Source organism: Ursus americanus, chromosome 2 (genome assembly GCF_024610735.1).
Source record: "Ursus americanus isolate L20-20 chromosome 2, mUrsAme1.1.p, whole genome shotgun sequence".
Lineage (NCBI taxonomy): Eukaryota > Metazoa > Chordata > Mammalia > Carnivora > Ursidae > Ursus > Ursus americanus.
The window spans coordinates 10,104,923-10,218,773 of NC_142128.1; the positions used below are offsets into that span (position 1 = coordinate 10,104,923).

General features: G+C 49.5%; 3 protein-coding genes and 1 long non-coding RNA gene across 9 annotated transcripts; 3 read left to right on the forward strand and 1 right to left on the reverse strand.

Annotated features, from left to right (window-relative positions):
* The first annotated feature begins 32,708 nt into the window (after positions 1–32,708).
* Positions 32,709–56,736, forward strand: EIF4H (eukaryotic translation initiation factor 4H). The gene is made up of 6 exons (XM_045786176.2): positions 32,709–32,863; positions 47,258–47,445; positions 49,461–49,525; positions 49,613–49,709; positions 54,276–54,413; positions 54,691–56,736. The coding sequence occupies exons 1-6, from the start codon at positions 32,805–32,807 to the stop codon at positions 54,828–54,830; spliced, it is 687 nt and encodes a 228-aa protein (XP_045642132.1). The 5' UTR covers positions 32,709–32,804; the 3' UTR covers positions 54,831–56,736.
* Positions 56,737–57,350: 614 nt separating this feature from the next.
* On the forward strand, positions 57,351–80,722 carry LAT2 (linker for activation of T cells family member 2). 6 transcript variants are annotated; one of them, XM_087868218.1, is made up of 13 exons: positions 57,351–62,618; positions 66,443–66,565; positions 66,965–67,004; positions 69,471–69,514; positions 69,665–69,725; positions 69,961–69,998; positions 70,242–70,277; positions 70,358–70,400; positions 70,908–70,963; positions 72,087–72,155; positions 72,449–72,520; positions 72,958–73,043; positions 75,964–80,722. In XM_087868218.1, the coding sequence occupies exons 2-12, from the start codon at positions 66,472–66,474 to the stop codon at positions 73,023–73,025; spliced, it is 621 nt and encodes a 206-aa protein (XP_087724344.1). In that variant the 5' UTR covers positions 57,351–62,618; positions 66,443–66,471; the 3' UTR covers positions 73,026–73,043; positions 75,964–80,722. The 6 variants fall into 6 exon arrangements, with proteins under 6 accessions (XP_087724344.1, XP_087724338.1, XP_087724345.1 ...); XM_087868212.1 differs by having other exon boundaries at positions 60,090–62,618; positions 76,011–80,722; XM_087868210.1 differs by having other exon boundaries at positions 60,098–62,618; positions 72,922–73,043.
* RFC2 (replication factor C subunit 2) lies at positions 77,890–96,371 on the reverse strand. Its single transcript, XM_045786165.2, has 11 exons — positions 96,202–96,371; positions 93,590–93,659; positions 91,364–91,405; positions 90,980–91,086; positions 87,352–87,453; positions 86,702–86,802; positions 83,926–84,083; positions 83,636–83,701; positions 81,715–81,795; positions 80,057–80,170; positions 77,890–78,253 (listed from the first exon to the last, which is right to left on the reverse strand). The coding sequence occupies exons 1-11, from the start codon at positions 96,354–96,356 to the stop codon at positions 78,143–78,145; spliced, it is 1,107 nt and encodes a 368-aa protein (XP_045642121.2). The 5' UTR covers positions 96,357–96,371; the 3' UTR covers positions 77,890–78,142.
* Positions 96,372–96,439: 68 nt separating this feature from the next.
* LOC123784781 (uncharacterized) lies at positions 96,440–105,967 on the forward strand. The gene is made up of 3 exons (XR_006777549.2): positions 96,440–100,483; positions 101,206–101,254; positions 105,658–105,967. It is a non-coding gene; the product is annotated as an uncharacterized LOC123784781 (long non-coding RNA).
* Positions 105,968–113,851: the final 7,884 nt, after the last annotated feature.

A 113,851-nucleotide genomic window follows, 5' to 3' on the forward strand; every position in this document is an offset into this window, starting at 1 on the left:
TCAAGGAGGAAAGCCACCATTTCTACACACGTTCTTCCAGAAAATAGAAGAGAAGGGAGCATTCCTTAATTCATCTTACGAGCTCAGACCTACCCTGACACCAGAATCAGATACAGGATAAGGACAGAACAATTTCACACCAATTGCATTCAGGAATATAAAAGCAAAAATCTTCAGCAAAGTATTAGCAAAGAAATGTCTAAAATCAATATACTATGACCACGTAGGCTTTATGCCGGGAATACACTAGTGGTCCAGTGTTTTAATCGATCCATGGAAAAACCACGGCCAGACACCATTTCACACCTACCAGGATGGCCATAATCTTTTGAAAGATAGAAAATGAGTGTGGGAGAGGATGTGGAGAAATTGGAAACCATGCTGGTGTGAATATAAAAATACCGCAGCTACCGTGCACAGCAATTCGGCGGTTCCTCGAAATGTTAAACACAGATTTGATTCTGCAGTTCTACTCTCGGGTACATGACCCGGAGAAATGAGAACATACGTACACGCGGAAACTCGCACATGGGTGTTCACAGGAGCCAACAAGTGGAAACGACCCACACGTGCGCCTGTGGATGAGTATGTGAACAAATCTGCCAGCTCCACACAGTGGAGTATTACTCTGCCTTCTCAAGGAATGAAGAACTAACGCACGCTGCAACGAGGATGAGAACACGAGGCTGAGAGAAGGAAGCCAGACAGAAGAGGTCCCATGTTGATCCTGTATACATGAAGTGTCGGAACAGGCAAATCCATGGGGACAGGAAGTCGATTCACGGGGGGAGAGAGGATGGGGAGGGACTGCGAACGGGTATGGCGTTTATGTGGGGGATGAAGATGTTCCAGAATTAGATAGTGGTGATGGTTGCACAGCCCTGCAAACATACTAAAAACCACTGAATTATACACTTAAAATGGTCAATGATAAGGTGTGTGAATTAGATCGCAGTTTTTAAAATCATCGTAATATTAGAAGATATCAAATGATCCTGAAAGCATCTGACAAAAATTCAACATCCATTCCTGTTTGTTTGTTTTTTTTAAGATTTTATTTATCTGATGGTGCACACACCAGCAAGGGGGGAGGGGCAGAGAGAGAGGGAGAAGCAGGCTTCCTGCTATGCAGGAAGTCTGATGCAGGGCTTGATCCCAGAACCCTGGGATCATGACCTGAGCTGAAGGCAGACGCTTAACTGACTAAGCCACCCAGGCACCCCCATTCCTGGTTAAAAAAAAAAAAAAAATCTCAGCAAATCAAAAATAGAAGGTAACATCTTTAAATTGATTAAAGGCTACAGAAAAACCCACAGTTAACATTATACTTAATGGTGAAAGAATGTGGGCTTTCTTCCTGAAATCAGGTAAAAGGCAGAGAGGTCCATCCAGCCTCATCACTCCTCTGCACTATTGTTCTGGAAGTCCTGGTCATTGCAGGAAGACAAGGGAGTGGACAAGAAGTAAATGTGTACAGGGTGCCTTTAGAATGTCTAGCTTCTTTAGAACTGACAATACCAAGTGTTGGTGACTATGTGAAGCAACTGGAACTCTCGCATTTTCGTAGCAAGAAGGCCAAATAACGTGGTCACTCTGTATTCCCACAAAGTTAAACATCCGCTTACCATATACTTCCCATGCAACGCTGCTATCCCACTCCCAGGTATTCACCCTAGAGAAATTAAAAGTTATGTTCACACACACCCTGTCATTTGGATGTTTCCAAAAGCTCTATTCATAACCGCCAAATCTGGTAACACCCCAACTTCCCTTTAACAAGAAAATGACCAGAGTGCCGTTGGTACACGCAGTAACACGGCTACATCTCACAAGCACTATGCTGAAGTGAAAACGCCAGTCTCAGAAGGTGACATACAGCATGACTTTCTAGAGAAGACAGTAAGGATGGAAATCAATACGGGCCAGGGATGAAGGTGAAGCAAGGATCTGACTACAAGGGGCAGCAAGAGGAAGTCTTTTGAGGACGATTCAACTGTTTTGTGTCCTAATTGTGGTGGTGGTTCTATGACTCTAAATGTGTTAAAAACACACAGAGCTGGGGGCGCCTGGCTGGTTCAGTCGGTAGAGCATGTGATGCTTAATCTCAGGGTCATGAGTTTGAGCCCCACATTAGGGGCAGAGTTTACTGTAAAAAACACACACATTGAGCTGTAAGCAGAAAAAGAAGTCAATTTTACTCTACGTAAAGTTTTTAAATAATAGTTTTTAAAAAATCTAACCAGAGCAGATGGCAAGCCAGGAGAAAATATTTGCAAACAGTGTGACAGTCAAAGAATTCTATAATATATAAATTGTTCCTACCAAAAAAGAGAGAGACAGTCAAATTGGATTTTTTAAAAATTTGTATGCTGTTTACAAGAAACAAACTTGAAATATAATGATGCAGTAGGGTAAAAGTAAAAGGATGGAAAAAGATATACCACACAAACACTAATTTTTCTAAGCCGGCTTGGCTATATTTAGATTTGATTCACTTCAATTAATACCAAAGTCGTCTAAAGAACTGTGAAAATGAAAAAAAAAAAAAAGAACCATGAAAATGATTAAGGATAAAGAGCAATTTACATTTAAAAAAAAAGAGCCAACTAACCAAAAGGGCGTAACTCTCTAAAATGCGTGTACACCTATGGGTACCTGGGTGACATGGTAGGTGAAGTGACCAACTCTTGGTTTTGGCTCAAGTTGTGATCTCAGGGTCGTGAGATCAAACCCCACAACCAGCTCCGCACCACAAGACGGGCACCGGGCTCTATGTCTCCACATCAGGCTCTGCACTGAGCACAGAGTCTGCTTAGGGCTTCTCTGTCCCTTCTGTCCCCCCTCTTCAAATAAAATGCATATACACCTAAAAACATTGTTTTGAAATACATGAAGCGAAAACTAGAACTGAAAGGAAAACCCGACATCACACCCTCTTTCCAGCCATATGAAATAGTACCTTTGAATGGATCCTCCAGCCTAGTCAAGCCCTCGGCTGATGTGACCCCAGCCATTCTCGTGACTGCAAACTTAGGAGAGACCCAGAGCCGGAACCATCCAGATAAGCCACTCCTGAATTCCAGGCCCTCAGAAACTGTGAGAGAGAAATGTTTATTATGTTAAACCACTAAATTCTAGAGTAATTTGTTACACAGCAATAGATAGCTGATACAGCCACCAAAACCTGTCTGGGTCTCTGACCATGACTTGAGCTGAGAAGTTAAAGCCCCATGTTAATCCTTTCCTTTCCCAATGGTTTTCCTTAGCCATTTGTTTCCACACCGTGTTGGGTTATCTAACTGGGTTATCTAATTCATTGGGTAATTAGATTATCCAGTCTCTTTATGGTCTCTTTATGCCAGCAGATACCAGAATCCCATTTAAATTGGCAAGATGGGGGCACCTGGGTGGCACAGCGGTTAAGCGTCTGCCTTCGGCTCAGGGCGTGATCCCGGCGTTATGGGATCGAGCCCCACATCAGGCTCCTCTGCTATGAGCCTGCTTCTTCCTCTCCCACTCCCCCTGCTTGTGTTTCCTGTCTCTATCTCTGTCAAATAAATAAATAAAATCTTTTAAAAAATAAATAAATAAATAAATTGGCAAGATGCTCTGAGTTCAAGGTAAAAAATCTAACCAAATCAATCTCAGTCCCACCTTTGAAGGTCCGTTTCTCTTTCCTGCTGGTTTCCTTCTCACTCTGACAATGGGAAGCACTAAAGGGACCCTGGAAAATGGAGAAAGAGGAGAAAGGACTTCCTTCCAGTTTTCCAGGGGTTGTCTGTATTTCTCAAATAGCAGCAACCATTTGGCTTCTGCCCCCAACCGCTTGCAGGATGCATAGCCCAAGCTGCCCCCAGCTCTCTCTTTAGTGGTCCGAGCACCACTCGGACGTACCACCTCCTCCATAGTCTGGGCACCACCCAAGGGCACCCTTTCCTTAGGGTCCTGAACACCACTTAGAGCTCTTAGCCCTGGTAAATTATAGGTTTTGGTTTCCCTTATCCTTGACTGGTCCCTGATTGCTAGAGTACTTGGTACCAGGAGTGGGGTTGAAATACTCGCTGGATAAACTAATGATACTGTGTAACTGAACTTGCAAGATGTAGGACTCTCAGCTGCCGTCTTACCTTCAGGATGAACAGCTGAACTATTCATTCAGTAATTACATCATTCCACATTTACTCTCTGTCTTCATTAACCTCTCATCCACTCCATCAAACAAGTCCATCACATCCCCTTCTACTTCCACTCCTTAGCACTGGAAATTTCAATAAGACTCAGACTTCACAACCCTCTGTTTGAATAAGAAATCCAATAGATTTGGAGTTGTATTAATTTTTTGCAGGTAGGGAAAGGGAAAAAGTGCCAATGACACTGTCCTGACTTAACAAAAAGAACCTTAATTATTTATATTCTTTTATATACATCAGAAGTATATACGTTAAATTAACTATCATTACAAGGGCAACAAGTTATTAAAAGACTAGAATGCCGACTTTTGGGGATTACTGGTTAGAGGTCACAGAATATAGCAAAAAACCCTGCAGTCTGCAGGTCTTAAAAGACTCATTCAAGGGGTGCCTGGGTGGCACAGCGGTTAAGCGTCTGCCTTCGGCTCAGGGCGTGATCCCGGCGTTGTGGGGTCGAGCCCCACATCGGGCTCCTCTGCTGGGAGCCTGCTTCTTCCTCTCCCACTCCCCTTGCTTGTGTTCCCTCTCTCGCTGGCTGTCTCTCTCTGTCTAATAAATAAATAAATCTTTAAAAAAAAAAAAGACTCATTCAAACAAGCCGCACTTCTAGAAGAGGATTGTACATTTGCATACTCTCAAGTCAGGCGGGAATGCAGAAATTATACTTTTGTGAATGCTCTCAATTTACTCCTTTATCAGAAACCGCTTTGTAACACCCAATGTCTGCACTTGTGCAGCTGACGGACAACACATATTTTATACCTAAGATTTTGTTTTAGGATTTATTTATTTATTTGAGAGAGAAAGAGAGCACGGGAGGGGCAGAGGGAGACAGAAATCCTCAAGCAGACTCCCTGCTGACCATGGAGCCCGAGGCGGGACTCAATCCCAGGACCCCGAGATCATGACCTGAGCTGAAATCAAGAGTCAGATGCTTAACCAACTGAACCACGCCAAGTGCCCCAGATTATTCTCCCTAGAATTCCAGTGGGGGCGGTGGGGAGAGACCAAATAAGCCTAAAATATAAAATATGGGGGAAAAAACTCCAAGAGAATTCTTAGGTAAAATTTACACACAGTGACACGCACAAATTGTAAGTGCCCAATTTGAAGAATACAAGTATAATAAATGTATACACCCACGTAGCCACCATGCCAATCAAGATAGAGAACATTTCTATAGCTCCAGAAAGTTCCCTTGGGGCTTTTCCTATCGATCCCCACCATTACCACCCCAGAGGCAACCATTGTCACGATTTCTATCACCCTAGAACACATTTGCCAGTTCTTGAACTTCAAACGAAGGAAAGCAGCCAGCATGTACTCTTTTATGCCTGGCCTCTTTTGTTCAACTTAATTCTTTCCAGGTGTATCCATGCTGTTGAGCCCAGTTGTATTTTATTCTTTGCATTGTTTATTTGTATCCCATTTGTACTATTTTTTTTTTTTTGCATTCTTCTGTTAGTGGACATGGTGGTTGTTCCTGGGCTTTGGCTATTACACATTCATATACGAGTCATTATAAGGACATATGTTCTCATTTCTCTTGAATAAATCCCCAGGAGTGGAATTGCTGGGTCCTGTGGTTAAGTGTGCGCTTAACTTTATAAGAAACTGCCAAAATGGCTGTACCCTTGTTCACTTCCACCAGCAACGTCTGAGAGTTCTCGTTTCTCCGCATCTTCAATGGCAGTGGGTATCATCGGTCTTTCTAACTCTAGTCATTGGCATCTCATTGTGAATTTAATATACATTGCTCCAGTGACCAGTTACTTTGAGCATCTTCTTTTTTTTTTAAGATTTTATTTATTTATTTTGACACAGAGAGACAGCGAGACAGGGAACACAAGCAAGGGAGTGTGAGAGGGAGAAGCAGGCTTCCCGCCGAGCAGGAAGCCCGATGCGGGGCTCGATCCCAGGACCCTGGGATCATGACCTGAGTCAAAGGCAGACGCTTAATGGCTGAGTCACCCAGGCGCCCCTTGAGCATCTTCTTATTCGCTTTTTGCCACCCGTATATTTCATTTGGCCAAGTACCTGTTCAAATGTTTGCCCTTTCCTATTGGTTTATGTTATTGAGTTTTAAGTGTTCTTTAGATATTCTGGGTTTGAGTCCTTAATCCATTTGTTGAAAAGTTACCCTTTCCCTGCTTCTTAGATTTTGGAGCTCTGTTATTGGGTGCCTACAGATTTAGGATAGCTGTGTCTTAATGAATTGACCCTTTTATCATCATAAAATATCCTTTATCTCTGATATTAATATAGCCATTTCCACCTTTCTTAGGGTTGGTGGTTACATGGTGTATCTTTTTGTGTGCTTTTACTTTCAACCTGTGTCTTTACATTTAAACTGCATTTCTTGCAAACAGCATATGATTTGCTCTTCTTTTGTTAACCAACTTTTCAGACCCTGCCTTCAGTAACATTTTATCCACTTACATTTAATATCATTATTAATGTGATAGTTATTGCTTTTGTTTTTTAATTGTCCATCTGATCTTCATTCCTGTGTTCTTTTTCTGCGTTTTTTGGATTTACTAAGCTTTCTGGGTTTTTTTTAGAATTGCATTTTATGTCCTTCTTTGGCTTTTTAATTATCCCTCTCTGTATGTTGTTGTTGTTTTCTTAAATATTTTATTCATTTATTTTTAGAGAGAGAAAGAGCACGTGCACATGAGCAGGGGGAGGGGCAGAGGGAGAGGGAGAGAGAATCCCAAGCAGGCTCTATGCTCAGCATGGAGCCGATGCAGGGCTCAATCCCACAACCCCGAGATCATGACCCAAGTCAAAGTCAAGAGTCAGATCTCAACCAACTGGGCATCACCCAGACACCCCACTCTCTGTATGTTTTATTGACTAATCTAGAAATTGCAAAACTAACGCTTAACTCAGTTTACCTTGACTTAATGTTTATCACTTCACACATAATATAAGGACCTCCCACCGACCTAACCCCCCTCCCCCTTCCCATCCTTTGTACAATTATTACAGTGTGTTTTACTTCTACATATGCTAGCAACCTCACCATACATTGTTAGTATTTTTTTGCTTTACCAATTTCCTTAAGTAAATCAAGAAAAGAAAAAAAAAATCTTTCCTTTTACCTACATAGTTACAATTTGTGGCACTCTTCATCCCTTCCTTTAGATCTGAGTTTCCCTCTGGTATCATTTCCCCCTCTGATAAACAGCCTATGACAATTTCAGAGTGCATGTCTGCTAGAAACAAATTTCCTTTACTTTTATTGTAAAAGTCTTTATCTTACCTTCATTTTTTCTTCTTTTAGAGAGAAAGAAAGCATGCACGTGAGCGAGGGGCGAGGGAAAGGGAGAGAGAGGATTTTAAGCAGACTCAACACCCAGTGTGGAGCCCAACTTGGGGCTGATATCACGACCCTGAGACCATGACTTAAGCCAAAATCAAGAGTCAGGTGCTTAACCAACTGAGTCACCCAGGTGCCCCTTACCTGCATTTTTGAAAGCTATTTCCCTGGGCATAGAATTCTAGGCTGACAGGCTGTATTTTCAGACTTTATACACGTCTTCCTATTGTCTTCTGGCTTCCACTATTTCTAATTAGGTGTTAGCCATTATTCTTTTCTCTTAGTTCTCTTTCATGTTCTATCTTTTTCCTTTGTCTCTTTTTCAGATCTCTCTTTACCTTTGGTTTGCAGCAGCTTCACTCTCATTTGCTTAGGTGTGATTTTCTGTGCATGTATCCAATTTGGGCTTCATGGAGTTTTTTTAATCGACGAATTAATGTTTTTCATCGAAGTTGGAAAATTTTGTTCACTTCCAGGATAGCCAAGTAATAAGCACTTAACAAACCCAACATTGCCACAGATAACAACCGAAAACTCTAGACAAATATTTATAAATAGCACAAAGGCACTGGAGGGTGAACACAGGCAGGTTCTGAAGAGGAGTTAAAAATTGTAAGAAAAGACGGTACAATGTGTCTCCCATATTTACAGCTTTCAGTCTGAAGTCAAGACAGTGTCATAGAGTAAGTGCTCTATCCAATCTAAAATTACTCGTTCTTTTTTGTTTTTTAAAGATTTTATTTATTTATTTGACACAGAGAGAGAGAGAGCCAGCGAGAGAGGGAACACAGGCAGGGGGAGTGGGAGAGGAAGAAGCAGGCTCATAGCGGAGGAGCCTAATGTGGGGCTCGATCCCAGAACGCCGGGATCACGCCCTGAACCGAAGGCAGACACTTAACAACTGCGCCACCCAGGTGCCCCTAAAATTACTCTTTCTGACTTGAGAACCTGGAGACAATATTTGGGACAAACACAGCTGATGGAAAGTAAAGGAGCATTGTGAAAAGAAGAGATCCAGGGAAGTCCCAGATTCTGGTATAAGTCTGCCCAAATCTCTGGCTGATCCCTATACCATGCAAGCAAGGGCAGAGTCAAGGCAGATAAAAGAACTGAAATGACTGGGCACCTGGGTGGCTCAGTCGGGTAAGCATCTGCCTTCGGCTTGGGTCATGATCTCAGGGTCCTGGGATCGAGCTCCACATTGGGCTCCCTGCTCAGCGGGGAGTCTGCTGCTTCTCCCCCACCCCCTACTCATGTTCTCTCTCTCTTGCTCACTCTCTCTCAAATAAATAAAATCTTTCTCTCTCAAATAAATAAAATCCTTTTTTAAGAAGATTTTATTTATTTGAGAAAGAGAGAGAGCGCACAATCAGAGGGAGGGGCAGAGGGAGAGGAAGAAGCAGACTCCCCACTGAGTGCAGAGCCCAACGTGGGGTTCGATCCCAGGACCCTGAGATCATGACCTGAGCCAAAGTCAGACTGAGCCACCCAGGTGCCCCGTAGAAAATCTTTTAAAGGGAAAAAACTAATTTTCAAATAGTTTCGTATACTATTTCTGCGGTTCACATGCATATATTAACTCTTCCCTGGGAAACCCGACAAGTTGGTCGCTTACATTAAGCATTATAAAATAGAGGCAAAAGCTAATAGCCTTTCAGCAAGATACTGAGTACACAATTGCCAGGATCAGGAATACTATTTATCCGCTGTTAATTACACGCACAGAACTATGAAACAAAACTCACGTACTGTGTTGTTTTCCAGATAGCACCTGGCCTTCGGTCATCAGAAACAAGGATTTCCCATAAATAAAAACCACGGCAGGGCATTTAGGGGTTAATGTAAGTCAACTGGTCCCCCCAAGCCGTATTATTAAAAGCGTTAAGGACCTGGGATTTATGCTGGAATTGATTTAGAAGTCATAGAATGCACAAGTCTCCTTTTAAAAAGAAGGTTTCATGGCCACAATTACTTCAAAACGCAACTACATTCAAATAATCTGACATATCATGCTTTCGCAATTACGGAAGTGTGATTTTTGACACATGGCAATTTTATAAGTGAGGCAGATCGAAAATGCTAAAAGATGGGAACAACTGTTCCTCTGCTGGAGCTGAGAGTGCTGCAAAATGTTAAGTAATGGTTTTCAATGAACATAATCAGCCTGTAATACAGCATTCTAAATCGGAGAGACTTTCTGGAAACACAGATCTAAAGAAGGCGATTCCTTCTCCAAATTACAGAATTTGGGCAAATCCATACAATACTTCTTTTTTTCAGTACTTTGTAATACAATAAAACTATGTTGCAATTGTTGGAAGCCCATATCACCTCGATGATCATTTCAACTACAAAAATAACCATTTAAGCATGAAATCAAATTACTGTCTTTTCATCAGTTTATGGTAGAGCCGGTTGTTTTATACAAATTAGTATGGCTTTTACATGTATGTAATTTCCTTCTTTTAGAGTGCGTTCCACCTTGTAAGCTGCTGAGTTAACACGGCAGAGAAATTACGGACATAAAATGGGCTGCGTTTCCTGCCGAGGCTGGCCCCAAACTACTCATGAAAAGCTCTAAGAGTCTACTTTAAGAAGTTCAAACATGCCAATAACAAATTCAAGTGATTTTTTCAAATATTATTAAGTCTTCCATAAATAGGGGAAACCTCAGTGTAGATGATCACATATGTAGTTCTTTTATTTTATTTTATTTTTTGAACCAGTAAAACCTATTCCAATTCAAATACCGTTGGCTTCTTTTCCTGGCTTTTCTGTACTGGCTGGGGCTGCCGTCAGAATGTTGAACTAAAGTGGCAATAGTGAGAATGCTTTTCTTGTCCCCAATTTTAAAGGGGTGCTTTCAATATTTCTCTTTTGAAAATTAAATTTATTAAAGTTTGTCAGTAGATACTCGATCAGATTAAAGCAGTTCCCCTCCATCTAGTAGTTGAAAGGAGTTCAGAGCATGAATAGATTTTGAAAAGTATGGAACATTTCTTGTTTCATCTACTGAGGTGCTCAGGTGGTGTTTCTTTTTTAAAGATTGACTTTTTAATTTTATTTGTAAGCAACCTCCACACCCAACGTGGGGCTCGAACTCACGACGCCGAGATCAAGAGTCGCATGCTCCACCCAGTAGGCCAGCCAGGGGCCTCTGGTGTCTCTTCTTTAAACTGATGATGTCATGAATTAGATTAATATTTTTTTCAATGTTAAAAACATTGCATTCTTTAAAAAAAAAACAACCTTGCATTCTTGGAACAAGCCCAGTTTTGCTCTAACGTATTCATTTTTTAAAATATTTTACTTATTTATTTGACAGAGAGAGAGAGAGAGCAGCAGCGGAGGGAGAGGGAGATGCAGTCTCCCCAAAGAGCAGGGAGCCCGATGTGGGACTTGATCCCAGGACCCTGGGATCATGACCTGAGCCGAAGGCAGAGGCTTCACTGACTGAGCCACCCAGGCGCCCCTAATGTATTCATTTTTATGCATGCAGTTGTACTTGGTTGGCGGAGATGTTTTTTACCATACCCACACCCAAAATTTGGAAGAATATGGTCTTCTGCCTTTATCTGGTGGTCCTTGCTTTGTTTTGCATTGAGTTATACTAACCTCATGGAATCCATGCGTACTGTTCCTTTTCCTTTTTCTCTATTTTCTGGAAACATATGTATTACACTTTTGTGTCATTCCTCGAATGTTTAGCAGAAGTCATCCGTAAAGCTGTTGTGACTGTTGTCATTTTAGGAGGATTTAAACGCTGTTCAAGAACAAGACAGTGAACTAGAAACAATCCCTCTCTTTAAAGTGAATTTCCATCTCCCGCTAAAAAGGACAGATGAGGGGGGTGGGGCACCTGGGTGGCTCAGTCGATGAAGCATCTGACTTCTTGATTTTGGCTCAGGTCATGATCTCCAGTTCCTGGGATTAAGCCTGGCAGGGGGCTCCTCGCTCAGCGCCGAGTCTGCTTCGAATTCTCTCTCCCTCTCCTTCTCCCTCTGCCCCTACCCCTGCTCACACACACTCTCTCTCTCCCAAAATAAATACAATCGAAAGAAAGAAAGAAAGAAAGAAAGAAAGAAAGAAAGAAAGAGAGAGAGAGAGAGAGAGAGAAAGAAAGAAAGAAAGAAAGAGAAAGAAAGAAAGAAAGAAAGAAAGAAAGAAAGAAAGAAAGAAAGAAAGGGAAAAAAGAAAAGAAAGAAGAGAAGAGAAGAAGGGAGGAAGGAAGGAGAGGGAGGGAGGGAGGAAGGAAGGGTAAATAGGCAAGAGCTCTGGTGGAACGAGCCCAGAGGACCACAGCACAGTAAAGGAGGAGCCCCTAACCCAGATTCAGCAGAGGAAACACCTAAAAGAAACCTAAAAGGAATGTAGATGAAATGAAAGAGGGAGGTGGTCCTACAGAGAGAGTGGCAAAGACCTAGATACGAGAGAGCAGGACTCGTCCTCTGAAGCAGGGTCGTTCTGTCTGGTGGAAGAGAGGAGACCAGAGAGAGAAGTCTGCATCCTAAAACACCTGGCGAACCTTGATAAGCAACTGAGTGTGCCGAGAGCAATGAGGAGCCCTTGAACTGAAGGGTTCTTTTTTTTTTTTTTAAGATTTTTATTTATTTATGCGACAGAGAGACAGCCAGTGAGAGAGGGAACACAGCAGGGGAGTGAGAGAGGAAGAAGCAGGCTCCCAGCGGAGGAGCCCGATGTGGGACTCGATCCCGGAACGCCAGGATCACGCCCTGAACTGAACTGGGTAGCGCAGTCGCTACCCAGGCGCCCCTGAACTGAAGGGTTTTAAGCAGGATGATGACATAAGCAAATGTGCCAGTTACTAAAACCACTCGGACTACTAAGTGGAGAATGTGTTAGAAACTGGCAAAGAGGGAAACTTCAGGCAGGGAAATCAATTAGGAGACTTTTATGATAATCCATGAGAAACGCAGTGGTGACTTAAGCCAAGATGGTGGCAGTAGGCAGTAGGATATAGAGAAATAGGTCATACCTTTTTTTAAATTTGTTGTTGCTCTGTTAATCTAGCCAAATATTACATATAATAACATATCTTTGGACATTTATCATTAAAGGTAGATATCGAATTAAAAAAAAAAAAACCACCACATGGGGCACCTGGATGGCTCAGTCAGAAGAACATGTGACTCTTGATCCAGTTCGAGCCCCACATTGGGTGTAAAGATTACTTAAGAAAAAAACAAATCTAGGGGCGCCTGGGTGGCACAGCAGTTAAGCGGCTGCCTTCAGCTCAGGGCGTGATCCCGGCGTTCTGGGATTGAGCCCCACATCAGGCTCCTCCGCTATGAGCCTGCTTCTTCCTCTCCCACTCCCCCTGCTTGTGTTCCCTCTCTCGCTGGCTGTCTCTATCTCTGTCAAATAAATAAATAAATAAAATCTTTAAAAAAAAAAAAAAGAAAAAAACAAATCTAAAGAAGAAAAAATGCAATGAAATACCACTTCATCCCCACACTACGGTGGCTATAATTAAGAAGAGAGGCAATAACGAGCATTGGTGAGGTTGTAAAAAAAAAGACCCTTTATACACTGATGGTTGGAATGCTAAATGGTGCAGGCACCTTGGAAAAAATGTGGCAGCTCCTCAGAACGAAGTGAAAACATGTCTACACGACATCTTTTTTTCTTTTTAAGATTTTACTTATTTATTTGAAAGCGAGAGTGAATGAGAGACAGCACACATGAGTGGGGCAGAAGGAGAGGGAGAAGCAGACTCCCCACTGAGCGGGGCACCCAATGCGGGACTCGATCCTGGGACCCTGAGATCATGACCCGAGCCGAAGGCAGATGCTTCACCGACTGAGCCACCCCGGTGCCCCTCTACACAAAATCTTGTACACAAATGTTCACGGCACGGTTATTCATAATAGCCAAAGAGTGGAAATAACCCAGCTAGCCATCAACCGGTGAAGAGAAAAACAGGTGGTATATCCACACAAATGGAATACTATTTGACGACGTAACAAGTGGTCACACACTTGGTGGCTTACAACAACAGAAATTTTCTCTCGTGGTTCTGAAAAACCAAAATCAGTACCTCTTTTTTGATATTCTCTACTTGATGAGTGACTGTCATACTTCTTTTAATTCTTTAAACAGGTGTTCCTTTAGTTCTTTGAACATATTTGTAATAGCGGATTTAAAGTCTTTGTCTACTAAATCCAGCACCGGGGCCCCCTCCCACAGTTTCCAGTTCCTGCGTTTCTCCCATGCTTGGGCTGCTCTCCTGTTTCTCCGCATGTCATGCCCACCAGAGTTAGGTATCAGCTCCGCCGTGTATTAGCTGCGTGATCTAGAGCAAGCTACTTTATCTCTCGGGGCCTCATTTTTCCCAAATGCGGGCTAGAAACTCCTCGGTGGGGAGGATTAAATGCGATCTGTCTCGGGGTGCCTGGGTGCCTGAGTCAGTTGAGCGTCCGACTCTTGATTATATATGCTGGAGCTTCCCAAATTCCCCCATGGCTATCTTGTGCCCTAGATCTCCTTCTCAACACTGCAGCTAGTCACTTCCTTGCCGCAAACGGCACTGAAGCCTTGGGCGGCCATGACATTGGCCTTCCCCCATGTGTTAACCACTAATTGATATTATTTTCAACACCGCCTCTCACCATGAGTTTTTGTTTTGTTTTGTTTTGTTGCAGAGCTCCAAATCAGGTCAGCCCCTCCAGCGGCAGTGAGGCTGCCAGTTTTCATGGCCACCATGTCCTGGCCTTTGGAGTGCAGGGTGGGAAACGGAAGTCGCCTGGAGATAAAATGTCACAGACGCCACCGTTATTAATGAGGCTCTCGAGTTTTTGTCAAATAAATGCCTTTCAAATTGCTGTGTTTTGTTAACTTCCAGGGTACTGCAATGATTGTTTTTGATAGTTCTGCCAGTTTTTACCATTGCTTTTTTGAGCCAAGACCTTCACCAAGGTCTCGCCTGGGTCACTCGCCCTCCTTGTTCCTCATTACTTCTTACATTACTCTAAACACGTTTCTTCTTCCTCAAGTACATCGTTAACAATTCTTTCAGAGAGGATCTGTGAGAGAGAAAATCCTTTTTTATACATTTTTCTGCATATTTCTACTGCAGAAATCTACATGGACCTATCTTTCATTATGTTCAGGATTCACAGTGATTCCTCATTTCTTGACAACAATTCCAAAAAACTCTTAGTCATTCTATCTTCGGATATTACCTCTACCTTATTCTCTGGATCATACTCTTTCTGGAAACTCTATTAGATGCTGAATATTCTGATCCTATTGTCTGTGTCTCCTAACGTCTTCTTCATATTTCTTTCATCATTTCAGCTCCCTGTACTCCTTGAAATCTCCTATCACAGCTCACTCATCCTCTCTTCTACGGTGTTCAGGCTGTTCAACCCACGTGTTGAGGCTTCACTGTGATCTTTGTTCTAACAACTACATTTCTCATTTCTTAGAAACTTCGGTTCTTTGTCAGATCCAGGAGGGTTTATGGTGTTTGTTTTCTTAGGGTTTGTATTTCGATTTCTTATTTTATGTCTTTAATCATAATCAACGTATTGAATTTTATGCTCCCTTTCCTTTTGTTGGTCCTAACTGTTGTGCCTCTGAGTCTCACATGTGGAAAATTACCTCCTCAAGGCTCTGACATTTCTTTTTTTTAATTATTTTTTAATTTAAAATCAATTATTTAACATATAGTGTATTGATAGTTTCAGAGGTAGCGATCAGTGATTCATCAGTCTTATATAACACCCGGTGCTCCATCAAGTGCCCTCCTTAATGCCCATCCCCCAATTACCCCATCCCCCCACCACCCTCCCCACCAGCAACCCTCAGTTTGTTTCCTAGAGCTGAGAGTCTCTTATGGTTTGTCTCCTTCTCTGATTTCGTGTTATTTTATCTGACATTTCTTAACTGTAAACTCATCATTTGTGTTTGTTTTTCATTTTATTTTGAGAAGGGGCATACGTTCAAGGCTCCCCATGATGCCCCATCCTCACTTTTTTTTCTTCTTCTTCAAGAGTAACTTTATTTCTGTTGATTTCTTGGCTTACAAGTTACTGCACCATTTCTGTGGAGTGATCTGGAATCCTGCACATGTGAAACCAGGTCAAGGGCTCTGAATTCTCACACTGAGGTGGACCAGCTTGCTTATCACCCCCCCCCCATACATTACCTCTATAGTTACTCCTTTCACTGATGGTGGCCTTTCAAGAGTCAACTCAACAGGGCTCTTGGGTACAATGTCCATTTTGGGGGGGCTTGCTAAGTGTGGAGCCCAGCACGGGGCTCGATCTCATGACCCTGAGATCGAGACCTGAGCTGAGATCATGAGTCAGTCATGGGAGCTCAGCTGTGCATTTAAAATACAATTTTAAAATTTTATGCAACATTTCAAAGAATTTCACGAGCAGAGTTCTCTGGTTACCCGAGCCTGCCAAATCAGCGACATATGGGGAGGTTTTTCAGAAGAACGAGCTTCATAGCCCCTCTCATCCTGCCAAAATTCTGATACAGCCTGCTAGGGGATATGCCGGAATCCAGGTGGAGCTGGGGCCACAAAGAGGGTGGAGGTGGGGACCGTTCCTGTGTAACTCGAAAGCAACACACAACTTAATTCCTGATTCAACTCCTGGTGTCTTAGATTTTTGCATCCCCAATGCCCAATGCAGTTTAATGGCCCATAGGAGATACCGGATGAACGTATGTTGGATGAATGAATGCCTGACACTTTGGCCGACACTCTGTGGTCAGCATCATGTCCACTGTGCAGGTCTGATATGCCATCAAACTAGGTAGTACCTGACCCCAGCACATAGTAACTGCTCAATAAAAGGCCATTGGCCATTTTCCCTTCCCCTAAAATAGGAAGGAGTTGCTCCCCACGGCCCCATAGGATGGGCAGGCTCAGGTCAGACTAATCCCAGGGTGTGGACAGCCTGCATTCCAGCCTTGGTCCACGTCTCTGACCATCTTGATGGAGCTCAAGTGGGAATCATGTGGGTTGGCCTAGATTCCATTCTGTGGATTTGGACCTACATCAGTGCCTCATGAATGGGCCAGTCTGCCTGGAGGATGGGCCTGAGGGGCTGCCCCAGGATCTGTATTAGCTCCCACGTGTCTGTCTGTTGAGGGCGTGGCACAGAGTTGAGAAGGATTAGGAACACCTTGAGGGACAGTCAGGACCCCATGGCCTCTTTTGGCCCTTAAAGCCTTGGCTTTCCTTCTTCACTCCCTCCCCTCTTCCCCATTCTATCCTTAGACTCTCAGACTCTTTTCTGACCCTCAGACTCTCCCTGGAAGGCTCCTCCTCTGGGAGGGCCGCCCTCGCCAGGGCCTCAGGCTCACTCTACAGGTCTCCAGCTCAAACTCCGACTTCCCCTTCCCCCAGCTTCCTGCCCTCCTCCCGTGATTCAGCCTCCTGAGTGTCCTCTCCACCCATCCGTGGCCCACACTGGACACTTGGGAGTCGCCCTGGACTCCACCCTCCCCTTCCTGAACCTGCTTAGTCACCAAGTCTCCTGGATGGAGTCCACCTCTGGGTGCCTCGGCAGTCAGGCCTCCCCATCACCACCCGAGGTCGGCCGCAGCACCCCCCTCTGGACTGTCACACCTCCTCACTCCCCCAGGGATGGTGGCCCCTGCGCCTGACCAGGGCTTTAGTCTTGCTTTGTCTGCTTCCAACAATGTTTTGCTTCGCTTCTGCTTTTAAATGCGCCAACACTATAAACTAGAAGATTTTCTCATACGGAGGAAGAATTCTGGATGCTCTTGAGTTCTCTGGACCCACATGCATTTTGCCCCCTTGGAGGAATATTAGCTGTCCCCAAGTGGCAGCTGTTCCCTTCAGAGGGGACTCCTATCTGCCCTGATGATCACAGGCCCCACACAGGCTGCCCTGCCCCTCAAGGCACTTGAGACTAGGGCTCCTTTCTCCAGCCCATCAGTACCCTCACTGCTCCCACTGACTTGCCAATGTTGTTCCGGCCGTTCGGCAGCTTGTTCAAGCCCCTGCAGACAAAATCAGCCTTCTTAACCTGGCACTCAAGGCTCTTCCTTATTCTACCCAGGCCCCCTCTCTGGCCTCACCCCAGTGCTTCTGAAATCCTCCCAGATCCCAGAAATCCCAAGCCCACTCTGCTGTCCCAGGCCCATTCTGCATCTCAACTGGGCTTTTGGGTCTCTTAGGTTACACAAAAGTGAATACCATAAGTATAAAACACTGTCCCGGGGCGCCTGAGTGGCTCAGTCATTAAGTGTCTGCCTTCTGCTCAGGGTGTGATCCCGGAGTCCTGGGATTGAGCCCCACATCAGGCTTCTCCGCTGGGAGCCTGCTTCTTCCTCTCCCACTCCCCCTGCTTGTGTTCCCTCTCTCGCTGGCTGTCTCTGTGTCAAATAAATAAATAAAATCTTAAAAAAAACAACAACAACAACAAAACAAACCACTGTCCCAATGGGCTGTCGTTGAGATTTTTCCCAAACTTTGTATTATGATAAATTTCAAATATTAAGAAAGGTTGAAATACTGAGTTCGTGAGCCCCTTAGGCCCACCATCTACATTCAGTGGTTAACATTTGCCTGGATGTGTATAGGCTTGGTTGGTTGGTTGATTTTGCTGAGCCAGTCGAAATTAATTCCCAAAGATCGTAACATTTCACTTCCTGAACACACTGAATACTTCAACATGCATGACCCAAAACTACGTCCTCTTCAAAACCACAATCCCGGGGCACCTGGGTGGCTCAGTCAGTGAAGCATCTGCCTTCGGCTCAGGTCATGATCCCGGGGTCCTGGGATCCAGGGTCCTGGGACCGGGCTCCCTGCTCAGCAGGGAGTCTGCTTCTCCCTCTCCCTCTCCCTCTGCTGCTCCCCCTGCCTGTGCTCTCTCTCTCTGTCAAATAAATAAATAAAATCTTTCAAAAAACCCCACAAAAACCAAAAAACCATAATGCCGGGTCACCTGGCTGGCTCAGTCAGTAGAGCATGTGACTCTTGATCTTGGGGTCATGAGTTCAAGCCCCACGTTGGATGTAGAGATTACTTTAAAAGAATAAAATAAAATCTTAAAAAAACAAAAAAACAAAAAACTACAATCCCATTATCAGACTCAAGAGAATTAACAGTAATTCCCAGTATTATCTGATATCTAGTCCCTAGTTAAGTCTTCCCAATTGTCTCAGAAAAGTATTTTACAACTGTTTGGCTTTGTTGGTCACATAAGGAACCAGTCAAAGCTCTGGGGCTGCTTTGCCTGCTGGGTTTTTTTATTCTCTGTTCATCTGAAACATGGCCCCCACCAATCCTTTCCTCCCTGATATTTTTTTTTTAAGATTTATTTATTTATTTGTCAGAGAGAGAAAGAGAGAGAGAGCATAAGCAGGGGGAGAAGCAGGCTACCCACTGGGCAAGGAGCCCAATACGGAACTCGATGCCGGGACCCCGGGATCATGACCTGAGCCAAAGGCAGAGGCTTAACTGACTGAGCCACTCAGGCACCCCTTGCCTCATCAGTATTCTTGATTCCTAGTCCATCTGTTGGAATACCTTCAGTGACAGGGATCTCACTACCTCACATGGCAGTGCCCCCTTTGTCAGACAGCTGTGGTCACGGTCCGGTCGCCCCTCCTCTTGTATCTTCCGGCTATTACCCAAGTCCGGTCCTCTCAGCATGCCTCTCTGCAGCTGCAGGAGCCTTCCCTTCTCCTGGCTAAAAGTTCCCAGGTTTTTTGTCATTTTACACATAGGACACAGTCTCCAGACCCCTCAACACACTGGGAGTGAGCGGTGTTTTATTTCCCTACCTATAAAACAGCACTGCGCAGGGCGGAAACGGCTCTCTGACCCATCAGAAGCATGCACTTGCCTTGACTTGGACCTTTCTTTAGTCGAACTGGTGTGGTGTCTAGCGACACCAGCTCAAACTGGCTGAAGAAGAACGAAGCAAAACAGAAATCAAATCTAGTGGCTCACCACGCAGTTGCAGCTGAGCAACCCCAGCAGGGGGGGGTCTACTTCCCTGCAAGCGGGCATCGATGGCGAGGATGGCGACTGACTGACCTTCTGGGTCATGTGTGCGCTATCGGGACCGATCGCTGTCCCCAGGAAGCTGGGTATCATGCCTGTCCAGGCGTGGATCCCATGTCCTTGTTGACGGGGGAGAGGGGTAGAGGGGTGCGTGCATGAGGAACCGCAATGCTGGCAGAGCAGCACCAGTGGACGTCTGTTGACATTACCTTAAAGATGGGTGGCATTTGCTTTCCCGCCTCTCAGAACGACTCTTCCAGGTGAGTACAAATTCCACATCAGCTCGGTCTACAGCCACACGTCTTGTAATGCTAGTAGCTTTTTAAAAAATTCATTTCTTCAGCAAACATAAGCGGCCCACCTGTTTGCCTGCACTTCGGTGGGTGGAGGGGATAGAAATGAACCCCAGGGGGCCCTTAGACTGGACCACCCACAGCATAGTGGTCAAGGCAGTTATGCCAACAGACCGTGCTGGAGGAGGCAGACCCTGGAGGAGGCCGCAGGTGCAGGGAGCATAGAAAAGGGGTAGGGGGTTGTCTGGTGGGCACGTGGGAGCAATGGGGAGAAGTAAGAGCATTCTGGGAAGAGGGAACAGCGTATGCAAAGGCACAGAGGTAAGTAAGGACTTGGGAGAGGGCTGGCACCGGAGGACTCAGTGTGGGGGACAGGCTGGGGATGGGGCTGGTCGGGTAGGCAGGACCCGACAGTGACACCTTTGGCCCCAGGGTCGCCAAGCTCCCCTGGCTTGTATGACACGACTAGCCATCCAGCTCCGGGCCTGGGGGACTCAGGAAGCCCAGTGTCCCCCCACTGAGGCCGCTGAGGTCTCCCGGGGAGGGCTTCCAGTTAGCAACAATTACAGCTCAGATAAACCTCACTGGCAGTGACACTGCCACGGCACAAAGCCCCAGGGAGGGGTTCCATCCCAACCTCGTCCCTTGTCACTGCTCCCATGACTTGCTGCTTCTGATGATCTTGTCGCCCTCCCCATTTTTCCAGCTCTCTGATCCTCTTCACCCCCACAATGTGGGCCTTCCCTTCCTTCCCAAGGCTTGAGCTGTCAGAGCAGAATCCCGGGGCCGAAAAGAAAAGCCAGAAGTGGGTACAGAGGGTCTCCCCCTGGCACAGCTCCTCACCTACCATCCCGTACCCTTCAGGACCCCACCCCTCAACAGCCTGCCACCTCTCCCTTCCCTTTGGTCCCAGTTCTTTGCTAGAAAAACAAATTTAGGATAAAAAACAAGTTCAGCGGTGCTCCGAGTGGGGCAGCTTTTGCCCGAGTCTGCTCAATTCTGTACCAGCCCAAAGCTTGCTCTTCCGCACGTTTAGAAACCTCTGAGCCAGTCCCAAGAGGAACAAAAGCAAAATTCATCCCCATACCCCACGATATGGAAACTGTCCGTCTTTCAAGTAATCGTCCAACCCCTGCTTGCTGAGGGGTGGACGGTGTTCCCTGCACGGCTTTCTCCACTCGGTTCCACATGAGGCCGACGTTGCCCGGCTGTCGCAGGGACCCGGTGAGAGCGTCTGTGTTCTTCCCTGGCCCGGTGCCCAGCAATGTGCTGCCCTTAAATTGAAATCTTCCTTGATCGGACAGTCAGAACATTCTTGGAAAGAAGCTGGCACTTGATTTCCAAGCTGACGGTTTCTGCGGGGCTCCTACAGAACCGCCTCGGCCCGTCCCCCTCTCCCACATGCCTCCCCTCGGTCCTTGCCTTCCCCGGGGAGCTGGGTCTCCCTGACGCGCCACCAAGGGAGTCGCATGTCCAAGGGTAGGCCAGAGAAGGTGGGAACATCCCAGCCCGAAGCAGCTGCACTGAGCCACGTCACTTTCGTGCAGGAAGGTGGCAGGAGCAGGGGCTACTGTCTATGATGCCGGAGCTGCCCAGGAGCACGCTCCAGCCTCTGCCCTGCGCCGTTGGGAAGCTAGTAGGGGGAGTCAGTGTAGCGCTGTGGTCCATTCTTCTGTCAGGGGCTCACAGACTCCCCACGAGGGCTCCATTATTCTCCCCCTTACTGTCTTGGAGCCTTGTCTGCAGATGGCTGTGGTTTGCCCAAACATCAACTTCCTGCAGCCAGAGAGCCTGCAGAGACGGACAAGATCAGCCCGGCCCGGCAAGCGCTTGGTGTCTGCTGGCAGGTCAAAAGAAATCCCGAGGCTCTTCTTGAGGAAGGGTGTTCCTGGTGTTGAGGGACAGCGGTTGCTCTAGGGAAGGGGACCTGGGTGGCCTGGAATCCAGGGTGTGGGGGAGACAAACCTGGCTGTCTATTCATGGATGAAGTCTGGATCTTGTCCACTGTGTAAAGTACGGGAACATGTACACGTCCACACATACGCTTACGTAACAAAGGAGTAGGCCTGTCAGGAGTGTCTGGGGAGTATAGACATTGGGCTTTCTGGGGGAGGGGACATTTGAGATTGGTTTTGAAAGAGAATGAGGAGTGCCTGGGTGGCTCAGTCGGTTAAGCGGCTGCCTTCGGCACAGGTCATGATCGTAGGGTCCTGGGATCGAGTCCGGCATCGGACTCCCTGCTCAGTGGGGAGTCTGCTTGTTCCTCTCATTCTGCCCCTGCCCCTGCTCCTGCTCTCTTGCTTGCACTCTCTCAAATAAATAAATAAAATCTTCAAAAGGAAGGAAGAGAGGGAAGGAGAGAAGGAGGGAGGGAGGGAGGGAGGGAGGGAGGGAGGGAAAAGAAAATGTGCCCATCAGAAAACCGGGGGTGGGGGGCGAGAAAGGGACAGCTAGGAAGGAGGAACGGCATGGGTACAGACACAGGCTGGGGAAAGCAGGCTGTGTCTGGGGGATCCTGAGTTACGTAAAGCTGTCACCGAGGCCCCCCCAGGGAGCTGGAGCCCCTTGGGTGGGCAGCCCTGCCAGAGGAGAAGCCCTCCAGGGAGGGTCTGAGGGTCAGAAAGGGCTGAGGACAGAATGGGGGGGGGGCGGTGAAGAAAGAAAGCCAAGGCTTTAAGGGCCAAAAGAGGCCATGGGGTCCTGACCGTCCCTCAAGGTGTTCCTAATCCTTCTCAACTCTGTGCCACGCCCTCAACAGACAGACACGTGGGGGCTAATACAGATCCTGGGGCAGCCCCTCAGGCCCGTCCTCCAGGCAGACTGGCCCATTCATGAGGCACTGATGTAGGTCCAAATCCACAGAATGGAATCTAGGCCAACCCACATGATTCCCACTTGAGCTCCATCAAGATGGTCAGAGACGTGGACCAAGGCTGGAATGCAGGCTGTCCACACCCTGGGATTAGTCTGACCTGAGCCTGCCCATCCTATGGGGCCGTGGGGGGCAACTCCTTCTTTTCTAAGGCTGCGCTGCCCAATATGGGGGCCACTAGCTACCTGTCGCTATTTCAGTGTCCATTAATGAAAATTAAGTGAAAATTACAAATCAGTTCCAGAGCCACATTAGCTACCTTTCAAGTGCTGGATAGTTCAGTGAATACCCCCTCAGGTGCTTCCGATTTTGCACGCCAAAGAAACCTGAAATTTTTCTCATCACAAACTCCTTCAAATGGTCAACGAAACAGAAATTATTTCAAATGCACAGCTGCGTTCACACAAAAGAAAGAGAAATCCCCAGATGCCAGAAACAAGGAGGCCCTGTCCCCCGCAGATGACAGCTAGTGAGCTCACCCTCTGCCCTGCGCTGAGGAAGGGGTGAGCAGCAGGGGCTTTGGCTTAGAGCCCAGGTCGGGACAGGAGACAGCCTTGGGGCACACCCATGGCCGGAGGGGGTCCTGAGATCTCTGAAAAGCAAACAGGGGACCTTGAGAAAATGTGCCCATCTACAGGGAGGGGACAAGCTCACTCTTGTCTGTTTCAGCCTAAGAATCCAAAACTCCCTACCCAGCATCACATGATTTGGGATGTGAATTTACCAGCCTGGGACCGTCCAGAAACTCCCAGGCCAAACAGTGACATAAATACTGAGCCAGTCTGGTGATTCTCGTGGGGCCTAAGCAAAGGGGAAAAGCTCAGAAGCCATGCTCCATTTTATCCAAGCCACAACGGATTCTATTGGAGGAAAGGACCATTAAGAACCAGCCACCCTAAGGATGAGCTCACACTAAGAAATGTCAAAGTCCCTCGGGGGACAACTCCCTAGGATTGAAACTCAGAGGACAGAACAAACAAGATGAGAAGCCCCAGGTCTCCAGAACACACAACGGTCTGAAGGACAACATCAAATAAGTCCTAAAAATGACTATAAAAAGTGTTGGCCTTTGGAGGGAGGAAGAACTGGGAGTGTGCACTGGGGTGGCTGGGCACTGGAATGTTCTGAGTCCTACCCTGGGGCTGACTCCAGTGGTTTGTTCGCTTTTGGAAATTTAGTGACGTGTACACCTAGGATTTGCATACTTCTCCAGATGGACGTTGTAATTCAATTAGAAGGATTTAAGGGGGGGCGCCTGGGTGGCACAGCAGTTCAAGCCCCACGTTGAGTGTAGAGATTACTTAAAAAAATAAAAAATCCTGGGGCACCTGGGTGGCTCAGTCAGTGAAGCATCTGATTTCTGCTGGGGTCATGATCTCGGCGTCCTGGGACGGAGCCTGGCAGCGGGCTCTGCACTCAGCCGGGTGGCCGCGTCTCCCAGCCCCTCTAACTCTGCCCCTCCCCCGGCTCATGCTCTCCATCTCCCTCAACTGAAGAAATTAAATCTTTAAAAAATAAAAAAAAATCTAAGAAAAAAAAAAAAGAATAAACTACCCTCATAAAGCTCCACATGTGATAATTAGAGAATGCACATGGCCCATTTTCAAAAACTGACCACACGCTAGTCAGAAACAAGTCTTAATAAATACCAAAAAATTACTATCAGGCATATCATATTCTCTGGCTACAATACAAAACAGTGAGAAATCAGTGAGACAAAACATAAGCAAATCCCCACGCGTTCAAAACTTGAAAATACACTTCTCGGTATTTACTGGTCCAAGAAGAAATGCAAACGCCATATAACAAAACTGGGAGGATATGGCTATAGGAATACGTAGGGCAAAATTTATAATTTTAAATACATATGTTAGAAATAAAGATCAAAGGTCAGTGAGCTGGACAGTCAACTCAGGAAGTTAGAGGGGGGGAGATACAAAACAGAAAAATCCCAAGGAAAGAATAAAAGAAACAATAAAATTGAGAACAAAGAGACAAAAGAGGGGCCTCAAACCCAAAACTGGGTCTTTTAAAAGCCTCACAAATCCTCTGGCAAAAGATATAAAGAGAGAGAGAGTACAGAAATAAAAACTATTGGAAGGAAAAACGACCGTATTAGAGATACAGGAGAGATTGTACTATGAACGATCTCAGGACAGTAAATTTTAAATCTTACATGGAATAGGTAACATGTCTTTTTTTTTATTTATTTAAATTCAATTAGCCAACTTACACTACCTCATTAGTTTCAGAGGGAATAGGTAATATGTCTTAAAAATGTAATTTACCGGGGTGCCTGGGTGGCTCAGTCGGTCGAGCGTTGACTTTTGGTTTTGGCTTCAAGTCATAGTCCCAGGGACATGGGATTGAGCCCCATGTCGGGCTCCAAGCTCAGTGGGGAGCCTGCTTGAGATTCTCTTCCACTGCCCCTGCTTGCTCTCTCTCTCTCTCAAATAAATAAATAGATCCTTAAGAAAAAAAGAAAATGAAAACGCAAGTAAATCTATAACCATTTCTGAAATGGGTAGTTTAATACCCAACCACCAACTGGTCCTAGTGAGGGAATGGGTAAATAAATTGTGGTTTATTCACATGATGGAATACCATACAGCTGTTCAAAAGAATGAACTAGTTCCACAAACATCAGCATGAGTCAACCTGAGAAACGTACTTCGGGATAGAAACATACAAAGGGAACTGAAAAGGAACAGTACCGTCTAATACCACTGTATAAAACGGTAAAATACAAACTCAGTGGCCGTCCTGGGTCCTTGGAGAGGAAAAGGCTGTATGTAAGTCAGTGGGGAGTGCTAGGAGCCCTCCATGGAGCCCAGCATGGCCCGAGGGGGTCGATACTCTGCTCCAGAGCCTGGCCCCACAAACAAATGAAAGCCCACAGTCACCAGATCTTCCCAGTTTTTGAAGGCAAACAAGAAATCAAGACATTTGAACGAATTATGTACCCATGGTGGAGAGTCTTTAGAAGAGGGTAAATCTGGTATGTGGCTCCCCAGGTTGTGACTTCGGCCCAAGCCACAAGAAGTCAGGTCTAGGTTTGAGAAGGAGCTCTAGGGAGGACAGCCAGATCAGCGAGCCTGGAAGCAACCTCAGTTCTTCCCAGTGAGTCAATACCTCCACGCTTGTGACTTCAGGCATCAGGGGGCCAGACTACACTACCTCAGGTTCCTTGGCTAGGGTCCTCAGAGCCAAGGGGCCCCCAGCTATGGCCCTGGGCATCCCTTCCTTCTTCTCCCACTCCATCCCTCTCTTGTGACCCAGAGGCCTGGGGAGCCAGACCTCAGGTGGCCAGAGGCCAAAGGGCTAACATCAGTCTTGTGCTGAAGGACACAACTGTCTAGCGGGGAAGGCAGGTCATGTAAATGACCAGCTGCCACCATACTGCTTGACTGCAAGATCAGAGGGGCGTACCTGGGAGAAATGGGGAAGTTTTCATGTATGTAATAATCATAGTAACAAGTTATATGTGAAATACGTATTGCCATATCTGGCATTATGCTAACAGCATTATATGACCGAGCTCATTTAATCCTGTTAACAACCTCATGGCATAGAATGTGATAATACGGACAATACTGGCGTTTTGCATTTATTTTTTTATTATTTTTAATTTTTTTATTTAAATGCAATTAATTAACATATAGTATATGATTAGTTTCAGAGGTAGAGTTCAGTGATTCGTCAGTCTTATATAACACTCAGTGCTCATTACATCAAGTGCCCTCCTCAATGCCTATCACCCAGTTACCCCATCCACCCAACAAAGCCATTTCGCATTTATTTCACAAATTTTTTTTAAGATTTTATTTATTTATTTTAGAGAGAGAGAGTGTGCACACAGGGGAGAGGCAGAAGGAGAAGGAATGTCTTTAAGCAGATTCTACCCTGTGCGCAGAGCCTGACGCGGGGCTCGATCTCACAACCCGGAGATCATGACTTGAGCCGAAACCAAGAGTCGGACGCTTAATCAACTGAGCCACCCAGGTGCCCCCGCAAAATTTATTTCTAAAAAGTGTTTAGGATGTACGTGCTAAGGTCCGTGAAATTAACTATTTATTGTATTGCAAATATAAATATTTTCACAAAATATTAAGTTAAAACATACATTTATAAAAAAAACATTTTAATGTTTAGCAGATTAAAAAGGATAAAAATGAAGCATTATTCGGGGTGCCTGGGTGGCTCCGTCTGTTAAGCGACTCTTGGTTTTGGCTCAGGTTATGATCTCAGGTTCTTGAGATCAAGCTCTCTGAACATAGGCTCTGAGCTGGGGGTGGAGCCTGCTTAGGATTCTCTCTTTCCTTCTCCCTCTGCCCCTCCACCCCACTCCCGCAAAAGCATTATTCAAAAGTAGTAAACTGAACACAATCTTAAAATGAAGAAAATTAAGGGGCACCTGGGTGGTGCAGTCGTTAAGCATCTGCCTTCGGCTCAGGGCGTGATCCCAGCGTTCTGGGATCGAGCCCCACATCAGGCTCCTCCACTAGGAGCCTGCTTCTTCCTCTCCCACTCCCCCTCCTTGTGTTCCCTCTCTCACTGGCTGTCTTTGTCAAATAAATAAATAAAATCTTTTAAAAAAATGAAGAAAATTAAATGATGAAAAATTAAAATAAAAATACTTTTAAAAAGAGTCATCTTAAAAAATGAAGCATATTGGGGTACCTGGCTGGCTCGGTGGGTGGAGCATGCAACTTTTGATCTCAGGGTTGTAAGTTCCAGCCTCATGTTGGGTGTACAGATTACTTAAAAACAAAATCTTGAGGGGCACGTGGGTGGCTCAGCGGGTAAGCATCTGCCTTCAGCTCAGGTCATGATCCTGGGGTCCTGGGACCAAGTCCCACGTGGAGCTCCCTGCTCAGTGGAGAGCCTGCTTCTCCCTCTCCCTTTGCTGCTCCCCCTGCTTGTGCTCTCTCTCTCTCTGTCAGATAAATAAAATCTTCTTTAAAAAATCTTGAAAGTAAAATAAAGCATATGAAACCAAAGATATAAGAAAACCACAGATCAATATCTCTTATGATTACAGATACCAAAATCCTCAACAAAAGACTAGCAAATCAGACCCAGCAATAAATAAAGAGGATTCTACACCATGACCAAGCGGGATTCATCCCAGGAATACAAGGTTCCTTTAACATCCAAAAATCAATTAACGGAATATACTACATCAATAGAATAAAGGACAAAACCTCAAAAAAAAAAAAAAAAAAACCCAGAGAAAAAGCATTTGACAAAATTCAATATCCCTTCATGATAAGTCACTCAAGAACCAGCAACAGGCAGTACCTGGCTGGCCCAGTTGGTAAAAGGTTGAGACTCCTAATCTTAGTTAGGGTCACGAGTTTAGCCCCACACTGGGGGTAGAGCCTACTTAAAAACAAACAAACAGGGGCGCCTGGGTGGCACAGCGGTTAAGCGTCTGCCTTTGGCTCAGGGCGTGATCCTGGCGTTCTGGGATCGAGCCCCACATCAGGCTCCTCCGCTATGAGCCTGCTTCTTCCTCTCCCACTCCCCCTGCTTGTGTTCCCTCTCTCGCTGGCTGTCTCTATCTCTGTCGAATAAATAAATAAAATCTTAAAAAAAAAATAAAAATAAAAAATAAAAAAAATAAAAACAAACAAACAATAACAACAACAAAACCATCAACAAATGAGAACTGTCTTAATCTGGTACAGGGCATTTATGAAAAACCCACAGTTAACCTCACACTCGATGGCCACAGCTTGGATGTTTTCCTCCTACGATCCGGAACAAAAGATCAGGTATTCTTACCACTTCTGTCCAGAATTATAATCTTTTTCCAGAGCAATGAGGCTAGGAAATGAAATAAAAATGAATCTAGATTGGAAAGGAAGAAGTAAAATGATCTCTGTTTGCAGATGACATGATCTCGTACAGGGAGAAGCCTAAGGAATCCATTTCAAAGCTATTAAAACCACCAAGTGGGATTCGGCAAGATTGCAGTATGCAAGTTCGACCCAGGAAAGTCAATGGTATTTTTATATGTTAACAGTGAGCAAATGAAAAAGAACTTCCACCTTACAATGGCGTCAAAAACTACTTGGGAGAAATTGTAACAAAAGAAGTACAAAATGTATATGGTTGACCCTTGAACACAGACTGGAACTGTGTGGGTTCACTTACATGTGGATTTTTTTTTTTTTTTTGATACAGTGCAGTACTGTAAATGTATTTTCCTTGTGATTGTCCCAATAACATTTTCTTTTCTCTGGCTTGCCCTAAGAATACAGTCTATAATATGTATATAAAATATGTGTGAATCAACTATGTTATCAGTGAGGCTTCCAGTTGCTTAACCGACTGAGCCACCCAGGCACCCCTAAAATAAAATTAAAAAAAAATTAACTCGGGGCACCTGGGGCACCTGGGTGGCTCAGTCCATTAAGCATCTGCCTTCAGCTCGGGTCATGATCCCAGGGTCCTGGGATCAAGCCCTGTGTGGGGCTCCCTGCTCAGCAAGGGGTCTGCTTCTCCCTCTCCCTCTGCCTGCCGACCCCCCTGCTTGTGCTCTCTTTGTCAAATAAATAAATAAAATCTTGAAAGAAAGAAAGAAAGAAAGAAAGAAAGAAAGAAAGAAAGAAAGAAAGAAAGAAAGAAAGAAAAAGAAAGAAAGAGAGGAAGAAAGAAAGAAAGGGAAAGACAGGAATGGGGAGGGAGGGAGGAAGGAAGAAGGAAGAGGGAGAGAGGGAAGGAAGGAAAGAAGAAAATGTTTTAAAATTGTGTTGATGGTTGTACCGCTCTGTGATACTACAAACCACTGAATCATATACTTTAATGGGTGAATTGTATAGTATATGAATTATATCTCAATAAAACTGTCAAAAATAATCCTAATAGAGCACATGAGTGGTGCCATTATCGAATCACAGGGTCTTTGGGTGCACGGAGCTCCAGCAGCTGCAGAAGCTCTTTGCAAGGCTACCCAAGTTGAGGGACGGGAGGGAATGGGATGCTGAGGAAAGGCTCTTAATCTAATTTTCATCAGATTCCTGTCTCCGTAGAAGCAACCAGTATTTACTGAGCATCCTCTATGAGGCAGGCCCTGCTGCAGGTGCTAAGACTTCATCAGCAAGCAAAAACAAAACAAAACAAAAACCAAACTCCCTGCTCTCGGGGTGTTTGAGACAAACCTTAAATATGAAAACAGTGGATGGTATCTCAGGTGAGATAAGAGCTAGCAGGAACTCGGGGCTGCTGCTATTTCAAGGAGAGCGGTTAGGGAGGGCTCCTCCGAGTAGAGGCGAAGGTAGGTGCCATGTGGGTATTAGGGGGACAGCTGGTGCAAAGGCTCGAAGGTTGGGGCATTAGGCGTATGGAGCAAAGAACCCAGCATGGCTGGGCTGAGAGCTAAAGGAGAGCCAGGGAGGGGCTGGGAGGGGAGCAGACCACAGGAGGAGCCTGGCTCCTACTCAGGACGGGAGGGTGGGAACAGAGACAATGGCACACCCCAGTCTCTGTTTTCCAAGAAACACAGTGATTGCTCTGTGGCAAACAGACCAGACCGAGGACACAGACTTGAAGCATGCTTCTTAACCAAACATTCCCATCACTTGTCTGATACATTTGAGATCTTTTTAAACAGTTTTCTTCCCGTTATTTTGCCAAGTCCACACACTTTTAGTGCTAGTGGGCTATAGTTTTGGTGACAAAGAGAGCATCGTCAGTACTTTGTTTTGTTCTTTATGTTCATCGTGTGTAGATGGAGAGCTCCACGAGTCAATGTCCATTTTTCTCATACTGATTCACTTGTTTGGAGAGTCTCTGACCCAGAGTAACACGCTTGTGATGGAAGCCTTGCGGTGGCTCAACACAAATTGACTATTTATATCACTGATCTTAATCTCGACATAAAAATGATGCATACTCGGGTTATTTTAGATAAGGTAACAATATCACACCAACAAAACAATGTTTCAGAACTTAAAAATAGCCGAATGCTAAAAACTGAGATCACAATGACTATTATTCCTGTTTTATAGACAAAGAACTGACAGTTGACACAATTTGCCTGAGGTCACACGCTAGTAGTTAGCAGCTTGGCCAGGATTAAACACAAGCAGTTTCAAATGCAACACACAGACCTCACCAGAGAAAGTGGCAACTGGGTTGGGTCTTGGGGGGGGGGCACCCCCAGGACACCTGGGAACTGGTAAAGACTGGGATATGCACTCTGCAGAAGGAGTTAGGGAGCAAATTAGGACCAAAGCTCATGAGGACAACCTCAGAGGCATTCGCCATGTGGGTGGAACTTTCTAGGGCTGGTTTCCATCCCCCGGATCCTGAGTGGGAGGCAGGCTGTATGCTAGAGACCCGAAAAGAAGAGAAAGGTTTCAGCTGGTAGTAGTGTGGCCCGAGACTGGCCCTGGGTGCTGGCTGGATACAGAAAGGAGGATTAAGCCTGAAGTAAGGGGATGGCCCCTGGATGGTCCCAGTACTGGGACAGCCCCAACCATCAGCCTTTCTAGAAGTCCTCCCTCTTTTTATTTCACGAATGATAAATTACCCCCTTCTCCCTCAGGTAGGGCCCTGTGGGAAATGATACAAAACTCCCAATATGAGTTCCTGTCCCCCAGGATCTCACACTGGGAGACTTTATAATAAAAAATGTATGGCCATTCAAGAGTAAATATTAAGGTCTCAATAAAACTGGAAGAAAATAAATAACAATCAGGTTTCCATTTAGTCAAGTGCATTTAACTACATTTTAAGAGTAATGGAGTTATGGGGGCAGAGAGGTGGAGGGAGGGTCCAAGTTCAAACTCTGCAAGGAGAAAAGAAACCAAATAGCCATCAGGATGCCAGGCACATAGGTGATGTGTGTTCAGTACAAATTATTGTGCCCCAGGAATTTTCCCAGCATATCCTCATCTAAGCTTTACAACGCTTAGGAAGTAGGAGATATTCTCCCCTTTTACAGATGATAAAATTGAGACACTTAGGAGGTTAAGTAACTTGCTCAAAGTTACACAGCTAGTAAGAGCTGGAGCCTAAGTAACTCAGGGTCTATCGCATAGTAAAGTGGTTTTATCACTTGGAGATAAAAAGAGATGAAAGCAAAAAATGACTTAATAGCTGCTGTCAAGGACAGCTCCAGGATAAAGTAGCAAAAGGTGCCTAAATATAAAAGTACTGAACATACGGTGCAAAAATTCTGAGGTTCTTTTGTGTCTAGACACAATCTCAATCACAAACCTGAGAAGCCACCAGTGTAATTAATTCCCATTGCATATCCACGCTTTGCTATAGCTAGATGAAATTCAAGTCGGTGTTGAATTCTTTCCCAGCGCGATGACCTCTGCAAAAGCGAGATGCGCCGACTCTTGCTAGTTCAGCAACCTACACTCTGATCTCAACACTGCCACCCACCAACACCGAAGCCGCGAGTAGACAGACCCCAGAAGGCGGGATTCCTAGCTGCACGGCCATCGCCTCGCACGCTCGGATCCTCACCCCTTCGGGGCCTTTCGTCCCTGTAGATTCTCAGCAAGTGCCCAGCTCGGGAGGGGGGGGGTGTCCTGGAGGAGGTGGCCCTTACTTTGGTGTAGGCGAGCGACCCTTTGCCCAGGAAGAGCATGTCGGAGTGGGGCCAAGCGGAGCAGGCCTCCGGGGGCCCTGCCAGGTCTGGAGTACAAAATGCTAAGCGACAGCAGGCAGCGCAGCGGGCCGGGCGCAGGGTCCCGGGCCAGCCCCCAGAGGGGCCGTCAGAGCGTGCTGAGCCAGCCACCCGAGCTTCCCGACAGAGGGTACAGCCCGCGCGCACGGGCGGGGCGGGGCGGGGGCTGCCGCCGGCCGCGGGTAAAGCCCCGGGGCCAGCACACAATGGGCGGGGGCGCGAGGCCAGGCGCCCGGCCAACGCGCCGCCGCACCACGTGGGCCGCAGAGCGCGCAGGGCCAGCAGCGGCCCGTCGGCCCAGGCCGGGCGCGGCGCGGCGTACGTGCGCGCGCGCGCGCGTGCGTGCGTGCGATTTGCGATCAGGCGGCGCGGCGGACAGCCCCGGCGGCGGGGCGGGGGGAGTTATATTGCGGGGTCCTTCCTCGCTCACCCTGGTTCCTCTCGGAACGGAGACGGCAAATGGCGGACTTCGATACCTACGACGATCGGGCCTACAGCAGCTTCGGCGGCGGCAGAGGGTGAGGCGGGCGTGCGCGGGCCCCGGCCGGGCGCGGGGGGCGGGCGGAGTCGGGGGCCCCGGGGCGGCGGCCTTCCCGCGCTCACCCGGGGCGGCGGGCGGTAGGGGGCCCGGCTGGGCCCGCGAAGGCCTGGGAGAGGCGCCTGGAAGGCCGGGGCCTGGAAATGGCGCGCTCCGGGAGGGGGCGGCGGCAGTTATGCTCCCCCGCGTCTTGCTCGCGGCGCAGATCCGTCCCTGTGTCTCCCGCCGCCGCCGACGTGTCGTCTTTGCCCTGCCTCGGCCGTAAGGCCAGGCCGCAGCGGCACTGAGTGCCCCGGAGGACGAGCTCCCGCTTCCAACCCCATCCCCCAGTATGGCAGGGCCCGCGCTGGGCTCTGCTGCAACGCGGGGTGGGGGCCGCGGCCTGCCCCGCTCGGGTGTCGTTCAGGGTCCTGGCCTCCTGTGGTCTGTCTGCCCTGCAGGCTCCCTGGCCCGCTTCGCCAGGAGGCCAGCGGACTGGGTAAGGTCGGGAGGGCGAGAGAGGAGTGATTCCTTTTCCTTACGTGTGAGGCAGGGATTTGGCGGCTAGAGCTCGGGAATGGTCCGATTCACGCCGGGAGATGGGGAGACCAAGCAAAAGAAAATACATAATAGCATTTTTTTATTTTACTGTGTCTTGGGTCAGAGGGCTTTATTGACAGGTGCTATGTGCTTGCCGGCAGAAAATCTTTCGTTTCTCCTGACCTGGAGAAGGAATCGCAGTTAGCCTCGTTCTGACTTTGGTCATATACAGACTATATATAATTGAGATACCTCGTTTAAAAGAGAAATTCTTGACTGTTGAATAAGAAGCTTAACGGTGTTTAATTTCAGGAATCCGCACTGGGTTTTTGGTGGGTTATTTTTGTTTTTGTTTTTAAATACAAGTTCCCTTATACAGAATTTAGAAGATGGGCTATAAACATCTTGCTGTTTGTCAAGGACACACTTAGCCATTGTGTACTTTTACAGAAAGGATTACTTTCCCAGGATAACACCACAATGGTACCTACTGAGGTGTCCAGTCTCCTGGGTTTCAATCCCAAAAGTATCTTTGTTTGGTGAAGAATGATCTTTTAATACCTTGGTTTGGGACTGGCTCAAACAAAGGCTTGTTGGGTACAGGAGTGTACCTAATATTAATGACACTAGAACACAGAAGTTGGGGAAGGTGGAGCCACCTGTTATTTCAAAGAATGTTTTATTTGCTAATAAAAAAGAAATAGATGTTGGATGACATGTGAAAGTATTGCCTTTGGGGTAAGTTTCTAGACATCAAATTTGCAGTTAAGTCATCTTGAAATTTAACAACTGGGATTTTTTTTTTCCAGTTTCAAGAAACATTTGGAAGTGCCCAGGAAAACTCAAACAGAGTGGTTTGGTTTAAGGCAGATGCAAGGAGTTTTAGTTGGTTTGGGACTACAATAAGTTAGTCATACTATACTGAATCTGGGTTTTGGAGTTTGCCTTTTGTTTTTTTCTTATTCTGCCTTTTGACAGATTTGCTAGCTATTCTAGTGACTTGAGGTGTTCTGAGTCAGACTTCCAGTGGATGTCACATTTTGACAGTCGGGATGCCTTGAACAATAGCAAGTGGTCAGAATTCTCTTAACGAAGCTCTTCATTTCAAATATCAAAAGACAAAAAATGTTAGCCATGTGTCCGGATGCACTCCAAAAACTAGTGTAAGAAAATAGCCACTCTGCGTCTCCTAAACTTTCTGATAAAAAGTCACTTTACTCTTAAAAATCTTCCACATCTGACCTTGTTGGAGTTTTCCATTTGACGTCAAATCCATGTAAAACTACATGGGAAATACTACTCAGATTCCTAAAAGTAGTTCTAAAAACCTATTGGTGAGTTCGTGTGTTCATGTAAACAGTGTCTGGAGTGGGTCCAGAAACTTCACAGAGGACCAGACCACAGTTGTGGTTTGAGCCAAAGCTTTCCTATTCCAGTGTCATCGTTAAATTTAATTTCATTAGATCTGGAGTTATCAGTTACTGGTTTCTCTGAAATTTAGCAAGATGGTAGGCTAGGTTGGTAACGTTCAGTGATAATTTCTACTGTTATGTGAATTATGTTTCACATCAACAAATGTCTCAGTGCTGTTTGCTTGTGTTCAGATACAGTGCTTAGGCATTTTAGAAGGTTGTCACTTCTGGAAAGCCAGTCTTACATTGCTGTGTTTGGAACTTTTGTACCAAGAGACCTTCCCTTTAGTCAAAACACCTTAGCTAAGTGAGAGATCTCAACTCTGAGCCACTTGGGTCACAGACAAAAGGAATAGCAGGTTTGAAATGCATGGTCATAATCTAAAAATTTGGTTTTAATAATTATACATTCCCTGTAAGTTTATTTTGTAATCGTATGTAGTAACCAGTGCTGTTGTCAGGAAGCAGTGTTAAACCACTGCTTTATTTTCTCAACCTATAGAGGCATGTTCCCGGCAGCCAAAGAGAGACCTGGGAGACTGCATTGTTGCCCAAAAAACAAGTCCAATCAGAATTCCCAATTATCTGGTTGGTTGTACTAGATCTGGAGTGTATTTTGTTCTGCAGTTTGCTAAATTTTCTTTCCTGGGTTTTTATTTTTCATTTGCCATTGGCGATAAAGTGGAGAGTAACAGCGATTTTTACATTTCTAACTACAACATGCTTTTGAGTGCTCCACGTAAAACCATCAATTCGGAAAATCAGATTGGAACGTGGAGGTAGCAAGAATTGAGATTGCTGAAAATGGTACCTACTGGAAAGTGGTAAAACTACACATTTAAGTATTCTTCATCAAGTTCCCGTTTGGGAGGGGGGCATTGGAATTCTAACTTTTGAGTCTTCGAAGACTTAAGCTTGGCATCTTTGTCTAAATTTCTAAGCATATTTTAAGACTAATAAGGGGAAAGAAAGCAGTGTATAGAAACAGTAACTATTTGCACTGGTCATGGTAGAGTTCATAAAAGTACTAAAAAGCTTATTTTAAAATCCTGTTTGCCTACCAAATGACAAGTAGTTTGGGGTTATTGTCGTCCTCCTTTCCACTCTCTAATCTCTCAGTGCTTGATTCTAAATCATTATCTTCTATGAAATACTTGGTTTTTACCAAGAGCCTCTGACACAGTTTGGGGAAAAGGCCTAGCTTTGGATTGAGATCAGGCAGACAGGACAGAGGTCAAGTGTCAGCCGAGCCTTGAGCCACATATTAGCTGTGGGATCTGGAACAAGTTCCTTTACCTCTCTGAGCTTCATTTTCCCCACATGTAAGATAGAAACTGTTCTAAGGCTATCGGGAGTGTGCAGTGAGATGTCTCAAGCATGCAGCCCAGTGACTGGTACACTTAATAATTCGTAGCTTTCAATTTAAATTTTTTTCTTAAAATATTTCCCTTGCATCAGTAAGAGTGGGAAAAGTTCTGTTGAGATAATGAGTGAGTTTTTACTTTCCTGGCTGTATTTCTGAAGCCAAGTAAGCGAAATCTATTCAGTTTATAGGTATAAAGCATTTTATGAGTAGAGTACTGTATTATAAATGAATGCTAGCTGAGTAATTTGTTCCTGTAGGTTATTGGTTTCTTACAAAATTTATGCTTGGAATATTTAGTGTAAGTGCTTTTGAGATTTCTAAAAACTTTCTTAGTATATTTCTATTTGAAATTAACCTTTAAGTGTTATGGGAGGACATCACACAAATTCAAGTAGTCTTCCCAGAAACATGGAACATGTAAAACATTGGTGGGGGAGGGGTATCAGTCCTAGCTTAGACTTCCATCTTCCAGTTTCCAGCTTCCCCTAGAAATAGAAGAGAGCGTTGGGCAGGAGAGCATGTCCTGCCTCTGCATTTCATTTGTACAGATGGTTAGACCTGCATACTCAGACCACAAAATAAGTGATTGCTTGATTTTGATAGAATTTAACAGTTGTAAGGCCTAAGTTGTCTTTTTTTTTAATTGACTGTTCGTGGTTCTTTGAAGTTTTCCCCATGTCATGATTTCTAAAATGTTCTTGATAGGGCCCTCTGAATGTGCTCCAGTTTGTTGATACTCCGTTGAAAACATGGCACCCCCAGTTAAGCCTTGTATTCCAGTATAGGGTACACGTTACCTATAGGGTACAGGGTACATAGTCCAAATGGATTCTTTACCAGTGCATGATCTTGTAACATGATGGATTGGTTGTTGTTATTATTATTATTATTATTATTATTATTATTGAGTTATGCAGATCTTCCAAATGTTGGCACATTTCATTATACAGCATCAAAAATCATGTTTATTAATATCACCATTGATTTTATCAGAAAAAATTTTCAGGTATTGTGAGGCTGTCAAGCTTATGTTGATGGATGCAAGTTTTCTAAAATTCTGTTTTTTGCTTAAAAGCCCAGTCTGCATTTTATCATTGGTAACAGATACTGTTAGTTTTCCTTGAAGTGACAGGCTGCTTCATTTTCAAGAAAATGTCTGCGTAGGGGGTGCCTGGTTGGCTCAGTCCATTGGGCATCTGGTCATGGTCTCAGGGTCCTGGGATCGAGCCCCATGTCGGCCTCTGAGCTCAGTGGGGAGTCTGCTTGTCCCTCTCCCTCTGCTGCTCCCCCTGCTTGTGCTCTCTCTCAAATAAATCTTTTAAAGAAAAGAAAATGTCTGCCTGATACCTAAGTCAATAACCGTAGTCAGTCAGTTCTTCAGGTAAAAATGGTGTTCCATGAAAACAATAGCTAGTTCAGCTTGTAACTCGCTTCCACGAGTGTTTTCCTGGAGATAACCATCTCATTTCTTTTTTCTTTTTTTCTCTCTTTTTTTTAAGATTTTATTTATTTGAGAGAGAACAAATGGAGGGGAGGGGCAGAGGGAGGGGGAGAGAGAGAGAGAGAGAGAGGGAGAAGCAAACTCCCCGCTGAGCGGGGAGCTGGGGACTGAGTCCCAGGACCCTGAGATCATGATCAGAGCCGAAGGCAGACACTTAACTGACTGAGCCACCCAAGCGCCCCGAACTAGCATATTTCTGTAAGCCGCAGAAGTGTTTTGCCTCTATTTTGAAACATGGGATATTAAAAACTGGGTCAAGATTTAATAAAATTAATCATTTTCCTGCTTTATCAATGACATTGTTCTCTGAAGCTGGTTGGCTTCCTTCTCTTTGTGCAAATACTGCGTAATGAGGCATGAGTAATAGTGCAGTTTGGTGCCCCTGCCTTGATTTATGCTGGGGTCAAGTGCAAGATCAGTGCAGGTCTCGGGATACAGCCGCTAGTCAGGGACTGAGGGACTGTTCAGTGAGCTCTGCAAGACAGAGCTAGAACCAAAGGAAAAGTACGTGTCAGTGCGCTTTCACAGACTGTCTGGAAATACGAAGGAGTGCTCCTTGAGCTGCATAACTTTCTGTTAATAAGGGAACATCAGTGTGGTCTACATTAGGCTGGAATTTATCAGTTGCTTGTTTTATGTGACATTTAAAAATGAATCTGAACATTTTCATACATAAACAGAGGCAGAGACTAGTATATTGAACCCATGTAGCCATTCCCCGGTTTCATTTTTTTTTTCCACGGTGTGTGTGTGTGTGTGTGTGTGTGTGTGTGTGTGGTAAAATATATCGATAAAATTTACCAGTTTGACCATTTTTTCTTCTTCTTTTTTTTTTTTTAAGATTTTTTTATTCGTTTACTTTAGAGCACGTGCCAGCAAGCTGGGGGGCAGGGAGACTCCCTACAGAGCACCTGAGCCCAATGTGAAGCTCAGTCTCATGACCCTGATACCACGGCCTGAACTGAAATAGTAAGAGTTGGACGCCCAACCAGCTGAGCCACCCAGACGCCCCTGACCATTTCTAAGTGTACAGTTCGGTGACAGTAATGCCCACAGTGACACCATGTTGTGTCGTCGCCACAACTGTTTCAAGAACTTTTTCATCATTCCCAAACAGAAACCCATTAAGCAACTCTTCATTCATTTCCATTCATTCTACTTCATAAACCTTTCTTGCGGTTCCTCTTTTCATCTCTCATCCCCGTTGTGGGGAGGGGATAGGATATTTTAAAGCCAGTCACAGCCATCCTTGTCATTCCGTCTTAAAATACTTTTAAACTTGAGTATGTGTTTCAGACTGATCAGGGGTTTCTTTCTAGCCAGCAGTTTTTCTGTCACCCAGTTCATGTTCAGTTTTGCGCAATTGCCTCAAAGATTACTTCATAGAGTTGGCCTATTTGAATCTGCAAAACATTTGATTACAGAACATTTAAAGCACAAAAATAGAGTCTAGTGTAATGACGTACCTCATGTGCCCCTGACCCACTTCTTAAAGTGACCACTTTCATTTCATCTGTTCCTCCTCACGCCACCTTCCTCCTACACGCTTCTGGATTATTTTCAAGTACATCGTAGGTGCCATATTTTATTTCATCTGGAAATACTTCAGTATGAGTTTCAAAGGTACAGACTAAAAAATGTGACCAAATATTATCACATCCGAAAACTTTCCAGTAAATATTTTGATTCTTCTGATTAGCTCATACATTTTTACCTACAACTGATTTGTTTGAATCAGAACTGAAGTTTGCACATGGCATTTGGTTGACCTGCCCACTAATTCCCCTGATAGGGTCCTCCTTACTTTCTTGGTTGGTTGTTGTTGCGTAGGGGGTGTGCGTAACTTTTTTCCAGGTACTGTAAAAGCATTTAATTTTTACGACTACCATGTGTAAGGAAGCTAGAAGTTAAATTTGATATTAGCAAAGATGCTTATTACTAATATTAAGTATTCCTCTTCATATGTATGTGTTTTAGTACAAGTGACTTAAATTTTTATGATTTTTCAAATATTTTTAATTCTACTGAAGTATAATTAACATACAGTGTTATATTCGTGGCTTTTCAGGTATTAAGTGAAGAAGAGAAGAACTGTTGGCTTTGTATGCCTTTGAATTCTAGATTTTAACTGGTGGTCTGTCTGTGGCACTTTGTACTTCTCTAAAAAATTGAAACCTCATAGATAATATGAAATTGACCATCGCATGAAAATGTGAAGTTTTCTTTAAAATGAATTGGAGCTGGTAGTGTGTGGAATGTCAAATCTCAAATAATAGGCATTCTCATTTAGAAAAAAAGAACCCTTGGCTTATAAAGTTCAAAACTAATCCATAGAAATAGTTTACATCGTAGCTTCAAGACAGATGTTTTTCGTGGCAGTATTCTCTGAGGACCAATAAACAGCTTGAGGTTTAAGTTTTTATTTCCTCTGAAAAATCTGGAACTTTGGATTGAATCACCTTTGGCACCATGTGAAGTTACTAAATTAATAACCCATTTATTTGCTTTCGTTAATGTGTGGGAATCCAAAATTTTAGTACATTGTGATAAATGCCTTTTTGCCTAGGAAGAAAGATTTTCTAAAAGACCATGTAAACCAGAAGTCACCCTTGCGTTTGCTGTTCTCTTTTAACAAGGCTTTCAAACTGCCTGTCCTGTCCCGTTGGTAGATGATGAAGTCACTTTATTAGGGGTCCTAACAAACTTCCTTAAAGATGAAAGAATAGAGAATAGTGTGTGTTATTCTGTGAGTTTGTAGCCTTCCTGATCGGCAGGCATTTTGTTACTTGTATAGTTAGCGTGCAGTCAGGTTATGTCCACATGTTTTTAGTCATGTTGGTCACAGCCAAAATGTTTTTTGAAAAACACTGAAGTACCGTGGCTTAGTCAGTTGAGGGTCTGCCTTCAGCTCGGGTCATGATCTTAGGGTTGTGGGATCAAGCCCCATGTAGGGCTCCCTGCTGACCAGGGAGTCTGCTTTTCACTCTCCTGTGTGCTCTCTTTCTCTCTTTCAAATAAATGGATAAAATCTTTAAAAGAAAGAAAGAGGGGCGCCTGGGTGGCTCAGTCGTTAAGCGTCTGCCTTCGGCTCAGGGCGTGATCCCGGAGTCTTGGGATCAAGCCCCGCATCAGGCTCCTCCGCTGGAAGCCTGCTTCTTCCTCTCCTGCTCCCCCTGCTTGTGTTCCCTCTCGCTGGCTGTCTCTCTCTCTCTCTGTCAAATAAATAAATAAAATCTTAAAAAAAAAAAAATCAGAGGGTTTCATGGCAATCCTGTGGTAATGCCAGGTATCAAGATAAAGGGGTTTACTTGTGAATGCTGATTGAAGGCCTTGGTGAATGCATACACTTAGCAGAGGGAGATGTACTTGGAAATAAAATCCGCACTGCGTCGGGCCAGTTTTTAAAACCATAAGCTACAACTAAACTGTCATGTGACCTTGGATGGGCTCCTGGAACAGAAGGACATAGGTAAAAACTAAGGAGATCTGAGTAAACGGAACTTGAGTTAGTAATGTATTGATCTGGGTTCAGTGATTTTGGTCAGTGTGTCTTACTAATGTAAGGTGTCAGGAATAGGTAAGATAAATCAGTGTATGTGAAATGAGGGCTTGGCTTTTGAGAGTTCAACCTTTTTTGGCTATTTTCTAGAAACCAAATAAATAGGTTGCACATAATGACCATTACTTTTTTGTGTTTTTACACGTTTAGTGGGCTTTGTTGCTTACTTGCAGTCTTTCTGTGACCTTTGTTTCTTTCTTTTTTTTTTTTTTTAAGCCCAACAAGGGGCTGGAACTCAAGACCCTGGGATCAAGACCCGAGCTGAGATCAAGAGTCGGATGATTAACCGACTGAGCCACACAGGCTTGTGACTTTTCTATAGGCTCCAGCGTGGTGCCCCATGTCAAACGATACAACCTATGCTAGGAAGCTTTTCTGGATGGCACGTGGAATACCAGAGTTGTTGATCACCCCTAAAGCTAGGAGAACACCTGATATTGCAAATACCAGAGAGAGGCTACTGCTCTGTACTGGGTACCTTGGCAGTGGTCTTGAATTTTCAAGAGCGGCAGCAACAGGACTTAAATTCTGTGTAGCTTCTAGAGATCTTTATAAAATCCTCTCCGAGAGAAAAGCTTATCATGAGTCCTCCCTTTTTCCTTATCTCTTATACTTGGAAAGTAAGCCTGGGGCACTTCATTTTCTTTTGCATCTACTTACTGGATCTAATCCCAGCCCTAAAGTCTCTACTCTTACCTTGTTTCTTACAGTGCCTCTCCCTCCAGGCTTCTTTCCTCCTACTGGTCTGTTTATTCCCAGTTACTGTCTGGTGAAGAGTCGAGGGTTTCCCTGTGTGCTGTGGGAACGGGAGTGGCAGAGTCACGGTTCCTGTCGCTCCACCCTGCAGAGACTGCTCTCGTGGCTGTCTTCCGAATTGTCTGCAGTCCTTCGTTTGGGATGTGGTTTCTCCTTGCAGTTGCCTGGACCCCCTCAGTTAATTATGGGCTCCTTAAGGGCAGGGACTGAGGCTGAGGTGTGAGCCCTCTATGCTGTGCTCTGTACTTCATAGACGTTGCGTATGTTTAGTCCATTTGAGTGAAGAAAAGTGATTTTGTCTCTAAAGATTTTTGGTCATACTTGGAGTTGAAACTTACATTTCCTGAGTTACTGGGGATGTAACTTGTTATTTTAAAACTTGCGTATGTTGTTTTAAAAATGAGTGGACTGTCCGTAAGGGATAGTCTGAAGCAGCACTGAACAGGGAGGATCACTGTGGAGTGGAGGGGGGTGTGATATGGCCTGGGGGTGGGGGGCTGCCGTGGCCTGCGCCTTGTTCATCTCTTTCTGCTGGAGTGGCGTGGCCTTGAGCATGTTTAGACTTCCCTGTAACGTTTTAGAATTGTTATTAAACTTTTATAAAGCAATCAGGATTTATGAGGTGTTTTATGGTCAGTTTTAAACTTTATAAAATAAAGATTTGTAGTATTTGTGCACTCACAAACAAGAAAACTGAGGCACAAGTAATTGGAAGAGGTCCTGCACCAAGCTAAGGAGTCAAATGAGTTTTCTCTCCCTGTTATTTTTAACCTGTTCTAGAAAGTGTTTTTATGTAACGCAGCTTGTTCGGTTAGAGGATAGTCCCCTGTAAACTTTAGCATCACAGGTGTCCTAGGACTTCTAGCTCAGGATTTCCTGGCATTGGGGGTGTTTGGTTTTTTGTTGTCTTTGGTAGGCTGCTAACAGGATGGATCATTTTATGACATGCACGTGTGCTCTCTGGTTTGTCTCCTTCACCCTTGTCGCTCAAGTTGCTGGCACACTGTAGGCTTCCACTTTTCTAACTTTGTAACTGTTGGAGCCAGTAAATGGGAATCTGCTTCGAGGGCCCCTGTCCCGCTGCCTCCCTGTCTTCAGTGAGCTACCCACTGAAAAGCTAAAACACACTTAGGTCCCGTAGAACTGACTACGTCGGATCAGGTAGCATTTAGGGCGACTGCAGTGATTCTTGGGGAAAATCTGGAATAGTAAGCCACTGGCGGTTTTGTGAGGCTCGGGTGAAGTGAGCAGGTTAATGGGCAGGGTTAGCTGTTCCCACATTTCTAGCTTTTAAAATACTGCTTGCCTGGGTGGCTCAGCGAGGACCCTGCTTCTCCCTCTGGTGTGCACGTGCGCGCGCGCTCTCTCTCTCTCTCTCTCTCTCTGACAAAATCTTTTAAAAAAATAAAATAAGATACTGCTTGCCTGAAACGGGATTCTTCCATCTTCCCAAAGCCAGGGCTGGCTTCTTACCCTGCCGCATTCTTCTCAGTGTCCCTGTCATCTGATTAGCACGGCCACCCCCGGGCAGCAGTCCTTATCTAGGCTCACCTGGCTCCCTGAACTCAGAGCCTGACTTCTTGTGCCTGCGTCCAGCAACCTTAGTAAAATCTTGTGTAAATGTTTCATGCGCCCTTTGAGCAAGCCTTCCTACCTCCGTTTTCCTGATTCATCACACGTACACCTGCTGAATTTATCAGTTCTCTGTCCTCACCTTCACCCTAAATTTTTTTAAAAAACCATTGTGGCTTTTTGCCGTGTGTGTGTGCAGGTGTGTGTCTGTGTACATATACACACAGACATGCATGTATACTCATAGAGGTATTTGTGTTTATGTGTACTGCTCACTTGGGAGCGGCTTGAGAGCAGGGGACTGTTTTCTCCCAGATGTTTAGTAAATGTTGAATAAATGAATTTAAGGTTATTAAAATTGTAATTCATCCTGTGTTTTTAACAGTTCTCCAAATTTTATAGTTATAACATATCTTACATATTCAGTATTCAGTCTCAAAGAGTATCTTACTGAAAATATTTTCGGGTTTAGGGGCGCCTGGGTGGCTCAGTAGGTTGAGTTTAGGCTGACTCTTGATTTCAGCTCAGAGCATGATCTCAGGGGCATGGGGTCGAGCCCCACGTTGGGCTCCTCACTCAGCTGAGCATCTGCTTGGGATTCCCTGCCCCTCTCTCTGCTCTTCTGTGCACACATGCACACTCTCTCTCTAGTAAATCTTTTTAAAAAAGAAACTCTTGGGGGGCGCCTGGGTGGCACAGCAGTTAAGCGTCTGCCTTCGGCTCAGGGCGTGATCCCGGCGTTCTGGGATCGAGCCCCACATCAGGCTTTTCCGCTATGAGCCTGCTTCTTCCTCTCCCACTCCCCCTGCTTGTGTTCCCTCTCTCGCTGGCTGTCTCTATCTCTGTCAAATAAATAAATAAAATCTTAAAAAAAAAAAAAAAGAAAGAAACTGTTGGGGCACCTGGGTGTCTCAGCTGGTTAAGCATCTGCCTTCAGCTCAGGTCATGATCTCCTGGGATCGAGCCCCATGTCAAGCTCCTTGCTCAGCAGAGAGCCTGCTTCTTCCCATCTCCCTGTCTCTCAAATAAATAAAATCTTTAAAAAATATATTTTAGGGTTTAAAGATACCGAGGTAAGAACAGTGGTGTTGCAAAGAGTACTGAAGTGCCAGAATAAGTCCGTTTACTAAACTTTGTGGGCCAAGGGGTGAGGAGTGGGAGCAAATGGAATTCAAGTCACTGGAAAACAAAACAGGATTTCTTATCGGGAAGGAGCAGAATTCTGAGTCACTAGACTTAAAAAATTTTAGCCATCTAAGAATTCGGTCATGATTTGGTTCTTCTGCTAAAAATGTGTCTTACAGAATGATATTTATCTCAAGAAAGATGGGGGATCTCTTTCATGCTATTTCTAGCAAAACATGGATCAAAAACGAAGTTACCTTCCGTGATTTGGGTCGCTGCTTGTCCCGCAAAAAGGACGACTTTGAGCAGGCCTTTGCTGTGAGGAGACTCCTTTAAAATGAGTCTTAAATGTTTCCCTAAAAAGAAACACCACCACCTCCTTTTGAATTTTTTTTCCTCCTGTGTTCTGCAGACATTGTGAATATTTTCATCCACAGTGGACACGGTTGGGAGTCACAGGGTTCACGTTTGCTTTATCTTTGTGGGTGCCTGCACACATGTCCTTTATGCTGAGCCCTCTGAGTCTCTCCAGAGCACAGGGCCATTCTAACCGCAGTACCCGTTACCACTCCCCAGAAATTGAACAGTGATGCAGTGGTGTCTGTACATGCCATATTCAAATTTCTCCATCTGCTTTTTCTTTTATAGCTGTTTGTTCCAGGATCAAAGATGACATGTAGCATTCGTTGTCATGTTTCTTTGGTCCGCCCCTGCCTTTTTTGTCTTTCCTGATTTTTGACACGTTTGAAGAATCTGTGCCAGAATACAAGGCACATAGTGTTAAGTTTGTCACGTACCTGGTTAACGTGGTGATTGCTGGGTCCATTGCTGAGCCTTGCCTGAATCAGCCCCTGCTACATTGGTTGGTGCAGAATAGTGATTTCCTTCCTCCCTCCCTCCCTCCTTCCCTCCCTCCCTCCCTCCCTTCCTTTCTTCCTTCCTTCCTTCCTTCCACAGTTTATTATTTATTTGAGAGAGAGCCAGCACAAGAAGGGGGAGGGCAGAGGATGAGGGACAAGCAGACTCCCCACAGAGCACAGAGCCAGACACAAGGCTGGATCCCAAGACCCTGAGATCATGACCTGGGCTGAAGTCAGACGCTTAATCAACTGAGCCCCCAGGCGCCCTAGGAGTAGTGATTTTCTTCTTATGTGACTCCTTCTACATTTATTAGTTGACGTGCTTATTGATGTAAAGAAGAGTTCCCCTTCCCATTCATTCATTTTAATAGACTATTTTTAGAGCAATTTCAAGTTCACAGCAGAAGTGATCAGAAAAGACAGTTCTCAGGGGCGCCTGGTGGCTCAGTTGCTTGAGTCTCCAACCTTTGGTTTTCCCTCAGGTCATGATTTCAGGGGTGGGAGCTAGGGCCCCGCAGGGAGTCTCTCCCCTCTTCTCCCTCTGCCCCTCCCCCCTCTTGCTAGCTGTCTCTCGCTCTCTTAAATAAATAAATCTTTGGGGGGGGGGGAAGAAAATACAGTTCCTGTGTTCGCCCTGCCTTCACGCACACACAGGAGCACAGATGGCCCTGCTGTCAACACCCACGCTGACAGTGTCATCACGCTGACATTAGGGTTCACTCTTGGTATTACACATTCCATGGATTTTGACAAATGTATAATGGTCCCAATTTATTTCTTAATTATCTATAAAACAGTTTGAGCCTCGGGTTGTAGGTGCGATGATAATGCTCATTGCTGCTCCACTCGTGTACTGTGTGTCAGTGTATTAGGCGCCTTGTGTTTATTTCTCAGTAGCTCAAGATCTGTGTTAGTATTAACCCAGTTTTACAAATAAATAAAGCTTAGAGAAATTGAGTAGCTCCTCAAGGTCATATGGTGGAGTAAGTCTGTGGCTGAGCTGGGATGCAGACAGAACCTCTACAGATCAGCAACGAGATGTGGTAGAATCAAGGTCCTGCCTTTGTCACCTTTGAGTCTCGTAACCGTAGACACATAACCACTTCTTGTTACAGGGGAGGAATTGGCATTGAGGTGTAAATGGATTAGTAATACGCATTTGAGGGCTGGTGGAGAGCAGGATGTACATAGGCCTTGCTGTACAAAATCTAAAATTTTTACTAGAGCATTTGTCCTAGCCACCGTCTGACAGTAGCAGGAAGCAGGTGTGTTACGAATGGGTTCAGCTTCAGCAGCACTGAATTCAGCACTCTGAATACAGCGTGCTACCTCTGGACGATCCGTTTCGGCAAGTATGAGGATGACCAGGATGAGGGAGGGTGTTAAGGTTTTAGGACATAAACGTTCTGGAGATACGGAGTCTAAGTGAATAGGTAACCAGTCGTGCAAGGAGGGTATGTTCTGTTTGGATTTGAATTTCCAGGCAAATGTGTTTACATAGATTCTGTGTTTCCGTGGACATTTCTGTCACCAAAACATAGCCACCCTGGTCACGAATAATATTTTGGAATACTCTTGATAATTTCAAGATGTTACTGTGCACTCGAGTGGAGTGGTTCACATGGTGGTGTGGCTGAGGGGAAGACCTTTTCCTTTTCCCTGCTCTGGGGCGAGTAGACTTGAATCTCTCTGTTTCCCCTCCAGGTCCCGTGGCAGTGCTGGTGGCCATGGCTCCCGCAGCCAGAAGGAGCTGCCCACAGAGCCCCCCTACACAGCGTATGTAGGAAATCTACCTTTTAATACAGTTCAGGGCGACATAGATGCTATCTTTAAGGATCTCAGCATAAGGAGTGTACGGCTAGTCAGAGACAAAGACACAGACAAATTTAAAGGTGAGTGTGGGGGAGTTCTTACTGTGTATTATTGTAGAGGGAGGGTCGAAACCAAGATGTTAGGGAACCAGAGGGCTCCAGTTATGAAAGAGTTTTAAATATTTGTCCGAATAGCTGAAATTAACATGGCCCTTTAACCCATAAGCTTTCAGTTCTACTTGGGGGGGGGGGGTGTTTTACACAGGATCTGATTTGTAGAAATACTCAGTATAAATATGCCCAAGTCAGTCTTGTTGGCCTGACCCAGCTATCCTGTCTGTGCCAGTCAAGGATTTCCCTGGGAGGGAAAATGAGCAGATAAAACAGAGGAGCTCACAGGTGCATTTCACCTTGGCCCGACTCATGGTATTTTTCTTTGAAGTTTTCCTGTAATCTAGGTATTGGTATAGAATTCAAAAGAGAACCTAATAATATTGTCACTATACATTTGTGACTTCAGAGTGTGTGTGAGGAGAGGGTTGGCTCAAATTTCAGATGAAGTTAGTGTCCATAGATTAGTCTCTTAAAGGGCACTTGAGCCCGGAAGCAGTAAGAAAGAAGAATCCTACCAGCATTATCTCCTGGCTTTCAAGATTCCCTGAGGAGAAACGTGCTCCCTGTCTGAGGCCATGGAGCAAGGGACAAGAGCATTTGGTTTACATTATTTATCCAGAAGAACATCCAGGAAGAGTACAGAGTGATGTGCAGTGAGGAGAGGTACGAGAAGCAGAGGTTTCGCTCACCTGAACAGTTCTGTGTATAGGTGGTACTTTCCTTGTTTTTAACATTTTTTGGCTTTAGAACCTGAAGCCTTGTTACAGTAAGTGCCCAAACAATGAAAACACACTATCCGTTCAGCTTGTTGAAGGTAAGGCCCACCCAGTGTCCCTACTTGAGGCACTAGGAGTTCCGGGCATCGGGGGAAGTGGGTGGGGAGGCCAGGTTTTGGGGTGAGGCAGTAGAAGCAAGTTCTCGTTTGTCTACTAGAGGGTCGTCCTCAGTTTCAGCAGCTCTAGGGGTGAGATGGTGAGTGGGCTTTTTTGTTGGCCTCTTTGAACTTGCAGGGTGGTTTCCTCAAGTACTCTAGACATTAAATCCACTCGGGGGGAAGGTGGGGACTCTCCAGCCAAGCAGTGCATTCTTTTAGTAAGTAGTTGGGGAACAGACAGTGAACAGGACAAGTTTGGACCCAAGCCTTTGGAGCACTTGCGGTCTAGCGGGCTTTGAAGGTGAAGTGTAATCATCGCACAGGGTGGGGATACGTGGGCTGGAAGGGTGTGGTACAGGGAGCAGTGTGAGTATATCGGGGCAGGGGGGCGTGCTTGACCCAGATTTAGTCTCCAGGTGGGGCAAGGAAGGGGCATGGAAAGAGTGTTGGAGGTAGAGGAAGAAGCTAAAGCAGAGGTTTGAGGTGAGAAGGTGCGGTTTCCTCTGCCTGGAATGTTCTCCGCTTTACAGGCCTGTGTCAGAATCCAGCATCAGGGACACAGATTGTCGGTAACACGTGCTTGGACCTAGGCCATCTGTGTTTGAATTAGTTTCCCAAGGAGGATGCCCGTCTTACTGAGGGTATATGTTTTAGCTTTATAAAGCAGGTTTTATACTAGCTACCTGAGTGGTAAGTAGTAGGCACCCTCAGCCTGTTCCTTCAAAGCATGTTTGGTATTGAATTTGAAATCTGTGTCTTAAAGCCCCAGTTGGGTTACATTAAAATTATTCAAAAGTCAGAACTAATAGCTCTTCACCATGACCCGGGAAAGGCTTTAATATTACGGTTAAAACTCATGAAAAGAAAGGTTTATGAAAACATAGCTGCCAAATATTTCAGTGCCTGTTTGGTACTTCCTGACAGAATATAATTGAGAGGAAGGAATGCCAGTCAGGTATTTTCTGTTTATCAAAAAGTACAGGCTGTCTTTTAGACTCTAGTAGTCTGCTGTCCCCTAGATGCAACAAGAGTGGGGAAATGGACAGGGATTCCCACCGCGTCTTAATCCAGAAGTCCTTGAGGAAGTTGGGGTTTGTGTCTCTTACAGGGTTCTGCTATGTAGAATTTGATGAGGTGGACTCCCTTAAGGAAGCCTTGACATACGATGGTGCAGTAAGTATCTTCAGGTTTTCTGTGTCACGTTGGAACTCGAGATGTTTTTTCTTGCCAATACTTACGCTGTTTTCTCCTTATCATTAGCTGTTGGGTGATCGGTCACTTCGTGTGGACATTGCAGAAGGCAGAAAACAAGATAAAGGTGGCTTTGGCTTCAGGAAAGGTGGACCAGATGACAGAGGTGATTGGTTCTTCTAAAACTGAACATAAAACTTGCTGTGCGCCCATTGATGACAACTCTCGAAGGTTACTAGTGGAACTGTCTCACAGCCTGATAGGTTTTTGTGAGCTTTTTAAACACGTTTAAAAATCTTGACAGAGAATGGATGGTGCTTCTGTAAACCTGGGGTGTTTTGTTTGGTTTTTGGTTTTTGGTTTTTTTTTCTGTTGGCAGTGAGAACTCTTATATTAAAATTCCTGTTCTCATCACATGAGTTGTCCATCTTCCCAGTGAATTTTTCTGTGTTTGTGCAGCAAGGTAATGGTACGACCTCAACTTCATCTTTTTTGGGTATCCTCAGGAATGTGTGGCCCTGGAGAATCTAGAGGTGGATGGGATTCTGGGATGACTTCGGTTCTGGTAGCAGCATTTAAAATATTGCCACGTACCTTTTTCATTGGCCTTGCTGCTGTTATCCGTTTGTTGCGAGTAGCCTGGCTGGACCGTCCTTTAGCTCACTGCGCAGACGAAATTTTCCTGAAAGGTCCCCAGGCATGCACTAAGCCTCTTTTGGAACCTGAGTGTTTGAGGTAGGACTTGAGAGGCTCCCCACTGTGGGTGGGCAAGGTAGACCGATCCACCGGCTTGTCTCACCTTGCCTTAGCCTGCCGTTCTCATCTGGGCCTTCATCTCAGGAATCCCCTTGGCGGCGCTAGTGTGCTCGGTACGCATAGAAGCACTGCTACTTCTAGAAATAGCGTGGAGGTTTTGGAAGCTTACAGAAAGCCTGGTCACTGTGGTTCTTGGTGGCTCCCTCTTGCATGGTTGAAGTCCTCGTGACCAGGGTGTTTTTCTTAAAGGGCATGGAACTCCTGTCCCTTCATGGTGGACATGATCCACTTTACGCTTCCTTTTCTTAACTGACCCAGGCACCCTGGCAGGTGCCTCCCTGTCTCACCTCAAGGGGTCAGTTTGCATGTCAGGCCTCTGCTTTGAAGGGTTGATCTCCTAAGCATTTCTTAAACTCTTTACATTGTTTTGTTTTTTTTTAAGTAAAAGTAATTAATATATGTAATAATAATAATGGCAATTGAAACAGAAGGGTAAAAACATGAAAAACAAGTCTGTTATCTTTCCTATAAACTCTGCACTCTCCACTGTATAAGATGATACCATCAGCGCCCCCCCCCAATCCTATCACTCTCCCCCCATCAAACCAAATTCAGCATAAAGTATTTGGTAAGTATGCGAAGAAGTAGGACAAGGTATTGTAGATGAAAATTCTTAAAAATTCTTTTCAGTACTACTTTAGCTAAACAGATAACTGCTTATATCTGTTGAATAACTCAATTCCTTAAAGTCCTGTAGCCAGTCAGAAATGAGCTTATTCATAAAAGTACAGTATCATCCAGTAAACCTGTAATTTTATGTATAAGCTAGTCTCTGATTGAAACATGCAACAAATGTCTTCTCACAGGCAGTCCGGGTGCGGCCGTTAGTGGCCTGAGGAGTAGTGGTCTCGGACCTGCCAGCTCTGAATTCCCGGTACCGGAGGAGTAGCACTGGAGTTTAGAGCTCTGGAAATATGGAGGTTACCTAAGGAACGGTCGCCTTAGGTGGGCTTCTACTCTCCAAAGCTGAGAACGCAGCCAGAGGCTACCTTGACACCCGCCAGTTGCGGTGTCCCCTGCAGGGTTTTGTTGTATCTAAAACCACCAAGTGCCCACGCGATGGAATTAATGCCTATATACGTTATTTGTGAAAGTAGATCTTTTTTGCTCTTTAAAGGAATGATGCTATTTTTTTAAAAGATACGTGCTCGTGAAAAAAGACTCAAGTAATGACAAAAAATACAAAGAAGAAAGCAAATAAAGTCCCACCACCAGAAGTAGCCTGTGTGTTAAACTAAACTTTGTAAAAAACAAAACAAAACCCAAAACCTTAGAAGGTTCTCATGCTGGGCCTCCTAAAAATCTGTCTTCAGATTTTATTAAAAGATATTCATGAATGTCAGACCTTGCTTTCCCTCATCATCTTCCCCTGCTCCTATCATAAAAGATTCTGAAATAAGGTTGTCACCTGCTATTAATGGCACTGGTTTTTCCCTCTACCAAACTCTGCCTCGTGCGCCTGGACAGAGCAGCAGTTGTGTTTCTCTGCCTTGTCAGTGTGAGTGTGAGCTGCTCTATGTTACAGTCTGGTAGCAGGAATTATTCGCATAGGGGAAGTAACTTCTGGACTCACATTGGAAAGGTACACTTCCCCGCTTATTCGGGGAAAATGTCAGGTTAAATGTTTGAGTACCAGTTAAGCTCATTTAATGCGCAGTGTGAGCTCTGGTTCCAGAAATCCTGTAAGGAACCTTACACCCGACTGTACGCCTCCCGGTGTGTTCTCCCCAGCCCAGTGCTCCTGTTGGCCTGAATCTGGTCGAAATTGTTTTCATTTCTTGTTTTGTTAAAATTGTTGTTGTTCAACTCCATTTCGGAGCTTGATCTCTTCCCACATTCCTTGGCCACATTTAAAGAACAGAAAAATACCACCCTTGCGAACAGAGTGCATTCTCCATATTCAGGGGAGTTAAGTTTCAAAGCGCTGAGAACACCGGATGAGCAGACACGAAACCATTGCTCCTTGGGATGCAGCAAGGTCAGAGTCCTGTGAGTCTCTGGTCAGTCAGTCCATACCTTCTTGTGTGGATTTCTGTTCGAAGACACCTTATTTCTGTTGATTCCTCTGACACGAACTCACGGCCAGCAGCACTAGAACTCTGCCCGAGTGGAGCTTACCTAACCTGCATTTTCTGGATAAGGCACAGGACCACCTTCTTGCTCTGAGGAATACCGGGCGACTCGTCAGCGCTCCATTCCAGGGCCATTTTAAACAGTGCAGTCGTCAGGGAAAAGCACAAAAGAGCAAAAACCCTGGCACCAAATAGATTGAAAAGACACTTAATTACAGTCTGAGCTGAACCAAGGCCAAGTGTTGCTTCGTTCAGCCTTAGCTGCAAAACACGCATGTCAGGCAACTCCCATCTTCCACTGCTCTGCGTGTGTCTGGAAAAGCAGAAGTGCCGAAAGTATTGATTTCAGGGTCATGTACAAATGGTAGCAAGTAGACGAGTTGGCAGATAGGAAGTCTGTAAGTGATGGAGGCGAGACCACAGAGAGTATTCCTCGGGCTCAGGATTCTTCTTAAAGGTAGATTCCTCTAGGGGCGCCTGGGTGGCACAGCAGTTAAGCGTCTGCCTTTGGCTCAGGGCGTGATCCCGGCGTTATGGGATCGAGCCCCACATCGGGCTCCTCCGCTATGAGCCTGCTTCTTCCTCTCCCATTCCGCCTGCTTGTGTTCCCTCTCTTGCTGGCTGTCTCGATCTCTGTCAAATAAATAAATAAAATCTTTAAAAAATAAAAAAATTTAAAAATTTAAAAAAAGATTCCTCTGGAGCTTTGAGCAATGGCACCATCCTTGCAGTAAAAGCAGCCACCTTTGGGGGCTGAGACGGGGCAGGCTCATTTGTTTAACTACAGTTTTGTTTCTTAAATTTTTTCCGAATGTAAACTCTTCACTTCAGTGGTCTGTACTGTTATAGGGCTAGTTGGCTTGAACCCCCTCTAAATGGAAGTCTTTCAGTGAAACGTGACATTAAAGAAAACTTAAGGTTCTTAAAGCCTACGGAGAATATCATCTCCACACAGACGAGCATTGTCACACTCTGGAGCACTCATAATGAGACGCAGTTTACTCTGGGAACTGTTTCAGCAGAGACCCTAGGAACGCGGAGAAAGCCCTTCCTCTCCTTCACCGCGGAAGAGGTGGTGTGGGTTGGGGGGCCGGCCACATAACTGGTTTTGCTGACAACACGGGTACTTGATTTTAGAGAGATCCCCTCCTGACATGCAGCAGAAACACAGATTGGGGGGTGTCACCCAGAGGTGGCAGCCGGGTTTTTATTTTGTCGTCATGTCTGGTTTCCTCTTGGGTTTTGCATTTTATTTTATTTTTTTTTTTTTTAAGATTTTATTTATTTATTTGACAGAGAGAGACAACCAGCGAGAGAGGGAACACAGCAGGGGAGTGGGAGAGGAAGAAGCAGGCTCCCAGCGGAGGAGCCTGATGCGGGACTCGATCCCAGAACGCTGGGATCACACCCTGAGCCGAAGGCAGACGCTTAACGACTGTGCCACCCAGGCACCCCAGGGTTTTGCATTTTAAATTGGAATATTTCAATTCCAGGTTTAGCTTTTTAATAATTACAGGTTTATAGTAGGAGACAGAATAAACGGGGCTTTGAAGTTTTTTGTTTTGTTGTAAACATTATATATCGTACGTGATGTTCCCCCCAACTTTTCCTGCAAGGTTTAAACAGCTCAATTTATTTTTCTTTCCTAAGAAATGTTAAAAGTCTGTTATAATTGAGATTACCCAGCTCATTCACGTTGGACTCCTTTCAGTACACTTTATTTCGCAAAAGCTTCCGATGTTGGACGAACTAAAGAATTTCAAATCAAACCGTCTACACCAGCTGTACAGTTATCTTTGAGACAGTAGCTTAAAAAGTAATCCAGTGTCCTCTTCCTTCTTCAGGCTTCAGGGATGACTTCTTAGGAGGCAGGGGAGGGAGTCGCCCAGGTGACCGGCGAACAGGCCCCCCAATGGGGAGTCGGTTCAGAGATGGCCCTCCCCTTCGAGGGTCCAATATGGACTTCAGAGAACCAACAGAAGGTATGGTGCAACTTTCTTCCTGGAGGGTGTCTTGTCCTGGTACTCTGGCTGTACCCCCCCCCCACATGCCTTCTCGTGCCATGAACATAGCCTCTGTGGACCACCCCTTAGTCTTAAATAGTGGGTTTACCTTTGTTAGAGTGTGTGGGGATGGGGTAGGTCTTCAAGGCTGGCTTGCTAGTTAGCGGGCTGGGCTGCAGGGGCCGCCGTCCGTCTTTTCACCCGGATGGGGAAGGGGGTCCGTTGTGAATAAACCACGTTGGTTTTTCTCCCACAGAGGAAAGAGCACAGAGGCCACGGCTCCAGCTGAAGCCTCGGACAGTTGCAACGCCCCTCAATCAAGTAGCCAATCCCAACTCTGCTATCTTCGGGGGAGCCAGGCCCAGAGAGGAAGTCGTTCAGAAGGAGCAAGAATGAGCTTGCGGTTGGGAGGGAATGGGGTGTGGGGGAGTTAGCGCGAGACCACAGCCTGGCCAGCCCCCTGGGCCGGCAGTCCTGCAGCCACCATTCCTGCGCCTGACCTTTGTCCTCCTTTCTTACAACGGAAACACAGAGCTTGTGAGCGCATGTCAGCAGTTAACAAGTGGTTTTTAGTACATTCTTGGCTTTGCTGAACCTATCTAGTGCCTGTCTTGTGCTTTTTTTTTTTTTTTTTCCTGCCACTCCTTCCCCCTTTCCCTTATGTCCTTTCTCTTTCCTGCTCCTTGTTTCCTTCCAGTACATGAGTGTCTCCCGAGCGACAGAGGCAGCCACCTGTGGGCGTTCTTTGAATGGAGGTGCTGCTCCATTTTGCTCCTCTGCTTTCTCTCTTTACTTTAGACACACTGGCCAGACCCAGTTGTTCCTTTGATTTTTCTCAGCGCTTCTCTTCTGACCTGCATGTTGAGTTCTGTATTGCTGTGGCTTCCGGGGGGGGGGGCGGTGGAGAAGGGGGGGGGGAAAGCCGGGAAAGAAGTCACAAATTGGATAGCATCTTGTTTGTATTCCGCTGTGATCGACATACAGAATTTGAGGCACGTTGTTTTCAAAACAGGGATAAAATATCTGTTGATCCTTGCAAATTCCTTCCTATCCCTATTTATAAGTAGCCCTGTCTCTGCTACTCCCACCCCGAATGGATTATTCAAACAGAAGAGGCTCTCATTTCAAATGTGGAACCCAAAAGAAGGGGGTAGTAGTGTGAAGTGTCGGAGAGGAGTTCGGAAAAGACCAGCTGAGCGCACGCGGTGTTCACACCCGCTAGTGTCGCTCTTTCAACACACTGCGCAGGCTGGTTCCCTCCTCCCTGGCCGCGGTATAGGCGCCTCTGGCCAGCTGGATGCAGAAAACGTCCGTCTGCTCTCCTTTCTGCCGGCCAGGGTGCTCTGGGGAGACTGAAGGGCGGCGGGGGCAGAGCCGCGCCCGGGCTGCCCTGACTGCATGGGCGTGGCCGCTCCGGTCCCTGCTGCGTGTGGATCCCGCATCTCTCCCTTGCGTTTATCTGTCTGTTCCTCCGTGTGAGTAACAGTGCGCTGCTGTGCTTCCTACCTTCCCTGGATTTTATAATGAAAATGGGCCTACAATCTGGCACTTTACTGTTTCGCTTGATGAATTGAGGATTTTACTATGCAGAGCTGTCGAGGACCTTGCGATAGTGGCAGGTGGCTGTCGGTCACTGGGTCTCCTCTTTGGGGCAGAGTGCTTGTTGTCACACACCGTGATCTGTGCTTCCCAGGGGAGTGGGGGGTGGCTGGGCTGTTGCTTCTGAGCTGGAACACCTGTGTGTGAACAAGTTGGTTCTGCAGCACCAAGTCCCGCTCCGGGTCGCTGGGAGCAGCTCAGGGATGGCTAGCACCTAGAGCCTGGGGAGGAGAGCCTCACTCGGGGGTGGCGGGGGGCTGCGGGGTGTGGCCCAGCCTGGGTAGCACCGCATGCTGGGCCAGTGCTCGTCCCTGGCCAGCCTCCCCGGCTTCTCCCACTGTGTGTCTGTCCCAGGGTCTCAGCAATTACAGAACTCTCTCTCCTCTCCTTCCTTCCCCTGCCATCTCTGCTTCTGAAATAAGAACCATTTGTGTGACACCAATACTTAACTTAAGAAAGACATGCATTATGTGGTTGTAATCAAACTTGATGCTTTCAGATGACCTACTTACATCTTCAATGGGGAAAAGATTAAGAACAAAACAAATTCATCAAAACTTCTGGGCCATCCAGTTGACTTTTAAACGTAAGAACAGAATTCCAAACACTTCACACATTCAGCTATATGACAGAAAGGAAATCTATGGATATGGTATTTTGTGAATGATCTTTTAAATAAAAGAAAACCTTACGTAATATTTAATGCTCGTCCTTATTTTTGAGTTCTTTGTAGCTGCCCTCATGTGGAATTGCACAGTTAAAGTTGGGAAGCCGCAGCCGAATCTCGCGGAACGGCCTGCAGCTGCAGTGAGGCGAGCGTCTTGCTTCTGGAACTTACGGGACTCAGGAAGTCATTTTCAGAGCCAGTGATGGTTAGAAACAGCACGCCAGGGTCTTCCTGCCTTTTTTCTCTCATTTCCTAAAAATGTAATTTTCTGAACAGAGACCTTGTGTACACAAGTGTGTGGTCATAGTGTTCGATTGGGTTTTAAAGGCACTTTGTGTCCCAGAATGGAAGAAATCAGCTGTTTGCACAATGTGTGCCTGCTTTTAATGACTGCTTATTTGTAGCAGAAATTCCAGGTGCTCTTGGGGACAGTGGTGGGTGCTACTCCATCCATGGCAAGGAGATCAGATGTTGTTGGGAGGCGCTGCTGGGCAGTTTTGCAGCCCAGCGGACAAGTTGTAGAGCTTTGCCGTGTCTGGGAGAGGCCCTGGCTGGTGGGGAGGGTGGCGGAGGACCTGGCATGGTGCAGGATTTGCTTACTGGGAGGTGAGCCTTGACTCTGGCTTACCCTGCAGGGGGAGGGTGGGGAGGGCAGGCGCTCTTCTGGTGAGAGCACGCGTGGCTGTTCACTTGGACTGCTCCCCTGCCGAGCCTGGAGGAGAGGACTTGATGCTTGCTGGCATTTTCTTTAAGGGAGAGGGTCCCTGAGACCGAAAACCCTCTGCCCTATGTGGAGTTGGGCTGATGGCCAAAGGAAGTCCAGCTCAATGAGGCTTCTTTTCAGAGGTCCCTTGGATCCCATCTTTGAAGGGCCTGTGGGCACTTTCAGACCCCTGGAGGGGTCATCTGGGTCTCCAGAGGTTTCTCGGGATTGAAATGCAACTCTTGAGTGGCTGTCTTCCTCCCTCTCCCTGTGGCTCCGCAGTGGGTGTTCTCTGGACAAGCACCTTTTCCCTTGGCCCGTAGTGTTTGTGCAATGCTCAGTATTACAGAAAGCACCCTGATACCTGCCTCTCATCCAGAAGTACTTGAATTAAGAGAGGAGGGCACATCTTTGCCCAAATAAGCACCTAAATTAATAAATAGATTTTTATAAAAGTTTACACCCACTGAATGTTCCAGGGGTAGGTTTAGGCAAACCGTTGATCCCTTTGTTCCTGTCTCTGAATTTTGATTGATTGATTGATTGATTGTCCCTGCTGTTCTTGAACGGCCTTCAGAGAAACCAAATTTAATGGAATGCCAGGTGGGGCCCTTTTATTAAGGGGCTCAGGTTTCTGAGAATGTTCTTAACCTCAGAGCCCATCTTGTCAGGGGCCAGATGGTTTCTCCAGGAGAGAAGTTTGCACAGCCAACTTCCGGGAGCCGGGGTTTCCCATCCTGCCCGAAATGGCTCGCTTCCTCAGGGAGGTCTTAGCAGGAGGCAGAACGGAAGAGGTCAGGAGGCGTGCATTTGGGTGACGGAGGAGGGTGCTGGCATTGCCTGGCCTCCACTCTTGAGTCAGGATCTCTAAGGAATAGCCTGGCGTTCTAGTTGAAGGAGGTTACTTGGTTGAGCAACTCAAGGCCGAGAAGAGCCTGTAAAGCAGCTCTTGCTTGAGACTCGCTAGAAACAGCAGCTCTTTTTCGTGCATGTGGCCAGACGGCGCTCTGCGGCCCCTAGGGGTTCTTGCACCTGCTTGTGTCTTTATTTTTTTGGTTGGTTTGTTTGAAGCAAACTCTGCACCCACCATGGGGCTCGAACTTAACAACCCCGGGATCAAGAGTCGCACGTTCCACCCACTAGCCAGCCAGGCGCCCCCTGTTGTTTCTTTAAAGCCTTACAATTGGCTCTTTTCACCAGGAGTACTTTAAATACCCTGTTGTTTCTCTCTGTCCTCTTCTCAGATTCCACCGCTGCTGGGGTCATGCAGGGCCACTAGCCTGTGCGAGGTCTGTTCTCCAAGTGATAACAGCCGTATGACCTGCTACAGCCCAGTGTTGTGCACGGGCCTTCTTGGTCGGGAAGGGGAGGCAGACAGGGTGTCCCATCCCGGGCTTTGTAAGCGATCCTCCGTGTGTCACAAAGTGGCTCTCTTGCCCTATGCTCCCCCAGACCCAGAGTGCCCGGCGGGCAGGGCCATGACACAGCCCCCCCGGCTGCAGGGAGACCACGTGGCTGGCAGGGTGTTTGGGCAGGGCTCCTGGTGCTTGCTCGGGAGCCTCTGGCCTGGGCCTGGCCGCGTCTGCCCTTTGGGTGAGCGCTTTGCTCTTGTCTTTTGTGTGTTCTTTGGCCAATGTTGAACCGCGGTGAGATGTTCGACGCTTACATGAGGTTCCCAGGCTTCTAAATGCCCACATCTCAGAGGCTTCCCTCGGCAGTTTTTTGCCATGAACATGAACCGAAGTAATGTGCTTAACTATAACCTACTACCAATCTCTTCCCCCCTCATAACCACCCTCTAGGTGTAAAATACCAAATCTACAAATAAAAGCAAGCTCTTTGGCGTTCCGTTTGGGCCCTGCAGGGGACTGTTTCCTGTACCTGTCTGTTCACTGTCGGAGGTAAGGTAAACGTTCGTGAAGTCATCAGTGGCCCAGAACTTCCTGAACGGGCTGGAGGGAGAGACAGGAGAGAAGCTCTTCAGGTAGCCCAGGGATCCCGTAGATAACACCAGGGTCCCTCGAATTTGGTCGGGGTCTTGATCACATGCATTATTACGCTCTTGAAATTGAGAGTGCGCTCACTAGATACTTGACGTACTTTATCAAAATGTAAACAAAATGAGATGAATGATATTCCGCCGCACGAGCAGTCCTGGCTACTAAATCGAGATCACCAAGAGCAGAATTACTACCGCACGGCCGTTCGGGTGGCAGACATCACGGCCTGACAAACCTGGTTGCTAGAGAGCATGTGGGTCTCATGTCTTACAGAGGAGCGTGTAAGTGGGAACTACACTTGGGGCCTTAGCTTGCAAATGGAATGTTTCCATGTTCTACAGCCCATTGTCGCCCCCCCGCCCCCGGGGATGTGCCTCAGAGAAAACATTCACGGCAGCAAAAGCTGTATTCAGATGAGGGAATGAACCGTGAAGGCACACACAGCATCGGACCGCAACACGATAGATGGAAAGTACACCCAGGCGCTGACAGCATGGTACTTTTTAAAAACACAAAACCCTTGAGAAATCTACCTGCACGTAGAGGACAAGGCAAAAGAAGCGGGTCCTGAGGTTGGGGGAGGCAGAAGAATGATACTCTAGGACAAGCTCCTTTGGGTAGTGAGTTCACAGCCAAAAATAGATGTCAGAACTGGCTGGGGAGGGAGGAGGGGGTGGGGGGAGGCTCATTTGCACCTTAAGACGGGTTGGGGTGGCAGATGACATATGCGGGCTCCGGGGGGTTCTAGAATGTCCCACACACTTCTCCAGGTGATTTTCTTGAAGAAAACGCGTAGCTTCCCATCAGCCTTTAGGATGATATATGTGACCCCAGAAGAGTCTCAGCTTGGAATCGCTAAGTTGTCAGAGCTGTTGCATTGCCGCCTGGGTATCTTGATTGGGTCACCAATGTGCGCACGGCAGGTACTGAGTGAACTGGAAAGCCAGGTGTCTCTGGAGTGACGAAAAAGGTTTAGCGCTGGAGCGTGCTGATGGTCGTACGACACTGAATGTAGGGCCACTGAATCGCACACTGAAAAGTGGTTTAAATGGTCACGAGAAATGTGTAATACACAAAAACCACTGAATTATAAACAAATTTAAACCTTAAGGGCACTAGAATTAACACAACTGGACGTGAACTGTCCAGTTTTCAAAGCTTATTTTCTAAGTCAACCCAATGGTTTATAAATAAAATAGAACCTTGGAGGACTTTGAAAATTGCCTAGAAGGGGGAAGCATCCTTTTTCCACTCACGTACAGAAAAGGGTCTCCGGTTGACCAGCCCCCATTATTTAGATGGGAAATGGGCTCAGAGAGGGTCTGAGGGCTCCTAGGTCTCACTGCAGATTGACATGGTTAGACTGCCAGTGGTTAGAGGTCACTTCTGCCATTGCCAAGGCCCAAGACAGAAGCCAGGTGTAAGACAGCTCCTTCTCATTGGACAGGGGGAGCCTCTGTCGGTTTCTGCCAGCTGGAAACCCACAGTCCAGGGACCAACAGACACCGAGGCCGGCTCGGCCAGGTCGTGTGAGTGGGGGTCAGGCAGGTGGTCCCAGCAAGGAGAGTTGCTGGCATGCACCCACCGACCTCCCTGCACTTGTGGGTGCTGGGAAGACAACAGACTGGAGACTTCAGGGTCTGGGTTCAAATGCAGCATGGCTTCCATGGGCCTCTGGCCTCGTGCCTGTATAAGTGACATCTAGGGGGCTGGTTACCAAGGGAACGAGTGCAGCATTGCTCAGCGGGGAACAAAAGAGTGTGGTGGTGCCCTCACAGGCGCAGTTCTGGGAGTCAGACAGCTCCAGCGGGCCAAGGGGTGGGGACAAGCTCCTGGCAGCGAGGCCCACAGGATCTCCCTACATCAAGGCTCGGCTGGCGCACTACCCTTCTTTCCCACTAGGTGGCAGCTGCAGGCAGCTTCTAGCCCTGGCCTTTGGGGCTGGGCCTCCTGTCTGAGCCCTGGCCACCCGGGACAGGCTGAAAGAGAAACCCAGTCCTCTGGCCCAGAGGGGTCCCTGGGGCTGAAAGAGAAACCCAGTCTCCTGCTCAGATGGGCCCCTGCGACCAGGAAACCCAGGTTCTGAAATGCCAGACTGACAGGGGTTTCCCTGGGGTCTCCTGGGAATGGAGGTGCCACCAGGAGTTTGATGGCTTTGGGCCAGTCGCTTAATGCCCAGTAACAGGAGGCCCAGAAGCACCCTGTATGTTTATGGGCCCCCCAGGAGCCGGTGACGGTGATGGCAGGAGCAGCAGCTGCAGGAGGGGGCTTCTAGGAACTGGGGTGGGGAGGAGTAGGGGGAAATCATGGCTTGTGGATCGTTCGCCGTTCTCCTGTCCTTGAGCTTGCCTCCCTGTCCTGCTTCCTCTGGCGCTATGGCTGGCCAGCTGCGGCGTTGTTCGGCCCGCCCTGGCGTGCGCCTGCCCCGCATCCCTCTGCCCCGTGTTCCGTGGGAGCAAGCGCGGGTGTCCATGTGTATGTCCGTGTGTGCATGTGTCCTGTTCTCTGGCACTCCTGCTCCCTGAGTGTCTCTCTCTTGCTCTCTCCCTCTGTGCGTCTCTGAGGATCTGTGGGTCTCTGTCATCTGTGTCTGTGTCTCCTGGTGTATCTCCGGCTCGGGCTTTGCTTGTCCCTGGAGAAGAAAGGACACTGCGTCTCTGTGTATGCCGTGTGCGTCTGTCTGTCTGTCTGTCTGTGTCTCAGCCTCTCCCTGCTTATATATTTTTCCTGTGTGTGTGTGTGTGTGTGTGTCTGGTCCTCTCCCTCTCTGGGTGTGTGTGTGTCTCCATGTCTTCCTGCTCCCTGGCTGCCTGTGTGTGTGTCCGTGTGAGCACCCCTACTTCGTTCTCTTTCTCCCCGGCCCTCTGTGTGTCTCTTCCTCTTTGTGTGACTTGGGTTACGCGTGTATATTTAGTGTGTGTGTGTGTGTGTGTGTGTCCGTGTCTTTGTCCTCTCTGAGCCTGTGTGCATGTCTGTCTCTCTCTCTCCCCTGTCTCTCAGTGTCTCTCCCTGTCTCTGCGAGTGTCTCTGCGTCCCCGTCTGTTCACAGCAGAGCCGGTCCGGCCGAGCAGCGGATGTGTGAGGGATGATTCAGGGGCTGACAGGAAGCCCGTTGCCTCGCCTGCTGCCCGCCAGTATCTGCGGTGTCGGCGTCCGCTCGGGCAGGTGTGTGGGCTCAGGATGAGGTGGCCGCAGTAGGAGCCCCCAACTCCCAGGTAAGTCTTTCTCGGGAGCGCCTGGAGCCTAGCCCGGTGCAGGGGTCCTGAGGCTGCCTCCCACCAACCCCCCCCCGGGGTGGGAATGGCCTGCAGAGGGCTGTGGGGGGTGCCTGGCTGGGGGCTGTGGGAAGATGCCAGGACACCCGGCCCTCCTTCGCTTGGCCCCAGTGCTGCCCTGGCGGCCCTGGCTAGGGAGCCCTCTCTCTGGCCCCTGCGGCACTCAGAGGGCAGCCCGTTTCTGGGGCTCAGGCACTTTCCCACCCTCGCCTTCCCCAGCCCAGCCTACACAGGCCTGGGAAGCCCCCAGTGTGGTCTCATCGCTTCCAGGGACAGGCGAGGGGCCTGACCCATGGGCCTTGGTTTCTCCATCTGAAAAAAGGGACTGTAACATACCTGCCACTAAGCTATGGGAGGATGAGTTAGACCCTCCGGCCAAGTGTGCCCAGGGCCTGCCTCCCCCAAGCCAGACGGAAGCAGCCCTCCCGCCACCCCTGCCCAGCCCCCAGCCTGGCCCACCAGCTCTCTGCTGGGGAGCTCCTCGACCCTGGCCGTCACCATCCCTCACCTCTGCCCCAGGACCACGGCTGTCCAGGCCCCCACACTGGCCACCTGAGTGGTAGGAGCCTCCATTAGAGGCCCCTGGGTCGGCCTTAGCTGAAGGCCGAGCTGACATGGGAAAACAGAGCAGGTGTCAGAGCAGAGCCCCTCCGATGAAGCCTTCCCAGGGCTCCACCGAACCTCTCGCTCAGTTCCTACCCCACAGCCCGCTCTGTGGCCCTGGGAGGCCTCCACGTCCCCATGCACAGCCCGAGGCGGGCGGGAGATTGGGCCCTTTCCGGGCCGGAGGCTGGTACACTGAGGCTTGCCCAGCCCAGCCCCGAGGGCTTTCCCCCAGCCCGACTGTTGCAAACTTTGTTCATCTGAGAACTGCGCACTTCCCTTTGTGCTATTTTGGCCTGCAGCACCTCGGCCTGTGGCCTCCTCGCCTCCCCACCCCACCCAGCCCTGCCTGCCCCTTGGGGCCCTCATGGGGCCACTGGGCCTGCCTCTCCTGGGGGCTCAGCCTCCTCCCCCAGCCCTCTTCCGCCCGCCCTCAGAACCTGGGTGGGAAAGCCAGGCCGGAGGGCTGATTGACTCAGTCTGGGGGCAGCCGCCGGCACGTTCCCCAAAACGCTCTTATAAAAAATATTTCATGGTTCTTAAAAAGGTAATATAAGACAGGGGTCAAAGATCAGGGAGGGCCTTGGGGGTCAGCCGGCCTGAGCCTGGGGATCCTGGCTCTGTGACTGGCCAGCCGGGTGAATTTGGACCCAGTGCCCGCCTCTCTGGGCCTTGCTCTCCTCCCGGGCATCTCCCACATGACACTTGGCGTGTCTGTGACAACTGAGGGGCTTGGGCTGATCCCAGCCTGCCCTGGGGCCCAGCACAACTGCCCGAGGTGGAGGGAGGCTCTGGTAAGTTTGCTCCGCGCTGTCCGCTGCTGCCCCCCACCCCCAAAAGGCTGCCCCTTCCCCTCCCACAGGGACCGTGATGATGGCAACGCACAGTAGTCATCGAACCGTGTCTCCCCCACCTTCTGCATCACTCGATGCTGGGCCTCATGACAAACCCGAGGGATGAGTGTCATCATTTCCGCATTTCTGAGGGGCTACCAAAGGCCAGCAATGCCGGGCTTCAACAGCGGAGGCCCATTTGGCATTCTCGTGCTCCCCGCCTCCCTCCCCCAGTGCCAGGCGGATGGGGTGGACCGGGACTGGGGGCACCCCGACCGTGCTGCTTGTCCCAGGAGAGCAGGGGCGTCCAGGAAGCAAGAGGGCTCTCTGGTGGCCAGGATCCCCTGGGATGGAGGGCCGCCCTTCCCCGGGATGGCCACGAAGGTCAGCAGGCCGGATCCTGGGGCCTCAAATGCCAGGCCTTGGGAGCACGAGGGAGTTCCCCCAAACCAGCCGGCCAGAATGAAGAGCCCTAGCAGGTTTCTCTCTGGGAAGCCCAGACAATAGGCCAGACTGCTTATATAAGCCAGCAGTTCTTTGAGGAAGGCACTGGGTTGATCCCCATTTTATAGATGAGAAGGCTGAGGCCAACAGACCCCACGGCACAGGCAGGAGTCCTCCCTCTACCACCTGGTGCTCCCAACCCCTTGGGGCTTGCAGAGAGCCTGCCCCGGTGCAGCCGTGGTGGGTGGAAGGAGGAGGGTGTGCAGGCTGGAAGGGCAGTGCCCAGGCCCCCAGAGCAGGGGGCTCCCCACGGATACCCTCCTATCCCATCCCGAGGTTTGAGAATTCTTGTGTTCCCACTGACTCCCCTGGTGTTTGGGGAAGGAGAGGCTGCTTCTCCAGGACAGCCCCAATGGAGGCTCATTGTGGCTCAGAGGCTCCTTGTCATTTGTGCCGTGAGGGTTCGGGAAGCTCGGAGAGGTGATGGGGACAGCCGGGTGCAGCCGAGGCCTCAGGGGAGCCCAAAACAGGAGCTGGGCAGTACAGAGCTCAGCTTCTCCCCGAGCCTCGCCTTCCCCAGCTGTGAAGTGGGGAGAAACCCTCCTCCTGGGTGGCCGAGCCGGGAAAAATTATATGCACAGAGGGGGCGCTCAGGGATGTGGGCTCCACATGCCTGCCATGGGGCAGGGCCCCCTTGGAGACCCCACTGTGGCCCTCAGCTGTGTCCCTGGCCACGGCCAGGAGACTGAGTCTCTCTAGTTGCAAAGATCCTCCTTGGAAGCCCCTTAAAGAGGGCTGTACTTGCCCTCCCCAGGCCCTGGTGTGTGGCTGCCTGTGGCTTCGCCAAGGGCTGGCCATCATAGCATTTCTCCACCACTGGGACCAGTCACTGACCCATCAGTGACCCAGTGCCAGGTGGGGTTCAGAGCCTCCTCACCCCTCAGAGTTCCCCTCCCAGCACATCCCACCTCCACCAGCCCTGGGCAGCCCACCCAGAGGTCTCTACCCAGAGCACCCTTCTTCCCCTTATGCGCATCCTCAGGACCCCCCTCCCTGTGTTTGAAGAATGGTAACCCCAGGATGCCTGGGTGGCTCAGTTGGTTAAGCGCCTGCCTTCGGCTCAGTTGAGAGTCTGCCTTTGGCTCAGATCATGATTCCAGGGTCCTGGGATTGAGTCCCTCGTTGGGCTCCCTGCTCAGTGGGGAGTCTGCTTCTCCCTCTGCCTGCCGCTCCCCCTGCTTGTGCTCTCTCTCTCTCTCTCTGACAAATAAATAAAATCTTTTTTACTAAAGAAAGAAAGAAAGTACAAAAATCCCACTCCCAGCTCTGCACCAGTTTTGGGGGGGGGGCATGGAAGGGGCAGAGAAGCACCCTGGGGTGCGTGGTGGCTGCCAGGGCTCCCGTGTGGAAGGGGCCATGGACTAAGCTCCGGGAGCAAAGCTGGGTTCATAGGAGGCAAAAGGATGCAGAGCCAGAGTTAGGGTCCGGAGGCCAGAATTTGAATCCTGTCCTTCCCCTTTGCAGCTGGGATCCCCAGCCTCACTTTCTGTATTTGTGAAATGTTGGGAGCCTCTCCCTGCCCTAGGTGGTTTTGTGTATTAAGCGAGGGCACGTTTGAGGCACGTACACATGGTGCTGTCTGGTGGGTCCCCAGAACCTTCCAGCACTTACCAAGTGTTGGGGTTGGCCCTGGGGAGCCAGGGTGCCGGTCTGGGGTCAGATGGGGGAGCAGGGCTGGCTGCGGCCTGACCCGGTCCTCCGACAGGAAGGGGAAATGGTACTCCCATGGCCTGGGCTCAGCTGCTGGGCTGTCGGGACGGGGGTGACAGACAGCCGACTCGGGGAGACTCTGGAGGGCTGGTCACAGAGGGTTCTACTTTGCAGCACCACAGGACGCGTGGCCAGGAGTGGACATGAATGTGGAGAGCGAGCTGCTGTGGCCCGGAGTGGCCCTGCTGCTGCTGCTGGGGACGGTGGCCGGCCTGTGCGTGCGCTGCTCCCGCCCAGGTAAGGGCGTGCTTGGGTCCCCAGCCCTGGCTGAGGTCCAAGGGCAGTCGGAGAAGTTTCACGAGGCAGGGAGAAAGCTCCTAAACTACCCCTGAAGACAATGGGTCTGGCTCATCGTGGGGCTTTGGTTTTGCTGGGTCAAGGGGTCTGGGGCAGGGGAATGTTCTGGAAAAATGGGGGAGGGGGCCTACTGCGCTGTCTGCAGCATCCACCTTCTCCACGCTCTGCTCTCCTAATAGGTGGAGAACAAGCACCCTGTCCATGACGGGTGGCCCACAGGGTTTGGCGGTCTGGCCCACACATCCCATCTGAGGCCTGCCCAGGGCACAGAGAGGGACCTCAGATCTCAGTTCCCATCCCAGCTTGGGGACGCTCACTAATCTGGTTTTGTTCTTGCAGCTGTGAAGAAGTCCGAGAAGATCTATGAGCAGAGGAGCTCGTGAGTGCCTCGGTGTCCCCAGCCCAGGGACTTCGTGTGCCCTGGCTGTGGGCATCTACACGGGCGTCCCCTCGTGTGTCCACGCACCCCTTCCCTCACCCCCTCCCACCTCCTCCACACCGGGCTCTAATGGGTCCTGAGCATCCAGGGAGGGAGGGAGGGAGGGAGGGACCCTCGGGGCTGTCGATGCGCCTGCCCTCAACCTGGTCCGGGAGGGCTTTGGGGGGAGGAGGTGCCACTCTCCAGCATGCCCCCCTGCATCTCCAGAGATCCCCCCTCTGCCCCTCAGCCCGGGGGAGCCCACTGTGCTGGTGCTGGGGGTTGACAGAGACTCCTGCCCTCCCAGGCAGTGTGGGGAACAGAAACGGGGCACAAAGCAAAATGTGAGCTGTGTGCAAGTCTCCCCTAACAGAGCTCCGGGAGGATGTGGGCATGCCCTCGGGGGGTTGGGAAGGCCCGATGGAGGAGGTGGGGAGGATGTTAAGAGAGAAAGAAGGCAAAAGGGGACATTCCAGAGAGAGAACAGCGTGGGTGGTTGCCCCGCAGGACTGGGCTGGACATTTTCTTCGGGGGAAGAGGTGGCACGTGTGGACATATGTTGAGATGAGAAGCAGGAGCTGGATGAGGAGGGAGGAGAGCCCATGGCCTTTGTCCGAAGGGCCCAGGGAGCCACAGAGGAGCTAGGAACAGGGAAGTAGGGGTAGAGAGGAAATGCGGGGCGGGGGGGGGGGGGGTGTCACTGACCCCAGGCTGGGCAGCTGGATCCGGCTGGATGGAGCTCCAGGCACCTCGGGGGCAGGCGAGCTGCTCTATGTATGAGCCCTGGGAGGGTCAGCCGTGAGGGACACTGCAGACCAAGGTGTGGCCCAAGGACAACCCAGGGAGGGAGGGGGGCGGCCCCTGGTGTCCTTGCGCTGAGCAGGAAAGTGACCGACCAAGCGCCTGGGGCCTCTGAGCCCTGCGTGCATACATGTGAAGGGGTCAGCACGCCCACTCACACCCCCCCACCCCCCCACTCCTGCTCAGGCACGCGCTCCTCTCCCCGCCCCTGTGTGTGTGTGCCTGGGGAAGGAACTCATGTACAAATGCGCGCACACACCCTCTCTCATTTCCTTTTGCAACTGAAAAACCACAATGAAATTTGAAAATAGAATGTCCCCATCCATGCCCACCCCTGGGGCCGGGGCTGGACTTTTCCAGGCTTTTCTGGCCACTTGGTCCTCTGGCTCACCAGCCCACAGCCTCCACTGGGGCTGCCCACCCCGGCCACCTCCCCCTCCCCTTCCCCCCCCCCCCCCCCCCCCCGCTGTCCCTGCCCCCAGGCAGACCTCCCCAGTACCTCCCCTTCTCTCCCCTCCTCTCAGTGCCTGCCCACTCCCGGCCTCTGATTGATGTTAAAAACATAGGCTGTTTGAGCCAGAAGTGAAACTCTCTCATAGTGGGAAGTGGGAAGCTGGGCCTGGGCAGGAGGAGGTGGGAGGGGAGACTTGGGTTCTCCCCACTTCACTTGGGTTCTCCCCACTTCACTTGGGTTCAGTCCTGCCCGTGCACTTAGGGCATCCTTCCAAAATCAGGTCACCCTGACACACACACACCCCAGCCACCCTGGGAGCTCCTGGAAGGCTGGGTGAGGTATCCCTTCTGGTCCAGAGGAGGAACCCAAAAGGCTTTCATGTCTAGCTAATCTGCCCTACCATCCTTGGCGGTGGCTTCCATCCTCAAGGGAACTTCATGATCCAAAATGGCAGCTAGAGCTCCAGCCCTCACCTGTGTGTTCCAGGCAGTAGTAAGAATGAAGGACAAGGACAAAAAGGGTGCACCCCTGTTGGCAGTGCTTCCTCTAAAGGAGTTTTCCTGGAAGTCCCAACAATCTTGTCTTTCATTTCATTGACTAGAGCTTAATCACATGGCCTTACTCAGGCACAAGGGAGGCTGGAAAATACAGTCTTTTAGATGGGCCTAAATAAAAATCCACTTCAGAGGAAGAAGGGGACGCTGGGCATGGCCAGGTACCTTGCTGTGTCTGCTAAGCCTTGAAGTTACCTTGCCGGTTACTTGGAAGTAAATGGTGTGTTTGAAAATCTCAAGAAGGGTTGAAGTTACTCTGGTTGAAGTCCCTGAAGGGTCGCCCGACTCTCACCTCAGAATCTGAGGGCCACCTCCCCAGCCCTGCCCACAGACCCTCCGCACCATCTCCGGGGTTCCTGGGGAGGCCGTGGAGGCAGCTGGCTCCAGCTCGGGGCCGTGCGAGAAGGGTGGGCGGGGCTGGGGAGCAGTCCAGAAAATGGGGGCATCAGGGTGTCCTGGATCTGAGGCCCAGAGGGATAGCAGCTCCTTCTCACTCTCGCCCTGGTCTGTCCCTCCCCTCTCTGTTCCTCGTCCCTGTCTGTCCATCTCTTCTGTCTCTCTGTCCCTTGGGCTGTGGGAGGCTGGGCCCTGGCTCAGCACAGCTCCATGTTTTTCCAGGGAAGAGGATCAACAGAACTTTGCAGTGGCCCAGACCTATTCCTGTGAGTTCCCCGAACCGCAGGGTCCAGGGATTGGGCTTGGGGTTGGGGGTGTCCATATGGGGATGGTGACCAGGCCCAATCTGGTGAAGTGGGGGGACGGCACTGGCAGGCTGGCCTGGAGGCCCAGACAACACCCCCTTTCCTTTGCAGTGGTCAGGCAGGCCTGGCCAGGGCCCCTGGGGGACACAGATTCCAATGTGGCAGCAACAAGGTAGGAGTAAGCCCCCTGTCCCAGGCCCAGAGGGGTCACAGCCCCATAGGAGGCAATGGGAAGGAGGGCCCTGGGGTCCCCACCTGGCTGAGCTCAGGCCAAGACCTTGGACCTCAGAGCCCCAGAGCTGGATTGTAAAGGCCCCACGAGGGGGCTGTGGGGCTGTGGTTCGGAAACCCCAAGGCCTCTTCCCCACCTGGCCGCCCTCAGCCCCCCCCTTCCCCCTTTCCTGCAGGAAGGACAAGCTGCTGCGGTTCTCCCCCAGCCTCGAGGGTGAGTGGCCCTCAGACACAGGGGTGGGGGTAGGGGTGAGGTGGGACAGGTCTTGTGCAGGGGAGGCCTGGGGGGCCAGGGGAGCTGGGCTAGGAGGCCCTGGGGTTGGCCTAGCGGAGGAGGGGCTGGAGAGCAGGTGGAAAGGTGGGAAGGTAGGCAACACCTGGGCCCTTGAAGGCCCTTCCCTGGGGAAGGGGGTAGGGTAGGGGCGGGAGGAAGCCATGAGCCCCGCCTTTCTTCCAGATTCTGAGTCCTCCAGGTACCAGAACTTCAGCAAAGGTGGGTGGGATCTTGGAAGGTGGGGACGCGGTGGGGCCCACAGCCCAGTGCCCAGGCCTAATCCTCGCCTCCTTCTGCAGGGAGCAGACACAGATCCAGATCCGGATCCGACGCAGCTTACATGTGAGTGGTCCTCTGCGGGCCGCACTTCCTCCCCGACCCTACCCACCCCCGCCAAGCTTCCCCCTTATGAAAGCTGCCTGCCCTAGAACCCACTGGCCCACGCAGGTAGCCTCACTTCCCCTCCGGTGGCCATGGCTTTGTGGGGACAGGGACGTGGCTCTATTCTAGAGAGAGCTTGTCTGGGGGACTCATCCTGCATCACCCAGAGATAAGTTCCATGAACCCCAGAGAGGATGGGGCCATATTCAGGGATGTCTCTTCATCTCACAGATGGGTAAACTGAGGCCCAGGGAAGCTGGGGACTTGCCTAGAGTCACAAGTCAGGATGGCTGGAGCCAGGCTCGGTGGCTCAGGGGCCCAGGGAAGAGGAACGGAGGGACCAGGGAAGAACTGGGGGGTGGGGGGCGATGATGGCTGGAGTAGGCCTGTCATCCCTGTCCCCCACGATGCCCCCACCCCAAACCCCGGCCTTCCCAGCAACTGCTCTTGTCTGTGTTTTCTTGCCAGAGACCCCATCACCACAGACTATTACAACTGGGGACAGTTCCAGAAGCCCAGGGAAGGTGAGGTAGAAGAGGAGGAGGGGGAGGGGGAGGAGGTGCTGAGCTGCAGAAGCCGGACTCCCCAGGCCAGAGGCAGTTGGAAGGCCGTGGCGGAGGAGAAGGAGGCTGGGCCTCGATTTGGATGGGTGGCAGAGCTGGGCAGGGGGGGAGGCTGGCGCTGGGGGCAGGAGCCCGGGAGCAGAGTAGGGAAGAGATGTGTGGGAGGCAGAGTGGGAAGAGGGTAGTAGGCCACAGAGGTGAGGGAAGCAGAAGGGGAGCTGGGGCCAGGGGCAGCGGGCCCCTGTCAGGGCTGGGCAGCCACTGATGAGTACATGTGGGACCTCGGAGGAAGACCCTGGGCTGGGCAGCCTTGCTGACAGACCCCGAGCCCTGCAGGCTCTAAGGAGCCTGGGATCTTGGGCCCTTCACACCTTGGCTTTACAGAAGAGGAAACTGAGGACCGAGGGCGGGCAGGGCCTGCTGAGAGGTGCTCCAGTCTAAGGCTCCTGCCCGGGCCATGCTGGGCTGGGGGGGCAGGGCCCATGGTGGGCAGAGAGAGGGGTCCTCTTCTTCCCCCCTGCCCCTGCCAAATATGGGAGGGACCCTCATCTCTTGGAGCCCCTTTAGCACAGATGGCTGCTGGGTGGGGCAGCCGTTACAGCTCAGCTCGCAGGGCCGATGAGGGTGTGCCAGGCTCTGCTACGGCCATATCCAGCCTAAGGCCACCCTGCCCTGCCCGAAGGTACGGCTTTAGGACCAGCCTAGGCCTGCTTCCCATCTCTCCTCGGCCCCAGGGGCTCTCTCTGCCCCCTCGTTGCCCGATAGCAATGAGCCTCCCTCCCTCCAACTATCCACCTGCCTGGTTGCAACCCTGTCCCCTGATCTCCCCTCCCCAATGCATTTGGGGTGACCTCAGAAGGCCACGAAGGAGCCCAGGGTAGAGGCCGCTGGAGCCAGGCCAACATCCACTAAGAATCTTGTTCAGGAGAATATTCAGAGACCCCATGGGGGACCCAGAGGGCTGGGGGCTTGGCAGAACAGGTCACCTACTAAAGGAAGGCGGGAGGAAGGGAGGGAGGGAGGAAGAGCCAGGTCCGCCGGGCAGGGACCCCAGCAACCGCAGCCCTCACCCCGTCCCTGGCAGATGACGATGATGATGATGCCAATTCCTACGAGAATGTGCTGATCTGCAAGCAGAAGGACCCTGCATCAGGTGAGGCCGGCAGCCCCGGACGCTGGGCGGGGGGCAAGCCTCCTTGGTCAGGCCCGCCTACACTGGTGAGATCTGAAGCCCCCACCACCCAAAGGTACCACCTGCCTCGAAGCCCAAAGGGTCACGGTTTGCCCGAGTACATGGACGAGGCCCCAGGGGCCCGGCCTTAGTGAGCATGCACGGAGAGGATCCCTTCTTTCTCTGAGGGGCCGAGCCCGGGCACCTCCTTGGCCTGAGGACGAGCCGTGGTGGCTGCCACCTGTCCCAGCCCCTTTCCTGGTATCTCCCTGCAGACGACGAGGGATCTGAGGATTACCAGAACTCAGCATCCATCCGGCAGTGGCGGGAGTCCAGGAGGGTCGTGGGTACGTGGCCAGAGAGCAGGGGCTCCCGAAGGGTCGGCTTCAGCAGGCTGGGGAGGGCCTGGCCTGGGAGGATCGGGCAGGTTGGGGCAGAGGGAGAGTCGGGGGGGCCTGGCCTGGGAGGATCAGGCAGGGAAGGCTCCCTGCAGCCCTTGCAGTTGACTTCCCAGTGAGGCTTCTGGCCCATCAGTGTGGCCTGGAACCACGCCAGGACCAGGACGCCCCTCAGAAATCTCTGGCAAACCCCAGAGATGGGACCGGCACAGTGTTCTGTGTAACATTTCCTGCAGGCTGTTTTGTGGCATCTGGGGCCTGGGCCCGAGCCTCTGGCTGGGGGAACAGGTGTGGGTGTGTCCACATGAACAGTCTGACCACCATCTGCCCATCTACCCACTGGTCCACAGAGCAAGTCCCGAGGGAAGTGCCTCTGTCCCTGGCAGGCAGCCCAGACGAGGACAGCGAGGACCCTGATTACGTGAATCAGAATGTGGCAGCCACAGAAGCCTAGGAAGGATCTGGAAGGAAGGTACACTGCTCCTCTCCAGCTGCCTTGGCCCAGGGTGGTGGATCTCACAGGCCTGAGGGGCCCCATCCCAAGGGAAAAAAAGGGTTAGAGGAGCCACGCGGGGTCCCCGGCCAAGGGGCAGCAGCCATGGGTGCTGAAATGGGTGGCTCTGTAGGGTGTTGAGACTGAGCTCCTGAGCTGTCCGTGCCCATCCTGCCCGGAACGCCCACGCCTGGCCCAGTGAGGTCACAGCTCCACGGCAGGCATAAGGGTCTCGGGCTGCTGTTGAGGGGTCAGGCTGGGGAGGCTGGGGAGTTGTGGGGTGAAGGGCTGGGCTCCGGGTGGCTCTCTGCAGCCTCGAGCGAGTAACTTAACCTTCTGGGACATTTCCTCGCTTGCAAAATGGAGCAAATGGGACTCAGCACGTGCAGGACACAGGGACAGGGGTGGGACTGGGAGGTAGAGGATGGCGCCCATGACGGTCGTGGCTGGACCGCATGCAGCACCCACCGTGCCGGCCAGCATGGGACCGAGTGCTCCCGCGCACCGGCTCGGGCTCCCCAAACGCACAGAGCGCTCAGCCTCCTACCCTGGGTCCCACTCAGAGTCAGCTGTTGGGGCCCAGGCTGTGCCACTGTGTGGGAGGCAGGACCGACCCCAGAAGGCTCTCGAAGGCAGGCGGGTGGGAGGCTCCTGGGCTGTGAGAGCTCCCCCCAGCAGGAGAGGCCTCAGAAGCGTGAGCCCACCACTCACACACTCCCCAGCATCTCCCGGGCCCCTGCTGGGGACAAGTTGGCCTTAGGTGTTGGGGACCCAGCAATAAACGAAATCCACCCATGGGTGCCTGGAGCACGTGACCCTTGATCTCAGGGTTGTGAGTTCAAGCCCCGCGTGGGGTGTAGAGATAACTTAAAAATAAAATCTTAAAAAAGAAAGAAATCTACCCAAATCCCAGACCGTTCAGGACTTCATTCTGGTGAGAGTAATGACACAAATGGCTGTGGGCTGAGAGAGAGGACAGGAAGGACAGACAGCGTGTGAGGGGGTGATAAGCCCTGTGGAGACAAACCCGTGGGGAGGAGGCCGCAGCCCGCGGGGCTGGGCTGGCCAGGGCAGCTGGGGGTGCTCCCCCCGCCGCCAGGGGAAGGACATGCAGGGGGGCAGAAGTGCGCCCAGAGTGTCTGACAACAGGGGAGGGGGCAGCCCTGGGGGGGCAGCCGTGCAGCGGCCCCTGGGTTTTCTGAGATGGGAGGGGGGCGCGGCCTGGGAGCCTGGGAACGATCCCTGGCTGCTGAGGAGGTAAGTGAATTCAGGGGGGCAGCAAGGGCGCACAGAGACCAGTGAGAATCCAGGTAAAAGGTGACTTCTTGGCCCGGGGAGGAGGCACACATGAATGGGGTTTTGTTTTGTCTTAGATTTCTTTTTTTTTAAGTTTGTTTATTTTTAAGGAAGCTCTACGCCCAACGTGGGGCTCGAACTTCAAGACCCCGAGATCCAGAGTCGCACGCTGTCCCGACTCAGCCAGCCGCCCCCGTCGCCATGTTATTTTTGCAATTTTCTTTTTGACTGCTTCATTGACCCATTGGTTGTTATCACGTTGTCTGGCCTCCATGTGTTTGCATTTTTCCGTTTTTCTTGTGATTTCTAGCTTCATACCCTTGTGGTCGGAAAAGATGTATGGTATGATCTCAATCTTCTTACGTTTATTGAGGCTTGTTTGGTGGCCTAACATGTGGTCTGTTGGGAAGGATGTTCCATGTGCACTTGAAAAGAATGTGTATTCTGTTGTTCGGGATGGAATGTTCTGTATTTACCCGTTACGTCTGAAAGGGGAGTAGGTTTTGAAGGTGGCGCCCACAGGACTCAGCGATGCACTGCGAGTTGGGGAGGCCAGGTAGAGAGGAGCGAGGGCTGCAGGTTTTTTGGCTGAGCAACGAGAGGATGTCACTGTCCCCAACCGAGGTGTGAGAGGCTGTGGGCAGAGCAGGCCTTGTGGGAAGGCCAGCTTATTTCTGGACCTGGTCGGCTTGAGATGCCCACGCGGAGAGAAATATGAAGTGGGCAGCTAGACAGCTGAGCCCGGACTGAGGGAGAGGCCAGGCTGCAGACAGACGCAGGGTGTCATCACTGAGAGTGACAACTGTCAGCCCCAGGGGGCGTGAAGCCGAGAAGAGGGGCCGGCACTGAGCCCTGGGGGCCCCCAGGCCTGAGGCTAGGAGGCGAAACAGCAAAGGGCAGTGTCCTGAGCCCGAGGAAGACACTTGGAGAGTGTGAGCAGGCACAAGGCAGGTGGAGACGTACCAAGCACTGGTGGGCACTGGTGGGCACTGGTGAGACTTGGTGGTGGTGCGGAGAAAGCCTGCTTATATTGAGAACACAGGAGTCCCAAGGCAGGGAGTGGAGAACGTCCCAGAAGTTCCACTTCCAAAGGGAGCAGAGACATGGGGCAGGAGCCAAAGGGGTTGTGCAGGTTTTGAGCTAGAAGGTGGGGCTGCAGAAAGGTTGCCGTCGGTTCAAGCTTGGGGTCTGGCCGAGGCTGGGTGGAACCTTCGCATCCTGGCTGCTGTCCCGCTCCAGGGTCCGGACTCCACAGGCCAAAGTCCACGGTGGCCTGCTGAGGGCCGGAGTGACCCGATCCCTGGGTTCAAAGAAGCGCAGGGGCTGCCCAGTGAGGGGGAGGCGGGGCTGACCTAGAGCGGATGCTCCTGGCAGGTCCCTTCTGGGTGGGAGGGGAGCTGGTGGCCTTGGAGGTGAGCGTCAGTCACCAGTCCTGTACTGATGAACCCAGCCTCACCCAGATCAACGAGCACAGGGATTTCAGAGAGAAAGAAGGCTGCTTGGTGGTTCCCTGACCCTGACCCAGCTGTCCCAGCACCAGGGGAAGGAAGTGCCAGTCCAGGCAACCCTTCCCCTTTAACAAACCTTTCTGGTCTTCATCAAGGAGCCGAGGGAACCGCAGGCTGAAGAGCTACTTGTTGCCTCCCCCAGGGTCACTTCTCTCTCCGGAGCTGCCCAACCTCTAGACCCCCCACGGTTTACCCGAGAGATTCACCGAGGTGTCCCGAGGACCGTCCATCAGGCCGTGGGAGACCGGCCCCTGGCCCGGCTTCTGCGGGAGCCCGAGGCCGAGGGCGGCGTGGCTCCTGCCGTGATCCGATGCCCGAGCGTCGAGGCAAGCTGCATCCCCGTCCCCACGTCTGAAAACAGTGTGTCGCTGGTATGCCCGTGCCCTCTCGCTTTGGATTCAGATTCCAAACTGCTTACTAATGTCAATGGCTGGGATCTTTTTAGGATCCATAAACCTGTACAGTTAATTTATGCAGGCAGAACCGTATTTAATACTCTACATCTCCGGGTAGAGATTCTCATCTCTCTCGTCTCCGGTAAGCATTACACGTCATTTCAGCAGTTAGGGGAGCCTGGGGCTCCATTCCTCGGGCCTCAGTTCCCTTGGAAGGGACGAGGCTACAGGGCACCCTGGTGCCCTTCAGTCGGAATGTCTGCTGTGGACAAAGCACATCATGTTTCTGGAGAAGGAGTGGCACGGAGTGGCTGAGTGGTGCCCCTCGGTTGTCCCGGAATCCGAATCCCGCCCCCCACCCCGCCCCAGGACTGGACTCGGCTGAGCTGACTTCAGCAGGAACACAGGTGTCTCATGGGAAGCGCAGGGGCCCAAAGGGACCTTCGGAGTCGGAAAAGCCCCACTCAGAGAAACAAGGTGTTTCCTTCAACTGAAACATCTCAATAAAGCATTTTCTTTTAAGACTAGCAATTCTCATGCCTGCTTTTCCTGCTTCATGCAAAACCTTCCAAGGGGAGTGGAAGTCGAGCCTCTTGCTTAATGGAAAAGGAGCCTGAGGCCCCAAGAGAAAAAGAGAGAGCTGGGGACAGGAACCTGGTCCTGCAGTCCACTCCTCTTCCCAGGATGCCACACTGATTCTTTCCAAAAGTCAATGCCATCAGTTAGGAAATGGGATGGAAAACAGAACACAGCTGCTGGCCAGTTGTTCCTTCACACCCAGGAGTCCCGATCTCACAGGCCCAGAGACAGAGCCAGGTCAGTGGGGCTGTGGTGGGGGCTTGAGGCGGGAGAAGTCCTGCCTCTGCAGTTACGGCCTGGGCAGCAGACACACGCCTCTGGGCCCTGGTCCTCCCCTGCTGACCTCACCGCGATCATGAGGCTCCGAATGAAGACTGAGATGGAGGAAATATATTAAAATGTTTTTTAAAACCTCACTTTGCAGTTTTTGAGGACTTAATTATTTTTCTCCACCCCCCCTTTTGTAAGATTTTGAGAGGCAGGGAGAGAGTGAGTGAGCATGAGCAGGGGGAGGGGCAGAGGGAGAGAGAGAAGCAGGCTCCCCCTGAGCAAGGAGGCCGATGTGGGGCTCGATCCCCAGGACCCTGAGATCATGACCTGAACCGAAACCAAGAGCCGGACGCTGACCTGACTGAGCCACCCAGGTGGCCCTCATTCTTTCTACTTTTATGTACATTGGTATTTTTTTATAATTTAAAAAAATGGGGGAAAAAATAGTACCTTGTCGGGAAGGACCGATCACACAAAGTAAGAGAAAATTCACTGGGGAATTCTAAAGCAACATGCACACGGGTCTGCACAGAAATGGCCACTGTCCCCAGTGACTCCTGCCGGTCCTCTCTGAAGGCCTCACGGTCCCAGGCTGTTCTGAGATGTCTGTCTCCGTCCCTTACCCCATGGAACTGTCCCCAGGCTTCTAGAAGCACTGAGATTAGCTTCATCAGTCTACTGTCTCCATCACCTGTTCTACTTGTCGGATGCTGGGGACACGCAGAGACGGGACGCTGGTTTTCCTTGCGGCCTGGCGACGCCACCTCAGCACCGACGAAACCGTACAGCATTTTTATTAGTTAAGATGCCACACACGCCCAGATCGGGTGCCAAGCCCTGCGGTTCTCCCGGGCCCTTCCACCCAGTCACCGAGTCCGTGAGTCTGAGGCTGACTGCAGACATTCGTGGAGGCGGCGTGAAGGCCACGGTTGAGGGCAGCCTTCTTTCCGAAGCAGAAGGCGCTGACTCCTGTCTCTTCTGGACGAAGACTCTCAGGACCCTCGTCACCCCGAGCAACAAGTTCTCCGCCCTAACTGGCCACCGGGGCCATTGTCTTCTGACACAGCCTGGCCAGGAGCCCTGCCATCTGCAGGAGCGAGTTCACGCCTTCTGCTATTTTCATGTGCGTGTATCCAATTTCCTGAAAAACAGAGCACAAGTCATTCTGGTTAATAAGTAAGGGAGGACTTTGTTTTTTAACTTGAACTATTGGTTTACTTTATTTTTTTTTATTTTTATTTTTTTTAAAGATTTTATTTATTTATTTGACAGAGAGGGAGACAGCCAGCAAGAGAGGGAACACAAGCAGGGGGAGTGGGAGAGGAAGAAGCAGGCTCATAGCGGAGGAGCCTGATGTGGGGCTCGATCCCATAACACCCTGAGCCGAAGGCAGACGCTTAACCGCTGTGCCACCCAGGCGCCCCTATTGGTTTACTTTAAATTGATGCAATGAACTCAAACTTAACCCTTAAGTGGTCATGGGTTATGTTTAAAGTTCAGTTTATTTTTTTCTAAAAGGATGCGGCTATTTCCCTATAAGGTACTGTTAAGAAAATACAAAAAAAAAAAAAAAAAAAAAAAAAAAAAGCCAGGCTTGGAGAAAATATTAAAATACGTAATAAAACACATCTGATAAAGGACTTGAAACCAGGGTATAAGTCTCAAAACTCAATAAGAAGAAAATGACCCAATGAAGAAATGGGTAGATCTGAACGTTCAAGATGCTTCGTGAAAGATTACGGATGGCAAATCAGCACAAGAAAGTGCTCGATGCCATTAACTGTTGGGAAATGCACGTTAAGCCAGGATGAGATGCTAAGACACACCTACTAGAGTGGCTTTAACAGAGTCAACCGAGGGGCGCCTGGGTGGCTCCGTGGGTTAAGCACCCGACTCTTGGTCTCGGCTCACGTTTGATCTCAGGATCGTGAGACTGAGCCCCGCATAGGGCTCTGCGCTCAGTGAGGAGTCCTGCTTGAGATTCTCTCTCCCTCTGCCCCTCCCCCCCCACTCTCTCTCTCTCAAAAAAAATCTGAAAAAAATAAAAATAAAAATAAACCAAACATTCCAAGTGCTGGCTAGGCTGTGGGGCAGCTGGAATGCTCTCACACTGCTGGGAGAAACGTGCAATACTACAGCCACTTCAGAAATCAGTCTGGCAGTTTCTTCTTAAGTTAAACATACCCTGACCATTAGAACAAGCAATCCCGCTTCCTAGAAAGTTGCCCGAGAAAAATAAAAACTTATATTCACATTCACACCGATTCACGTGTGCAAATGTTTATAGCGGCCTTACTGACGGTCACCAAAACCCGGACCCCCGGTGTCCTTCAGGGGTGAACACACAGACCGTGGTTTGCTGCTCGGCAATGAGAAGAAACGACCTGCCGACAGATGCAACAGCGTGAACAAACCCGAAATGCATTCAGCTAAGCAGAAGAAGCCAGACTCAAAAGGCTACCTTCTACTTGATTCTGTTGTCATTTCCATAGGACAACCTTCTGGAATATTCTGTCCCCCCAACGAGAAAACAAAGCAGTGGTTTCTGGCTGCTGGGGGAGGAGCTGACTACAAAGGGGCACATGTATTTGGGGGGCGAGGGAATTACAGAGCTGTTCAGACCTTGTTTGTGGCCTTTACGAGACTGAACACCTTTGTCACAAGAAGGCACCTGAGAGGCTGTATTTTACTCTATGTAAATTATACCTCAATTAACCTGACCTTAAGGGTAAACAAACAAACAAATCTTGAAGGAACAGAGCCACCCTAAGGAACCCTAGGCCGCTGACTGGCAGAACAGGCTTAAACCAACTCCCATCCTGGGGACCATCTGGCGTTGGGACACTTACTGAGCACCTTCCAGGGGCCAGGCCAGGGAGCCAAACGAAGAGACCACAGCATGGCCCGCATTCCCCAGGAGGGCCATTGCTATACTCTCACTGACCTTGATAAACTCCAGTTTCAAGTACTCTGCCATCTGGAAGGTTTTACACACTCGAAAGATGTTGCCGATGATGTCTTCTGGCGAATAGCCAAGATGCCACAGGTGAGCGAGAATCTAGACAGAGGAAGACAGGCTGGGTGACAAGGGTAGTGGGGGGAGGAGGCGGGGATGAGGTTGAAGCCATACCAGTCTTGGGCCTGTCACACAGCAGGAAGTGGACACATAATCCTCGGAGACCCCATCCAGCGAGGCCGCAGGGGGGCCACAGCCTTCAGCCCGCTTGGGGGTCACTGAAGTTTCCCAACAGGCAGAGATTATATTGCAAATGTTTTAATTTATTTGTTTTTTTTATTTTGCAGTAGGCTCCATGCCCAACGTGGGGCTTGAACTCAGGATCCTGAGATTAAGAGTCACATGCTCTACCAGCTGAGCCAGTCAGGCGCCCCAATATCGCAAAGGTTTTAAAATGTATTGCATGGTAGGGGCACCTGGGTGGCTCAGTCGGTTAAGCGTCCGACTCTTGGTTGTGACTTAGATCATGATCTCAGGGTTCTGAGACCAAGGACCATGTCAGGCTCCGGGCTAGTCCCTCTCCCTCTGCTCCTCCCCCTGCCCACTCATGCCCTCTCCCCCTCTCATAAATAAAAATAAAATCTTTCAACTGTATTGGATGGTCTCCTACGACACCCATGTAGTGTCCTGATCCAAGACTCCTCAACAGCTGTATTTATCATCCTGAGGGGAAAGAGCCAGAAGCATTTGTGTGCGGTGCGGCCGGGCACGAAGCGCGCCCCCTGCAGGCCTAGCCTCCACCAGCTCTCCACCCAAGCAGCCTCCTACCAGGTCTCAGCCCAGGGCCCGGTTCCAACCCCACCCAGCCCACTCAGACAGCGGGGTCTGGGGTCAGTTGTTTCGCCTTTGCCATGGCATCTCGGGGCGGATGCAGGGGGCACGGAAGCTCTGTGTTCATCAATCTGAAGGCTGCCTTCGGGCCGCGTACCTGAGTCTCTGCCTCGGTCTTCCCGCCTCACCCTCGGGTTCCAAGTTTCATCTGGCCGTGCCCTAAACCCAGTCCACTTCTGGCCTAGTTTGGTGGGAGCAGGGGGAGGGAAACCTGCTGGGATCAGGCCAATGGCCTTCAATCACACCATGGCCACCCTTGCGGACCTGAGGGTCACCCGAACCGTGATGATACCCCCTGGAACCTACACACGGGACCAGGCTCCGTAATGAGGCTGGAAGCCCTGGGTCCTGCTGCGCCTGGTGACAAGGGACCACTGGGTCCCAAATGGCATGCCCATGTTCCTCAGGGAGACGGAGGGCAAAGTCTCCCTTGGCAGACACAGACGGCAGCACAGAAACGTAAGGAGTTGGGCTGGTCTCTCCTCAGGTCCTGGGTGGACAAAGTTCCCTTGTGGAGGATAGAATTATGGGACAAAGACGGGACTCTGAATCGCAGGTTGAGTGCTTGTCAACAGTGTGACTTAGAGCAAGGAATCCGTGTCCTCCTCTGGCATGAACCCAACTCCCAGCCTCATTCTAAGAGTCGAGGGGAGCAACGCATGTGAGCGAAGTCCCCAGCACAGAGAGAGGCTTCCCTCCGCTCTGCCGAAGAGGCAAAGGCTCCCCCCGAGTCAGGGAGGGAGAGGGGCGCAAACCTTGTAGGCCTCATCGATGTTGGCGTTCACACAGTGCTGGATCATCTCCTTCACCAGCAAGGGGTGGGGCTCGTCGCAGACCTGAGCAAACCCGAAGGAGAGGCCTGTCAGGGCCTGAGGGGGCCCACCTGAGGAGGAGCCCTGACACCCCCGCGTAACCAACCTCTCAGCGGGCTTTTCTCATCGAATTCTCTGGCAAACAGAACCAGGCTTGGGAACGCCCCTGTCACTCACAAACGAGTCACCAGAGTATGGTGTCAACCCTCTTCACCAGGGAGGAAGTTCTAACACTGTGGTTAAGGATTGCCCAAGCACAAGGGGCGTGAACACCGGCTGACAGGAATCTTTTGTCTTTTATTAAAAGCCGTTAGCCACACGCTTTAAGTCACTCGGAGGATCGCTTGCCCAGAGCCACTCAGAATCCACTTAAGAGCTAGGACTAGGGGCGCCTGGGTGGCACAGCGGTTAAGCGTCTGCCTTCGGCTCAGGGCGTGATCCCAGCGTTACGGGATCGAGCCCCACATCAAGGCTCCTCTGCTGTGAGCCTGCTTCTTCCTCTCCCACTCCCCCTGCTAGTGTTCCCTCTCTCGCTGGCTGTCTCTATCTCTGTCGAATAAATAAATAAAATCTTTAAAAAAAAAAAAAAAAAAAAAGAGCTAGGACTAGCCTCCCACCTGGAATAGAAACTGGCTTTGCAGGGCCAGCCCCCCCACCCAGTGTGTCAGCGTGAAGAGGAGGCTAGGGGTGGTGGCGCAGGTGTCCCCGAGCCTGGGGCTGCCCCCCTGCACCCCCCCACAGGCCTGGAGTCCGCGTTCTACCCTCCACCTCAGGATCTACATTTAAAACTTCTTTTTTGGGGCGCCTGGGTGGCTCAGTCGTTAAGCGTCTGCCTTCGGCTCCGGTCATGATCCCAGGGTCCTGGGGTTGAGCCCCGCATCCGGCTCCCTGCTCAGCGGGAAGCCTGCTTCTCCCTCCCCCAGTCCCCCTGCTGGTGTTCCCTCTCTCACTTTGTCTCTCTCCGTCCAATAAATAAATTAAATCTTTAAAACAAAACCAAAACAAAACAACTTTTTTTTTTTTAAGAGTCTCCATGCCCAGCACTGGGCTCGAACTCACAACTCTGAGATCAAAACCTGAGATCGAGAGCCAGCACTCTACCGACTGAGCCACGCAGGCGCCCCCCCCACCGTTTACAACTTCTAAATGAGACTTCTGCTCTCTCCGCCAGCCCCACGTGCCCTAGAACCTCTCTTCCCAGCTCAGTTAACCTCCCCCAGAAATCCTGCTTTCCAGAGCCCTGGAAGGTCTGCTCCAGGATGGCTCAGAGCCTGAACTGTCGAGAGGAGACTACGCAAGTTCCCGGAGTGTCCCTGGCAACACAGTCACCACCAGGGTTGAAACAGGCTTTCAACACGGCTGTCTTTCCCCACAAACTTGCTAAGAAACAGCTATGGTCTGAACGCATGGCCAGCCCTCCCCAGTTCTTACCCCCAAATGAGGGGTAAACTAACTGGTCTCCAAAACAGCCAAGTTGTGAGGATGGGGCAGCCAGTTTTCAAAAGTATTCCCAGGAGAAAAACCCTTGGCCGGCCTGGGAGAGGGGATCTTCGTCCTTCAGCTTGCTGGGTGTGGAAGGCGGGGAGCAGGTGCTCAGCACCCCCTTCCGCCTTCCAGCCGTGGGACAATCCCGGGGGCGGCGGGAAGCCTGTGTCCTCACCACCAGACCTGAGAAACCCTGGGTGCGAGGCCCCTTGGGGTGTGCACTTCCACTTCCCCACACACGGGGGCGCTCCCGAGACCCTCATGACCGGGCAGCGGGGCACGCACGGGGGCCCCAGCACCGCGGCAGGGTCAGTGCGGGGGGGTCCCCAGCGCCAACACCGCTTTGCAGAACCACCCGGAGCCCCAGCGACGCCTGTACCTTGAACACGTTCTCGCTGTTAATAAAGCCGAACCCCGAGAAAGTCGACTGCACGTTGTTCAGCGCCTGTGGAGGAACGAGGGCGCAGCGGGGGCTATCTTCAGTCCTGGACCACCCCCCCACCCGAGTCCCAGCAGAGTCCCCTCCTCCCGGGTCTGCCCTCAGCCAGCCCAAGGCCCCAGTGAGCGGGGTCCCCGGCCTCTGAGCAGTGGCCACTCCTGGCTTTCCCCCCAGAACGAGGTGCACAGGACCCAGGAGGTGGGCGCCCGAGGGGCCCCGACGACGCGCACCTGCCTCATGTCTCCCTGCGCCGTGAAGATGACGGCTTCCAGGCCGTCATCCGTGTAGGGCACCTTCTCCTGCTCCAGCACCGTCAGCAGCCGGGCGAGGACCTGGGCGTCGCTCAGTTTCGTGTAGCGGAGGACTGCGCAGCGGGACTGAATGGGCTCTGACGGGGACAGAAGGGTGAGGCTCCCCGCAGAGGCCGGCGCATCCCCGATAGCCCCTCGACGACCCCCGACAGCCCCAGGTGCTAGGAAGCCAATGCGTGGGACATGCACCAGCCACCCTGTGGCCAACGCTCTCCCTCCCCAGCCGGTGCTCTCCACCGGCTGCGGAATGGGGCTAGGTTTCAAAGCATTAACCACGAAGCAGCAACCAGAGATCTCCCCAGCACTGCCCCAATGGCCTTGGCTAGCCTTGGCTTCCAGAAGGGAAAAAGAGCCTCCAGGACAGAGACACCCATATGCCACAGCCCGCAGGTGAGTCAGTGCTGGGGTCCCAGTCACTGTATGCTGCGTGTCCCCACCCGGCTGGTCCCGGGTGAGCACAGAACATGGCCGTGGTTTCTCTAAGTCTCCACAGGAGATTCTGACCACAGACAGGGCAGAGAGCCACTAGAAACACGGATGCAGATTCTGGAAGCTGCCCCTGACCCAAGCTTTAGACTGTGACAACAGCTTCTCCACGATCTCCACGCCCCCATCTAGTCTGTGTTCCATCCTCTAAGGAATGCACTTCTGGAAGCTTACGTGCATTAAAGAAACCTGGGAGTCCTAAGAGTCGGTCCATTTCAACTTATCTGAAATCAGGAATCTCCACCACAGAATCTTAATTACATATATGGCTTATCAGCACAGATAAGAGGAAGAGCGATGAGTTCGATTAGTTCATATTTAAAAGCAATTAATATTTCAGCTACACTAGAAGTTTCCTTTAGCAGATTTTTCTCTTGTGCGGAGAACCGAAAGCTGAGTTTGCAGAATTTATTATTACTATTTTTTTAAAGTAGTCTCTACACCCAACATGGGGTTCGAACTCAACGCCAAGATGGAGTCACGTGCTCTTCTGACTGAGCCAGCCTGGCGCCCCAGAGTTCAGAGGATTTAAATACACGTCAGAATAAGGCAGCAGGGCCTTCCTCAGAGCCCGTGTGTCTCTCTCTCCACTGCAGTGAGGCCAGGACCCGAACCGAGGTTCTGTGATGAAGAGTTTCAAAACCAACTATGCAGCAGGCGCCCGGCTGGCCCAGTCGGTCAAGCCTAGGACTCCTGATCTGATCTCAGGGTTCTGAGTTTGAGCCCCACTGGGTGTGAGATGACTCAAAAATATGATCTTTAAAAAAGGAAAAAATCAACTAGCGGGGCGCCTGGGTGGCTCAGTCATTAAGCGTCTGCCTTCAGCCCAGGGTCCTGGGATCGAGCCCCACGTCGGGCTCCCTGCTCTGCTATGAGCCCACTTCTTCCTCTCCCACTCCCCCTGCTTGTGTTCCCTCTCTCGCTGGCTGTCTCTCTCTCTGTCAAATAAATAAATAAAATCTTAAAAAAAAAAAAGAAACCCAAAAAAACAAAATAATCAACTAGCAACTTGGTATTGAGCTATTTCCTCTAATACTAAGAAATACATTTCTTTAGTGATTTCATTTCCCTGTTATAGCTCCTTAGAAATTAAAAAAAAAAAAAGTCAGGCTGCTGTATGGATAAGAAAAATTGATAAGGGAGGGCCAGCGCTTTCTCTGCCCACTGCTACTGGGTCCAATCACTGAACGAACTCGTGGATGCAGAGCCCTGCGCGAAATGCATCTGAGGAGGGGGTCTCTAAGTATGATGCCACTCCTGCCCTCACAGATGTCTTACTACACTGGTGGCGTCTTGACGGTCAAGAATGTTCTCATTCAGTGCCGTATGTCCCCCACCAGCACCGATAGAACAGAGTAAATGTTTGCTGAGTGATGGCTGAACAGGTTAAGGAAGAAATAATGAGCACTTGGGGCAGGTGGAAGGACACGGAGGGCTCTTGGTGCCACGGCAGGCCCGCCGAGGCTGGGAACCGGGACTGTGCGTGCAGCACAGTGTGGCTGGCCACACGCTAGTCTGCAGCTGCGAGCCGTGGCCTGGGTGCAGAAGGGCGAGTCCGGGGGCTGAGCTCACACCGGCTGGGGGTTAGCAGGGTGGACGTGACCAACAGAGGGGTGAGAAATGGTGAGAGAGAGAACCAAAGCGGGAGTGAGTCTGCCGTGGGTATCGCAAAGGGAAGAAAGTGCCACCAGCAGGAAGCTGAGATGGGAGGGGGGCAAAGGAGTGAGGAAGCAGACAGACTTCAGGGGAGGGAGGGACAGGCACCGGGTCAGAGCGCACTGATGGGTGAGCTTGCACAGGGGAGGCAGTCCCTGGTGATGACAAAGCCCCGTGCACAGACGGGGTGTGTGCCAAGTGCCCGAGCACACAGAAGGTGCAGGAGCACGTCGGGAGCAGGGCAGTGACCATGACTCTGTGCACAGGACAGCCTGCGAGGGTGCAAGATCCGACAGACGGGGTTCCAGTCCCAGCTCTTCTGCGTGCTGTGTGACTCCGGGCAAACTACTCAACCTCTCTGAGCTCCAGTTTGCTTCTCGCTAATGTGGAGCCAAGACTACCCTCACGCTGAATTACGTAAGATTAAATGGAAAAGTTGATTCTGTAGTGCTCAGCCCGTGGCAGCCAATCAAAAAGCCCGTACTCTTCTGGTGTTAAAGAGCCAATGTGAGCACCACGGGTGGACCCCAGGCCACCCACAACTGACCCTCACCTATGATTTTATCTGAAGCATTACAAGCAAGAGCAAAGCGAGTCGTTTTGGAGTAGATCTCCATGGTTCTCCTTAAGGCTTGCTGGGCACCATCAGTCATGCTGAGAAGAAAAACACACGAGAGCAGTTTGCAACTGGGACCCAGGGCCCACTGGACACAAACCCCTCCCTAGAGAGCCTGGGCACCCTCAAGTCCAGGTCAGGGTCCTGGGGTCCTGGGATGGAGTCCTGCATCCGTGGGGTTCCCTGATCAGTGGGGAGTCTGCTTCTCCCTCTCACTCTGCCCCTCCCCGCACTCCCTTCTTCCCTCCTTCCCTCTCTCGCTAATAAATAAAATCTTTTTAAAAAAATAGCTAAAATGGTAAATTTTATGTCAGGTGTATTTCGCCACAATAAAAAGAGCTATCATTTAAATCATTCACAGGAAGCTGGAACGAACCCATTAACCGGCATTGTCCTTGACAAATGTTTGTAAGTTACTTAAGAAAGATAAGGCGTAAGGCTCAGGTCCCTATTCAATTGCTTTTGGAAGATGTGATAAGCCGGTCTGCTGAGAGAGTGCAGAGCGGAGAGAGCTTTCCTCCTGCTTCAATAACGCCTGATGAGGGACTGAGAAATCGAGGTCAGTGTGTACTTGGCAAAGCGTCTACCTGTCTGCTTCATCCAGAATGATGATCTTGTGACGCCCTTTGGGAAGGGTGACCTTCTGCTGGGCAAACATTTTGATTTTGTTCCTCACCACATCGATGCCCCTGGAACAACAAGGCATCACTGTACTGTCACGTTCCCACCCAGACCCACGTCCCTTCAGGGGGCTTCTAACCCCCGGAACACCACCATGCACACAGCTCCAGTGTTTCAGTTTTCAGGGCGATTCTAACTATGTGTAAGGATCAACGTCGCATTACTTTCATTCCCTCTTGGAGGTCCTCCAGAAAACAAAGAGAATATTTACTTTTTCCTTTTGATAGCACGAGAGTCATCTTATCTTGCAGTTACCCTGCGAGTTCACTGGACCCTGTGATAATCTGAGATACAGCCTGAGGGCTCAGTGACCTTATTCTTCCTGTATCTTGAAACGAAATGGCCATGTCATCATCCTAGTGACTATTTACTTGTTCCTTATCAATTATTCCCAACTTTGCAGGAAAAAAAAAAAGATAAAAAAAAAAAGATTAAAGGCTTAAGAAAATGCAAGACTGTTGCACTTGCCTAGGATGGTGTGGTAGGAGGGAAAACTGTCCCTACTGCCCCATCCTACAATGCTTTGTGTCACTAGACAGCACTGCATTCTCTTTCTAGAAGATAAAAAAGAAGTTCAAGTACTCCATCTTTGTTGTTTTTTAAAGCATTCATCAACCACAGCTGAAAATTCAAGACTTTTTCATTTTCCAGTAACAAAAGATGAAAACAAATGAGAACATTCCATATTATTAGGCAAATCAGGAAATGACCAGACATCGGAACGCCTGGGTGGCTCAGTCGGTTAAGCAACTGCCTTCGGCTCAGGTCATGGGGAGCCTGCTTCTCCCTCTCCCTCTGCCTACCACTCACCGTGCTTGTGCTCTCTCTCTCTGCCAAATGAATAAATAAAAATCCTAAAGAAAAAAAAAAGAAAGAAAGAAAAGAAAAAGGAAAAGAGAGAGGCAAAGAGCAGCACTTAGGACGCTAATGAGGACTGTGAAACCGACCACAGTCAGACTATCTCAGGCTACGGGGTCCTCCGATGCCAAAATCATGGGTGCATTTTCTCCAACTTTAGCACCACGGAGTGAACGATATATATCTAAGGATAAAAAATAGACATATTTTCATCCAGTTGGTCACTCAAAAGGAAGGACTTCATTCCCCAATACCTTCTGACAAGAATGTGGACCATCCTGTTTTGCTAAAAGGTCATGTGACAATATTCTCCCATCTTTTAAGATGCCTGCTTGCCCACCAACCTCCACAGGGTAGTTGGCAGTGATCAGAAGCTGAAGGCAGGTATTTTATACAAAGGGGACTAGCAGGAAACGGAAGAAAAAACCATCGTATTGATCACTCTAATGGGTGTTCATCAGTCTAAAGTTGGGACTATTTTACTGTTAGGGGCCATTCTCTCAAAATTATGAGCCACCGCAGTTTTCAAAAGTAGTGAATTTGGGGGCTCCTGGGGGGCTCAGTCGGTTGAGACTCTGACTCTTGATTTTGGCTCAGGTCATGATCTCAGGGTGGTGAGATCGAGCCCCAGGTCGGGCTCCGCACTGGGCGTGGAGCCTGCTTAAGATTCTCTCTCTCCCTCTGCCCCTCCTCTCGCCTCTTCAAAAAAAAGAGGGGGGGTGCGCCTGGGTGGCTCAGCTGCTTGAGCGTTTGAGTCTTGATTCTGGCTCGGGTCCTGATCTCGGGGTCATGAGATCGAGCTGCTCAGCCGGATCCACGCTCGGCCTGGCGTCTGCTTATCCGTCTCCCTCTGCTGCTATCTTGTGTGTTGGTCTGCGCACACGCTCGCGCTCACTCTCTCTCTCTCAAATAAACCAGGGAGTCCAATGAGTCAAGTGTGAGTAGAACAAGAAGTAACGATAAGCTAGAACCTATTTGTGTCGGACATCTGGAATCAGGCTCGTTCATGACAGCGGACGGGCAGTTTGTTGCCCACGAAGGGCACTGTTTCAGGGACGTGTGGCTCTTCAAAACCAGGAAAAGATGAAGGCACCGAGGACCACGTCCTCAAAGGCAGACCCTGCAGGCATTTTATTCGACGGTTCCTCGTTTCCTAATCCCCTAGTGGTTTTATCTGAAGAGGGACCAGCACCTCCTGCCCATCGGGATGACCCCCATCGCCAGCAAACACAGAAAACGAGTGTCGGTGCGGAAGTGGCGAAATCGCGCACTGGTGCACCCATCAAGTGACACAGCCGCCGTGGAAGATGGCGGGCGCTTCCTCAGAAAATTAAACAGAATTACCGGAAACAATCCAGCCATCCCATTCCCGAGTATGGGTCCGAGATACGTGAAGCAGGGTCTCAAAGAGCTATGTGTACAGCCCCGTTCACACGAGCACTATTCATGATTCATGGCAGCGGAAAGATGAAAGCAACGTGAGTGTCCCAAACACATGACTAGATAAGCAAATGGTGGTGGTCTGTCCACGCGGTGGGACACGATTCAGCCTCAGAAAGGAAGGGCACTCTGACACCTGCTCCAACACGAACAACCCTGAGGGCGTTATGCTGCCGTGAGGTAGGCCAGTTACAGAATGACAAAGACTGGATGGTTCCACTTAGGTGAGGTCCCCAGAGGAGTCAGATTCAGAGAGACAGAAAGCAGGATGGTGGTTGCCGGGGCTGGGGGACAGGGGGAAACAGAAAGTTATTGTTTCATGGATATGCAGTTTCAGTTCTGCAAATGAAGTGGGTTCTGGGGACGGTTGCACAGCAATGGGAGGGCACGTAACAGCGCTGGGCGGTGCACTTAAAAATGCCGGAAGACGGTACATTTTATGGTATGGGTATTTGCCACAATTAAAAATAATCATTCATTCATTTATAAGATTTTATTTATTTATTTGACAGAGAGAGAGAGACAGCCAGCGAGAGAGGGAACACAAGCAGGGGGAGTGGGAGAGGAAGAAGCAGGCTCCCAGCAGAGCAGGGAGCCCAATGCCGGGCTCGATCCCAGGACCCTGGGATCAGGCCCTGAGCAAAAGGCAGACACTTTAACGACTGAGCCACCCAGGCGCCCCTAAAAATAATTTTTAAAACTTTCATTAAAGGGGGCACCTGGGTGGTACAGTCGGGTGAGTGTCCGACTCTTGGCTTCGGCTCGGGTCATGATCCCAGGATCCTGGGATCGAGCCCCGCATCAGGCTCCCTGCTCAGCGGGAAGCCTGCTTCTCCCTCTCCCACTCCCCCTACTTGTGTTCCCTCTCTCGCTGTGTCTCTCTCTGTCAAATATATAAAATCTTAAAAAAAAAAAGAAAAGATTCTCTCTCCCTCTGCCTCTCTCCTGCACGCACGTGTGCGCTTCTCTCTCTCTCCAAAAGAAATAAATAAATCTTAAAAAACAAACAAAAAGCTTTCACTAAAAAAAAAAAAAGTAAACCAGCAAGTCGGTGCTTACGATGCCATTCGGACAGGCAAGTGACGCCTGTTCTCGTTCATGGGGAAGGATCAAAGGAAAACACAGAGCCGGCCAGACAAACCAAGTACAACACAGAACGGCAAAAAGGCGGTTTCTATGACAACACAAACTTCAAACACTCGCCACCCTTCTCGCAGTCTGAACTTCCAGGTGTACCTGTCATTGGAGGCATTGAGCTCCAGAACAGCGTCCTTGAATGCTGGGCCCAGCAGGGCACGCGCCAAACACAGGATGCTTGTCGTCTTGCCCGTTCCTGGGGGGCCCTAGGGAGGGGACCGCAAGGGCTTGAGGCCGACAGAATGAGCTTGCCTTAGCTCCCCTTCGAACCTCCTCCCCAAGCCACAGCACACGGCGAATCAACATAGCCACCCACCCTCAGGCCTCCTGACCAACTGGGGTGGAGTGCTTCCCTCTGCCAAGGGGAACGGCAAAGGCTCTGGTGGCCGTGGGCCTCTCTGACGAGGCAGCTCTGTGCACTTCAGCTCTTAGAGGGAAAGTGAGACTCCAAGGCCTCCAGCAGGGCCAGGACCGGGTACTTACGGCAATGATAATATTGGGCACGTTCCCTTCTCTTGCAAAGACCTGAAGGAAGAAATGGGTGTCAGAACTGGTTCATCTGCAGACCCGAGGCGCCAAGCCTCCCCAGCCACACAGGCCCGTATGGTGACGTGGCCACAGCGTTCTCCATGAGAATGCCCCACAGAACTCTCACCTCCGTATATTCCCATCCGAATTTTTCATTTCCCCCTCATACCCAAGGCCCCACCCATGCTTCCCCTCAAATGGGCCCTCAATGCTATCAACCCTACTGCCCACGCCGGGAACCTGGAGGTCACAGTCATCTTTAACTGGGCCTCCCCCACTCCCCTTGCCCCACACAGCGCCTGAATTACAGAGGCTTGGCTGTTCCTTCTTCTTCTTCTTCTTTTTTTTTTTAAGATTTTATTTATTTATTGGACAGAGAGAGACACAGCGAGAGAGGGAACACCAGCAGGGGGAGTGGGAGAGGGAGAAGCAGGCCTCCCGCTGAGCAGAGAGCCCGATGCGGGGCTCAATCCCAAGACCCCGGGATCATGACCTGAGCTGAAGGCAGATGCCTCACGACTGAGCCCCCCAGGCGCCCCTTGGCTGTTCCTTCTCCTTTATCTCTGTGTCTTTCTCTTCAGCTCCGCCGCCACTTCCTTCGTCCATTATTTCTCGCCTGGATGACTTTTAACTGGCCATTAACTGGTCTCCTGGCCTCTAATCCTGCCCCACACCCATGCATTTTCCCTACTATAACCACAACCAACTTTCTAGAACACCTATCTATTAAAACATTTGCGCCTGACGAAGCCCTTGGATGACCCCTTCCTGCCCTGTGAGCCCCAGCTCTTATACACTGCCCACCTCACCAGCTCATTTCTCACACACCCCAATACACACACTGTACAGCCTTGTTACTCGGTGGGCTCCATGGACCCGCAGCATCAGCATCCCCCCGGAAATGAGTCAGAAATGCAGACTCTCTGGCCCCACTCCCTGGATCAGGATCTGCATTTTGAACAAGATTCCCGGGCAATTCATACACCCATTAATGTCTGGAAAGCTCTACTCTGTATTCCAGTCAGATGGCACCACCACCCCAACCCCCCAACAAGCTAAGCCCTCTCACCTCCGGGCCTTGGCACATGCTATTCCTGCTGCCTTCCCCCCCAAGTCTAGCTAACTCCCACTTCCTTAGCTTTGCTGTCCCTTCTTCCATTTGAGAACTAAGATACTGTGAGCACGTTAACGGCCGAGCACTCATCACATTACCCGTTGACTTTGGCCCAATCCCACACTGGCAGGGGGCGTGTCTATTTTGCTCACCATTATATCAACAGCTCCTAACACCGTGCCATATCTGGCCCGCAAATATTTGTAAAATGAACTCGTTTGTAAAATAAACAAACACCGTGGTCGCTGTCAGAGTCTAAGTCCCCATTACTGCAGAGACTGCCTCCGTCATGTCTCAAATAGCCGGGCTTCTAGATTCCGCCTAAAGACCTCTAGGGCTAGGATTTCACCGCTTGCCGTACGGCGTGCACCTCTGCTGACTTCTGTCCTAGTGTCAGCTGTGCCCTGTCACTCAGTCCCCTCTAGGCAGGGGTCGGCAAACCATGGGGGAAGGGTGTTGGCGGGAAGTAGGGGGTCATCCAGCCTGAGGCCTGTTTATTTTTTTTAAGATTTATTTATTTATTTAAGAGGGGGAGAGAGTGAGCACAAGTGGGAGGGGTGGAGGGAGAGGGAGAAGATCCCAAGCAGACTTCCCACGACCCTGAGATCATGACCTGAGCCGAAACCGAGTCGGACGCTCAATCGAATGGACAACCCAGGTGCCCCGGGGCCTGGGCCTGTTTTTATAAGCCCCGTAGCTGAGAATGATTCTTATGTTTTTAAAGGATTGTTTAAAGAATTAAGCATATTGGACAAAGACATTATAGGGTCTGCAAAGGCTAAAATATCTACTCGTCGGCCTTTATGGAAAAAGTTTGCCATCCCGGCTCTAGAAGCATAGGTCGGAGAACCCCTTGTCAATAAGCCAGTGCCTCAAACATGTGGAATGAGCTACTGCGGTTTCTAGTCTTCTCCAAACCGACTGGCCCTCAATCCCTCAATTCTTCTGGATTCGTGGCTCGCCCCACCCCTCACTATCTGGGCAGTCTTCCTCCGAATGCCTCCCTCGAGCTTGTCAAAACCACAATGACGTGACCTAAGATTATCTCTTAGAAAAAACTCACTCACCTCCAGTCTGCTCACCGTGTCTTCATTCCCGACAATTTCATTCAACTTTACTGGCCTGTATTTTTCAACCCTGTTTTTAAGAAAGCACATAAAGATGGTGACGTGACTATTTGCACGCTGTCCAAGGAGCAAACCCTAAAGGGCAATCCCGAGAGCTCTGTCAGAAAATTATATACATGCAATTTAAACATAATAAATGTTGTAGGTTTGAAATTCAAAGGGGGAACCCAAGTGCCATTTGAAAAATTAAGTGCCTAAGAATTGCACATCAAAGCTTTAAACCTGCCACAGCAGAGACGCACCTGTTGTTGCTGGAGAGGGGCCAGAGCAGGCCATCTGGAGCGCTGTGACACTGGGCAGCAGCACAGCCTGCCCGTCACAACAGAAGCTCGGTACATGAGCCACTGACATCATCTGATCTGACAGACAACGGGTGCCACCGTGCCCCCTTCTTATCCCTTACCTGCCAGTTTCTGCAGACTGGTGCCAGGTGCACAGCAGGGCTGGCTAGACAGAAGCCACAGGCCTGCCCTATGATCCTATGAGGCTATGGGAAGTGGACGGGCTAGTGGCTTACTCAGATCAATACTGCTCTCGCTCTCTCTCTTTCAAACATTTATTTATTTTAGAGAGAGCATGCGTGCACAAACATATGAGTAGGGGGAGGGGCAGAGGGAGAGAACCTTTAAGCAGACTCCCCGCTGAGCGTAGAGCCCAACGCGGGGCTCCATCCTATGATCCTAAGAGCGTGACCTGAGCCAAAACCAAGAGTCGGACGCTCAATCGACCGGGCCACCCAAGCGCGCCAATACTTCTCTCTTTTTAAATGAATAAGCAAGCGATGCTATGAGCAAATTCTTTAGCTCTGAGAACAGAAGTGGCAATAGGTTTGCCATGATTTGACCATCAGCACTTCCTCTGCCCTTTTCTATACTCCCTGATCTACCCTCAGCTTGCACTCCCTACAGGGACGGTCCGCTCCAGAAGCAGCCGCGTGCAAAGAAGCTTGTTTGCCACATACTACAGTAAATAAAGAGCTCTCCTCCAAGACCAGCAGATGGAGCATGTTTGGCGCTACTTGTTTCTTGTTCATACTCAGTCCTCCCCAGGTGCCGAGCACTGTATACGGAGTTCCGGATCTTAGCGGGAGGAAAGTGGAAGGTACAGAAATGAGCAAGACATGGTTCTTGCTCTGAAGGCCTTCCCTATCAGCAAGCACAGAGAGCTTAGCAAATCCTCCTACGATGCTCAACTGCTTATATAAACCAAGAGCTGTGGAATCAGCGCATAGGAATGTCAGGTGCTGACATTTGAGCTAGGCTGTGAACATGGCCAACAAGCGCCTCCTTCAGGGCCTCCATAGGGGCTCCCCCTGCCTGAAAGCTTTCTACACATTGCCACTTGGCTCACTCCCTGAGTCCCCATCTTTGCTGGAATATCATCTCATCAAAGGCCTTCCCTGAACACCAGAGTCATTTACCCCACGCCACCTGTCATGATCAAATATGCTACCTATCTACTGGTTTATTCCTTATTCTCTCCCTGTCAAATGGAAGCTCACAACAGCAGAGTGTGTTTTGTATAATGAAATATCCTAAGCATTTAAAGTCGTGTCACACGTAACTCACGCCACATATGTAATTTTACACTTGCTGGTGGCCACATTACAAAGTAAAAAGAGGGGCGCCTGGGTGGCTCAGTCGGTTAGGCATCTACCTTCGGCTCAGGTTATAATCTCAGGGTCCTGGGATTGAGCACCCCCCACACCGTTCATGTGCACATGCTCTATCAAATAAATGAGTAAAAATGTTTTGAAAAAAAGTACAAAGAAAATAGGTGAAAGTTCATTTTACTAATAATTTATTGAACCTAATATATTTGAAAGATTATCATTAATAATGAGATTTTTTTTTACACTAAGTCCTGGAAATCCGGTGTATTTTGTACACTTACAGCCCATCTCAATTGGGACCAGCCTCATTGCCAGGGTTGTCAATGGACTCAAGTGGCTAACGGCTGGGGGACCGAACAGCGCTGCTGTGGATATTCCAGTAAGCTGTACTACGCTCCATTTAGGTATCTGTTCAGAAGGGTGGGCTGGAGGGATGAGCATGAGCGCAGGAGGGAGAGTAAACCATCACCCCGCGCAGAGGGAGTGCGGCCGGAGCGGATCGCCCACACCACAGCTGTGCCCGCGGCAGGTGACTTTCCATGTCACCAGCTCCTCTCAGCTACCCAGGATGCGCCTTCTGCACACAACCCCGAGTTCTGATCCTGCATCCGACGCTTCGCGCCATCAGAGTAGCCCCAGGCACAGCGCCAGGCGCTGAGTGGGAGGCCACAGGGGGCAGCTATGATCACAATTAGCACTGCTCTGTCCAAGATCCCGCTTCCAGAGTTCAGACCCGCTACTCTTGAGCCCAGGTGGGGTCAACGACGCGCGTCCCTCGCCCTCTCCAAATACTAATCTACTGGATGCCACCCCGGGGCCTCCTGCTCCTCTAAGGACCCCCTAGAACGAGCTCCCGTCCCTAGGTTCCTCCGGGACACGACCCGCCAACTCGCCCACCCACACGTCCAAAGCACCCATCATTCATGGTCTGGGCCCTCACCACGGCAGCTCGTAGTGGCCGGCGCTGCCCGGGACCTTGTTGGAGGAGGGGGCAGGTTCCTGGGCCCCGCGCTCGCCCGCGCCTCCGCCGCTCTCCAACACCTCCATTCTCCCGCCGCCTCTTCCCGCGCCGGAGGCCCCGGCCTGTGACGCCATCACGCAGACCCCGCCCCTAGCACCGGGGGGACGCCGGGCGTAAGCGGAAGCGGCGGGCTAGCCCCCTTTCGCGCCTGCGCACAGAGCACCGGCCGGGCCAGGGGCTGGGGGACGCCGGTGGCCGTGGAAGGGCTGGCGTCCAGCCGGCCAGCGAGAGAAAGGCGAGACCTGACCGCATCGACTTCCGAGAAGGCAGGTCGCTCCAGGAAGGGACGTTCGGCGGTTTTCGTCTTTGTGTGATTTGTGTGGGAGGCTCTCTCGGCGCGGCGGGTCTGCAGCGGCGGCGGCGCCCGGGCAGCCCTTGGACTGGGGGTAGGGGCATCCCGCCACCGCCCTGGTGCGGGGCCAACGGCGGACTCGGACAGGGACTGACGTGTGGGCGGTGACATCTGGGACCTGACCGTGCCCAGTTGTCGGGATTGCTCAGGTGTCCGGATGGAAGCGGAAGCGCCGATTCCCATGGGGTGGGCTCCTGCGCCCTGCAACTTGGTGCTTGCGGTCAGGGAGTTCTCACGATGCTGTAGAGTGGGAATTACTCCGGTTGGGCAGGGGAGGCAACTGTCCCTCTGTAAGATGTGACTTGGTTTCGTTCCAGAAAGACAGGTACTCCATATTGACAAGTGCTTTGAGCATTGTTTTGGGCGGGTTTTCTCCTTACTGACCTAATCTTTCCTTGCATAGCCCAAATGTCCTAATAATGATGAATAATAAATAAAAATAATGAACAATGACTGTCATTTACTGTGCACTAGACCTGAGGCGGACACTCATGATTATCGGCAGAAACAGGCTTGAGAATGATTGAATCATGTATCCGGTGTCATTTAGGCTGTAAGTGGTGAAGCCAAGATTCATCCCCCCCCCCACCCAGGCTGCAAAGCAGTTTGCATAAAATTCTGTTGTATCGCATTTACCATAATGCATCATAATTTCGGGATAAAAACTGGTTTTCGTGTCCAAATCGAAGGTAAGAATTGGGACCCGTTAACCTCTATCCCTAATTGCTTAGCACAAGGCGCTCTGTAAATATTCCGTTTGAGTGTCTTTAATGAACAATGAGGATCCATGTTTCCAGAACAGTTTAGGTCAGCTGTGAGGAACTGGGTTGCTTTCAGCAAAGGACTGATCAGAATCCCATTGGCTCTTTTCCTTCCTTCACCAGTTAGAATCTCTATATGTGGGGCGCCTGGGTGGCGCAGTCCTTAAGCGTCTGCCTTCGGCTCAGGGTGTGATCCCGGCGTTCTGGGATCGAGCCCCACATCAGGCTCCTCCGCTATGAGCCTGCTTCCTCCTCTCCCACTCCCCCTGCTTGTGTTCCCTCTCTCGCTGGCTGTTTCTATCTCTGTCAAATAAGAAAAGAAAAGAAAGAATCTCTATATGTTATAGATTGAAGACCTCATCTTCCAGGTGATGGATTAGTCATTCAAGGAAACATGGGTTCCAAAATCTCTTACCGCCAGTGATTGTGTTCAGTTTTTTTATCCTTACCTTTCAGTTTTCTTTCCCTGATTACGGAAATTTATTGGGGAAGACAGTATTGCTGTTAATATTCATTTATCTTGTGTAGAGTCTGCATCATCTTCCCAACCTGAGTGGCCAGATTCCTGGTGCCTTCCCTTGTACACAGTAGACGCAGAGTTTGTGTTTGCTAATTACTCATTGCAGCTCTGCAGCCAGGCTAGCGAGCTCGAAGGAGTGGGCACAATTGACAATTGTGTTCTGCGAGATGGACGGGAACACGTGATTTCTCATTCTGTTAAACTTGCTGCCAGTTGGGCAGTAACCCCACAAATGACTCAAATTCTGAAGCAATTTGTTCTCCTGGTGGTAATTCCTAAAGTCTCCAGGTTCGGAGGTTACTCAGTGTTTTTCTTATCCCCTTTTACAGGATCTGGGGGGGAAAAATGCTTGAAGTTGACTCTCCTTCCATTCTCCTTTGAACTAAGAGCTGTCTTGCATGTTTTGAAAATCACTGTTCACAGATTCTTTATTTCTCTGGAGGAGAAGATACAAATTTTCGTGAAACATAAACTCTTCTCGAAATTTCTTTTTCGTGGTTTTCCCTTGGGATGTTTTCCACGTGGTAATAGTAATATTTTCCTTAGAGTCAGCTATCACACACACTGCTTCCACCACATACACAGCTGATACAGAAAACAGTATATTAATTCTTAACCCCCTCCTGGTTCTTTTCCCAAAATCGCACTTTGCAAGAGGTTTGTTGGCACGCCCAGGACTCTGCATTCACTGATGCACTTGAAATGCCAGGAGAATCAGAGAAGGAGGTGACCTTTGGGGTAGATCTGCATAACAGGGCTTTCTTATACTGAGCCTTCTGTGACTTGTTGGACTTGGTCCCAGACAGAGCTCAGAGCTTAAAAACTCCAGCCATTCCTGTAGAACCACACAGCAGCCACATTGGGGGTGGGGGGGGTGTTGGGGAAACCACAGGTCAAGGAATAAACCAAAGGAAAGGTCAAGGACAAGCCAGAGTGAATTCCTCCTCTTCTCTCCTAACAAATCTGCAAAATCCCCAGAAACTGAATCTGCACCTTAACTAAGCCCCCTGACTCTCACCTCACAAGGGCAATTAGTTCTATAAAATAGGAAGGACATGGAAAGGAGGGAAAACAGAAAACAAAATCCTTGGGGTGCCTGGGTGGCTTAGTCCGTTAAGCATCTGCCTTTGGCTTCAGGTTATAATCCCGGGGTCCTGGGATCGAGCCCCACATTGGGCTCCCTGTTCAGCGGGGAGTTTGTTTCTCCCTGTCCCTCTGCCTGCTGCTCCCCCTGCTTGTTCTCTCTCTGTCTCTGTCAAATAAATAAGTAAATAAATCTTAAGAAAAAAAAAATCCTTGGAGCGCTGGATGGCTAATTTGGTTAAACCTCTGACTCTTGATTTCAGCTCAGGTTATGATCTCAGGGTCGTGAGATTGAATTCGACATCACGTTCCACGCTGGCCATGGAAACTGCTTGAGATTCTCTCCCTCTGCCCCTCTCCCTGCTCTCTCTCTCTCCCTCTCTAAAAAAAAAAAGTCTTTTACCAAAAGCCAGAGCATTCCCATCAAATTATCTGATGGGACAGGCAACAAACCTTGGTTAGAATGACACCTTGACTTTTACCACTAGAGTGTAGCCCATTTCCCAAGTGACAGTGCAGGTTGTGGAGTTGAAAATGGGGTGGCCTCTGAGGACCGGGACTACCAGAGACACCGGCTTTCCACCCACTGGTAGCCTCCATTGGCCCAGAATATCGAACCTACTTGATGCTGTTTACCCTGCTTACACTGAATTTTTAAAACTTCATGTGTTGTTTTCCAGTGGGTTTCCTGATGAATTGTAGCATTTTTCTTAAGTGTGATACTACCACTGAAATAATTGTTTGCTCTCAGACGCTGCAGTGTTCCGTCACCCTTAGAATTTTTCTAACGTTCTCATTAGCATTTTCAATATTAAAAGGCTCGTTATGTAGTGAAAAAGCATATATCCTAAAACGTACGTACAGTATAGGGATTTGTTATTTGGGTAACACCTGTCCTCGAGAATTGCTCTGATTACATTTGTGGAATTTGGAATCTGGTAGAAATCGTTTAGCCTGACTCTGGGTTTCTGTCTTTAACAAATACTGACTGAGTGCCTGCAGCCACTGTGATACGCATGCGGGGACAGGGCGAGCTTCTGCCCTCAAGGAGCTTAAATTGTAGGAAGGGATACAGACACCAAGCAGCCAATCATATGTTTATTGAATTATAATCGTGGTTAAGTGTTAGAAAGGGCACCACCCCACCTGAGAGGTCAGGAAGGGCTTTGCTGGGGAGGGGGCATTTGACCCAAGATCTGAACCTGAATCTGAGAGCTGGGTGCCTGTTGGCTTTGCCTGGAAGGTGCCCCCCAATGCCCTCCCTGTCTTCCATTGCTGTCTCTCTCTCTCCCAAGACCCCGTTTCTTTCTGTAGTGTGCTTACTCACAATTATCTGGATTTATTGCCTTGTTTATTGTTTGTTTCCCCACTAGAATGGCAGCTCTTTGAGAACAGGTGCTCCCTCCATCCTGGTCACCAGTGCATCCCTGGGGCCTGACAAGGCCTGACAGACCTGACGAGTACGCAGTGGCTGGAGGATTCCGGGTGAGCGTGAATCAGGATCAGAGACGAAGGAGGCCTGCGGAGGCCAGACTGTGCAGGATAAGAGAGGTTAAGTGAAAACAACAAGGCCCAGTTTTTGTTCTGTTTAAAGATTTATTTATTTTAGAGAGAGAAAGAGAGTGCGAGCAGGGGGAGGGGCAGAGGGAGAGGGAGAGAGATGCAGGCTCCCTGCTGAGCTCAGAGCCCGACACGGGGCTCGATCCCAGGACCCTGAAATCATGACCTGAGCAGAAACCAAGAGTCAAGTGCTCAACCGACTGAGCCACGGAGGCCCCCCAACAAGGCCCAGTTTATGTTTCAGGTCTCTTGTTGCCACGTGGTAAGTGGCGTGGAGGGAGGCAAGGGTTCTTGTAGAGAAAAGCGTGAGTCGCTTATCATGATGAGGACTGAGTAACGAACAGAATTGTTAAATCAATATTGTACACCTGAAACTACTAGAACACTGTATGTTCACTACATTGGAATTAAAACTAAAAACTCAATGAAAAAAAAGAAAAGTGTATGTCGAGGGTTTGTTTTGTGATCTTTTAATGTCTAAAATTATAAAACATATGAAACATACTGAAAACAATATCAACATTCATGTATCATCCACCAAGACAGATGTTAAAATTTTGCCTCTTTTTTAAAAAGAAAACATATGGATACTGCTAACAGGCTCTACCCCATTCTTTCCTTTTCTCTCTTCTACCCCCACTTTACAGAAGAGGAACCCGGGGCAGAGAGGTCAAGCTTTGTCCCCAAGGTCTCTTGGTGAGTAGGGGGGAGTCTGGATCTGCACTATGTGATCTGAGCCTCGAGCCTGTATGTTTTAGATGCTTTCGTACTTTTTCTTTTTCTCTTTTTAGAGAGTGCATGCAAGCAGGCTGGGGTGGGGAGGGGCAGACGGAAAGGGAGAGAGGGAATCTTAAGCAGGCTCCACGTCCAGCACGGAGCTCAGTCTCACAACCCTGAGATCATGACCTGAGCAGAAATCAAGACTCAGACACTTAACAGACTAAGCCACCCAGGTGCCCCTCCATTGTGTTTCTGATATCATTTCTCTAGCTTAGATAGAAACGGAATTGCTGGGTCCCAACAAGAGCATCTTCAATTTAATAAGGGTCATTAGAATGACCTTCTGGAGAAGGTCTCCAGATAAATCCTCACAGAATGTTCGGGGTCAAGGTAGAGGGAAAAACCCAAACCCTACAGGGCCCCATACGTTTTGCCTCCACAAGGCCATCTCCCTGACCTCCCTTTCTACTACCCTCGCCCTCATACACTATTCTAGGCACAAGGGCTTCCTTGCTCTAAATGAGAAGGGCCTAGCACATCCCTACCTCAGGACCTTTGTACTTGCTATTCCCTCGGCCTAGAATGTTCTTTCCTCGGATGTCCACATGGCTTGTTCCCTTGCCTCATCCTGGACTCTTCTCCATATTATCTATTCATTGAGGCTTCCCTGTTCCCTTCCTCCCACCAGTCCCTTTCCCTACCCTGCTTTCCTTTTTCTTCTGTAACATATAACTCCAGTCGATAAATACATATTAAATATGTATTGTGTATTGTGTCCCCCATTAGAGTATATTTCGTGATGGCGAGGATTTTCTCCATCTTAGTCACTGCTGTTGTCAGTGCCTGAACAGTACCAAGCATTTAGCAGACTTTGAGATAGACAGATAGATAGATAATTTTTGGCAATAAGAATAAGTTTTCCTTTTTTTTTTTTTTTTGAGTATAGTTGATGCACAATGTTCCTTTAGTTTCAGGTGTCACTGATAAATATTTTTTGAATAAATGAATAATCCCAGGGAGTTTCAGAAATACAGACATGATGAAGTAAGTCAAAAGTTTACAATAGTATTTTTCTGTACCCCTCATGTATGATCATTGTATATTTGGTATTTTAAGGATTTGAAATGCTTAAGAGAACTTGGCATACTAGTGTCTACCAAGGAAACTTTATGATTCTAATTTAAAATGTAAAGTGGAGGGGCACCTGGGTGGCTCAGTTGGTTAATCGCCTGACTCTTGGTTTTAGCTCAGGTCCAGACCTTAGGGTCATGGGATGGAGCCCTGAGTCAGGCTCCCTGCTCATCATGGAGTCTGCCTGTCCCTCTCCCTCTGCTCCACCCCCCCAGTAAATAAATAAAATCTTTAAAAATAAAGTAAAATGTAAAATTGAAATAAGTTAAACTTGTGATTTGAGGTTAAAATCTTACTAAACTTATAAATAGTATTAGAATATTTAAGGGAACTGGAGATTGGACATATTCTAAGTTTAATAGATTTATGAGATATATTTAAGAACTTAGAAGGTTTGTCTAAACTGAGATACTTAGTGGAAATCAAACATATTAAATTTATAAATGTAGTTTAAAATGTTTAAGAGATTTTCATTATACCGTATCTAAAATGACCTTTAAAAGTATCATCAAAGGGCGCCTGGCTGGCTCAGTCAGAAGAGCGTGTGACTTTTGATCTCAGGATCGTAGGTTCAAGCCCCATGTTGGGCGTAGAGATTACGTAAAAAAATAAAAATAAATAATAATATAAATAAATAAATACGTGTGGGGACCTCTGGGTGGCTCAGTCAGTTAAGCGTCTGCCTTCGGCTCAGGTCAAGATCTCGGGGTCCTGGGATCAAGCCCCGTGTCTATCAGGCTCTACGCTTAGTGGGGGGCCTGCTTGTCCCTCTCCCTCTGCCCCTCTTCCCGCTTGTGCTCTTTCTCTCTCAAATAAATAAAAAATCTTTAAAAGAAGAATAAAAAATAAAGTGCTACTCTGTGGTCAAGTACTGTTATTATTACAGATGAGAAAACCCCGGGCCACTGAGATTCTGCGAGGCTGGGCCACAAATGGCCAGTCAAGCATCCCAGCTCTCCACCTTGGGCCTGCTCCTTCCAGCTCGGACAGCTGCCTCTCTGCCTGCTGTCCCCACAGTGAGTGTGGGGCTGGTGACAGTCTTCAGGCCCCACTGAGGTTCAGTGATAGTAACTAGCAATTGGCTTGGGTAAAGGACATCGTTGTCATTGCAGATGTGGAAATTGGTACCCCCGGTCTTTTTTTCTTTTTTAGATTTTATTTATTTGTCAGAGAGAGCACAAGCAAGGGAGAGTGGCAGGCAGAGGGAGAAGCGGACACCCCGCTGAGCAAGGAGCCCAATGCGGGACTCGATCCCAGGACCCCGGGATCATGACCTGAGCCGGAGGCACACGCTTAACCGACTGAGCCACCCAGGCCTCCCAACCCCCGGTCTTTTGGTGAGTGGGACACGGAGCCGGGATCCAGCCTGGTGGTCTGGCCCAGAGCCAATGTTCCTCACTGCGTCTGAGCAGCTGCTCCCACGTCTGCCCCTCTGAGGACATCTTGGCCTCTCCAGGAGCTTCCTGGGGGCCTTTGTTAAGGTCAGTCTGTCCACAGAGGAGGCCACAGAGGAGGCGCACCTACCACCTGAAAGGCCCTCCCTCTGTGCCTGTCCCTGCCTCTCCTGGAGTCTCCCCCCAGCCCCCCAGGTCTGGTGTGTGCCTCTAAGTGTGTGACTTGCTCCTGTCGTTCTGGTTAACGAGGTCACGGGGTAACCCCCGGCTGGGCCTCTCTCCACAGGCATCCCAAAGAAGGCAGCCCCTTTGACAATGACAGTCCTCACCGTGGAGCCGGGACGCGACTCTCACGTGGGAAGTCCACAAGGGAGCAGCCCTGTGTGAGCACTGTTCTGACCACAGGGGTGAGGCAAAGCGAGTCTGACAGGAGCTTCGTGATCCGAGCAGCCTGGCAGGTGGACAGGTGTCCCCCAAGTTACAGGCGACACCTGGAGACCTGACGGAGTGGCCCAGGCCCCACAGGGAGATGCCCCGTGAGCTAGGCCTTCCAAGGAAGCCCAGCCCAGGCTTAAATCCACCCACAGCAAACGTGTCCAGAGACGACTCGTGATTTTTAAATGTTTCCGCCTCTCAGCAGGAAAGCTCCAGTCTGACCCCCTGGACTTTGAGGGGCGTGGACAGATATCTACACCTGACCCTGAGATGCGTCTTTTAAAAGACTGTGACTTTTCCTCCCAAGGTGGTGTTTTAGGGTGCGTAAGGCTGCTGGTTCCAAGGAGAGCCTGCCCTGCTGTAAGCAAATCCGGAGTAGCGATGCTTTCATAACCCTCTCAGAGGACAGGCTCTGAGGGAAGTACGCGTTCCAGTTAAGTGCCTTCTGTATGCAAAGTTGTTCGTTTTAACTACGTTGTTAAATTTTAACAATTGAGAAACTTTGAAAACTGCTTCACACACTTCCTTGCCTTCTTGGGGGGATAAAAAGGGACAGAATTTTTCCCAGCGCTTTGGGGCCATGGGGTCTGTGTGCTGCGTCGTGGGCCTGATCCCGAGGCTACGCGCGGCCCTGGTGGGCTGTTCGCCCCACACTATGGAGCCTGGGCCGCTAGGCTGTTTGGACTCCTTACTTCTAATTTTGTTTCGGTTGTTTATTCATCCAAGCTGGCCCTTCTTCCTGTTCTCGGTCAGCGTGTCCGCCCCGGCCTTCCTGTGGCTGCTGTTTCATCTGCGGAGGGGCAGGGGACCAGAGCACCAAGCTCGTTCAGTTCTGGCTAGTTATCCCTCCATCAGTGGCTGGTGCGAGATAGGAGTGCCGATTTCTATTTTTTAAGATTTTGTATTTTTTTTTTTAAAGATTTTATTTATTTATTCGACAGAGACAGAGACAGCCAGCGAGAGAGGGAACACAAGCAGGGGGAGTGGGAGAGGAAGAAGCAGGCTCATAGCGGAAAAGCCTGATGTGGAGCTCGATCCCAGAACACTGAGATCACGCCCTGAGCCGAAGGCAGACGCTTAACCGCTGTGCCACCCAGGCGCCCCAAGATTTTGTATTATTTTAAGTCATCTCTACGCCCATCGTGGGGCTCGAACTCACAACCCTGAGATCAAGAATTGCACACTGCACCGACTGAGCCGGCCAGGCTCCCCAAGAGTGCATATTTCTGTTTGGTTGTCAATGTGGTGTGCAAACCTATATACACATATGCACATTAGCTGCGACAGGCATAGCGTACGTGACATATAACATGTACGTATATATCATTAGTGCTTTAATTTTCACTTTATTTTATTTTATTTTATTTTATTTTATTTTATTTTATTTTATTTTAAAGATCGTATTTATTTATTTGACAGATAGGGAGCATGAGCGACGGGAGGGACAGAGGCAGAAGGAGCAGCAGGCTCCCTACTGAGCAGGCAGCCAGACACGGGGCTCGATCCCAGGACCCTGAGATCATGACCTGAGCTGAAGGCAGACGCTTCACTGACTGAGCCACCCAGGCGCCCCAAGTTTTTATTCTAATTCCAGTTAGTTAACACACGGTGTTATATTGGCTTCATAATTTTCACTTTCTTGATAAGCACATTTTAATATATGCATTGACCTTTTATATTTCTCTTCTGTGACTTATCTGTTTGCCTGTTTTTCTGTTCTGTGCAAATTGTAAAGCTCTTTGGGAAAACAGTTTGTCAGCTGGCAATGCTTTATTTTTATTTTTTTTAAGATTTATTTATTTCTCATGCAAGCAGGGGGACAGGCAGAGAGAGAGGGAGAGAGAATCTCCAGCAGACTCCTCACTGAGTGCAGAGCCCGACGTGGGGCTCAATCCCACGACCCTGAGATCGTGACCTGAGCCAAAATCAAGAGTCAGACGCTCAACTGACTGAGCCACCCAGGCGCCCCTCTAGCAATGCTTTAGAAGTATACATTCTTGGACCCAGAATTTGTTTCTGGAAACTTGTCTTACAGAAATGCTTACACACATGCACAAAGACCTATGTATGATGATACTCGCTGCAGCCGTCTAGAACAGGGAAGGCAGGAACTGATAGAGAAGTCCATCCGTTGGTGGAAGGGGGAAGTAAATTGTGCTCTATTCACACTACATGGTCACTAAAAAATGAAAAATGAAGGTCGTTCATGGATGCTGACCGGGAAAAGTCTCCGTACAAAAAAGAGTCACAGAAAAAAAAATGTAATCCAATGTCTTTTTTTTCAAGTTTACTTATTTATTTCGAGAACACAAGCAGGGAGGGGCAGAGCAAGAAGGAGAGAGAGAATCCAGCACAGAGTCCGACACGGGGCTCAATCTTAGGACCCTGAGATCGTGACCTGAGCTGAAATCAAGAGTCAGATGCTTAACCGACGGAGCCACCCAGGCGCCCCTCAGGGTTTATTTGTAAGGCATCTCTACGCCCACCACGGGGCTCGAACTCACAGCCCTGAGATCAAGAGTCACACGTTCCGTCGACTGAACCAGCAGGGCGCCCCCAAAGTAAGAACTGTCCTATCTAAAGTCTTGCTCCGTCAGGTGTGGGACAGCGACATGGGTATGAGCTGGGAGCAGGACAAAGGCAGTCAGTCTCAGGAAGCAGCGGTCAAGGTTCTCAAGCCTGGCTGCATAGAATCACCAAGAGGGTTTGACACAAATGCTGAGGCTGGGGGGGGGGGCACCCCAAGGTTCTGATGTAGTAGGTCTGGGGGCCTGGACACGCAGCAGGAATGAACCTCTGCCCTAAGACCCCAATAAACGGATAAACGGGGACGCAGTGTGAGTGGGGATGTGGGGACTCTCCCGGCAGAAACGTGAGTGCTAGCCCAGGCTAGCTCTGTAGGCTGCTCTGTAGGACTCTTTCCTTTCCTTTTCTTTTTTTTAAGATTTTATTTACTTATTTGACAGAGACAGAGCACAAGCAGGCGGAGCAGCAGGCAGAGGGAGAGGGAGAAGCAGGCTCCTCGCTGAGCAGGGAGCCCAATGTGGGGCTCGATCCCAGGACCCTGGGATCATGACCTGAGCCGAAGGCAGTCGCTTAACCAGCTGAGCCACACAGGCGCCCCTCTTTTTCTTTTTCTCTTTTCTTTTCTTTTCTCTTCTCTTTTTTCTTTTATTTTCTTTTCTTCTTTCCTTCCTTCCTTTTCTTTTCTTCATCCCTCCCCCCTCCTTCCCTCCCTTCATTTCTTTCTTTCTCTCTTTCTTTCTCTTTCTTTCTTTCTTTCTTTTTCTTTCTTTCTTTCTTTCTTTCTTTCTTTCTTTCTTTCTTTCTTTCTTTCTTTCTTTCTTTCTTTCTTCCTTCCTTCCTTCCTTCCTTCCTTCCTTCCTTCCTTTCTTTCTTTCTTTCTTTCTTTCTTTCTTTCTTTCTTTCTCTCACTCACTATTGGGTTCTCTGTGGCATGGAACATTTGGACAGCTAGATCAGGGAGCCCACTTTAATCTAAGAAGCCCTGTAACTGAGAAAAACTACATGTCCACACAGGAGCAATTAGGGGCTGACTTGCCGCATTTTTAAAAACCTCACCGAGGCAGTTTAACGTTCCTTTCTGTACCCATCTCCCCAGGACATTCTTTTCGGTGTGAGGTCACGCCCTCCATTTCAATACCATCTCCACTGCAAATGGGGTGCTTCTCTTGGGTCCAGTGTGACCTGCCGGTACTCCAATTTGGAGGTGCATTTTGTTTTCCCAAATCCCAGAGATAGCCAAGCATGGGTCTCGCTATCTGAAGAAGGCGTCAGGAACATTCGAAAGTTAAGCTTAGCCCAGGCATGCCCACTCATGGGCGTTTGTGCACACACAGCATTCTTCAGGAAGCCCCAAGGGCATCAGTTGCAAGAGGGTGCAATCTCACAGATTGAAATGTTTGCCTCACACCAAAGGTGGTGGGGTGCAGGGTTTAACTAGATACCCTGCAAGGTTCCACCAAGACTGTGTTTTATTATGCCCCAGGAAGTGTCCTAGGTGCGGGGGTGTAATGCACAGGCTGTGGGGGGTGGGGTGGCGGGGGACACGAGCAAGAGACAAATGGCCAGAGACACAGGTGGTAATTGGGCCATGCCTTTATCCATCCACCCATCCATGCACCTGTTCATTTATTCAACAAGTATTTATTTAGTGAACAGGACCAAAGTCAGGGCCTGTGGGAGTGTGGGATACAATGAGGAAGGGCTTCAGCTCAGCAGGGCAGATGCCATGGGTGGAGGAGGGCGTCTCTGAGCCCATACTTCGAGGAGAAGCATCTGGGACAGTTTCTTGGAGGCAGTGATGCCTGGGGCCGGCCCTGAGAACCAAGCAGGCGCCCCAGAGGTGGGGCGGCCCCAGTAGCGCAGGTGAGGGGCTGGAGAGGGGGCCAGGCACGTCTGCAAGGGCCAGAAAGCCAGTCCTAAGTCTTGAACTGAGAAAAGCGGGGTGAAGGAACGCTGATGATTAGGGGGATGGGGGGGGGGCACCAGAAGGTTAAGCCACACGCCGTCTCACTTGGAGGGTACTGGATTCCCAATCCGGTCTCCAATCAGGGGTACAGCCTGCACATGCCCCCCACACCCAACCTATAGAGGAGATGAGGTGGGCGGGTCCCAAGTAAGCAGCGCCCCGAGGTCCCCCGCTTAGGACAGCCCCTGCTCAAATACCACCTCTCCCCCACCACCCGCAAATATTTACATCCTGTTTATGCCGAGGCCTCCCAGGGCCTCGAATTTTCATGAATAAAATATGAGTTTCTAGGCCGAGCTAGGGAGGAAAAAAACCCCCGCCAGCTGGTAGAGACCAGAGGCAGTTTAGTGTTTTGGTTGCTGTCGCCTCCCGCGTGGTTTTTAGAGGAAATTTGAATTGGCCGATCAAGGTGACCCAGGGCGGGAGATTTGGCATTTTCTATACCTTCTGGGGGTTCTAGGGACGAAACCAGTGGCAGTGCCCATTCCCTGAACTTTATTCATAGGACTGTTTCCTGAGACACCCAGACTTGCACTCTTTTATCCTTCTGAAATGTCGTGAAAGTCCAGGCTTTTCAATAGGCAGAGGGAGACTTTTAGAGGTAATCCAGCCCAATGCCCTCCTTTAAAAGAAAAAAAAAAAAAAAGATTTTTAAATTTATTTATTAATTTGGGAGAGAGAGAGGCAGAGAGCAAGCTTGAGCAGGAGGGGCAGAGGGAGACAGAGAAGCAGACATCCCCGCCCCAGCAGGGAGCCCAATGAGGGGCTTGACCCCAGGACCCTGGGATCAGGACCTGAGCGGAAGGCAGGCCCTTAACTGACTGAGCCACTTTTTAAAGAAGAGAAAACTCAGGCTCAGAGGGCAAGGGGTTTGCCCCGGGGCCACTTAGGCTAATCAAGTGATAATCTGTCAGGGTTCCCCGTCACCTGGTCAGGTATTCTCTCCACCACATCACAATTCCTGCAAGTACAAAATTTTGGAATTCGTAGACAGTATGTTACAGAATGGTTTTGGATTTTCAGACAATTAAGCAGATAGTACGGAGAGTTCCCATGTACCCCCTCCCCTCTCACGCAGTTTCCCCTATTAGCAACATCTTAGGTGAATGTGGGACATTTATTACAATTTTTTTTAATAAATGCTTCGATTTATTTATTTTTTTAAAGTAGGTGCCACGCCCAATGCGGAGCCCAATGCGGGGCTTGAACTCATGACCCTGAGATCAAGACCTGAGCTGAGATCAAGAGTCAGATGCTTCGGGCTCCTGGGTGGCTCGGTTGGTTAAGCCTCTGCCTTTGGCTCAGGTCCTGATCTGGGAGTCCTGGGATGGAGCAGAGAGTCTGCTTCTCCCTCTCCCTTTGTCCCTTCCCCCCTGCTTGTGTGCTGTCTCTTAATCTCCTTAAAAAAATCAGTGAGACGCTTACCCGACTGAGCCACCCAGGTGCCCCCATTTATTATAATTAATGAATCAGTATCAGTATATTGGTATTAATTAAAGGCCATTGTTTGCATTAAGCTTCCCCCTTTATGTTCACTTGCGTGGGTCTTGACTAATAATGTCATGTATGTTCCCCCCATTTCAGTCTCGTACAGAATAGTTTCACCTCCCTAAAAATCACCTGCGGTTCACCTGTGTATCCCTCCACCCTCCTCCTCCCCTCTACACAGCCCCCTGCAACCACTAATCTTTGTATGTTCTCCCCGGTTTTGCCGTTTCCAGAATGTCATAGGGTTAGCATCATACAGTGTCTGGCTTCTTTAGACTGGCTTCTTTCACTCAGCAAAAGGCATTACAGATTTTTTTCAGGGACCCATAGAAACTTCCACCACGACGAATGGAGGCCTTATAGGTTGGTGGAATATTTCTCATTCTGTGTCCAATCGCACTCCTTCCAAAGATGTGGAAATTCCTGGAAAAATGACATGGATTTCTTTCTTAATTATAATTAGAGAAGGATTCAGGTTGATGCCTGGAGTTACTTCTTGGAAATTCCAAGATTTTTTTTTTCCTTAGTCCTTCTGATGCCTTCTCTTCAAACAATTTCTTCGCCAACCATTTTTCTCATGAATGTTTGCCTCGCACTTGGTCTTATTCTCTCTTCTGACCACACTGTACAGCCTCGATTGGAGAGAATGTTGGACCAGGTGGCGGGGAGCCCTGGCACATCCTCACGGGTGAGCTGAGTGGCCCTGGGTCAGGGAGAAATTCTGTTTCTTCGGACGTTGAGTGTTTTTTCTCTGCCAGGCGTGTGCTAGAAGCCATTTCCTGTGACATTTTACTTGACCTCTACAAGTCATTAGTGAAGAAATCCTTATTCCTATGCTTAATACACGAGAGCCCCTCATCGAGGCTGTGAACCATTTGCCCAAAGCCAGGCAGCTAGCAAGTGCCTGGCGGGGGCGGGGGGGGGGAGGGGAGGTTGGGATTTGAACCCAGGTCACCAGGCCAGACCGGAGCTCTAAACCTCCACTTCTTCCTTGGGCCGGCCTTCATTTTCATTTTGATCCAAATTTTAAAAATGTCCCACATTTCCCTGGTTTTCACGCTGGCGTAACAGTGTCAGTAACCTGAAGAAGTACTTTTTATGGGAAAGAAAGCTCTGGTTTAGGAACTGCTGACCTAAAACCAAACAGGAAGTCGAGCATTCCCGGCTTAAATGGACCATCTGGGAATCTACTAGAATCAGTCCTGCCGGGGGCCTGGCAGTTTGCTTTAGCCTGGACTCAGAGGTGGGAGGAGGAGAGCTCAAGACTCCTAACAGCCCTGGGCCCATCGGCCCTCCCGGCTGCAGGAAGTCAGGGCCTGGGGGCGGGGGGGGGGGGGGGCAGGTGACCTTCGGACTGGAGCACAGGGCACAGGAGAGAGAGAAGCCAGGAAAGCAGGAGCTGAGGACCCAGCCACGGTGCTAACGGGGGACCAGTGCTCTGGGTGGGGGCTGACATCAGGCCCGGGGGTGGGTGAATCAACCTGGGGGCGTTTGGACAGCCTGCCCGGTTGGGCTGGTAAGCGCTTGCAATGCACTGGAATGTTCTGCCTCAGGGAGCCCTGCCCCTTGGTTCCCAGCCTCTGGTATAAATCCCTGGCGATTCCCCACTTGGAGAGAACATAGTTACCGCTCCTACAGAGTGTTCACAGCATGCCAGGCTCCCTGTGAACTCCGAAGAAAATGCTATCTCCTTGTGCTCCCCCAGAGAGGGAAACTGAGGCCCAGAGCAGTGAAAGCCGTCCAAGGTTACAAAGACAGGAAATGGCAGCACCAGGATTCTACACCTACAGGAAGCTGATGTCCCCAGAGGCTGCAGGACCCCACCCATTGGCCTTCATCTTTAGATAGACCCCCTAGACCCCCTATATGTCTGCTTTTCCAGGAAACACCCCAGGACTTGGGTCTGGGGTGTCATCTTGTCCCCTATCTGAGGCAAAGTGGGGGAGCAGGGATGAGGGTTCTCAGATGTCTGGGGCCTCCATCTGGTTGGACTGTAGGCAGGAGTACTCTGGAGAACCATGGGAGGGGGCTTCCTGGGGAAATAGGGTTCACGGAGACTTCCCCAGCCCTGGCTCCCTGGGGTGTGGCTTCAAGGCTGAAAAGCTGAGGGGGCCCAGTGGGCAGGTGCCCTCTCCACCCCACGACCCCCACCCCCTGGCAAGCAGCACACACAGGCAGACCAACGGCCGTACCCATGTTTTAACAGACAGCTGGAGTGTGACCCAGGTGGAAGGATGGTCTAGGCTGAGCTGGCTCTTCCCCTCGAGCAAGGCTGGGGGTCAGGTCTGCAGCCAGCCACACCCCGACAGGCAGCCCATGTCTGAGGAGCCCATCCAAGTGGAAGGGCTTCGCTTTTACCAACAACCCCCCTCCCCCCACTTCCAGGCAACTTTTTTTTTTTTTAAGTTTACTTATTTTTTAGTAATCTCTACCGCCAGTGTGGGGCTCGAACTCACAACCCAGACGTCAAGAGTCACATGACTGAGCCAGCCGGGAGCCACCCCAGCCACCCGCCCCGCAAGTCTTCATCTCGGTTTCTTGCCTGTCAAGATCCTCAGAAGATGAACTTCAGTCCCCGTTTCATAAAATAAGGAAATCGGGTCAAAATATTCCAAGGTCCAGAACATTCCCAAATAGTGTGATTTGGTGTTATTTATACATTTGTCCTTTAAAAGCAAGTACTAAGCTTTCCAAAGTTACTTTTCCTGAAAGCATGAATTAAAAATAAATCTGGGGGCGCCTGGCTGGCTCAGCCGGTAGAGGGCGCTACTCTGGATATGAGTTCAGCCCCACATGGGGCGCATGGATTGCTTTTTAAAAATGTATATTTTAAATGTGGAAGCAGAGGTGGTTGTTTATCAGTATTCTGAGATTATTTTGCAAAACAAAAAAAATTATTTTATAAAGTGAATTGACTTAATTTTATTTTAAAAAAAAGTGGCCTAAGAGGAGAGGGGTCCTGGATCCTGGCCTAGTGTTGGTCCTCATTGATTTCTTTTGTCTTTACCTGTCTGGGATCTGTTGCTGTTGCAACAAAGATTCATTCGTTCATCATTCACTCATTTATTTGAAGTTTTATTTTTTTAGGTAATCTCTACACCTGATGTGGGGCTCGAACTCGCAAGCCCGAGATCAAGAGGCACACACTCATCTGACTCAAGATTTGATTATTTAAATACTGAACATTATGCGTTTATTTTGTTCACTATTTAAAAAATATATAACATTCAAAAATATATATATGTAACACTAATCTCCATGGCAATTAGTTTTCTTTAAGGAATATTCTATAATGGAGTACATACATGGCTTATTTTATTTTTTTATTTTACTTTTTATTTATTTATTTTTAAAGATTTTATTTATTTACTTGACAGAGAGGGAGACAGCCTGAGAGAGGGAACACAAGCAGGGGGAGTGGGAGAGGAAGAAGCAGGCTCCCAGGGGAGGAGCCCGATGCGGGGCTCGATCCCAAAACGTCGGGATCACGCCCTGAGCCGAAGGCAGATGCTTAACGACTGAGCCACCCAGGCGCCCCCATGGCTTCTTTTAAACAAAGAGCCACATTGCTAAAAAGTCAACTCAACATTGCTGATTTAAACCGTGAAGAAAATTATGATGAACGTGACCGTG

Excerpts from the sequence above, each read along its gene's own strand:
- EIF4H (XM_045786176.2), top strand. The coding sequence starts at position 32,805 with ATGGCGGACTTCGATACCTACGACGATCGGGCCTACAGCAGCTTCGGC. Across the intron at positions 32,864-47,257 it reads AGCTTCGGCGGCGGCAGAGG|GTCCCGTGGCAGTGCTGGTG; the intron begins GTGAGGCGGGCG and ends TTTCCCCTCCAG. Across the intron at positions 49,526-49,612 it reads CCTTGACATACGATGGTGCA|CTGTTGGGTGATCGGTCACT; the intron begins GTAAGTATCTTC and ends CCTTATCATTAG.
- LAT2 (XM_087868210.1), top strand. The coding sequence starts at position 66,472 with ATGAATGTGGAGAGCGAGCTGCTGTGGCCCGGAGTGGCCCTGCTGCTG. Across the intron at positions 69,726-69,960 it reads TCCAATGTGGCAGCAACAAG|GAAGGACAAGCTGCTGCGGT; the intron begins GTAGGAGTAAGC and ends CCTTTCCTGCAG. Across the intron at positions 70,964-72,086 it reads GTTCCAGAAGCCCAGGGAAG|ATGACGATGATGATGATGCC; the intron begins GTGAGGTAGAAG and ends CGTCCCTGGCAG.
- RFC2 (XM_045786165.2), bottom strand. The coding sequence starts at position 96,356 with ATGGCGTCACAGGCCGGGGCCTCCGGCGCGGGAAGAGGCGGCGGGAGA. Across the intron at positions 80,171-81,714 it reads ACATCGATGAGGCCTACAAG|ATTCTCGCTCACCTGTGGCA; the intron begins GTTTGCGCCCCT and ends TCCTCTGTCTAG. Across the intron at positions 78,254-80,056 it reads TGAAACTGGAGTTTATCAAG|GAAATTGGATACACGCACAT; the intron begins GTCAGTGAGAGT and ends TCTGTTTTTCAG.